General features: G+C 42.8%; 5 protein-coding genes and 2 long non-coding RNA genes across 12 annotated transcripts; 4 read left to right on the top strand and 3 right to left on the bottom strand.

The window, feature by feature from the left end:
- Positions 1-17,021: 17,021 nt before the first annotated feature.
- LOC115176204 (uncharacterized) lies at positions 17,022-23,235 on the bottom strand. The gene is made up of 3 exons (XR_003872175.1): positions 23,053-23,235; positions 20,090-20,175; positions 17,022-17,944 (listed from the first exon to the last, which is right to left on the bottom strand). It is a non-coding gene; the product is annotated as an uncharacterized LOC115176204 (long non-coding RNA).
- A 2,822-nt stretch (positions 23,236-26,057) lies between these two features.
- Positions 26,058-61,076, bottom strand: cfap69 (cilia and flagella associated protein 69). 4 transcript variants are annotated; one of them, XM_029734933.1, is made up of 23 exons: positions 33,820-35,943; positions 33,629-33,688; positions 33,437-33,502; positions 32,967-33,076; positions 32,805-32,881; positions 32,544-32,720; positions 32,269-32,421; positions 31,755-31,932; positions 31,466-31,589; positions 31,279-31,327; positions 31,003-31,124; positions 30,605-30,836; positions 30,157-30,321; positions 29,915-30,030; positions 29,356-29,474; positions 29,183-29,264; positions 28,894-29,086; positions 28,549-28,689; positions 27,705-27,781; positions 27,312-27,509; positions 27,027-27,113; positions 26,827-26,931; positions 26,058-26,454 (listed from the first exon to the last, which is right to left on the bottom strand). In XM_029734933.1, the coding sequence occupies exons 1-23, from the start codon at positions 33,955-33,957 to the stop codon at positions 26,281-26,283; spliced, it is 2,943 nt and encodes a 980-aa protein (XP_029590793.1). In that variant the 5' UTR covers positions 33,958-35,943; the 3' UTR covers positions 26,058-26,280. The 4 variants fall into 4 exon arrangements, with proteins under 4 accessions (XP_029590793.1, XP_029590795.1, XP_029590797.1 ...); XM_029734935.1 differs by having other exon boundaries at positions 32,622-32,720; XM_029734937.1 differs by lacking the exons at positions 33,629-33,688; positions 33,820-35,943 and adding an exon at positions 60,208-61,076.
- On the top strand, positions 40,207-41,429 carry LOC115175591 (uncharacterized). Its single transcript, XR_003872063.1, has 2 exons — positions 40,207-40,493; positions 40,761-41,429. It is a non-coding gene; the product is annotated as an uncharacterized LOC115175591 (long non-coding RNA).
- On the top strand, positions 46,660-52,642 carry LOC115175590 (uncharacterized). 3 transcript variants are annotated; one of them, XM_029734939.1, is made up of 9 exons: positions 46,660-46,862; positions 46,947-47,075; positions 47,436-47,588; positions 47,720-47,899; positions 50,803-50,910; positions 51,053-51,202; positions 51,311-51,472; positions 51,596-51,757; positions 51,972-52,642. In XM_029734939.1, the coding sequence occupies exons 1-9, from the start codon at positions 46,844-46,846 to the stop codon at positions 52,052-52,054; spliced, it is 1,146 nt and encodes a 381-aa protein (XP_029590799.1). In that variant the 5' UTR covers positions 46,660-46,843; the 3' UTR covers positions 52,055-52,642. The 3 variants fall into 3 exon arrangements, with proteins under 3 accessions (XP_029590799.1, XP_029590798.1, XP_029590800.1); XM_029734938.1 differs by having other exon boundaries at positions 46,661-46,862; positions 51,969-52,642; XM_029734940.1 differs by having other exon boundaries at positions 46,661-46,862; positions 51,908-52,056.
- A 3,661-nt stretch (positions 61,077-64,737) lies between the features above and the next one.
- On the bottom strand, positions 64,738-66,811 carry ccdc127b (coiled-coil domain containing 127b). The gene is made up of 3 exons (XM_029734932.1): positions 66,605-66,811; positions 66,035-66,169; positions 64,738-65,689 (listed from the first exon to the last, which is right to left on the bottom strand). The coding sequence occupies exons 2-3, from the start codon at positions 66,162-66,164 to the stop codon at positions 64,998-65,000; spliced, it is 822 nt and encodes a 273-aa protein (XP_029590792.1). The 5' UTR covers positions 66,165-66,169; positions 66,605-66,811; the 3' UTR covers positions 64,738-64,997.
- Positions 66,812-66,870: 59 nt separating this feature from the next.
- On the top strand, positions 66,871-79,728 carry LOC115175586 (succinate dehydrogenase [ubiquinone] flavoprotein subunit, mitochondrial). The gene is made up of 15 exons (XM_029734931.1): positions 66,871-66,976; positions 72,213-72,290; positions 72,484-72,645; positions 74,497-74,640; positions 75,240-75,404; positions 75,594-75,742; positions 75,961-76,085; positions 76,468-76,636; positions 77,137-77,332; positions 77,583-77,757; positions 77,908-78,026; positions 78,180-78,291; positions 78,441-78,571; positions 78,862-78,975; positions 79,180-79,728. Exons 1-15 carry the CDS (start codon positions 66,917-66,919, stop codon positions 79,264-79,266), a joined length of 1,986 nt encoding a protein of 661 aa, XP_029590791.1. The 5' UTR covers positions 66,871-66,916; the 3' UTR covers positions 79,267-79,728.
- A 1,026-nt stretch (positions 79,729-80,754) lies between these two features.
- LOC115175585 (proteasome subunit alpha type-2) lies at positions 80,755-88,820 on the top strand. The gene is made up of 9 exons (XM_029734930.1): positions 80,755-80,860; positions 82,358-82,573; positions 83,094-83,170; positions 83,493-83,625; positions 83,887-84,009; positions 87,968-88,049; positions 88,147-88,220; positions 88,340-88,397; positions 88,542-88,820. The coding sequence occupies exons 2-9, from the start codon at positions 82,473-82,475 to the stop codon at positions 88,656-88,658; spliced, it is 765 nt and encodes a 254-aa protein (XP_029590790.1). The 5' UTR covers positions 80,755-80,860; positions 82,358-82,472; the 3' UTR covers positions 88,659-88,820.
- Positions 88,821-112,566: the final 23,746 nt, after the last annotated feature.

The following is a 112,566-nucleotide window of genomic DNA, read 5'->3' as shown; positions in this document are numbered from 1 at the left end:
CCTTCTTTTCCAAGACCTCTTCAATCCGCCCTGGCATGCTGTCAATTAACTTCTGGGCCACATCCTGACTGATGGCAGCCCATTCTTGCATAATCAATGCTTGGAGTTTGTCAGAATTTGTGGGTTTTTGTTTGTCTACCCGCCTCTTGAGGATTGACCACAAGTTCTCAATGGGATTAAGGTCTGGGGAATTTCCTGGCCATGAACCCAAAATATTGATGTTTTGTTCCCCGAGCCACTTAGTTATCACTTTTGCCTTATGGCAATGTGCTCCATCATGCTGGAAAAGGCATTGTTCATCACCAAACTGTTCTTGGATGGTTGGGAGAAGTTGCTCTCGGAGGATGTGTTGGTATCATTCTTTATTCATGGCTGTGTTCTTAGGCAAAATTGTGAGTGAGCCCACTCCCTTGGCTGAGAAGCAAACCCACACATGAATGGTCTCAGGATGCTTTACTGTTGGCATGACACAGGACTGATCGTAGCGCTTCCCTTGTCTTCTCCGGACAAGCTTTTTCCAGATGCCCCAAACAATCGGAAAGGGGATTCATCAGAGAAAATGACTTTACCCCAGTCCTCAGCAGTCCAATCCCTGTACCTTTTGCAGAATATCAGTCGGTCCCTGATGTTTTTCCTTGAGAGAAGTGGCTTCTTTGCTGCCCTTCTTGACACCAGGCCATCCTCCAAAAGTCTTCGCCTCACTGTACGTGCAGATGCACTCACACCTGCCTGCTGCCATTCCTGAGCAAGCTTTGTACTGGTGGTGCACCGATCCCACAGCTGAATCAACTTTAGGAGACGGTCCTGGCGCTTGCTGGACTTTCTTGGGCGCCCTGAAGCCTTCTTCACAACAATTGAACCGCTCTCCTTGAAGTTCTTGATGATCCGATAAATGGTTGATTTAGGTGCAATCTTACTGGCAGCAATATCCTTGCCTGTGAAGCCCTTTTTGTGCAAAGCAATGATGACGGCACGTGTTTCCTTGCAGGTTACCATGGTTGACAGAGGAAGAACAATGATTCCAAGCTCCCAGTCTGTTATTCGAACTCAATCAGCATGACAGAGTGATCTCCAGCCTTGTTCTCGTCAACAGCCACACCTGTGTTAACGAGAGAATCACTGACATGATGTCAGCTGGTCCTTTTGTGGCAGGGCTGAAATGCAGTGGAAATGTTTTTTGGGGATTCAGTACATTTGCATGGCAAAGAGGGACTTTGCAATTAATTGCAATTCATCTGATCACTCTTCATAACATTCTGGAGTATATGCAAATTGCCATTATACAAACTGAGGCAGCAGACTTTGTGAAAATTAATATTTGTGTCATTCTCAAAACCTTTGGCCACTACTGTACATTTAAAACCAAATACTTCTAGACTTTTACTCAAGTAGTATTTTACTGGGTGACTTTTACTTGAGTCATTTTCTATTAAGGTATCTTTACTTTTGATCAAGTATGACAATTGAGTACTTTTTCCACCACTGAAGGTTGCCAACGAACAATGCATTCAAAGTAGCATGATCAATTCACCTAGCTAACTAGCTGCCGAATAGGCATCAACTCAACACAGCTTATTCTTAATGTTTGTCCATAGGCTACCAGAGTGAGGGCAGACATTTTTCAGAATAAACGTGGTGAGTGAAAAACGTAATTAAATAGCCCACTCCCTATCTTATTCTGCCGCTATACAACTTTGTATGTGTTGTTTGTTGGCAACCTTGTTATTTACAACGTTTTTGGAACAGATTCCTGTTGGAACGTTCCACAAATTATACCCACCCTGCCATAGTAAAGATGTCGCCCTTTTCTGACAAGTCATTTGTAATTTCATGCAAACTGTCAGCCCAGCAACTTGTGATAGAAATGCATGGCATCATCGTTACTGAAACTCACTTTGCTATCTTGTTCATGCCAGCTACAATGTTAGCTAATTAGTGTGCTAACCCAGCTAGCTATTTATTGTTCAATGGCAGGAATGAGACACTGGATGTATGTCAGAGACACATACAGTAGTAACCCGCTGTAGCATCCCTGTATGCTTGCTTGACATCTACCAAGAGGTCTGGACCTTTATGGCACAGAAATAATAGGATAGGTCTACACAAAGATACTGGTGATATAGCTATTGGCAAGTGTGCTTAAACTAAACTGTTCCAGGGCAAGTAGCCCTGGTCCCACTCTTCTCCCTCAATCACTACAGTAGCATTACACTACAGTACCATTACTTGAATTTCTATCGCTGCATAATGGCTCTGGTATACTGTAAATATCATCCGCCTCTACCACCAGCAGGTTCGAGCAGTGGTCACCACCATTCCCAGTACATAACACTTTTGTTTTTAATTTCAAATCAAATCAAGTGTTATTTGTCACATGCGCCGAATACAACAGTGAAATGCTTACTTTCAAGCTCTTAACCAACAATGCTGTTTTAAGAAAATACAAAAAGTAAGAGAATAATGAATAGTTAAAGAGCAGCTGTAAATAACAATAGCGGGGCTATATACAGGGGGTACCGGTACAGAGTCAATGTGCAGGGGCACCGGTGTCGAGGTAATTGAGGTAATTATGTACATGTAGGTAGAGTTATTTAAGTGGCTATGCATAGATAATAACAGAGAATAGAAGCAGTGTAGGGGTGGGGGGCAATGCAAATAGTCTGGATAGCCATTTGATTAGCTGTTCAGGAGTCTTATGGCTTGGGGGTAGAAGCTGTTTAGAAGCCTCTTGGACCTAGACTTGGCGCTCCGGTACCGCTTGCCGTGCGGTAACAGAGAGAATAGTCTATGACTAGGGTGGCTGGAGTCGTTGACAATTTTTAGGGCCTTCCTCTGACACCGCCTGGTATAGAGGTCAGGAAGCTTGGCCCCGGTGATGTACTGGGCCGCACCCACTACCCTCTGTAGTGCCTTGCGGTTGGAGGCCGAGCAGTTGCCATACCAGGCACTGATGCAACCCGTCAGGATGCTCTCAATGGTGCAGCTGTAAAACCTTTTGAGGATCTGAGGACCCATGCCAAATCTTTTCAGTCTCCTGAGGGGAATAGGTTTTGTCGTGCCCTCTTCACAACTTGTGCTTGGACCATGTTAGTTTGTTGGTGATGTGGACGCCACGGAATCAGTTATGTTACCAGCAAAAATATTGTAATCAGATTACAGATACTTTTGAAAAACTTGATGATTACTTCTTGGATTACTTTTAAATTCAGAAAGGATGTTTGCAGAAAATAATACATATTTTCTCAATGACATTCAATTCAGCATTGGAAGAAAGGCGCAAGTTTAAGTTTGTTCCACCTGAGCGAGTCCAACCACAAGTCAGAGACGTCTAAGATGACAAACCAAATGCGTTTTATGGATCCGTTTTGTCTTCTTCTAATGCCTCTTAACAGGAAAGCAATCCAAAAGTAAATGAAAGTAATCAGGTTATGATACTGAGTTTGGGTAATCCAAAAGTTATGTTACTGATAACATTTTTGGACAGGCAACTAGGAACTGTAACAGATTACATATAGAAAGCAACCTACCCAACCCTGATAACAACTGTTCGGCCACGGCCATACCAAACAGACAGACTACTATACCAACCACATTGAAGGCTGGATGAACCCAATGAAAGGCAAAGAGGAAGACACCAGGAAACAGAGGCTCTGTGTTGGAGATCCCATCAGCTGCAGCGGGCACCCAGTGTGAGCTGCGTAGGAAAGCTTTGGCCTTCCACCCCCCCCCCCCCACCCCCCCCACATACACACACACACACACACACACACACACACTGTCTCTATCTATTTTATTCATGTTCGTATTTGTGATTTTTCATTTAGGTATCTTTCACCTCTTTCCCAAGTAGGAGAAGGCAGTGTGAAGCCTAAAGGAATGAAAAAGCATAACACTTTATATGATTCTGCCAAACCAACTGCAACTCCCTTGTCTACCACTGCAGTCTCTGCACTGTTGAGTTTCTCAGAGGAATGTTAAGTAGCAGTTAGTCCAGTGATGCATAATGAGGACAGTGCATGAAGGTGTAGTGTTGTGTCCCCCAATGCAGTCCTGGCTCCTGTCTCTTTATCCCGGTCACCCCACGTCATCCTTATCTGTTATCTGTCTGCCCTGCCCCAACCCAACGACAGTAAAGACAACAGTTCATACCATTAGGATTACTGTTTAACTAAGCACAGTATTCTTCCTGCGTATTCCTCCAAAGCTCCATTGTCCTGAGTCTGCACAACTCTGCCAGGACCTAGGATCAAGGGAGACACTAAAGTGTTTTAGTACTATATCTCTTGACACAATGATGAAAATAATCATGGCCTCTAAACCTTCAAGCTGCATACTGGACCCTATTCCAACTAAACTACTGAAAGAGCTGCTTCCTGTGCTTGGCCCTCCTATGTTGAACATAATAAACGGCTCTCTATCCACCGGATGTGTACCAAACTCACTAAAAGTGGCACTAATAAAGCCTCTCTTGAAAAAGCCAAATCTTGACCCAGAAAATATAAAAAACTATCGGCCTATATCGAATCTTCCATTCCTCTCAAAAAAAATTGAAAAAGCTGTTGCGCAGCAACTCACTGCCTTCCTAAAGACAAACAATGTATACGAAACGCTTCAGTCTGGTTTTAGACCCCATCATAGCACTGAGACTGCACTTGTGAAGGTGGTAAATTACCTTTTAATGGCATCAGACCGAGGCTCTGCATCTGTCCTCGTGCTCCTAGATCTTAGTGCTGCTTTTGATACCATCGATCACCACATTCTTTTGGAGAGATTGGAAACCCAAATTGGTCTACACGGACAAGTTCTGGCCTGGTTTAGATCTTATCTGTCGGAAAGATATCAGTTTGTCTCTGTGAATGGTTTGTCCTCTGACAAATCAACTGTAAATTTCGGTGTTCCTCAAGGTTCCGTTTTAGGACCACTATTGTTTTCACTATATATTTTACCTCTTGGGGATGTCATTCGAAAATATAATGTTAAATTTCACTGCTGTGCGGATGACACACAGCTGTACATTTCAATGAAACATGGTGAAGCCCCAAAATTGCCCTCGCTAGAAGCCTGTGTTTCAGACATAAGGAAGTGGATGGCTGCAAACTTTCTACTTTTAAACTCGGACAAAACAGAGATGCTTGTTCTAGGTCCCAAGAAACAAAGAGATCTTCTGTTGAATCTGACAATTAATCTTGATGGTTGTACAGTCGTCTCAAATAAAACTGTGAAGGACCTCGGTGTTACTCTGGACCCTGATCTCTCTTTTGAAGAACATATCAAGACTGTTTCAAGGACAGCTTTTTTCCATCTACATAACATTGCAAAAATCAGAAACTTTCTGTCCAAAAATTATGCAGAAAAATGAATCCATGCTTTTGTTACTTCTAGGTTGGACTACTGCAATGCTCTACCTTCCGGCTACCCGGATAAAGCACTAAATAAACTTCAGTTAGTGCTAAATACGGCTGCTAGAATCCTGACTAGAACTAAAAAATGTGATCATATTACTCCAGTGCTAGCCTCCCTACACTGGCTTCCTGTTAAGGCAAAGGCTGATTTCAAGGTTTTACTGCTAACCTACAAAGCATTACATGGGCTTGCCCCTACCTATCTTTCCGATTTGGTCCTGCCGTACATACCTACACGTACGCTACGGTCACAAGACGCAGGCCTCCTAATTGTCCCTAGAATTTCTAAGCAAACAGCTGGAGGCAGGGCTTTCTCCTATAGAGCTCCATATTTATGGAATGGTCTGCCTACCCATGTGAGAGACGCAGACTCGGTCTCAACCTTTAAGTCTTTACTGAAGACTCATCTCTTCAGTAGGTCCTATGATTGAGTGTAGTCTGGCCCAGGAGTGTGAAGGTGAACGGAAAGGCTCTGGAGCAACGAACCGCCCTTGCTGTCTCTGCCTGGCCGGTTCCCCTCTTTCCACTGGGATTCTCTGCCTCTAACCCTATTACAGGGGCTGAGTCACTGGCTTACTTGGTGTTCTTCCATGCCGTCCCTAGGAGGGGTGCGTCACTTGAGTGGGTTGAGTCACTGACGTGGTCTTCCTGTGTGGGTTGGCGCCCCCCTTGGGTTGTGCCGTGGCGGAGATCTTTGTGGGCTATACTCGGCCTTGTCTCAGGATGGTAAGTTGGTGGTTGAAGATATCCCTCTAGTGGTGTGGGGGCTGTGCTTTGGCAAAGTGGGTTAGGTTATATCCTGCCTGTTTGGCCCTGTCCGGGGGTATCATCGGATGGGGCCACAGTGTCTCCTGACCCCTCCTGTCTCAGCCTCCAGTATTTATGCTGCAGTAGTTTATGTGTCGGGGGCTAGGGTCAGTCTGTTATATCTGGAGTATTTCTCCTGTCTTATCCGGTGTCCTGTGTGAATTTAAGTATGCTCTCTCTAATTCTCTCTCTCTTTCTTTCTTTCTCTCTTTCTTTCTTTCTCTCTCTCGGAGGACCTGAGCCCTAGGACCATGCCTCAGGACTACCTGGCATGATGACTCCTTGCTGTCCCCAGTCCACCTGGCCGTGCTGCTGCTCCAGTTTCAACTGTTCGGCCTGTGGCTATGGAACCCTGACCTGTTCACCGGATGTGCTACCTGTCCCAGACCTGCTGTTTTCAACTCTCTAGATAGAGACAGCAGGAGCGGTAGAGATACTCTCAATGATCGGCTATGAAAAGCCAACTGACATTTACTCTTGAGGTGCTGACTTGTTGCACCCTCGACAACTACTGTGATTGTTATTATTTGACCATGCTGGTCATTTATGAACATTTGAACATCTTGGCCATGTTCCGTTATAATCTCCACCCGGCACAGCCAGAAGAGGACTGGCCACCCCTCATAGCCTGGTTCCTCTCTAGGTTTCTTCCTAGGTTTTGGCCTTTCTAGGGAGTTTTTCCTAGCCACCGTGCTTCTTCACCTGCATTACTTGCTGTTTGGGGTTTTAGGCTGGGTTTCTGTACAGCACTTTGAGATATCAGCTGATGTAAGAAGGGCTATATAAATACATTTGATTTGATTTGATTTGATTCCTCAAACATGGTCGGTTCCCACAGAATCACATTGCTATTCCTAGTATGTGTTCTCACAGTAGACTCTGGCTCATTGACTGACTAACTGACTGAGCTTCAGGCAGATGCTAAGCTTCTAAGCAAGCTCCAGATGCTTCTAGCTCCTAAGCAACTTTGAATGATTTCGTTTTTGTTGTGTTATTTCTTACATTATTAGCCCAGAACGTTTTTTTTCTGTTATTACATACAGCCGGAAATAACTTTTGGATATCAGAGCGGCGGTAACTCACCAGCATTAGAACCAGAAATACCGAATTGGATCCTTTGTTCGCACCCCCAAGAGCAGTTGAACTCATTCCAGAGGCTGCTCCAAGATGCCGCCGGTGGAGAAGAGGTATTCGGAGTGGACTTCTAGTCCGACTCAGGAGGCAGGCACACCATCCTCCACTTCTGAGTATATTATTCGCTAATGTTCAGTCTCTGGACAACTTTCTCCTTCCAGAAAGACATCAGGGACTGTAACATACTCTGTTTCACGGAATCATGGCTCTCTCTGTATATACTGTCTACGTCCATACAGCCAGTTGAGTTCTCAGTACGTCCCGCAGACAGGAATAAAGAACTCTCCGGGAAGAAGAGGTGGTGTATGTTTCAGGACTAACCACTCATGGTGTGATTGTGATAATGTGCAGAAACTCAAGTCCTTTTGTTCAACCGACCTAGAATACCTCACAATCAAATGCTGACCGTATTATCTCCCAAGAGAATTCTCTTTTTTAGACGACACAACCATAGTAGGCCTGATTATCAACAATGATGAGACAGCTTACAGGCAGGAGGTGAGGGTCCTGGCGGAGTGGTGCCAGGAAAATAACCTCTCCCTCAACGTCAACAAAAACGAAGGAGCTGATCGTGGACTTCAGGAAAAAGCAGAGGGAGCACGCCCCTATCCACATTGACGGGACCGCAGTGGAGAAGGTGGAAAGCTTCAAGTTCCTCAGCATACACATCACTGATGATCTGAAATGTTCCACCCACACAGCCAGTGTGGTGAAAGCGCAATAGCACCTCTTCAACCTTTAGGAGGCTGATGAAATTTGGCTTGGCCCCTTAGACCCTCAGAAACTTTTACAGATGCACAATTGAGAGCGTCCTGTCGGGCTGTATCACCGCCTGGTACGGCAACTGCACCACCTGCAACCACTGGGCTCTCCAGAGGGTGGTGTGGTCTGCCCAACGCATCACCAGGGGCACGCTGCCTGCTCTCCAGGACACCTACAGCACCCGATGGCACAGAAAGGCCAAGAATATCATCAAGGACATCAACCACTCAAGCCACGGCCTGTTCACCCCGCTATCATCCAGAAGGCGAGGTCAGTACAGGTGCATCAAAGCTGGGACCGAGAGACTGAAAAACAGCTTCTACCTCAAGGCCATCAGACTGTTAAATAGCCATTACTAGCACACGGTTACTCAATCCTGTACCTTATAGGCTGCTGCCCTACATACTGTGCATAGATATGGAATCACTGCTCACTTTAATAATGGATCACTAGTCACTTTTGTATTTGTATTTGTATTTATTAGGGATCCCCATTAGCTGCTACCAAGGCAGCAACTACTCTTCCTAGGGTTCAAACATATTAAAGCACTTACAATACATATAAAACAAAAGATATAACAATATCACAGTGTATGCGTATGTGTGTGTCTGTGCCTTTGCGTGTGTCTCTTCACAGTCCCCATCTGATTCTACTGCTTGCATATGTTACTTGATGTGGAATAGAGTTCCATGTGGTCATGGCTCTATGTAGATCTGTGCGCCTCCTGTAGTCTGTTCTGGACTTGGGGACTGTGAATAGACCTCTGGTGGCATGTGTTGTGGGGTGTACATGGGTGTCCGAGCTGTGTGCAAGTATTTTAAACAGACAGCTTGGTACATTCAGCTTGTCAACAACTCTTACAAAAACAAGTAGTGATGAAGTCAATCTCTGAGCAATGAGAGATTGACATGCATGTCATTAATGTTAGCTCTCTGTGTACCTTTAAGGGCCAGCTGTGCTGCCCTGTTCTGAGCCAATTGCAATTTTCCTAGTCCCTCTTTGTGGCATCTGACCACACTACTGAACAGTAGTCTAGGTGCGACAAAACTAGGGCCTGTAGGACTTGCTTTTTTGACAGTGTTGTTAAGAAGGCAGAGTAGCGCTCTATTATGGATGAACTTCTCCCCATTTAGCTACTGTTGTATCAATATGTTTTGACCTCAACTTGCTCAATTTCCACATTATTCATTACGAGATGTAGTTGAGGTTTAGGGTTTAGTGAATGATTTGTCCCAAATACAATGCTTTAAGTTTTGGAAATATTTAGGACTAACTTATTCCTTAGTACCCATTCTGAAACTAACTGCAGCTCTTAAGTGTTGCAGTCATTTCAGTTGCTGTAGTAGCTGACATGTATAATCTTGAGTCATCTGCATACAGGGTTGGGGAGTAACGGATTACATGTAATACGTTACATGTAAGGGATTACAAAAAACTGTAATTCGTTACGTTACCAGCAAAAATATTGTAATCAGATTACAGATACTTTTGAAAAACTAGATGATTACTTTGAGGATTAATTTTAAATATAGAAATGATGTTGGCCAAAAATAACTTTGAGTGTGACCACAAGACAGACCACTATGATGACACAACAAATGTGTTTGATGGATTACGGGAAAAGAGCAGGAATAGGCTTTTGTAGGCTAGAGTCCAAGCTATGTCTTCCAATGGTGTGACTGCTGTCGGCATCCAAAGATGATCCAACTTGAATAAATGCTTGAATAAATGGAGGTAACAGCAAATCAAATTACATTTTCTTTGTCAAATGCGCCGAATACAACAGGTGTAGACTTTACAGTGAAATGCTTAATTACAAGCCCTTAACCAACAATGCAGTTTTAAGAAAATACAAAAACAAAAGTAATAGTCTGGGTAGCCATTTGATTAGCTGTTCAGGAGTCTTATGGCTTGGGGTAGAAGCTATTTAGGAGCCTCTTGGACCTAGACTTGGCGCTCCGGTATCGCTTTCCGTGCGGTAGCAGAGAGAACAATCTATTACTAGGGTGGCTGGAGTCTTTGACAATTTTAGGGCCTTCCTCTGACACCGCCTGGTATAGAGGTCCTGGATGAGGCTGAGCAGTTGCCATAACAGGCAACCCGTCAGGATGCTCTCGATGGTGCAGCGTTAAAATCTTTTGAGGATCTGAGGACACATGCCAAATCTTTTTAGTCTCCTGAAGGGGAATAGGTTTTGTCGTGCCCTCTTCACAACTGTCTCATTGTGCTTGGACCATGTTAGTTTGTTGGGGATGTGGACGCCAAGGAACTTAAAGCTCTCAACCTGCTCCACTACAGCCCTGTCGATGAGAATGGGGGCATGCTCGGTCCTTTTTTTCCTGTAGTCCACAATCATCACCTTTGTCTTGATCATGTTGAGGGAAAGGTTGTCCTTGCACCACACGGTCAGATCTCTGACCTCCTTCCTATAGGCTGTCTCATCGTTGTTGGTGATCAGGCCTACCACTGCTGTGTCATCAGCAAACTTAATGATGCTGTTGGAGTCGTGCCTGGCCGTGCAGTCATGAGTGAACAGGAAGTACAGGAGGGGACTGAGCATGCACCCCTGAGGAGCCCCCGTGTTGAGGATCAGCATGGCGGATGTGTTGTTACCTACCCTTACCACCTGGGGGCGGCCCGTCAGGAAGTCCAGACTCCGACAGGGAGAGGTTGAAAATATCAGTGAAGACACTTGCCAGTTGGTCAGTGCATGCTCGGAGTACACGTCCTGGTAATCCGTCTGGTCCTGCGGCCATGTGAATGTTGCCCTGTTTAACCTCACTAGGGTAGGGGGCAGCATTCGGAATTTTGGATGAAAAGCGTGCCCAAAGTAAACTGCCTGCTACTCAGGTCCAGAAGCTAGGATATGCATATAATTGGTCGATTTGGATAGAAAACACTCTAAAGTTTCCAAAACTGTTAAAAATAATGTCTGTGATTTTCCTCAGGCGAAAACCTGAGGAAAATCCATCCAGGGAGTGCTATTATTTTGAAATGCCTGTTTTTCCATTGAAAGCCTATCCACCATACAAAGACTTATGACGCAGTTCACGATCCCTATGGCTTCCACTACATGTGGCCAGTCTTTAGGCATTGTTTCAGGCGTTTACTCTGAAAAATGAGGGAGAAACACCACTTTCAATGAGAGGACAGTGGAAATTTCCAGACATGAGTCCAGCGCGTTACCGGGAGCCCGCTTTTCTTGTTTCTCCTTTTCTATTGACGAAGCTATTGTCCGGTTGAAATATGATCGATTATTTATGACAAAAACAACCTGAGGATTGATTATAAACATCGTTTGACATGTTTCTACGAACTTTTATGGTACTTTTTATTTTTTGTCTGTCTGTTGTGATTGCGCTTTGTTCCAATGGATTACTGAACAAAACGCACCAACAAAACGGAGGTTTTTGAATATAAAGAGGGACATTATCGAACAAAACAAACATTTATTGTGTAACATGGAGTCTTGGGAGTGCTATCATTTGAAGACCATCAAAGGTAAGTGATACATTTTATCGCTATTTCTGACTTTTGTTACTCCTCTTCTTGGCTGCTAACTGTTTGTAATGATTTGTCTGTTGGGCGCTGTTCTCAGATAATCGTATGGTTTGCTTTCGCCGTAAAGCCTTTTTGAAATCTGACACAGCGGTTGGATTAACAAGAAGTTTATCTTTAAGCTGGTGTATAACATTTGTATCTTTTATGTATGTTTATTATGAGAATTTCTGTTTTGTTGAATTTCACGCTTTGCAATTTCACCGGATGTTGTTTGAGACAGTGGATTACTGAACAAAACGCGCTAACAAAACTGAGGTTTTTGGATATAAAGAGGGACTTGATCGAACAAAACAAACATTTATTGGGTAACTGGGAGTTTTGTGAGTGTAACCATATGAAGATCATCAAAGGTAAGTGATTAATTTTATCGCTATTTCTGACTTTTGTTACTCGTCTACTTGGCTGGTTACTGTTTGTAATGATTTGTCTGCTGGGCGCTGTTCTCAGATAATCATGTGGTGTACTCCTCAATGCCATTGGAAGAATCCCGGAACATATTCCAGTCTGTGCTAGCCAAACAGTCCTGTAGTTTAGCATCTGCTTCGTCTGATCACGTTTTTATAGAACGAGTCACTGGAGCTTCCTGCTTTCATTTTCGCTTGTAAGCAGGAATCAGGAGGATAGAATTATGGTCAGATTTGCCAAATGGAGGGCAAGGGAGAGCTTTGCACGTGTCTCTGTGTGTGGAGTAAAGGTGGTCTAGAATTCTTTTCCCTCTGGTTGCACATTTAACATGTTGTCATGACGTGGCCCTCTTTCGGTATAGCGACTGCCTTCCCCCTCTCTCTCCCTCTTACACCCAGGCTCTGTTATCTCAGGTCATAAATTCCATGAGGAGACTATCTTCCCCCCCAGCCATGCGGTATAGAGAGAGAGGCTTCACAGTAGAACAAAGGAACTTCTTCTACCTCACAGAACTTGAGAACTGAACAATATCCATGTTTTGGAGAATGTGTAAACAGTCAGTGGAGAATCCAGCTGCGACCGGTCCATTTTGTTTAATGTTTGTGACCTCATGAGAGACAATACAGCCACATTACCATAACTCTGACTATACAAGAGTCTCCGTTAGGAGATTTGCATCTAATTATTGTATACAATGAATGAGTAAAGATGAAACTATTTGTGAAATTATGTAATGTGTTTTTAAACTATTTAATGAAAGAGTATCCAATTCCCTTTAAAGTTTAACTAAGCCCTTGGCCTGCCCCATGAGCACAGACATTGATCTGGCATCATGGGACAGCCTTTTCTGCTGTTCCAAATATAACCCCCACCTGGAGAAGCCCACTTCAGACCATGTGTACCTCAATTACCGAGAGGGCTAAGGTTTGAGTAGAGACCACACATTCCTCGGTCATCTGAGGGAGCTAAGGTTGTAACGTTTGTTGAATTCCTAACCAAACCAGGTGGAGCACTGGCTACACTGATGGAAATGGTTAAACTCTGAGACTATCGATACCGACAGAATAAGAGCAAATCTTCGAGACTAATTACTAGTCTGCAGCTAGAATTTATGTCGACCTGGAATGCGAAGACTGACAACCGCCGAAACATCTATTCTACAAGAACATTTCTGAATGGGACTCTGAAGTATCCATTCTAACCACAAAAGACTCCAGGGATGCAAAGAGAAGTTCAGAGGAACTTTTCAACAGAAAGACTGACGATTCCAACAGAGATCATGACGACACACTGAGCAGAAATATATATTTTGATTGCAATTATTGAGTGAGCGTTCATGTGCAAAGGATTAGTATTTCTATCAATATAATAATCAACTGTGTAGTCTTTTGTCTTTCGCGCCCTTCTCAGTCCCTTTGTCTACCAATACACCATATCGGTTTAGCCCACTAGGGCACATCCCCTATCATTTCCTTGTAACCCTATCTGCTGTTTGTTTGTTATGCATTTCTGTGATTATTTAGTTAGTTAGTAAAGAAATGATTAAGACAATTGATGTATGGATGATTCATAGTGAAGGCTGGGTTGGTGCAGATAACCAATAATTTACGACGTTTGGAATGAGACTAACGTGAGGTAAAGAATAATTAATTAATTAGAAGACTAATTGATCAGATATTAAAATATCTGAAGAGTTATATTAGGAAAATTATAACTTTGTAATCTGAAGATTTTCCTTGGTGCCCCGACTTCCTAGTTAATTACATTTACATGATTAGTTTAATCACGTAATAATAATTACAGAGAATTGATTTGATAAAATAACAGTCTTTAATGATGCCAGAGACACGACAATGTTGATACAAATTAGGTAAAGCTGATTTAAGTTTCCCTGCATTAAAGTCCCCGGCCACTAGGAGCGCCGCCTCTGGATGAGCATTTTGCTGTTTTCTTATGGCGGTATACAGCTCATTGAGTGCGGTTTTAGTGCCAGCATTGGTCTGTGGTGGTATGTAGACAGCTACGAAAAATTCTGATGAAAACTCTCTAGGTAGATATTGTGGTCTACAGCTTATCATGAGATACTCTACCTCAGGCGAGCAAAACCTTGAGACTTCCTTAGATATCGTGCACCAGCTGTTGTTTACATAAATACATAGGCCCTCGCCCCGTGTCTTACCAGAGGCTGCTGTTCTGTCCTGCCGATAGAGTGTATAACCCTCCAGCTTTATGTTCTTAATGTCGTCGTTCAACCACGACTCGGTGAAACATAAGATATTACAGTTTTTAATGTCCCATTTTTTAGTTAGTCCCATTTATTTTCCAGCGATTGAACGTTAGCTAGCAGGACAGAAGGCATGGGCAGATTAGCCACTCGTCGCCTGATCCTCACAAGGCACCCTGATCTCTTTCCACGAAATCTACGTTTCCTTTTCCAGCAAATAACGGGGATCTGGGCCTGTTCGGGAGTCTGTATTATATCCCTCCTGTCTGACTCATTGAAGAAGAGTAGGCTAGAGTCTGTAAACAAACTCTTCGTCCAGTTTGAGGTGAGCAATCGCAGTTCTGATGTCCAGAAGCTCTTTTCGGTCATAAGAGATGGTAGCAGCAACATTATGTACAAAACAAGTTATGAACAATGAGAAAAAAACATCAAAATAGCATGGTTGGTAAAGAGCAATGGTGTAGTCTACGGCTATATTTTTATTTATTTTAAATGGAACCAGGCAAGTCAATTAAGAACAAATTGTTATTTACAATGACTTCCTACCAGGGAACAGTGGGTTAACTGCCTTGTTCAAGGGTAGAATGACAGATTTTTACCTTGTTCATTTGGGGATTCAATCCAGCAACCTTTCGGTGACTGGCCAAACGCTCTAACCACTAGGCTACCTGCTGCCTCGATAGGGATACCACTTATTATTTGTACCTACATGGCGCCTTGGTGTGACACTGCTGCTCTCTCATTTAGCTATTTGCGCCTTACTGAATGTGGTTGTTGTGGATGGCTGTTCAGAAATCTAAATGTGTATTTGAACCCAATAATGGTTGAATTCAAGAAGTTAAAGCTGCTTATCAATCATTGCTTTTGAAATCAGTGGACAGCCAGTGAAAAATGTGCTCTTGCAACAGCTACATAGTGCGGATCCAAGTCTATGGAATAAAAGTTACATTTTTATTGCTCAATCTAATTCATGCTGATAAAAAAAAATCGATACGCCTAATGGACACATGCTCAAACTTGCATACGTTTGATAGACTTAAAGGGGAAATCTGTAGTTGCTACATCCATTTTTGGACTTATAAATAATTTATATATATATATATATAAGTCCTATTCTTGAAGATCCAAGTCCTATTCTTGAAGATCAAGGGGTAGAACATTTATTGGAATGACTGGAATTCTGATAGACTTTGGTTTTAATGTAAAGATATGTTTTAATCGTATTATTATATGTAGTAGGGATGGGTTAGATTAGAAGAAGCCTACATAACCAAGGCATGAAGTACAATTTTACATCCATATGGCCAGCTATGTAAACTTTAACGTTGATTTATCATGCAATAGATGTTGTTCAATTGGTAACATACATTTTTGTCTTCTTCTGATGCCTCTTCAGGGGAAAGTAATCTAAATGTAGCGGAATGTAATCAGATTACATTACTGAGTTTGGGTAATCCAAAAATGATGTTGCCGATTAACATTTTTGACAAGTAACTAGTAACTGTAACGGATTACATTAATAAGAAAGTAACCTACCCAACCCTGTCTGCATTCAAAGACACACTTTACTCAAAGCCAGTGGCATGTCGTTAGTAAAGATAGAAAAAATTAAGGGGCCTAAACAGCTACCCTGGGGAATTCCTGATTCTACCTAGATTATGTTTGAGAGGCTTCCATTAAGAACACCCTTTGTGTTCTGTTGGACAAGTAACTCTTTATCCACATTATAGCAGAGGGTGTAAAGCCATAACACATACGTTTTTCCAGCAGCAGACTATGATCGATAATAACTTTAATAATGTTCACATACTGCTTTACTCATTTCATATGTATTTACTGTATTCTAATCAACTGTATTTTAGTCAATGCCACTGTGACATTGCTCATCCTAATATTTATATATTTAATTCCATTATTTTATTTTTAGATTTGTGTGTATTATTGGGAATTTTTTGATATTACTACACTGTTGGAGTTAGGAACACAAGCATTTCGCTACACCCGCAATAACATATGCTAAATATGTGTATGTGACCAATAACATTGGATTTGATTTGATGCCAGAGAATCACGGGACAATAGACACAGATTTACACAGATTTTTTGCAATAAAGATCATGAGGAACCTGTAACCTTGTATTGGGGCACATTGTAGGATGTGCAGCAAACCCCATCACTGTAATGGGATTAGGGTTGCAAAATTCCGGGAACGTTCAATAAATTCCCTTATTTTCCTGAAATCGCGGTTGGAGGGCTATAAAATCAGAAGGGAATAAGCAGGAAATCCCGAAACCTCCTAACCAGGATTTTGGGAAAACCAGGAAATGTATTGAATGTTTCTGGAATTTCCCAACCCTGAATGGGATATCTCATTCATGTAGTGTCATAACCACATTTCCTCCTTTATCTTATTTTCACATGAATCACCCAATACAGTCAGTGCAGCTGTGTGACCATATCACTCCCTAACCTAATGTACTGTACCTTCCACATGGATAACCCCATAGAATTGGAAAGATTTTCACAACAACACTTTGGCGTTGCATAACTGTTTCAAAGAGTTGAATGACAAATACTCAAGTCTTGATAGGTCACATACCACTGACATATACACACATTTATCAACAGAAAAAACTCCAGAAAGAAATCAGTGACTATGATGATTATATTACATGAAATATTTTTTTGTATATGTACTTTACAGCCAAATAAATCATTGAACCTTCTTTGAGTTAATAGTGAGTTTTATTAGGTATTTAAAAATGTAAACCATTAAAAATACTTGTTAATAAAATATACATATAAATGTCATGAAGAGTCAGTTTGGAAGTGGCATACATTGAGGCGACCACCGATTCTGTCAGAACCACAGAGCTACAGTATTATCATGGCATCCATGTTCAACTGATAAAGCGCTGAAGCAAATACCAAACGCTTACTGGGGTCCCACATTTGTGATGTGCATTCATGCTATGTTCAAAAGACATTCTAGTATGGAGCCTAAGTAAGTATGCTAGGCCTACATGGTGAAATCTTTCAAATAAAGCAGATATGTGTAGATCGCCTCATATCATCCAAAAATGTCTTTAGGTAAAAATGTTGTTAGGTCATTTTAATCTATTGGGCATTAGTACTGGTAATTCACATTTCCATTTCCCCACAGTGCACTTACATTTTCCCGTCATCACAATACAAAGATAAACGTATTTCAAACCCAGCAGTTGTTTATTAAAGACTGCATGGTCTCACTCTCAAGACAAAATGCTCCTGATACCCATCCTCTTCCATCAAACACAGACATTCTCTCGAACAACAACAACAAACACTCAGCCCACAGAACCATCTTGGCATTGCAGCTTTGAGTGGGCCTGAATTCTAGTGAAGGTGCCAACCGCTGCAATGCAAGGTGATGGAGTGCAGCACTGCAGCCTACTCTGGTTCTCTTCATCTCTCTCCCCCATCTCTCTGGTCCAGTTGAGGGGCCACACTGTCCAACTGTTCAGTGAGCATTCTCTTTTAGATGGACCTTCTCCGCCATCCGCCGGGCGCTGTAGAAGGACACACTGATGCCCACCATGGCCATCGTCATGGCGATCTGGTTGATGAATCCTTTCTGCGGCTGTATCTGGACTTCACCTGAGACCTGTCTCTGCCAGGGGGAAGAAACGAGCGCACACATACACACACACACAAGGTTTGGTCAATTTATATTGGCATCAGTTCACACAGCCCCCACTGTTTTCGAACTGTGAAACAATCCTGTTCTATTATTGCCTACTTTCTCACTATGAATATTTGAACAAGGAAATTAGGGATTTGAGTTAACCTGTTGTGGATAGGGGGCAGTATTTTCACGGCCGGGTGAAAAAAACGTACCCGATTTAATCTGGTTACTACTCTTGCCCAGAAACTAGAATATGCATATAGTAGTAGATTTGGATGGGAAACACTCTAAAGTTTCTAAAACTGTTTGAATGGTGTCTGTGAGTATAACAGAACTCATATGGCAGGCAAAAACCTGAGAAGATTCCAAGCAGGAAGTGGCCTGTCTGACAATTTGTAGTCCTTCTGTTGCATCTCTATCGAAATTACAGTATCTGAGCTGTTACGTGACACTTTCTAAGGCTTCCATTGGCTCTCTAAAGCCTTCAGAAACCGGATTGAGGCGTCTCCTGTCTCTGGGCAGATAACAGCAGCACAGTTTGTCAGTGGACTGCCTGGTGACAGAGAGACTGGAGATGCGTATTCACGAGACCTCGCCATTTTTTATTTTCCTCTTTGAATGAATACAACATTGTCCGGTTGGAATATTATCGCTATTTTACGAGAAAAATTGCATAAAAATGTATTTTAAACAGCGTTTGACATGCTTCTAAGTACGGTAATGGAACATTTTGAATTTTTTTGTCACGAAATGCGCTCGCGCGTTACCCTTTGGATAGTGACCTGAACGCACGAACAAAACTGAGGTATTTGGATATAACTATGGATTATTTGGAACAAAAACAACATTTGTTGTTGAAGTAGAAGTCCTGGGAGTACATTCTGACGAAGAACAGCAAAGGTAATACCATTTTTCTAATAGTAATTCTGAGTTTAGTGAGCCCCGAAGTTGGCGGGTGTCTGAATAGCTAGCCTGTGATGGCTGAGCTGTGTACTCAGAATATTGCAAAATGTGCTTTCGCCGAAAAGCTATTTTAAAATCTGACATAGCGATTGCATAAAGGAGTTCTGTATCTATAATTCTTAAAATAATTGTTATGTATTTTGTCAACGTTTATGATGAGTAATTTAGTAAATTCACCGGAAGTTTTGGGTGGGAATGCTAGTTCTGAACATCACATGCTAATGTAAAAAGATGTTTTTGATATAAATATGAACTTGATTGAACAAAACATGCATGTATTGTATAACAATGTCCTAGGAGTGTCATCTGGTGAAGATCATTAAAGGTTAGTGCTGCATTTAGCTGTGGTTTGGGTTTTTGTGACATATATGCTTGCTTTGAAAATGGCTGTGTGATTATTTTTGGCTGGGTACTCTCCTAACATAATCTAATGTTTTGCTTTCGCTGTAAAGCCTTTTTGAAATTGGACAATGTGGTTGGATTAACGAGAGTCTTATCTTTCAAATGGTGTAAAATAGTCATATGTTTGAGAAATTGAAGTTATAGCATTTTTAAGGTTTCTGTATTTCGCGCCACGCTCTACCATTGGATATTTGGCGAGGCGTTCCGCTAGCGGAACGTCTGTCCTCGGGCACACAGTGCTCTTTCCACACACAGCAATGGCACTGATAATAAAGCCAGTAGGCAGAAAACAGTGTCCCATAGTTTGCACATCTCTAATATTTACAGCTCTCGTAGGACAGGTCCACACCAGGCTAACAGAATTCTGTTTCCTGATAGGAATAAGTCTTTGGTGTTCTTTTATTGACATCCGTGAGGCAGGCATGCAAGATAATATGCTAACTTCAAAATGATCCTTTATTTAAGAAAGTACAAATCAGCAAAAGATTCAAACAATATGAGCTGGTTCTTTCAGTGAGAAAAGCAGTCATAAGGGTTGTATTATATAATCACTTAAGGTCTGCATCTGTAGTTCACTATGAAATGTTAATGCCCACTTTTCACTGTGTTGTTATCCATCACAACTAGCCTATAGTACAATGGATCCCTATGCTAATATATCAACTCATCAACTTTCCAAATCAACTCTAAAAACAAACAGTGTGTGCAGGAAATAAACTACAAACCAAGGTTTAAAATCATCCCTAGATAGACAAGGACACACACCTGGAGGAGACGGAAGTATCCAGGGGTCAGGCGTCCCAGTCTAATGAACATGTCTTCAACTGTGAGTTCTCAGACTAGTCCAGCATCTGCCAGCAGAGAAAACATAAAATATAAATATAATCACCAGAGTCCTCAATAGATACTGAGGCAAAAACATAGACAACACAATGAAAAATGTAGTTTTAAATACAAGACTCAATAAGCAAGCCCTCTTCCCAAAAGCACAAACACAAAGTCACCTGACTCAGCCTTGGAGGTATACAAGCTATTCAAAAATATGTTCCACTGTTAACATACAGACGAATAAGGACCAGAATGATATTCTGAGACATTTATCAAAGGACAGTACATTCATACCTACACTGAACAAAAATATAAATGTATTTCACATGACTGGGCAGCAGCGCCAGCCATGGGTGGGCCTGGAAGGGTATAGGCCCATCCACTTGGGAGCCAGGCCCAGCCAGTCAGACTGAGTTTTTCCCCAGAAAAGAGCTTCATCAGCCGTTCGGATGGCAGGTATCAGACGATCTTGCAGGTGAAGAAGCCAGATGTGGAGGCCCTGGGCTGACGTGGCTACACGTGGTCTGATGGTACGTCCAACCGGCCTCACAACATCAAATTCTCTAAAACGACTTTAGAGGCGGCTTATGGTAGAGAAATTAACATTAAATTCTTTGGCAACAGTTCTGGTGGACATCCCTGCATGTCAGCATGCCAATTGCATGCTCCTTCAAAACTTGAGACATCTGTGGCATTGTGTTGTGTGACAAAACTGCACATTTTAGAGTGACCTTTTATTGTCCCCAGCACAAGGTGCAACGGTGTAATGATCATGCTGTTTAATCAGCTTCTTGATATGCCCGTCAGGTGGATGGATTATTTTGCCAAAGGAGAAACGCTCACTAACAGGGATGTAAACAAATTTGTGCACAACATTTGAGAGAAATAAGCTTTTTGTATGTATGGAACATTTCTAGGATCTTTTATTTCAGCTCATGAAACACGGGACCAACACTTTACATGTTGTGTAAAACTTTTTGTTTAGTATACTTGCATGGCAGGAGAAACAAAGAAAACCCTAATTGGGGGCTATTTGTTGTGGATTCTGTGGGGTAAGTTGCTCCCATACAATGTTAAAGGTCCAATGCAAGTCTGGTTCATCCCTGGGAGCAATTTCCAAATGCCTGAAGGTACCACGTTCATCTGTACAAACAATAGTACGCAAGTATAAACACCATGGGACAACGCAGCCATCATACCGCTCAGGAAGAAGACGCATTCTGTCTCCTAGAGATGAACGTACTTCGGTGCGAAAAGTGCAAATCAATCCCAGAACAACAGCAAAGGACCTTTTGAAGATGCTGGAGGAAACAGGTACAAAAGTATCTATATCCACAGTACAACAAGTCCTATATCGACATAACCTGAAAGGCCGCTCAGCAAGGAAGAAGCCACTGCTCCAAAACCACCATAAAAAAGCCAGACTACGGTTTGCAACTGCACATGGGGACAAAGAACGTACATTTTGGAGAAATGTCCTCTGGTCTGATGAAACAATAATAGAACTGTTTGGCCATAATGACCATTGCTATGTTTGGAGGAAAAAGGGGGAGGCTTGTAAGCCGAAGGACACCATCCCAACCGTGAAGCACGGGGGTGGCATCATCATTTTGTGGGGGTGCTTTGCTGCAGGAGGGACTGGTGCACTTCACAAAATTGATGGCATCATGAGGCAGGAAATGATGTGGATATATTGAAGCAACATCTCAAGAAATCAGTCAGGAAGTTAAAGCTTGGTCGCAAATGGGTCTTCCAAATGGACAATGACCCCAAGCATACTTCCAAAGTTGTGGCAAAATGGCTTAAGGACAACAAAGTCAAGGTATTGGAGTGGCCATCACAAAGCCCTGACCTCAATCCTATAGAACATTTGTGGGCAGAACTGAAAAGGCGTGTGCGAGCAAGGAGGCCTACATACCTGACTCAATTACACCAGCTCTGTCAAGAGGAATGGGCCAAAATTCACCCAACTTATTGTGGGAAGCTTGTGGAAGGCTACCCGAAACATTTGACCCAAGTTAAACAATTTAAAGGCAATGCTACCAAATACTAATTGAGTGTATGTAAACTTCTGACCCACTGGGAATGGGATGAAAGCTGAAAGCTGAAAGAAATCATTCTCTCTACTATTATTCTGACATTTCACATTCTTAAAATAAAGTGGTGATCCTAACTGACCTAAGACAGGGAATCTTTACTAGGATTTAATGTCAGGAATTGTGAAACATTGAGTTTAAATGTACTTGGCTAAGGTGTATGTAAACTTCTGATTTCAACTGTAGAGTGTGCGACTCTCTTTATTTCTATAGACATGGGATCTTACTACCACATTATGCTAAAAGGGAACTAAACTCCTTGGCAACAATACCCAGCATTCACTTCTGTAGAATCCACTTTTAGAATATCATGTCCATGCAATTTGTTCTGCAACAAGGACTGCATGTTGACAATTAATACAGGAGTTAACCAGCAGATCACAAAAAAATGCAGCCCAAAGTACACAATAGCTGCCAACATAGCTTCTTTTATCTAATTTTCCACTGAATGGTGCCCTCATTCTTACATCACAGAGAAACCAATGAGTCCTACATTTCAAACTCAAATTCAACATTTGAGAAAGACATGGTCCATTGGAGCTTTTACAGGCCTAGAGTCAAGCAAACTTCAAGTCATGATGACAGCAAAATAACAAAACCAATGATAACCATGACATGAGACCAATACCACAATTGAGAAATAACTTCAGAAATTCCTTGAATTTTAGGAGAAATGTAAAATATAATCTCACAGGATGGAGTTGGAGAGCCTTGGGCAGAGAGAGAGTGAGAGCAAGAGAGAGAGAGAGGGAGAGAGAGAAATGATCCAGGACAGGATCCAAAGGAATCCCGGTGAATCCTCACCTTCACCAAGCCCTGCAGCAGCATCAGAATGCCCAGACACCATCCGAAACACTAGAAGAAAGTGAAAGCCTGTGATACTGAGGAAGCTCCTATGTGCCCATGGTCTTTGTCAACCCCAGTCCCATCCAATGGGCTCAATAGACTCAAGCTTAACACACAGACACAGTCTCGCAGACAGACAGACACACACACACACACACACACACGCATAGGCACACTCTCTCGCCCTACTGCATAAAAGCCTCAGCCTGTCAGATATGGTTTTGTCATCCAGTCCAAAAATGGGAGGGAGAGGAGAGGGGAGTGTGCTTCTGTGCAGCATGGTCCACGCTTGAATAAACATGTGTGTTAACACGCTGCAGTGGTGTTATGTAACACTTCGGACTCCTCACCAAAACAGGACCCTATCCAAAAGCATCCACTGCAAGAAGCATTCAATGATCCCAGCAGGAAGTCATTATAATGACTTCTAATTATGAGAACATATGACATTTCTGGAAGACTTCTTGCATTGTATATGTTCAAATGATTGTCTGAAGGCTTGGTTCTGATGTTACATACTGACCACACCACTCCGTCGCGTGTGAGAGCGTTGCAAAATAAATGTACACATACATGTTCATTCGATCATTGCACCCACACTGCTTGCGAGCGTCAACGAGCATGCGTAGCCAGGCGCTAAAATAGAACTTTGTCATATTTGTGATGCTCAATGCGTTGCAAGTCCTGCCTTTCCTATCTCCTCATTGGTTTTTAGGAGCATATACCCATGTGGCATCTCATCATTGGTTTTTAGGAGCATATGCCCACGTGAGTGATTGAAAGATGAACTGAGGTCCACACTCCAGTCCAGTTGGTTGTGGTAATGCACCTTAAAGTTGGTTGCCAACCGCCATATAAAGTCCGAAGAAGAAGCCTGAAGGAGGAGAGATTAGAAATGAACTCGGTTTACCTGTGGATTAATTTTCAGAGTAGAGGACCTTGTGCATTTCAGGTAAAATAACAACCCAATGTTTATATCCCAGGACAAATTAGCTAGCAACAGCAAGCTAGCTAGCTAAATTGCCATAAATGTTTAATGCTTTTCGACCTGTCTCCAAATTAATATAATTGGTTCAGAGTTTGTTTTGATATTTCAACCTGCTGTCCTGATTGTGTCTGGTGTGGGTGGACAAAATCAACTTGTGCGATGGCACACGCGGTTTGATCAGCATGTAAGACTTTCCGTTTTTATGATGTCACTATAACATTTTAAATAGGCTTTCTCTTTTATAGCATGACCATTCCCATCGGTACAGACGTCAGTTTAGCTTTGATTTACATTTGGTTGAGTTGTCAACTAACGTGAATTCAATGTGAAATCAACAAAACATTTTACCATGTCATTGGATTTAGGTAAAATATTGGGTGAAAAAAAGACGAAATTCCCTTATGTTGATGACTTTTTGCAAATCCAATCAGTTTTCCAAATTGATTCAACATCATCACATAGATTTTTTTGGGGGGGGGGGATTAAATTATATGGAAACAACATTGATTCAACAATTTTTGTCTCAGTGGGTTGTAATCGTCAGTTACAACCAATGATGTATATAAACCTTGGATCGCTGATGCTATTTAATTGCCATTGAGAGGCTTTGAAGTCACCGGTCGGGGCACACTGGCACTCCCCAGTAGTAGCAGTCCTCCATAGGAATGAATGAAATTCGATAGTATTTAAATTAAATGTTTCAAGGACAAAATTACATGTATTTAAGTATTAATAAATGCATTTATATAGCTTCCAAAATATAGTTTTACCAGGGTGGGGGAGTGCGATGGCTTCAATACAGCGCCCCGTTTGACCTCTTTCTGTGTTTGCAAACATTGCTGCAAGTTGGTGGCAGAACAAGGGGAGTTCTTATAGAACTCCAGCAAAAAAAGGCTCTATTTACATGTTGCTTATGAGTGCATTTCCCAATACTTTTGAATTATAATTGGATTTTAAGGCTTGTATAAATGTCATGCTTAATATAACGTTTGTGTCATCATCGCAAATCAACTGCATTATATTAAAAAAACACTTCAACCAGTAAAATGGCTCTTTGGCTTTTGCTACAGCCTATATCAATGAGCGTTAGCATTCTAGCTAACAACTCCTACATCCAAAATAGTTATTTTGCAAAGATCACATCCAAATATAATCCTTGAGACTGTTCAAGCAAGAATCAAAACATTATTGTAAGCGTTTGACAATCCAAAAAAGTAATTTTGTTCAGAAGTAATAAAAACATAAATCTAGGCTTTGTTGAATGGGAGTATGACGGCGAAGGCTTTCTCACTGCCGCCAAAAGTCACGCGCATCTGTGCATGACGTCAGTGTGTCGTGTACTGGAAAGGGGTATTATAACCTTTCATTATGTGATTTTTATTTTATTTATCTTCATCCAACACATCCAGAACTAGTGGCCTGACCACAGCACAACCAAAGACATTTCCTTTATGGAAACAATATTTTCAAACCAAAGGAAAGCAGGAAAGCGCCATCTTCCCCATCTTGACACACTAGTTGCCTTGTTTAGTATGGGTCTTTGTCTATAGTCTGCAGAATACAAACATGTGTAGTCATGTTCAGTTTGGCCACAAAAGGCAGTCAATTCGGAGGGGGAGGGGAAGGTAGACTACAGGATGCTGATTGTGGCCTCCTAAATGACTTCATCCGTCAGTCTGCAAACTCAGTAAATTGAAACATTATTGCCAAAAGCAGATGCTAGTAACATACTGGTCTCGATGTAAACTGCTAATCGCATCACAAAATAGTTTAGACCATCACGAAACATGTGAGCACCAAGTAGAATCTTCATCATAAAATGTATCTCTGACATCACAAATGAAACACCTTGTGCACTGAAGGTCAAAATGAGGCAATGTCCTCACAAATGATTGTGAATTCTGTAGATTGCTACATCAATATTTAAATATTGATACATTCCACACAAAAAAATAAATCAGTCCTAGGCACAATGTCAAAATTCAGTTACAGCACAATTTTAATCATTTCAAATCTGTTTAATCCATCCATTAATATCTGTTCCTAGTAGATACTAGTAGTCTAATTTTGATTGTTCATGCTGGATTGATGAATTCCTGTCTGTATGTTCACTCTCAAGCTAACATACCAAATTGTACATGGAGACCTGTAGTAAATAGTGAACAAACACTGAGCAAAGCTATAAGGAGGTGGGGTATTTATTTGACTGAAACTGTGTTGAAATACTCTGGGTCCTCAGTGGCAGTGGGGAGTTTCCTCAGGGCTCCACCCTGGATGGGCACCCTCTCCAGGGCCAGCTCTGTATTGGCCAGGGGCCCTCCTGTCAGGTTGGCTGGAGTGCTCTCTACAGTCATCACCCGCCCACAGAATTTCTGAAACACAGACACACACACACACCACACACACACACACACACACTTTAAGGCAGTGGGGAAATCAGAGCAACAAAACAAGCATGGAAACAGGGGGGCATGGTATATGGCCAATATAGCACGGCTAAGGACTGTTCTTAAGGCAAGATGCAATGCGGAGTGTCATTAGCCGTGGTATATTGGCAATATACCACAACCCCCCGAGGTGCCTTATTGCTATTATAAACCAATGTAATCGGAGCAGTAAAAATAAACGTTTTGTCATACCAGTGGCATACCCTTGATATACCATGGCTTTTAGCCAATCAGCATTCAGGGCTTGAAGCACCCAGTTTATAATTACAGTACAATATCTGCATCACAATGACTTACTGTAATTTGTAAGCCTTGAATCTGTGTAGGATGGAATATAGCTTCCTTGTGCTTTGGTTTAGGTCTGGATGAGTCAATAGATCTCTCCTGATGCTCTTTAGTCTCCTGAAATAAAAATTGATAAAGTAATCAATCAAAGTCTTCTCTACAAATAGCACTTTCAAAGAAAGATTAATCGCTAGAGGCAGATATAGGATAACCTTTAAAATCTTGTAGTTTGATGTCTTTGCCACAAAATGCTCCCAAGACTGGGCTGTAAGCTCCTGCTGTTTCCAGTTTGAACTTATCTGTGAAATTAAGAAACAAACAGAATAACTTAGTCAGACCTTAATTATTTTAGAGCCCTTACACACATTGGGGCCATTTGACCCCAGCTGTTATAATGTCATGGGCACACACACACACACACACACACACACACACACACACACACACACACACACACACACACACACACACACACACACACACACACACACACACACCTCTGTATACATGCGTTTCTCCTCACTGACGTCCTCCTTGTCCCGTTGCTCCAGCATGCTGCTCTGCTGTGTGGTGACTCTCCTGGCTGTGTCCTCTGTCATCTTAGCAATGGTATCCAGGGCCTCTTCGTCAGGGGTGACTGGTCTCACTCCCTCCAGGCTCAACTCTTTGGAGATCTCATCCCACACCTCGCCAACCTATTGAGATAGCTTACCGTTAAAAAAAACTGTTTTTCTTCATGATTTGACATGGGTTTTTTTTTCTTCTTCTTGTCTTTGTCAGTTTGACACTGTTCTGACTGATACGGATATCATGTCAAGCGTATTTGTGTGTGACTGACCTGTTATAAATGTACATTCTAGGATAGGCTAAGAGAGGACACAAATGTTCACCTTAAAGTCCAGATATCTGGTGACAATGCTTAGGGTGATATAATCTTCAGTTGACAATCCAGGCAGGGCTTCAAAACCTGGAATCAGAAGCATTATTTTACCCAAGGAAACAACTCAAACACACATCACTGTAAAGCATACATTTGTGATAATTTCGACATTTCAGGGTGTTGGTATGGCAACTGCTCGGCATCGGACCGTAAGGTGCTACAGAGGGTAGTGCGTACGGACCAGTACATCACTGGTGCCAAGCTTCCTGCCATCCAGGACCTATATACTAGGCGGTGTCAGAGGAAAGCCCAAAACATTGTCAGAGACTCTAGTCACCCAAGTCATAGACTGTTTTCTCTGCTACCGCAGGGCAAGTGGTACCGGAGTGCCAAGTCTAAGACCAAAAGGGTCCTTAACAGCTTCTACCCCCAAGCCATAAGACTGCTGAACAATTAATCAAATGGCCACCGGACTATTTACATGGACACCCCCCTTCTCCATTTGTTTTGTACACTGCTGCTACTCACTGTTTATTATCTATGCACAGTTACTTCACCCCTACCTACATGTACAAATTACCTCGACTAACCTGTACCCCCGCATACTGACTCGGTACCCCCTGTATACAGCCTCATTATTGTTATTTTATTGTGTTACTTTCTATTATTTTTTACTTTAGTTTATTTGGTAAATATTTTCTTAACTCTTCTTGAACTGCACTGTTGGTTAAGGGATTTTAAGTAAGCATTTCACAGTAAGGTCTACTACACATGTTGTATTTGGCAACCTGTGACAAATAAAGTTTGATTTGATTTAATCCGTCCCTTGAAAATAGTAGTCAATTGTCCTTTACCAAGTTTACAGAAGACAGAGTAGATCTTGGAGCGAAGGTTCTCAGACACATCCATCACTGCAGCACTAGGCCTGTTAGCAGGCGGTGATACCTGGGAATCCTTCTCCTCTTGGTAATAACACAGAATAGGCTTCTTGGGATCTAGCCATAAAATAGAAAAGAAAAACCATTTCTAGCTTTAGTAGTAGGATGTTACTGTAACTCCATTATGAAACAGACAGAAACAGAGGCAACATTTACTGTACTCGTCAAAGAGTATTGACCTCACTGCATAGCATTTCACTGTCATCGTGTGATTGTTAACAGCAGTAATCCCACTTAATTTGAGTGATACCATGGACCCACCTGAGATCCTTCCATAGAGGTCTCTGCTCACCCCCAGCTCTGCCTCTTCCTGCCTCCAGAGCTGTAAGAGTAGCCCCGGGGTAGTCAGGCTCTTCTGCCCTCGCCAGGCCAGGATGTGAGACATCGTCTTGGGGTTATCACACAGCTCCAGCAGGGTTCCAAGGACCACGTTCTGCATGTTCCTAGGGCTCGACTGCAGGTAAGATGGGTTCAGAAATTCAACATGGTACAGCAGAAAAAGTACTGCTTGAGCTACACCTAAGGATGCCACACCAAATAGTGTACTTACATGAAGCAAGTCAAGCAGAAGGAAAATGCCTTCTTTTTCCAAAAATACATCTTCTGTGGTGTAGCATCCAACGATACAGGACCTGCAGTAAAACAATAGCCCACAAATGAGAACATACAGTACAAGAGTCGCAGATGGAAGAAGTAAACCGATGTATTGGTAAGTGAACTGACCAGACACAATCCACGGTGGAGAGGATGAGTTTGTTGTGTCCCAGCCCACTGTAGAACTTCTCCGTGCTCATCTTGAGGAAATGCACCGTCATCTCAACTCCCTCCGATCCAAACAATTCCTGAGGCATATAATAGCGTGGAGTTATATCCATGTTAGTCTCCATTTAATTTCAATGAAAGCGAAAACATCATAGCGCATTGAGGCTTTTTAACTGCTGTTATGAGGGTGAGTAACACATCATTCTCCAATATCCTCTTTGAAGATGTTGTATTTGTATATATTAGGGATACCCATTACCTGCTGCCAAGGCAGCAGCTATTCTTCCTGGGGTCCAAACACACTAAGGCACTTACATTACATTTAAACAAAAGATAAAACAGTATATCATATAACATTATTACACCACTACAGATCTATAATACCACCATACAACAATATTAAAATGTATGTGTGTGTAGAGTGCGTGTGCTAGCGCTTGTGCATGTATGCGTGTGTCTGTACCTTTTTGTGTCTCTTCACAGACCCCGCTGTAATCAAGGTTCTTGATCTTAGTTTTACCTTTCTGTGTGGATTGTTCTCGCAGAGTGCTGACAGAATCAGCTGAATGTCAGCCTTGATCTCCAAGGTAATAACATCCTCCTCCTCAGGACTCTCCTCCATCTGCATAATGATCACTGGGAAAGTTGTGCTCAATATTATGGAAAAACACTGATCCTTTGTGAGGCTTGCATTTGAAATCAAAATCTAAATATCCATAATAGCTGTAATATTCCAAAAGGGGAGGTTCCGCCTGTCATTACCAAGCAGCTGGCTGATGGCTCCTTGATCAAAGAGGTCCTGGTTGATTGCTTCGTTGCCTAGGGACGCCATGGATCTCAGCAGCCTCACACAGTAACGCATCTGAGCCTTCTTACTGCCCCTCCCTCCAGTGCCATGGAAACTATGGCCCTGTCCAAAGTAGGCATCTGTTGGGCATAAACAATGATGTGATACAAACAATAGTTGCAGATCAAACCAAGTGACCAATTTCAAGTTCCATTAAATTCATCGCTAAGTCATCATAAGTGGCCAAACAAATGTGTGAGGTACCAGTCTCTGAATTACTCCCACCATACAAGCCAAATATATGAAATTAAGAACATTGCTTTGGAGAAGTCCATCTGCAACTAACATTGTCTACACACCACTACTTCTGTTCAACTCCTGTCCAAGTTCGTGGTAAGTTCCCAGTGTGTCCCCTCTCCTCACCTCGCTCAGTGCACCACTCCAGCAGCAGCAGAAGGCAGGTGTTTCCCTGGCAGGTCATGTAGTCATCCAGCATCAGTGGAGCCACGGTGGCCAGAGTGGCCAGAGCCTGCAGCTGCAGCTCCTCCTGCTGGACAGTGTTCCAGTTGCGTGGCCCTGACTGGCCTTCTGGAGGAGCAGCAGTGGGCTTCACTAGGTGGAGCAGGGCCAGGACAACATGGCCCTCTTTGAACAGCTGGTAGACACAAACACCATGTATGAAGTTACAGTTTATAACGCGTCAGAAAGTATTAATAAATTGTATGTACTCTGGAATGTTTTTCAGACTATCAATGGCACACTAACGTTAAATAATGCAGCTAATCGATCGTTCACAATACGGAAGTAAAATACTAATTCACCTGCAGAGCAGATAAGTCTTTTGACATGACAACAACCAGATTTAGTAGCAACCTTTTCATCTCAAAATCTTCATTGTTATAGGATAGCTTGAGGTTGCGGACCAACGGGTTGTGACTCTTGACTTGGATACAAAGAAAAATAATATCAAAATAGTTCATGACCATTCAACTTCATTTGGAAGATAACATGTAACAGATTTACTTTATAATGCATAAATTATCACTACTTACAAACACATCATAATTTATATATATATGAGGCAAAAAGAGGCTTACGTTCTGGAAATGTAACAAAAAGAACGAGCTGCTTGGCAAATAAACTCTCCTGTAAATGAGGACAACCACTGATGAGACAAACAAATATCAATAACATGTGATGCTTGAAGTGTGGTATGATTATTGACAATTGATGACATTCCTGTGATTTACTTCCTGCTTTGATTTAGTAATACAATTTGCTTACAATGAGTGGAGATTTGGGGTTTTCAGCTATGAGAGTTGTGATCACCAGTAGATCATTCCTGAGTTGGAGGTCATAATGTCGAAAGCCATTCAGCAGCTGGTGCAAAAATGCCTCTTTCAGAGCCCTATGTTTGAGACAATAATAATCATTAGTACTTCATTTCCCTTCACATATTACACAGTTAATTTGTAATGGTTGTAAACACTTCTTCAATGTGAGAACTGTTTATTGCACTCACTCATGCAGAATGTGAATGAGCTCTTAAAAAATGTAGGTAAAAGTCACATACATAATACAGTCCATGTTGCTGAGTTGAGCTGTAACCTCTTCTTTGCAACCTCTCTCCAGCAAGTTCCATAGGATCTCCGAGGAGCGGAACAGGACTTGCCCTGATGGGTCTGGCTCATTCATATGGAAACAGATCTGCTGTGCCCCCTGTGCCTTTAATATTAGGCTACAGTTCACATCTGTGTACAAAACATACATGTGACTGTAGGAGGTGGAATAAATAGAGAATGACTCCTTGACATTGACAGAGGTAAACTGTAAGTTACTGCTATGATTGGTCCTTCTTTAAAGAGCTACATTATCTCAAGAGCTACTTTCTCTGATGAAGGATAAAGGGCTCTGATCCAAAGTAGTGCACTATAAAGGGAATTAGGGTCCCACACTACCAATGTTCTGACTTTCCCTAGGTCTGGGATTTCTGAGACTATGCCATTTGGGAAACATACAGAAACTAATTCATACAGAAACGAATTCACCAGTCCTTTATAGCAATTCATGTTTGAATTGTTATTTACCAGAGGAGCTGGAGAGCATCTGAAGAGTCTGTAGGACATGGAGCTTGACTGCAGGCTGGTTCTCCAGGAGGGCCATGGACAGGACCAGCGTCTCAGCCAGCCCACTCTTCTCCAACAGCTGCACCCTATAACCTAGGCTTGTAGGGTGGAGTCCTACAGAAAATAGGATATTACAACAGAAGATAATAAGCATATTTCTGTGAAGTGGTACAGCATTTCAGACAGGTGAATGTCTTACAACGAACACAACCTCAATATCATTTAAAATAGCTCACTCATTGAATGTTTAGAGAATCTGTGAGAGGGAACAGCTGGCTTTGAGACAGCTGCAGGCTTTGAAAGACTGTCCATACCATCCACACTGTGTTTTGATGTCACAGAGCTGTACACGGATATAATAGAGTGGCAGATTTGGTTCCTCACATCAGCGTTTGGCACCCTCATCAGGAACCCTGCAAACATAAAATAAATTGTTATCACATTTGGATGACCATAGATGCTTGTATGACCACAGCAGTACTGCATGCGTTACGTACCCATCTGAGAGAGTGATTCTTTGACAGTCTGTGCGTAGGTCACTTCATCAGAGGTCTTTTCCTTTAGAAAAGGAAGCCTAAGTAATACAAGTTACAGTCTGTAAGCTTGTATTTGGTTTGAATAAGCAAGAACAACCGATTGAACAAGCAACAACAACTTACCTACAAATCTTCAGTAAGTCACATAGCACTGAAGTATATTCAGGGTGATCTTTGGACTTCTCAGCACAGATATATAAAATCTTAAAAACATCAGCCAGCTCTTTCAAAAGCTTGAAAAATGTATTTTAAGGACTAATAAGCATGTGAAGAAGTAGCTTAACTATGGAAATAATGGTCTCTAAAAATACCCCATGGAGAGATGCAATATCTCATAACTATAATTATTTCTGGGCAATAAAAACGCTGAACCCCAAAATAATTAGCTGGTAATTGGGATCGAGGGAATTCAATGTGTCTACATTTGGTCCTCGGAGGACATGACACTGCCTAACAACATAGGCTTATCTATTTCCAAAACATCATTAGGGGATATGAGTTAGAAGAGTTTACACCTTGGCACAATTAGTTCTGAACAAGAAAATAATCAATCAACCCACTGAAGTCAAGAAAAAGTCAGGTAAGAAGGATACAAAGCCTTTTTGACGTCTCTTCACTACTTTCTTCAAAGCAAAAATCTGTCTCTCTTTCAAAGTAGCCTGAAGCAGAGATAGAAATGTTTGATTAGCATTTGGCATTTCCATTGAATGAATAACGTAGTTTATGATTTTGTTACTAACCTAGTAATAGTTTAATGATTTTGTTGACAAATATTTATCACATACTGCTAAAGGATCCTCAAGAAAATGTATCACACGACTGAGTTCAATAGGTTTAGTGAGAATCTGAAAAAACACATGAATGCATTTGATAAATTCACATGAATCCAAATTCATAAGACAAAGTTAACCTTTATTTGAAATGTATGACAAAGTAGTTTAAAACTAGTCAAAGTAGAAAAATATAAATAACTTACCTCCTGTTTCTCTTGATCATTGTCTTTTGCTATATGTTTGATAACTGGGATCGCAGGTTTTCTTCGATGCACTTTGGCTTTCGATCCAGTTGAAGTTGTTAAATAACTTTTAGTCATTTCAGCCTCCGATGCAAGCATTGCAAACGCGTTTGTGCAAAAAAAGAGTTCCGCATGTACAACTGAAGGTTTTCAGTTAGTTAACATAACAAACATTACAAATACATGGAAGAAAATAACTATAGTCGATGCCTCTCACAAAAACACCTACTTCTGTGTTGGCCTCAGACCTACCTATGTGCGCCTGTATGCGTTACTATGGTTATCTCCCTACTACCACAAACAGAAAATACCACATCTCGAAACGCCTACTTTTCCCATTCTGACACACCGGAAGTGGGTTTTTGGTGACAGCATTCGGCATTATTTCCTTGACAGAATAACGACAACAAAGGCAGATTGATAACAATTAATTCTTACAATCGTCTCAAACAAATTAATAAACCCTGAATCGGAAAGAGAGCACAGTCAGCAATGATGACAGATGCAGGTTAGTGAGTATATATCCAAATTGCACGCATATCTTAGTTGTGGACAGCTGATTAATGATCAATTGGGCAGCAGGTTAGCTTCATGTTGGCAATCTCTATTACTATAATCAAATATGTTTTATAACTAAACCTCATTGTTCTATCTGTGCTATAATGTCCCTGTGTTTTCATATTAAAGCCGATAGTAGCCGCTAGATCTGCACTATCATCTAGGATTGATGTGCCCAGCCGGTAATACCAAAGATTTGTATAACTAAACCAAGATAGACCATAGCCTGTCGTTTCCAATGGGAACAAACTAGTTATAATGGGTAGAGCTAAGCACGAGCTAGCGAGATCCTATTGGCGCGTTTTGGCATCATCTGCATATTGCCATTAGGGAACGCCTCCTTTGTGAAGTGCGCTTGTGCAATAACTATTCGCCTTTGCACTCGTTCTAAACAACGCGGTTTTTTTATTTTGAAAAGGGTAAAGTCTACAAAACATAGTCCACTCTGTCCATAACAGATTATATTGAGATCAAATGTTTAATCGATGAGAAAATGTGCAGAATGTCGGCTAAAACCCATCTCGTTCCATTTTCTTCCACTGCCAGCCAGTGAGCAGCTTCTTGTTCTTCTTCTATGGTATAATGGCGTAACAATCAAATGTGCAGTCTGCCACCAACTGTGCGGGTGGGTAATAAGGATCCGTCCGCAAAAATAAAACATTTGGGTAAAAATAAAAGCTCATACTAACTACCAAAAAAAGTATAAATAATAACAAAAACAAAATGAACCTGCTTTTCTGTAAAACATTTTTTTTGAATCAGGTCCCAACACAGGTTCAGAAGCCTCCTGTGAGGGCGGGACATTTCCTAGCTAAAAAAGTCCTTGTAGTGTTTCTGCCTTGAAGTCTTGGAGCACCAAAAACGTCTCAGTTGCAGATATAATGATATCCAGCTTATTTGACTTCTTAGACACTTGTGCTGTAGAATTAATCACCGTGGCTATAAATGCCACAAAAATCCACCTTCTTCACAATGAGTGTATCCAGATAACGTGATTGACTTAAAACACTAGCAACTGATTGCAATGCGTCCACCGCCATATCTTCAACACTGTTGCCTCTTTCCCCTTTGACTCTCTTCACCTCCTCCATATAGGAGATCCTCTGCGCAGCACTGATATTTGAAACCTGAACCTCCTTCACCCTAACAGGGCACTCAAGGAAGTCTGGAGTATGATCCCTACCACAGTTGCAACATTTTCCATTCACAGATTCTTCAATATTATACTTCTCTCGTCTGCAAACATTTGATACGTGACCGTATCCTTTACAATTTCCACACTGTCATGGTTTGGACACACATTCTCTCACCGCATACCTCACATATCCAAGTTTTATATATTCAGGTAGAGTCTTCTCAAACAACAATAACATCGACAGGCTTTTCTCCTTCCTTCTATTTACCATACGGATCAGGCGATGTGCACTGACCACTGCTGGGATTTTCTGACTAAGATACTCATCATCTACGGTACCAGTCAAAAGTTTGAACACACCTACTCATTCAAGGGGTTTTATTTATTTTTCCCATTTTCTACATTGTAGAATAATAATGAAGACATCAAAACTATGAAATAACACATATGGAATCATGTAGTAACCAAAAAAGTTTCAAAGTAGCCACCCTTTGCCTTGATGACAGCTTTGCACACTCTTGGCATTCTCGCAACCAGCTTCATGAGGTAGTCGCCTGGAATGCATTTCAATTAACAGGTGTGCCTTGTTCAAAGTGAATTTGTGGAATTTTTTTCCTTCTTAATGCGTTTGAGCTGATCAGTTGTGTTGTGACAAGGTAGGGGTGGTATACAGAAGATAGCCCTATTTGGTAAAAGGCTGAGTCCAATAATGGCAAGAACAGCTCAAATAAGCAAAGCTTAACGACAGTCCATCATTACTTTAAGACATGAAGGTCAGTCAATGCGGAACATTTTAAGAACTTTGAAAGTTTCTTCATGTGCAGTCACAAAAACCACCAAGCACTATAATGAAACTGGCTCTCATGAGGACCGCCACAGGAAAGAAAGACCCAGAGTTACCTCTGTTGCAGAGGATAAGTTCATTAGAGGTACCAGCCTCTGAAATTGCAGCCCAAAATGTTTTTCACAGAGTTCATGTAACAGACACATCTCAACATAAACTGTTCAGAAGAGACTGCATGAATCAGGCCTTCGTGGTGAAATTGCTACTAAAGGACGCCAATAAGAAGAGACTTGCTTGGGCCAAGAAACACGACAAATGGACATTAGACCGGTGGAAATCTGTCCTTTGGTCTGATGAGTCCAAATGTGAGATCTTTGGTTCCAACTGCCGTGTCTTTGTGAGACGGAGAGTAGGTGAACGGATGATCTCTGCATGTGTAGTTACCACCGTGAAGCATGGAGGAGGAGGTGTGATGGTGTGGGGGTGCTTTGCTGGTGACACTGTCCGTGATTTATTTAGAATTTAAGGTACACTAAAGGTAAACGCTTCTTCCGTTCTTCATCAACACAATTAACCAAAACAAGGCCGCTTCTAGTCACCTTGATTGAAACCACCTTTCCGATTGCTTTCTTCACAGTCCTCGATATTACAAATGGATTTCCCATATTAATCTCCTTGTCCAAAAAACACAGCCCAATAAGAAATGCATTATTGGACCGGTCCTCATCTTCTACTACAAATTATTTTCCATTAATTATCACACACTTCACTTGCCGCACTTTCAGATTCAAGCAGAGTCGCCATTTTCCCCACAGGCCACTCCACTCTGGCTTCCCACTCCGCGTTGTGCATCTTGCTTATCGGTCTGGCACCAGAGCCAGTGGGTTTCCTCTCACTACCATATTTGGTAGTGAGTGGAGATGCCAAGCAGATGCTTCACATTTATACATCTGGTGAAATATCTTCTCATCGTTCTATCTGTGGGAATACACTCGTGTCCGCCGTGGACCGGTCTTGTGCATAAAGCATCCTCAATTCAGGTTGCAAGGGCATCATTTACCTCCTTAACTAGCTTTAATGGTGGCCGTCAGAAAAAAACTGGAAAAATATGTGTACTGTCCATAGATTGTATATGTTAAAGTACTGTTTCTTAATAAAACACAATTTTCCACCACCATGTTTGGATTTGTAGACAAGGCAGAGCCCCACCTGTTTTGCAAAATAAAAAGTTGCTTGTTATTATGGCGTTAATACGTGTCACATATCAGTTTGCAAACAATGTAAAAAAAACATGGTCTCTTTTTTGCTTTTTTGAGTAAGGCAGCTCCAAAATGCCGGTGTTTCATCCTAGATGAGTGGTGGTGGGGCAGCCAGCGGAAATAGAGGTTGGTAATGTTCTCTAGTTGCGCTGTGATTGGCTCAGTGTTCTGTCACTCATGGGGACACAAAATCGCCGCAAAATCTACAGGGAGAGCTCGAAAACTCCAGCCCCTTCGGTCCTGCCATAGAGTTACATTAGAAGTGCCCATCCAAGAAGGCTCAAGGTCATTGGCCACAGATAAAATTACATCATTTTAAATCTACAGTAGCTTTGATTGGACTGATCATGTCAACATCATACTTTCATAATCTTAGCTAGCAAGCTAGCAGTCATCATCATGAATCAAGTCGACAAACTACTGGCAAATCCTTTTCAATCCTTGTCATATGAAGATAAATTATAGATAAAATGTCTCGGTGCTCATTTGCCATAAACATTACACAACAAGTAAGAAATTGCAAATACAACAATGAGTGGTTTGGAAGGTGGCTAACTGCAAGCATCTCAGAGCAATCACTATTTTGCATCCCCTTCCTGCTATTCAGTGGATACCTAGTCAGTTGTACAACTGAATGCCTTCAGCTGAAATGTGTCTTCTGAATCAGAGAGGTGCAGGGGGCTGTCTTAAATCCACATCCACAGCCCCTAGTGAACAGTGGGTTAACTGCTTTGCTCAAGGGCAGAACGGCAGATTTTTACCTCGTCAGCTCGGAGATTCAATCTAACAACCTTTCAGTTACTGGCCCAACGCTCTAACCACTAGGCTACCTGTGTGTTGTCTAAGTCTGGGTTTAAGGATTTAATACGTGTTTGAAAGGGTATCAAAACATGAGAATTGTGCATCACATATACACAATGCTGTTAAACTGGGATTACTGGGGAAATCAAACGTTGTGGCTCAGCTAAAAATATAGATGAGCCATCGACCTTCACAACCAACAAATGGAGGAGAATAGGTACGTGCTTGCCAGAATTATAGCATGCATTAAATTGTGTGGCAATTGTGAGACAGCACTGTGGGGCCATGACGAGTCGGCCGACTCCTTGAACCCAGGCGTTTTCAGGTGTATTTTTGAGACCATGCGTGAAGGAGATTACAGGCTACAAAGGCATTATGACAACCAACCCATTTTTAAGGGTACATCAAGCACGATCCAAAATTAACTTTTGGATTGTATGTTTGAAGTGTATATAGAAGCTATAGCTGAGGTGTCTGAGACTCCTTTTGCATCTGTACAGGCAGACGAGACCACTGATGTCTCCTGTAAATCATAGATGGTAATAGTGCTGCGCTACATGTTACCAGACAACAGTGTGTGAGAGGTTTTTGTAGAGGTGAAACACAAAACTGGTGTTGGCCTCTCCAGCACGATCAAACAAGTCCTAGCGCCACTGAATGTCAAGGAGAAGCTGACTGCACAAACCTACGACAGGGCAGTGGTGATGAGTGGTAATGTACGTGGTGTCCAAACGCTACTAAAGGATTCCTTTCCGACCGCAGATCTCCAGTGTGCTACTGTACCAAGCTATGGCCTGTGAGCAACCAGGAGAAGTTGAAAAGGGAGCTGTTCACTGTCTACCAGCATCCTGAGCTGTACACTGGAAAGACAGCACTTTCTTTAATTGAAATCACTCTACGAGAACAACCTGCAGGAGGCCTTGTCTAAGACGGTGTCTCTTCTCAAAATCATCATCACCACTCCGATGACAACCGCCAAGTCAGAGAGAAACTTTTCCACCCTTAAAAGGATAAAAACCTTCATACGCAACTCCATGGGCCAGAAAAGGTTAAATGCATTGGCCATGCTGCCAATCCAGCATGACTTCATCCAGAGAATGCCAGACTTTTATGACAAAGTAATTGAGAAGTTTGCCCAGAAGAAAGACTGCCATGCCAACTTCCTGTTCAAGTGAGCACAGAACAACAATGGTGAGACCATAAATATGTCTAGTATGCTGCTGCAAAAGTGATGTAATATGTCAGGGAGATATGTACACTACCGTTCAAAAGTTTGGGGTCACTTAGAAATGTCCTTGTTTTTGAAAGAAAAGCACATTTTCTGTGCATTAAAATAATATCAAATTGATCAGAAATACAGTGTAGACATTGGTTAATGTTGTAAATGACTATTGTAGCTGGAAACGCCTGATTTTTTTATGGAATATCTACATAGGCGTACAGAGGCCCATTATCAGCAACCATCACTCCTGTGTTCCAATGGCATGTTGTGTTAGCCTTTTAAAATGGTAAACTTGGATTAGCTAATTGATCATTAGAAAACCCTTTTGCAATTATGTTAGCACAGCTGAAAACTGTTGTTCTGATTAAAGAAGCAATACAACTGGCCTTCTTTAGACTAGTTGAGTATCAGGAGCATCAGCATTTGTGGGTTCGATTACAGGGTCAAAATGGCCAGAAACAAAGCACTTTCTTCTGAAACTCGTCATGACAGCCTTGAGTTGGGGAGGAGTGAGCACTTTGGGGTAGAGGTCAGGTTAGATGAAGTGAGGAAGAACAGATATAACTGAGGTTCTGTCTAGCAACAGAGATGCATTGGCTGTTCCGTTGTGGAGGAGGAGACTCAGCCTAGGAGAAAGGGTTAAATATCAGTGCTTGTGTGAAATGTTGTTTGTCTGAATCCAGCTTTATTGACCCTTTGGGAAGAATTAAACTTGGTTAAGCTTTCCTGGTGTCCGTGGAGTCATTCACTCTATAATTAGAACCTAACAGACCACAATGAGTTCTTTGCCCAGTTCTCAGGACCACACACTGATGGCAGAGGGCTACTCCTCTGTGCTTAACAAACTTGCAGAGGACCTTGACATCCGCAGGGGGGGTAAGATTCATTTTATCATTCTACCCCAATGTATCACACTACAGGGCCCATATTCATAAAGTGTCAGCATCTAGGATCAGGTTCCACCAGTCCATGTAATCGTATTCAGTCTATGTAATCTTATTCTAAAAGGCACAACCCATCCTGGATCAGTACTCCTACTCTTGAGACACTTTATGAATATAGGCCCAGGTCTTCACAGCAAAGATAATATCCGTGAGAGTAGATTTTCAATGCATTTCGTTCTTTGTGTCTTTCTCTCTCCAGGAAACCAACAGAAACGTTCCTATTTGAGTGGCGTCCGTGAAGCAAGTAAAATTGCCTTACCTGTGAGCAGTCAGTCACACAATACCAGCATGACTACATCTCAGTCGTATAGAGCAACGCTTCAGTTCCTCACTCAACTGAGTCACTACTCTTTTAAGTGGTGTTTTCAACCAGTGTGTACTGTACCTCGTGTGTGAGCAGAGATGACCAATGCTGTTTGTAATGCGGCAATGTTATGGACATTGACTCTGTGGAAAACTGATTGGATTTGCACAAAATAACATAAGGGAATTTCATAATTTTCTTACCCAGCTTTTAACCTAAATGTAATGACATTACGAAATGTTTTGTTGATTTCACGTTAGTTGACAACTAGACATGGAACTGACATCTGTGCCCAGTGGGACACCTCGTGTTGGTTTAGTTGGAGATCACTGTAATAAGAAATTAAAAGATTGGCAGCGCAAGTATGCTTCTAAACAATGAATTTTGATGTACAAATGGACATACCATATTTCTATTATATATGGATTGTTTGTCAATAACTATTTAGTGAGGTGCATGCCAATGTTGTGCACACATCATCAATGGCTTTCAAAGTTCCAATGTGTTGCTACAATGAGCGCTTAACTGTTGAAGTAATAAAAGTTGAAAACTTAAATGGATAAATTAGTACTTTTTGCAGTAGCACTTTTGTGTTTTATAATGATGAATTAATTAATTATAATTTCTGTTTTAAGAACAAAACTGGGCCTGAATATACTTTAAATTACCAAGATAGAACTGCCAAAGGGGGATGAGTTGCAATCTACTGCAGAGATAGCCTGCAAAGTTCTGTCATACTTTCCAGGTCTATGCCCAAACAGTTCGAGCTTCTAATTTAAAAAATGAATCTCTCCAGAAATAAGTCTCTCATTGTTGCCGCCTGTTATAGACCCCCCTCAGCTCCCAGCTGTGCCCTGGACACCATATGTGAATTGATTGCCCCCCATCTTTCTTCAGAGTTCGTTCTGTTGGGTGACCTAAACTGGGATATGCTTAACACCCCGGCCGTCCTACAATCTAAGCTAGATGCCCTCAATCTCAAACAAATTATCAAGGAACCCACCAGGTACAACCCTAAATCCGTAAACATGGGCACCCTCATAGATATCATCCTGACTTGCCCTCCAAATACACCTCTGCTGTTTTCAATCAGGATCACTGCCTCATTGCATGCATCCGTTATGGTTCCGCGGTCAAACGACCACCCCTCATCACTGTCAAACACTCCCTAAAACACTTCTGCGAGCAAGCCTTTCTAATCGACCTGGCCCGGGTATCCTGGAAGGATATTGACCTCATCCCGTCAGTCGAGGATTCCTAGTTGTTCTTTAAAAGTAATTTCCTCACCATCTTAAATAAGCATGCCCCATTCAAAAAAATTCGAACGAAGAACAGATATAGCACTTGGTTCACTCCAGACCTGACTGCCCTTGACCAGCACAAAAACAACCTGTGCCGTACTGCACTAGCATCGAATAGTCCCCGCGATATGCAACTTTTCAGGGAAGTCAGGAACCAATACACACATTCAGTTAGGAAAGCAAAGGCTAGCTTTTTCAAACAGAAATTTGCATCCTGTAGCTCTAACTCCAAAAAGTTTGGGACACTGTAAAGTCCATGGAGAATAAGAGCACCTCCTCCCAGCTGCCCACTGCTCTGAGGCTAGGAAACACTGTCACCACCGATAAATCCACGATAATCGAGAATCTCAATAAGCATTTCTCTACGGCTGGCCATGCTTTCCTCCTGGCTACCCCAACCCAGGCCAACAGCTCCGCACCCCCCGCAGCTACTTGCCCAAGCCTCCCCTGCTTCTCCTTCACCCAAATCCAGATAGCAGATATTCTGAAAGAGCTGCAAAACCTAGACCCGTACAAGTCAGCTGGGCTAGACAATCTGGACCCTCTCTTTCTAAAATTATCCGCCGCCATTGTCGCAACACCTATTACTAGTCTGTTCAACCTCTATTTCGTATTGTCCGAGATCCCCAAAGATTGGAAAGCTGCCGCGGTCATCCCCCTCTTCAAAGGGGGTGACACTCTAGACCCAAATATCTATATCCATCCTGCCCTGCCTTTCTAAAGCCTTCGATAGCCAAGTTAACAAAACAGATCACTGACCATTTCGAATCCCACCGTACCTTTTCCGCTGTGCACTCCGGTATCCGAGCTGGTCATGGGTGCACCTCAGTCACACTCAAGGTACTAAACGATATCATAACCGCCATCAATAAAAGACAGTACTGTGGTACTGTGCAGCCATCTTCATCAACCTGGCTAAGGCTTTCGACTCTGCCAATCACCGTATTTCTTATTTGCAGACTCAACAGCCTTGGTTTCTCTAATGACTGTCTTGCCTAGTTCTCCAACTACTTCTCAGATAGAGTTAAGTGTGTCAAATCGGAGGGCCTGTTGTCCGGACCTCTGGCAGTCTCTATGGGGGTACCACAGGGTTCAATTCTCGGGCCGACTCTTTTCTCTGTATATATCAATGATGTCGCTCTTGCTGCGGGTGATTCCTTGATCCACCTCGACGCAGACAACACCATTCTGCATACATCTGGCCCTTCTTTGGACACTGTTAACAAGCCTCCAGACGAGCTTCAATGCCATACAACACTCCTTCAGTGGCCTCCAACTGCTTTTAAATGCTGGTAAAACTAAGTGCATGCTCTTCAACCAATTGCTGCCCGCACCCTCCCTCCTGACTAGCATCACTACTCTGGACGGTTCTGACTTAGAATATGTGGACAACTACAAATACCTAGGTCTCTGGTTAGACTGTAAACTCTCCTTCCAGACTCATATTAAGCATCTCCAATACAAAATTAAATCTAGAATCGGCTTCCTACTTCGCAACAAAGCCTTCTTCACTAATGCTGCCAAACATACCTTCGTAAAACTGACTATTCTACCGATCCTCGACTTCGGCGATGTCATTTACAAAATAGCCTCCAACACTCTACTCAGCAAACTGGATGCAGTCTATCACAGTGCCATCTGTTTTGTCACCAAACCCCATATACCACCCACCACTGGGACCTGTATGCTCTCGTCGGCTGGCACTCGCTACATATTTGTCGCCAGACCCACTGGCTCCAGGTCATCTATAAGTCTTTGCTAGGTAAAGCTCCACCTTATCTCAGCTCACTGGTCACCATAACAACACCCACCCGTAGCACGTGCTCCAGCAGGTATATCTCACTGGTCATCCCCAAAGCCAACACCTTCTTTGGCCATCTTTCCTTCCAGTTCTCTGCTGCCAATGACTGGAACAAATTGCAATTAAAAAAAACTTTAAGCATCAGCTATCTGAGCAGCTTACTGATCACTGCAGCTGAACACAGCCCATCTGTAAATAGCCCATCAAACTACCTACCTCATCCCCATATTGTTTTTATTTACTTTTTGTTGCTCTTTTGCACACCAGTATTTCTACTTGCACATCATCATCTGCACATTTATCACTCCAGTGGTAATTTGCTAAATTGTAATTACTTCGCTACTATGGCCTATTTATTGCCTTACTCCTTACTCCATTCGCAAACATTGTATATAGATTTTTCTATTGTGTTATTGACTGTACTTTTGTTTATGTGTAACTCTGTGCTGTTGTTTATTGTTGCACTGCTTTGCTTTATCTTGGTCAGGTCGCAGTTGTAAATGAGAACTTGTTCTCAACTAGCCTACCTTGTTAAATAAAGGTGAAATAAAAAATAAATTAAAAAAATGTAAAAAATAAGGATGGTCCATTTGGCTTTAATCAGTGACTGGTTCGTGTAAAGACAGTTGTGTATTGGTTGTACTTGCATTGTTTTAGCAAGTAACTTGGACCTCTGTATGAAAGGGATATAATATCCTTTTGATACACAGACCAGATTCCCACAAATTTACCATGGCTGCTTTTTTATGTCTGTTTTTTCGTATATCTGATACCAGTACCCATTTCAGACAGAATACGTGGTATATTACCTTTCAAAAATACAAGGCAATGTATATATGACCCCCTTTCAAACAGACCCTTATTTACCACTTTCTTACAGGTATATCCCTTTTATGGTTGTTAAACCATTGGGCTGTTTACATTTCAAATTAGGGAGATGTTTTTTTTAGCAACAAAACCGACAAAGTTCTCTCAGATTGTTGACAACATATAAAGTATATTTTGTATCCAATGTTTATTGAAAAAATTCCTACATTTGCACAAATACATCGTTACAGTTGTTGGTTTGCTAGCTAGAGAATTTTTGCCATATTAGCATAGACGTCAAAACAAGACATGGTATCAAGAACAAGATAAAACTAGCTGAAACTAGCCACCTACGATTCCCCACGTTGCAGCTCCTTGTCACTAGGTGGGTAGCCTAGTGGATAGAGAGTTGGAACAAATCTCCGAGTTGACTAGGTAAAATCTGTCGTTCTGCCCCTGAACAACGCAGTTCCCCAGTAGGCCGTCATTGTAAATTAGAATTTGTTCATAACTGACTTGCCTAGTAAAATAAAAAAATGTGAGAATGTTTACCTGCACTTTAATAATTCGATATTAAACTGATTACGTAAGTAGGGAGATTATGCAATAGTCGTAAACACCTTACTCTGCTGATCTTAATCGAACTAAACATACACTTAATAAAACACCTGGTTTTCTGAGCAATCTTTGAAATTATTAGAACATGTAAACTGCTTAATCGGCGTTCCAGCAGTGTATTTGATCTTTGCGAGTGAAGTGATTTCGGAACAACTGAATGTATGCGTTCTGGTAGTTTTATATGTCCAAACTCGGAATCAAATATGCTTCCCAAAAATAACATGCTTGCTGTGGTATAACGTTTATTTTGATTGTCGATTGTCTGCATTTATTAGAGTAGACAGATTTCAGATGTGTCCATGTAAACAGAATTATTAGCGACATCGTTTTTCCTAAACGTAAGCGTTTAATTCTAACTACCCACAATAATCGCATTATTGTGTGCATGTGCAAGTATTACTTCCGTCCCTCTCCTCACCCCTGCCTGGGCTCGAACCAGGGACCCTCTGCACACATCGCCACCCACGAAGCATCGGTACCATCGCTCCACAAAAGCCACAGCCCTTGCAGAGTAAGGGGAACAACTACTTTAAGGTCTCAGAGCGAGTGACGTCACCGATTGAAACGTTATTAGCGCGCACCCCACTAACTAGCTAGCCATTTCACATCAGTTACACATGTAACCATACTCATTGTTGCTGGCTGTCTGGCCATCCAGAATCACAACAACACACATACATTGAAGTGTGTGCATTGTTTTCATGATATTGTCAGCTAACCCTTCTAATGGAAGTATTAATGAATTTACCTGCAAAAAAGCAGAGAACCATTCACACAGACCCGATACCTGTATTTTGGTTACATGGTCCGTGAAAATGAAGCACTCATGACTGTATTTTAATTGCCAATGTTTTTTTTTTTTGTTTTTTTTACCTCCTACTCTTACTCTCTCCAAGTTATTGAGGCTTTTTTGGTAGGCTACCACACTTTGTTTGTAACACAACATGGGTTTGTTGTTTTGTTTTCTATCATGTTCCTCCATATTCTGTCAGATGTTACCACGTTTGAACATGTCATTCATGAAATGTGTAGCTTAATAAATGAGCCAAACTGCCCTAAATTAAGACGGCCTCACTTAATTGAGACTTAAGGTCGACTGCAATGATTTCTCACTATCTGCACAGTGCACACTACAGGGGTGTAATCATTAGTCGAAAGAGTTTCTATTGTACAATGATAGTTTTTATTGGACAAATTCAGGTAGGTCCCTCCCCGTTTCGTTCTGTTTGCTCCCGTTTAAGAAACGTTTTTGCAACAAAATCGGCGAAATGAATACGTTCCACCAAACGCTGGACCATGACGTCATCAAAAAAGGACAGCGGGCAATCTCACAAGCGTAAACAAAAGGAAATTTTAATCTTGCAGTTTTTCTACTCGTGGAAAAGTCTCTCCGCACATAGACCTTTGCGTAAACAGCTAGCGACATTGTCATAATATTACAAGGCGAAAACATGGTGGATATACGCACAGGTGAATATGCCTCTTGAATCTATACAATGACCGATATTGGTTTTATTCTTTGTGTTCACATCTAACATGTTTTTTTTTTTTTTGCTGTACCGTCAGAGTCCTTAAATAAAAGCTCCTCCGATGATGAACCCTTGCTTACATTAATAAACAAGAAGCACCAGCCCAATGAGACCCAGGGTAAAAAAAGCCTGAATATCACTAGACAAGATTCAGGTGAGAAAACATGTGAAATGAAAACCTTTATAAACACCTATTAAATAAAGTAACCCTTACAAAAAAAGTTTGCAGTTTTCAAACTGCAGTAAAAGTGCATTAATTGCAGTTAACTGGTATTTTGGACGCAATACTTGTAGAATATACTGCAGTTATGCTGCATAATTACTGCAGTAAAAAAAATTACAAGTAAAATAAAGTGTGTATATATATATATATATATATATATATATATATATATATTGGATGCAGTATTTGCAGCATACTGCAGTTATACTGCATTCTAACTGCAATCTTTTTTCGTAAGGGAATTTACCTTATTTCGAGTAATATGTTGATATTTGCTGCTTGTGTGATTAGGGTTAGATGACACTTCAGATGATGAACCCTTGAGAAAGTTGGAGAGACTTCCCAAACCTAAAAAAACCACTGTACAAGCAAAGGGGCAAGGGACTACTTATATCAAAAGAGGAACAGGTAATGGCATCCAGAAGACAAACAACAAGATCGCAGGTGAGAACCTCTCTCAAGCTCCTCTAAATGTATGTCCTGAATACTGTAAAATATATACACACACACACACACACACAACTACTATTCTGAATGGATGAATGGAAGGAGGCATCAATTTGTTGTAATTATAGGTTCAACCCAGGATGAGGACTCCTATGACAGCTCAGACGATGAACCCTTGATAAAGATGGTTAAAAAGCTCCCTAAACAGACATCGTTGCCATTCAAAAAGAGACCCTTCAACACAGCCAGAGAGGTGAACGATGTGAAGGGCAGGAATACCGTCCAGAACACTCATAACATATGCACAGGTGAGACTAGTTCCTCAATTATTGTATCAAGGCTATATTTCTAAGCTACAGGGCAGTTTCGCTAGCACAGACTGGAATATGTTCTGGGATTCATCCGATGGTATTGAGGTATTGGTATTGTTTACCACATCAGTCACCGGCTTCATTAATAAGTGCATCGATGACGTTGTCGCCACAGTGACCTTACGTACATATCCCAACCACAAGCCATGGATTACAGGCAACTTCTGTACTGAGCTAAAGGCTAGAGCTGCCGCTTTCAAGGAGCAGGACACTAATCCGGACACTTATAAGAAATCCCGCTACGCCCTCCGACGAACAATCAAACAGACAAAGCGTCAATACAGGACTAAGCTTGAATCCTACTGCACTGGCTCTGATGCTTGTCGGATGTGGTAGGGCTTGCAAACTGTCATGAATTACAAAAGGCCAAGACCTGCCCAGTGACACAATCCTACCAGACGAGCTGCTGAGGAAGGACGGCTCATACTAATGGCCGGAACGGAGCAAATGGAATGGCATCAAACACATGTTTGATGTACCGTGCCTCTGGAAAGTATTCAGACCCTTTGACTTTTTCCACATTTTGTTACGTTACAGCCTTATTCTACAATTTAATAAATCGTTTTGTCATCAATCTACACACAATTCCCCATAATGACAAATAAAAAACGGAAATATTACATTTACATAAGTATTCAGACCCTTTACTCAGTACTTTGTTGAAGCACCTTTGGCAGCGATTATGGTCCCGTGTGGCTCAGTTGGTAGAGCATGGTGTTTGCAACGCCAGGGTTGTGGGTTCGATTCCCACGGGGGACCAGTACGGAGAAAGAAATGTATGCATTCACTACTGTAAGTCGCTCTGGATAAGAGCATCTGCTAAATGACTAAAATGTAAATGTAAAAAATGATTACAGCATGGAGTCTTCGTGGGTATGACGCTACAAGCTTGGCACACCTGCATTTGGGAAGTTTCTCCATTCTCTGCAGATCCTCTCAAGCTCTGTCAGGTTGGATTGGGAGGGTCGCGACACAGCTATTTTCAAGTCCGGGCACTGGCTGGGCCACTCAAGGACATTCAGCGCCTTGTCCCAAAGCCACTCCAGCATTGTCTTGGCTGTGTGCTTCGAGTCGTTGTCCTGTTAGGTGAACTTTCGCCCCAGTCTGAGGTCCTGAGCACTCTGGAGCAGGTTTTTATCAAGAATCTCTCTGTACTTTGCTCCGTTCATCTTTGCCTTGATCCTGACTAGTCTCCCTGTCCCTGCCACTGAAAAACAGCCCCACAACATGATGCTGCCACCAGCATGCTTCACTGTAGGGATGGTGCCAGGTTTCCTCCAGATGTGACACTTGGCATTCAGGCCAAATAGTTAAATCTTGGTTTCATCAGACCAGAGAATCTTGTTTCTCATGGTCTGAGAATCTTTAGATGCCTTTTAGCAAACTCCAAGCGGGCTGCCATGTGTGTTTTACTGAGGAGTGGCTTCCATCTGGCCACTCTCAACCATAAAAGCATGCTTGGGGAAGTGAGGCAGAGATGGTTGTCCTTCTGGAAGGTTCTCCCATCTCCACAGAGGAACTCTGGAGCTCTGTCAGAGTGACCATTGGGTTCTTGGTCACCTCCTTGACCAAAGCCCTTCTCCCCCGATTGCTGTTTGGCCGGGCAGGCCAGCTCTAGGAAGAGTCTTGGTGGTTCCATACTTCTTCCATTTAAGAATGATGGAGGCCACTGTGTTCTTGGACCTTCAATGCTGTAGACGGTTTTTGGTACCCTTCCCCAGATCTGTGCCTCGACACAGTCCTGTCTCTGAGCTCTACGGACAATTCCTTCGACCTCATGGCTTGGTTTTTGATCAGACATGCAGTCAACTGTGGGACCTTATATAGACAGGTGTGGGCCTTTCCAAATCATGTCCAATCAAGTTGCAAAAACATCTCAAGGATGATCAATGGAAACAGGATGCACCTGCGCTCAATGTCGAGTCTCATAGCAAAGGGTCTGAATAATAAATGGAAATAAGGTATGTATGTATGTATGTATGTATGTATGTATGTATGTCTATTTTAATACAATTGTAAACATTCTAAAAACCTGTTTTCGCTTGGTATTGTGTGTAGATTGTTGAGGATTTTTTATTTAATCCATAACAAAATGTGGAAAAAGTCAATGGGTCTGAATACTTTCCAAAGGCATGTATTTGATACCATTCCACTCATTCTGCTCCCTTGGTGTCCCTATCACTAAGAACCATGGACAATGCCTCTTCCCCCTGGCTGATCTTAAAAGATTTGTCATGGGCCCTCAAATCCTCAAAACGTTTTACAGCTGCACCATTGAGAGCATTTTGACTGGCCGCATCACCGCTTGGTGTGGCAACTGCTTGGCATCCGACCGCAAGGCGCTACAGATGGTTGTGGGTATGACCCAGTACATCACTGGGACCGAACTCCCTGCCTTCCAGGACTTCTATACCAGGGGGAGTCAGAGGAAGGCTCTAAAAATTGTCAGACTCCAGCCATCCAAGTCATAGACTGTTCTCTCTGCTACCGCACGGAAATGAGTATTGGAGTGCCAAGTCTTGGACCAACGGGCACCTGAACAGCTTCTACCCCATTACATAAGACTGTTAAAAGGTTAATCAAAATGGCCAACCGGAGTATTTACATTGACACCCTTTATTTATTTATATTTTATTTAGCAAATAATTGTCTTACTTTTTTAAGTCTGCATTGTTGGGAATGGGCTCATAAGTAAGCATTTCACTGTGAAGTCTACACCTGTTGTATGCAACGCATTATACCAATAAAAATGGATTTGATTCATATACAGAAATGTACAAAATGGATTTAGCGGGGAATAAACTTGCTTTTCCTGTTCATCTTATTGTCTATTTAACCAGACTCATCAGGTGACAGCTCCGATAATGTGCCACTGATCAAGATGGTAGACAAGCTGAAGACACAAACCCGAACAAAGACACTCCCTACAACAGCCAGAAAAACACCCAGTAAAGTTCTTAAAAAACACAACAGGAGTATAGATGAGAACACACAGCATCTCTTGTCTCTATACTTTCACTATGGCATAATATGTCTGACAGTTGTATCATTGATTCTAATCCAAGTCTTGTTTTCTGATTACATGGTCAGAATCCTCCGATGACAGCTCAGATGATGAACCATTGATTCATCTAACCAGGTCTCCATCTAAAGACACTGTGAGGACAATACTGAAGAGCTGTGTCGCTAAAGAATCCAACGGCAACAACTGTAGTCAAAGAAAAGGCAAAACCAGCAGAGGTAATTTATCCTACAGAGCACATTTTTACAAATATTGCTGAGTATGCTGACAGATCATTTTTTTGATGGGTCTGTAATGTTTTTCCTTTATCCTGTTTGAATTGTCAGAGGAAGAGGTGAATTCTGATGACGAGCCCTTAATAAGCCTAGTTAAAAAGCCTCTTAAAGCTGTAAAGAAGACCACGACACCAGCGAAGAAGAGTGTGCCAGGAAAGACAAACAAAGCAGTCAACAGACGGAGCACCAGCATTGTTCAAAGCACGAGTGAAGGTGAGAATACTTTTTCAGCACTTGTCGAAGCATGGATTTCAAAACAATCCCTAATACACCCTAGAATACATTAGGTTAGGTTGAGTCTTGTTATGCAACGGTTGATTTGTATTGCTTTATCAGGGTCTTTGGATGATCGATTAGATGATGAGCTGTTGATTAAGAAGATGGTGAGGAATCCATCAATAAAGACCCTGATGGTTATTCTGGAGAGGTGTGAAACTAAAGAAGCCTTGGAAGATTACTATAGAGCCAACGTGGGAAACGCTGGCGAAAGAAGTGCAGGTAAGAATTCCACTTATTGTATATTTCCCTTCCCATTTGGAATATCTTTGACATAGTCGAGAGCTGCACTGTTTGATTAATCACAGTGAAATCTGTCAGTGTCTACCTATTATGCAGTACTCATAGGTTGTTTGTGTATTTATTTGGAAGAGGAGAACTCTGATGATTAACTCGTTAAAGTTGGTCACGAATCCCCCTCATTCTTCACCAGAAGCTATGGCAGAGAAGAGAAATCGGTCACAAGACTGCTCTGACGATGAACCTTTGATAAAGATGGTTGCAAACCCAGAGTCATGATTATGGACTAGTATAGATACCGGAATAGTACTTCATTTTAGGATGACGGCATTCAGTAACAAACTTGTCGAAGATGGCACAATAGTTGCTGACACAACCACTTTTTTCTTGCTTGAGGTTACTGTGTTATGGTGAAAAGAAATGTGTGTTGTCTAACTATTAGGTGATTTGGGATAACTATTTTCATGTTTTAATTTGTGTTTTTATAACTTATTTATTTTTGTATCATGTTTACCACATGGATGCTCGTGGTAGCATGTTTTGTAGTATATTTATGTCCATGCAAAAGTTGACTCATTCAACAATGGGCCTGATTTATTTTTAATTGTTGCCAATTATGGGTCTCCAGCTTAATGAATTAGAGTACATTTTTGTGATTAATAGGGAGGAGTCATGTACTCCATTTCTTTTGACTGGAATGTACCATCAAATAGGGAGCAGTACTATTCATTTTCAAACACAAACTGTAGATGTGCTTGTTACAGTCCACGCATGTAATGGCTTACCATTCAATTGTGTGAGATTACCTTATAAAAAATTATTCATTAATTGTTTTCACAATTTTAATTAAAGAATAGAAGTTTCCCATTTGTCTTAGTCATTAACAAAAAACACACCTTCACTTCTATGGGAGATATTAAATCGGCAAAGGATTCCAGCTTCTAAACTGAGATATCTGTAAAATTAGAGTTTTTTTTTGCAACTCTGCCTAGAAGGCCAGCATTCCGGGGGTCACCTCTTCACTGTTGATGTTGAGACTGGTGTTTTGCAGGTACTATTTAATGAAGCTGCCAGTTGAGGACTTGTGAGGCGTCTGTTTCTCAAACTAGACAGTCTAATGTACTTGTCCTCTTGCTCAGTTGTGCACCGGGGCCTCCCACTCCTCTTTCTATTCTAGTTAGAGACAGTTTGTGCTGTTCTGTGACGGGAGTAGTACACAGTGTTGAACGAGATCTTCAGTTTCTTGGCAATTTCTCGCATGGAATAGCCGTCATTTCTCAGAACAAGACTAGACTGACGAGTTTCAAAAGAAAATGCTTTGTTTCTGGCCATTATGAGCTTGTAATCGAACCCACAAATGCTTATGCTACAGATACTTAACTTGTCTAAAGAATGTCAGTTTTATTCTTCTTTAATCAGAACAACAGTTTTCAGCTGTGCTAACATAATTGCAAAAGGGTTTTCTAACATTAACTCCTGAACAGCTAATCAAATGGCTACCCAGACTATTTGCATTGCCCCCTTCCACGCTGCTTCTACTCTGTTATTATCTATGCATAGTCACTTTAATAACCCTACCGGCATGTACATAATTACCTCAACACCAGTGCCCACGCACATTGACACATTGATTCTGTACCGGTACCCCCTGTTTATATTCACCGCTATTGTTATTTACTGCTGCTCTTTAATTATTTGTTATTCTTATCTCTTACTTTTTTTGGGGGGGGGGGGGGGAGTGGTATTTTCTTAACTGCATTGTTGGTTAAGGGCTTGTAAGTAAGCATTTCACTGTAAGGTCTACACCTGTTGTATTCGGCGCATGTGACAAATACATTTGATTTGATTTAATGCCATAATATACAGTGCATTCGGAAGTATTCAGACCCCTTGACCTTTTCCACATTTTGTTATCCTTATTCTAATAAATTTTTTTTTAAGTCCCTCAATCTACTCAGAATACCCCAAAATGCAAAGCGAAAAGTATTTTTTTTACAATTTTTGCAAAATTATAAAAAAGCAAAAACGGAAATGACCTATATACATACAGTTGAAGTCAGAAGTTTACATCCACTTAGGTTGGTGTCATTAAAACTCATTTTTCAACCACTCCACAAATTTCTTGTTAACTATAGTTTTGGCAAGTCGGTTAGGACATCTACTTTGTGCATGACACAAGTAATTTTTCCATCAATTGTTTACGGACAGATTCATTCACTGTATCACAAATCCAGTGGGTCAGAAGTTTACATACACTAAGTTGACTGTGCCTTTAAACAGCTTGGCAAAATCCATAAAATTATGTCATGGCTTTTAGAAGCTTCTGATAGGCTAATTTACATAATTTGAGTCAATTGGAGGTGTACCTGTGGATTTATTTCAAGGCCTACCTTCAAACTCAGTGCCTCTTTGCTTGACATCATGGGGAAATCAAAAGAAATCAGCCAAGACCTCAGAAAAAAATTGTAGCCCTCCACAAGTCTGGTTCATCCTTGGGAGCAATTTCCAAATGCCTGAAGGTACCATGTTCATCTCTACAAACAATAGTACGCAAGTATAAACACCATACCGCTCAGGAAGGAAACGCGTTCTGTCTCCTTGAGATGAACGTACTTTGGTGCGAAAAGTGCAAATCAATCCCAGAACAGCAAAGGACCTTGTGAAGATACTGGAGGAAACAGGTACAAAAGTATCTATATGCACAGTAAAACGAGTCCTATATCGACATAACCTGAAAGGCCGTTCAGCAAGGAAGAAGCCACTGCTCCAAAAACACCGTAAAAAAGCCAGACTATGTTTTGCAACTGCACATGGGGACAAAGATCGTACGTTTTGGAGAAATGTCCTCTGGTCTGATGAAACAAAAAAATAGAACTGTTTGGCCATAATAACCATCGTTATGTTTGGAGGAAAGAGGGGGAGGCTTGCAAGCCGAAGAACACCATCCCAATCGTGAAGTACGGGGGTGGCAGCATCATGTTGTGGGGGTACTTTGCTGCAGGAGGGACTGGTGCACTTCACAAAATAGATGGCATCATGAGGATGGAAAATGATGTGGATATATTGAAGCAACATCTCAAGACATCAGTCAGGAAGTTAAAGCTTGGTCGCAAATGGGTCTTCCAAATGGACAATGACCCCAAGCATACTTCCAAAATTGTGGTAAAATGGCTTAAGGACAACAAAGTCAAGGTATTGGAGTGGCAATCACAAAGCCCTGACCTCAATCCTATAGAAAATTGTGGGCAGAACTGAAAAAGCGTGTGCGAGCAAGGAGGAGGCCTACAAACCTGACTGAGTTACACCAGCTCTGTCAGGAGGAATGGGCTAAAATTCACCCAACTGCTTGTGGAAGGCTACCAGTAATGTTTGACCCAAGTTAAACAATTTAAAGGCAATGCTACCAAATACATTGAGTGTATGTAAACTTCTGACCCACTGGGAATGTGATGAAAGAAATAAAAGCTGAAATAAATCATTCTCTCTACTATTATTCTAACATTTCACATTCTTTAAATAAAGTGGTGATCTTAAATGACCTAAGACTTTTTACCAGGATTAAATGTCAAGAATTGTGAAAAACTGAGTTTAAATGTATTTGGCTAAGGTGTTTGGAAACTTCCGACTTCAACTAAGTATTCAGATCCATTGCTATGAGACTCGACATTGAGCTCAGGTGCATCCTGTTTCCATTGATCATCCTTGATGTTTCTACAGCTTGGAGTCCACCTGTGGAATATTCAATTGATTAGGCATGATTTGGAAAGGCACACACCTGTGTATATAAAGTCCCACAGTTGACAGTACATGTCAAAGCAAAAACCAAGCCATGAGGTCAAAGGAATTGTTCGTAGAGCTCAGAGACAGGATTGTGTTTTTGGACACAATCCTCAGAGACCGGATTGTGTCCCCAAGAACACAGTGGCCTCCATCATTCTTAAATGGAAGAAGTTTGGAACCACCAAGACCCTTCCTAGAGCTTGCCTGCCCGACCAAACTGAGCACTCGGGGGAGAAGGGCCTTGGTCAAGGAGGTGACCAAGACCCTGATGGTCACTCTGACAGAGCTCCAGCTCCTCTGTGGCGATGGGAGAACCTTCCAGAAGGACAACCATCTCTGCAGCACTCCACCAACCAGGCCTTTATGTTAGTGGCCAGACAGAAGCCACTCCTCAGTAAAAGGCACATGACAGCCCACTTGGAGTTTGCCAAAAGGCTCCTAAAGGATTGGCAGACCATGAGAAACAAGATTTTGTTTTGGTTTACATTTTTTTGCTGAATTTTGTTTAAATATTTTTAGGGGATACTTTTTCCTCCTTTTCCTCCACAATTTCGTGATATTCAATTGGTAGTTACAGTCTTGTCCCATCGCTGCAACTCCCGTACGGGAGAGGCGAAGGTTGAGAGCCATGCGTCCTCCGAAACATGACTTGTCCCGAAGCTACTCCTGCGTTATCTTGGCTGTGTGCTGTTTTTGCTTTGTCATTATGGGGTACTGTGTGTAGACTGATGAGGGGGAAAAAAACGATTTGAATCTATTTTAGAATAGGGCTGTAACATAAAAAAAAAAGTCAAGGGGTCTGAATACTTTCTGAATGCACTGTATGCCACTTACGTAGCAGACACTTACGTAGCAACAGTCCACACATTTTGGTATGTGACCCCAGTGGGAATTGAACTCACAACTCTGGTGTTGCTATTGCCATGCTCTTTATGAACTGAGCCACGTACTGGACCAATACAATCAATAAGTACAATACTGTAAAATACAATACACGATTATGATACAGGTGGAAGATGTATGATTGCCATCCCCATGAGCGTACCACCCTCATTCAGGCCATGGAAGACACATGCAATGATTTCAATCCAGACCTAGTGTGTACAAAACATTAGGAACACCTTCCTAATATTGAGTTGCACACCCTTTTTCCCTCAGAACAGCCTTCATTCGTCGGGGAATGGACTCTACAAGGTGTCAAGTGTTCCACAGGGATTCTGGCCTATGTTGACTCCAATGCTTCCCACAGTTTTGTAAAGTTGGCTGGATGTCCTTTGGGTGGTGGACCATTCTTGATACACACGGGAAACTGTTGAGTGTGAAAAACCCAGCAACATTGCAGTTATTGACACAAACTGGTGTGCCTGGCTGGCACCTACTACCATACCCCGTTCAAAGGCACTTAAATATTTTGTCTTGCCCATTCATTTGTGTATGTGAATGGCACACGTACACAATCCATTCAAACAGGCAAAGAGTAAATACAGGACTAAGATTGAATCCTACTACACCGGCTCTGACGCTTGTCGGATGTGGCAGGACTTGCAAACTATTACGGACTACAAAGGGAAGCCCAGCCGCTAGCTGCCCAGTGACACAAGCCTACCAGCTCAATAACCTCTGTTGCTTGCCTCGAAGCGTGCATACTGAAGCCTGTATGAAAGCACCAGCTGTTCTGGATGACTGTGATCACGCTCGCCATAGCCAATGTGAGAAAGACCTTTTAAACAGGTCAACATTCACAAGGCCAGACGGATTACCAGGACGTGTACTCCAAGCATGCGCTGACCAACTGGCAAGTGTCTTCACTGACATTTTCAACCTGTCCCAAGCGAAGTCTGTAATACTAACATGTTTCAAGCAGACCACCATAGTCCCTGTGGCCAAGAACACTAAGGTAACCTGCCTAAATGACTACCGACCCTTAGCACTCACGTCTGTAGCCATGAAGTACTTTAAAAGGCTGGTCATGGCTCACATCAACACCATCATCCCAGAAACCCTAGACCCAGTCCAATTTGCATAACGCCCCAACAGATCCACAGATGATGCAATCTCTATTGCACTCAACACTGCCCTTTCCCACCTAGACAAAAGGAACACCTACATGAGAATGCTGTTCATTGACTACAGCTCAGTGTTCAACACCATAGTGCCCTCAAAGCTCATCACTAAGGTAAGGATCCTGGGTCTAAACACCTCCCTCTGCAACTGGATCCTGGACTTCCTGACGGGCCGCTCCCCCAGGTGGTAAGGGTAGGCAACAACACATCTGCCACGCTGATCCTCAACACGGGGGCCCCTCAGGGGTAAGTGCTTAGTCCCCTCCTGTACTCCCTGTTTACCCATGACTGCGCGGCCAGGCACGACTCCAACACCATCATTAAGTTTGCCGAAGACACAACGGTGGTAGGCCTGATCACCGACAACGATGAGACAGCCAATAGGGAGGAGGTCAGAGACCTGGAAGTGTGGTGCCAGGACAACCTCTCCCTCAATGTGATCAAGACAAAGGAGATGATCGTGGACTACAGCAAAAGGAGGGCCGAGCCCCCCCCCCCATTCTCATCGACAGGGCTATACCAAGTTCCTTGGTGTCCACATCAATAAACTATTATGGTCCAAACACACCAAGACAGTCGTGAAAAGAGCATGACAACACCTTTAACCCCTCAGGAGATTTGGCATGGGTCCTCAGATCCTTAAAGTTAATTGAGAGCATCCTGACTGGTTGCATCACCGCCTGGTATGGCAACTGCTCAGCCTCCGACCGCAAAGCGCAACAGAGGGTAGTGCGTACGGCCCAGTACATCCCTGGGGCCAAGCTTCTTTGCCATTCAGCACCTCTATACCAGGTGGTGTCAGAGGAAGGCCCTAAATATTGCCAAAGACTCCAGCCACCCTAGTCATAGATTGTTCTCTCTGCTACCACAGGGCAAGCGGTACCGGAGCGCCAAGTCTAGATCCAAAAGGCTTTTTAATAGCTTCTACCCCCAAGCCATAAGACTGCTGAACAGCTAATCAAATGGCTACCCGGACTATTTGCATTGACCCCCCCCACCACTTTGTTTTTCACGCTGCTGCTACTTGCTGTTTATGATCTATTATCCATGCATAATTACTTTACCCCTACCTACATGTACATATTACCTGGGTTACCTCGACTAACCTGTACCCCCGCACATCGACTCGGTATCGGTACCCCTATATATATATATATATATAACCTCGTTATTGTATTGTTGCTCATATTTTTTTACTTTAGTCTATTTAGTAAATATTTTTCTTAACTGCATTGTTGATTAAAGGGCTTGTAAGTAAGCATTTCACGCTAAGGTCTACCTGTTGTATTCTGCACATGGCAAATAAAATTTGATTTGATGTCAAGGCTTAAAAATCCTTGTGACATCAATAAGGGATCTTAGCTTTCATCTGGATTCACCTAATTGGTGGAATGGTATCAAATACAGCAAACACATGACATTCCATCACTTCGTTCCATCCATTATTATGAGCCGTCCTCCCCTCAGCAGCCTCCACTGACCCTCATTGTATGTCAGGTGTGGATTCGCCATGCCAGAAGGGTTTTCCCCAGGTGAATGAACAATGAGGATATTTACTGCAATTTTTTGTGAGAACCCATGTCCAAATGCTCCAGACAGGCTTGATGCAAACTAGTGCCTGCTAAACATGGTTTCTTTCATTTATTTTCATTTGATTATTTACAGTACTGTAGCATACTATATTCAAAGGCAATTTTGAAACATGTATCTTACATTTTTGTTGCTATTGGAGTAACTGGTTGTTAAAATAACTAAATTGAGAATATCATTATTTTGTGTTTGTGATTAAACTCATTTGTTCTGTGGTGAAAGATGTCTTACAAACAAAATTAATGCTCAATGAAAGCTTTTGAATGTAAGACTGGCTGTGTTATAAGTGTTACCAGTTTGGAGTTTTGTACTAAGAGTTTTGAAAATTCATCACAAACGTGTGAAAATAGGATCAAAGCGATATAAAAACCTGTAATGAAACATGTTCAAACAGTTTGTATGCTCCTCAACGTCGCTCCCCAGCAACTGTTCAATCCATACACTGTCGTGTCTCTGACTTATTTGATGATGAGCTATTTTGTTTGATTGATTACGTGATTGATTTAAACCATGCAACATTTAACTCGTTAATAATCTGGAGCACCTCGGAAGAGTTAGTTTAGAAGAGTAGTATATAGATCGGCTATCTCCCGAATCCACTCTTAAAGATCCCTAGATCTTTTATATCAATAGCAGTCAATAAGTCATTAATTATTCTTTACCTAATATCAGTCTCATCTGAACGTCGTAAAATTCTTGGTTATCTGCACGAACCCAGCCTTTTCTATGAATCATCCATACACAAATTGGCTCAATTATTTGACTAACTAATTAAACAATTACAGAATATACAATACATTATACAGTAAATACCATCCAATGGACTAAACAAAAACCGTTTGGTTATAACACGATAGATTCAGAGTGGAGGGGAGGGGGAGGGGGGTTGGAAAGAAGACAAAGGAATGGGTCTCTATCAGACATGGGAAGCTATTCTCGCATAAATACATATGCCACTAATGATCGCTCGTTCGGAGAAAGGTAATGCATTGTATTTACGTGAAGCTGGCTTCGATAGTTGAGCTGGTGGTGTGAGGCTCTGGTTTGCCCAGTCGAGGTCGCCATTGTCCTTTGTAGATTCTTCCGGATTGTTTTAAGAGTGAGATGTGATTTTCTGCTTAGGTCAATGTTCTTACTAGATTTGCTACCTTTCCAGCTGCAGTCTGTTAGGCTGTAATCTTGGACTCACTTCTTCTTGAGTGATCAATAGTTCACACCATTTCACGTGTGGCACAAGCTCTCATGTTTTCTGGCCTGTAGAGTTGAAATTAGAATGAACCTTTTTAAAACAAGTGACTTTTCGTCACCGGGGCTTTTATTCAAGAGTGGAAAAGGGGTTGGTTCATTATTTCCAACCAATTTCTATTTACTTGGGCGGGGCCACTAACTGGGCACACGTTACCATAAAACAAACACTTTTCATTTCAGAAGACTAAATCACATTGTTATCTTTTCAAAAGTATTTGTATACTTTGTCAAACATTTTATCCAACATTCAGATGCAAGCCTCATAACTGAGGAACCTGTATAAACAGAGTTAGGGTAACGTGCCTGTATTGTCTTTCATGAGGTCACAAACATGAAACAAAACGGACCGGGTCGTAGTTGGCTTCTCCACCAACTGTTTCCACTTTCTCTAAATTAGGAACAATGTTTAATTAGGAGTATTTGGCGGGAGAGTTCCTTTGTTCTAATGTGACCCTCACAGTAGGGGGTTGTTCACATCTCTGCTAGACCATTCATTGAAAGGGCTAGCGTCATGACAACTGATATACACAGTGCCAGTGTGGTACTTTATTTGCATACCTCACAAACACAGGTTTGAGATGAGATGTACTGTATGATACAGTAATGTCAATATGCCTTGTCCATTGCTGTTCTGGTTAGTGTTTATTGGCTTATTTCACTGTAGAGCCTCTAGCCCTGCTCATTATACCTTATCCAACCTCTCAGTTCCTCCACCCACACATGCTATGACATCTTCTGGTTTCAATGATATTTCTAGAGACAATATCTCTCTCATAATCACTAAATGCCTAGGTTTACCTCCTCTGTACTCACATCCCACCATACCTTTGTCTGTACATTATACCTTGAAGCTATTTTATCGCCCCCAGATACCTGCTCCTTTTTCTCTCTATTCTGGACGTCACAGACGACCAATTCTTATAGCTTTTAGCCGTACCCTCATACTTATCCTTCTCTGCTCCGCTGGGGATGTAGAGGTGAATCCAGGCCCTTCAGTGCCTGGCTCCACACCTACTCCCCAGGCGCTCTCTTTTGATGACTTCTGTAACCGTAATAGCCTTGGTTTCATGCATGTTAACATTAGAAGCCTCCTCCCTAAGTTTGTTTTATTCACTGCTTTAGCACACTCTGCCAACCCGGATGTCCTAGCTGTGTCTGAATCTTGGCTTAGGAAGTCCACCAAAAACTCTGAAATCTTCATCCCTAACTACAACGTTTTCAGACAAGATAGAACGACCAAAGGGGGCGGTGTTGCAATCTACTGCAGAGATAGCTTGCAGAGTTCTGTCCTGCTATCCAGGTCTGTACCCAAACAATTTGAACTTCTACTTTTAAAAATCCACCTCTCCAAAAACAAGTCTCTCACCGTTGCCGCCTGCTATAGACCCCCCTCGGCCCCTAGCTGTGCTCTGGACACCATATGTGAATTGATTGCCCCCCATCTATCTTCAGAGCTCGTGCTACTAGGCGACCTAAACTGGGACATGCTTAACACCCCAGCCATTCTACAATCCAAGCTTGATGCCCTCAATCTCACACAAATTATTAATGAACCCACCAGGTACAACCCCAAAGCCGCAAACACTGGCACCCTCATAGATATCATCCTAACCAATGTGCCCTCTAATTACACCTCTGCTGTTTTCAACCAAGATCTCAGCGATCACTGCCTCATTGCCTGCACCCGTAATGGGTCAGCGGTCAAACGACCTCCACTCATCACTGTCAAACGCTCCCTGAAACATTTCAACGAGCAAGCCTTTCTAATCGACCTGGCCCTGGTATCCTGGAAGGATATTGACCTCATCCCGTCAGTAGAGGATGCCTGGTTATTTTTTTAAAATGCCTTCCTCTCCATCTTAAATAAGCATGCCCCTTTCAAGAAATTTAGAACCAGGAACAGATATAGCCCTTGGTTCTCCCCAGACCTGACTGCCCTTAACCAACACAAAAATATCCTGTGGCGTTCTGCATTAGCATCGAACTGCCCCCGCGATATGCAACTTTTTAGGGAAGTTAGAAACCAATACACACAGGCAGTTAGAAACGCCAAGGCTAGCTTTTTCAAACAGAAATTTGCTTCGTGCAACTCCAACTCTAAAAAGTTCTGGGACATTGTAAAGTCCATGGAGAATAAGAACACCTCCTCCCAACTGCCCACTGCACTGAGGATAGGAAACTCTGTCACCACCGATAAGCCCACTATAATTGAGAATTTCAATAAGCATTTTTCTACGGCTGGCCATGCTTTCCACCTAACTACCCCTACTGCATTCAACAGCACTGCACCCCCCACAGCTACTCGCCCAAGCCTCCCCCATTTCTCCTTCTCCCAAATCCATTCAGCTGATGTTCTGAAAGAGCTGCAAAATCTGGACCCCTACAAATCAGCTGGGCTTGACAATCTGGACCCTTTCTTTCTAAAATTATCTGCCGAAATTATTGCAACCCCTATTACTAGCCTGTTCAACCTCTCTTTCGTGTCGTCTGAGATTCCCATAGATTGGAAAGCAGCTGCTGTCATCCCCCTCTTCAAAGGAGGTGACACTCTTGACCCAAGTTGCTACAGACCTATATCCATCCTACCCTGCCTTTCTAAGGTCTTCGAAAGCCAAGTCAACAAACAGATTACCGACTATTTTGAATCCCACCGCACCCTCTCCGCTATGCAATCTGGTTTCAGAGCTGGTCATGGGTGCACCTCAGCCACGCTCAAGGTCCTAAACGACATCGTAACCGCCATCGATAAGAAACATTACTGTGCTGCCGTATTCATTGACCTGGCCAAAGCTTTTGACTCTGTTAATCACCACATCCTCATCGGCAGACTTAGTAGCCTTGGTTTCTCAAACGATTGCGTCGCCTGGTTCACCAACTACTTCTCTGACAGAGTTCAGTGTGTCAAATCGGAGGGCCTACTGTCTGGACCTCTGGCAGTCTCTATGGGGGTACCACAGGGTTCAATTCTTGGGCCAACTCTTTTCTCTGTATACATAAATGATGTCGCTCTTGCTGCTGGTGAATCTCTGATCCACCTCTACGCAGACGACACCATTCTGTATACTTCTGGCCCTTCTTTGGACACTGTGTTAACAACCCTCCAGACGAGCTTCAATGCCATTCAACTCTCCTTCCGTGGTCTCCAACTGCTCCTAAACACAAGTAAAACTAAATGCATGCTCTTCAACCGATCGCTGCCTGCACCTGCCCGCCCATCCAGCATAACTTCTCTGGACGGTTCTAACTTAATTTGTGGACAACTACAAATACCTAGGTGTCTGGTTAGACTGTAAACTCTCCTTCCAGACTCACATCAATCATCTCCAATCCAAAGTGAAATCTAGAATTGGCTTCCTATTTCGCAAACAAAGCATCCTTCACTCATGCTGCCAAACATACCCTCGTAAAACTGACCATCCTACCAATCCTCGACTTCGGCGATGTCATTTACAAAATAGCCTCCAATACCCTACTCAACAAGCTGGATGCAGTCTATCACAGTGCCATCCGTTTTGTCACCAAAGCCCCATATACAACCCACCACTGCGACCTGTATGCTCTTGTTGGCTGGCCTTCACTTCATCATCGTCGCCAAACACATTGGCTCCAGGTCATCTACAAGACCCTGCTAGGTAAAGTCCCCCCTTATCTCCGCTCACTGGTCACCATAGCAGCACCCACCTGTAGCACGCGCTCCAGCAGGTATATCTCTCTGGTCACCCCTAAAGCCAACTCCTCCTTTGGTCGTCTCTCCTTCCAGTTCTCAGCTGCCAATGATTGGAACGAACTACAAAAATCTCTAAAACTGGAAACACTTATCTCCCTCACTAGCTTTAAGCACCAGCTGTCAGAGCAGCTCACAGATCTCTGCACCTGTACATAGCCCATCTTTAATTGAGCCCAAACTACTACCTTTTCCCCTACTGTATTTATTTATTTTATTTATTTTGCTCCTTTGCACCATATTATTTATATTTTAACTTTTAACTTTCTTCAAACTACAAATCTACCATTCCAGTGTTTTTTCTTGCCATACTTTATTTACTTTGCCACCATGGCATTTTTTTGCCTTTACCTCCATTATCTCACATCATTTGCTCACATTGTAAATAGTCTTATTTTTTTCTACTGCATCATTGATTGTATGTTGTTTTACTCCATGTGTAACTCTGTGTTTTTGTATGTTGTCGAACTGCTTTGCTTTATCTTGGCCAGGTCGCAATTGTAAATGAGAACTTGTTCTCAACTTGCCTACCTGGTTAAATAAAGGTGAAATAAAAATGATGGAAACATTTAGTTTAATAAAAAATAAAACACTATAGGATTCTATGAATAGGATATTGGTCATGCAAATAACATTTTAGGCTCAATAAGTGCTTTACAGGGTTAACCATATTGTTTACAGTTTTTACTTTGTCTTTCAGATACACATTTTTAGATTATCAACAATAATTTTCTGTACTCATTTCAAATGCTTGTCCTTCCTCATAGGACATATTACACATGAATAAATATCACTTTGGGTCATAATCCCAGTGACATCATAGATTGCTAGACTGTGTTCCCAACAATGTGGCCTCTGCTCTCCTGTGTTTCTGTAGTGTGACCTGCAGCTGCCAGTATCTGAGGTAGATCCACATCAGACTACCGTTCTTGCGCTTGTCTGTGTTCAGGTACTGTGCACAGTGGCGGTCATTTTTAAAGATGTCCTTGAGGCCGGCTTCCATATCCAGCTGGGCGAGAGCCCGTTCTCTGCCAGCTCTGACCAGCAAGTCCTTCTCCATTTCCAGCCTCTTCTCCCGGGGCACCAGGATGCTGCAGAAAGCCCCCTGCCTCTCCACCAGACCCTCCTCCACCTCCCTCAGAGCGGCTATGGCTCCCCGGTGCCACTCACTCTCACTCTCCCTCTCCAGAGCCGTGTGGAGGAGGGCCCCAGCTCCGCCAGCCTGCAGCAGCCGGCTCTTCTCCCTAGTCAGGGCCTCCCGCTCCTGGCTAAGCCTCCTGCGTTCCTCCATCAGCTGCTGGCTCTGGGAGGCTATGGCCTGGCGGTAGCCCTGCACGCGGTTCTTCTCCTTCTCCAGTTCCAGCTCCAGGTGGACAGTCTCCCGTCGGTTCTCTCTCAGCGTGTCCTTGTACTTCAGCTCCATGTTATCGCGGATGACCTGCATGCTCTTGTCATACTTTTCTTTCACCTCCAACACTTCCCTCTGTGACTCTCTGGACCATATCCACCCTGAAAGATGTTTGCATTTAGCTTGCTATCTACCTGTGCCTTACAAGTTGTGGATGCACAATGTTGCCACTTACTTAGACCTTATCTTACCAAATGAAAGTTTGTCATCAGACATGCCAATCTTGGATTTCAGGATGTGCATTGAGAGTTAATGCATATGGTAAGACATCAACAGTACAGTACATTTTCATTGGCCTAAAATTGATGTATGTAAACTGAGCACAGTGGCCCTCTGATTGCCCAGTAATGCAGTCAGTAACATTGTTATTATGTCTAGTCATAACAGGCAACCTGCTCTGTGCTTCTGAAGTCTTGAGGAGGCAACTTCTGTAATGCAGTACTTACGGAAGGCAGCGAGGCCGATCATGGGCACCAGTAGGGCATAGTTCCACTTGTTCCCATCGCTGCCACCACCACCACCCCCTCTCTGCTCTGGCCTGATGTTCCATTCCTGGGGGTCATTCAGGTTGTTCATCTGGCCTGCAGAGGTAGCATAAATTGAATGAGTGACATCATCTCTGCATATTAATAATGTGCATGAACTGCTCACAATCTGGGGTAAACTGCACTGGTGAAAATAAAAATTATTGACGCAAAGGCATTTAAATTTGGGGTATTACAAATGACCATATTCGTCATGATTCTGACGGGTGCGTTTCTACTGTTCCTACTTACTATCTACATGAACTACAAGTTGACAGAAATGGCTCGATGGTTGACTGTCAAACTGGAGTTTTTTATAAGCTTGAATCAGAGCTAGTTCGTTAGCTAACTAGCTTTATTTACTGATCTTGGATCGATGCATTCTGAATTCAGTTCCGTTCAAACGAACTTAGTTAATAGGACCTGATACATAACCTGCAGAAAGTGTTAGCTACCAAAAGGAAAGCATGGCTTAAGTAATATTGCAGATACCTTCTGTTCAAGAATTATAAAGTCTCTTCAATCGAACTGCATTCGTCTCTCTTCCGGGTTAAACATAGCGCAATTTCCCAACTAGACTTTGCAGAGGGGAGTTACATTTTAGTTAATTTAGATATTGTCAATATAATGATGTAAACCGAATTATGAGTTGTGAAATATCAAAACAGTAATATAGGAAGTTACTTGATGATTTAATAAATATATAAATGAGGACTATTTATTTTCATTTTGAGATGGTATGCTCCGGCACGTGTCAGAGCAGTTTGGTGACGTAGATTTCCCCAGACGAAGCGAGCACCCATCATGGCCTTGGTGTGTACTGCCTCCCGTGTTCTCACCAAAAACATCCTGTCAGCTAAGGCGGTAAGTATTTGGAGATAAACTGTTGCTATAGAATATCACTATGAACTACCTTATCTTTTGGACTCATGAATGTGTTCGTATTCGCGGAGAATTTAACTTTAACCCACCTTGTTTTGTAACATCAGCTGGTCAATGATGTCTCACCATTGACGGAGTTTCGTAGCTAGTTTCCTAAGTATAATTTGCTATGCAATTCTGGGAGCTAGTTTAATTTGTCACAGCTTCAATAGTTTTCATAAATATCCATGGCGATTCTGACGAATAGCTTAATAAATATAATTTGTATTGCTCGTGTATGGCTACCTTGCAGTAGCCATTAACATCAGTGCGTTGAAGGTCAATCAAAACAAGTTAGCTAAGAAGCTGTTAACGATGTGGCTGACCAAGCAGTAGGCTAATTCCCAGTGGTGGCTGAATCTGTGATGATTTTGTTTGTGTTGTCTATCAGTCATTGATTTATGTTTGATGACTAATGTCTATCGGCTACCTTTCTTTTGAATGCGTGCTGTGTTTCAAGAGGGGATGTTGAAACTATGGCAAATTGGTAACTTTGCTAGCTAATTTTAGCTAGCTAGAGTTGGCCAGCTCTTAATTGTAATAGTGTGAAACTGCAGCCCGGAATTTGGGGCGTTCCCCCCGAGCACCCCATTGGTTCCTGCATGAACGCCTTGGTTTCATGCATGTTAACATTAGAAGCCTACTCACTAAGTTTGTTTTACTCACTGCTTTAGCACACTTTGCCAACCCGGATGTCTAAGCCGTGTCTGAATCCTGGCTTAGGAAAACCACCAAAAACCCTGAAATCTCCATCGCTAACTATAACATTTTCCGCCAAGATAGAACTGCCAAAGGGGGCGGTGGTGCAATCTACTGCAAAGATAGCCTGCAGAGTTCTGTATTACTATCCAAGTCTGTAGCCAAACAATTAAAGCTTCTACTTCTAAAAATTCACCTTTCCAGAAACAAGTCTCTCACTGTTGCCGCTTGCTATAGACCCCCCTCTGCCCCCAGCTGTGCCCTGGATACCATATGTGAATTGATTGCCCCCCTTCTTCTGAGCTCGTGCTACTAGGTGACCTAAACTGGGACATGCTTAACACCCCGGCCATCCTACAATCTAATCTTAATGCCCTCAATCTCACACAAATTATCAATGACCCTACCAGGTACAACCCCAAATCCGTAAACATGGGCACCCTCATAGATGTCATCCTAACGAACTCGCCCTCCAAATACACCTCTGCTGTTTTCAATCAAGATCTCAGCGATCATTGCCTGTATCTGTAATGGGTCTGCGACCAAACGACCACCCCTCATCACTGTCAAACGCTCCCTAAAACACTTCTGCGAGCAGGCCTTTCTAATCGACCTGGCCGGGGTATCCTGGAAGGATATTGACCTCATCCCGTCAGTAGATGATGCCTGGCTATTCTTTAAAAGTGCCTTCCTCACCCTCTTAAATAAGCATGCCCCACTCCAAAAAAATTCAGAACTAGGAATAGATATAGTCCTTGTTTCACTCCAGACCTGTCTGCCTTTGACCAGCACAAAAACATCCTGTGGCGTTCTGCATTAGCATCGACTAGCCCCCGTGATATGCAACTTTTCAGGGAAGTTAGGAACAAATGTACACAGGCAGTTAGAAAAGCTAAGGCTAGCTTTTTCAAACAGAAATGTGCATCCTGTAGTACTAACTCAAAAAGGTTGTGGGACACTAAAGTCCATGGAGAATAAGAGCACCTCCTCCCAGCTGCCCACTGCTCTGAGGCTAGGAAACACTGTTACCATCGATAAATCCACTATAATTGAGAATTTCAATAAGTATTTCTCTACGGCTGGCCATGCTTTCCACCTGGCTACCCCTAACCCGGTCAACTGCCCGGCACCCTCCACAGCAACCCGCCAATGCCCCCACCATTTGTCCTTCACCCAAATCCCGATTATCTGATGTTCTGAAAGAGCTGCAAAATCTGGACCCATACAAATCAGCCGGGCTAGACAATCTGGACCCTCTCTAAAATTATCTGCCGAAATTGTTGCAACCCCTATTACTAGCCTGTTCAACCTCTTTCGTATCGTCTGAGATTCCCAAAGATTGGAAAGCTGCCGTGACCCAAACTGCTACAGAAAGACAGGGTAGGATAGATATAGGTCTAAGGTCTTCGAAAGCCAAGTTAACAGATTACCGACCATTTCGAATCCCACCGTACCTTCTCCGCTATGCAATCTGGTTTCAGAGCTGGTCATGGGTGCACCTCAGCCCCGCTCAAGGTCCTAAACGACATCATAACCGCCATCGATAAGAGACATTACTGTGCAGCCGTATTTATTGACCTGGCCAAGGCGTTCGACTCTGTCAATCACCACATTCATATTGGCAGACTCAACAGCCTTGGTTTCTCAAATGATTGCCTCGCCTGGTTCACCAACTACTTCTCTGATAGAGTTCAGTGTGTCAAATCGGAGGGCCTGTTGTCCGGACCTCTGGCAGTCTCTATGGGTGTACCACAGGGTTCAATTCTCGGGCCCACTCTCTTCTCTGTATACATCAATGATGTCGCTCTTGCTGCTGGTGATTCTCTGATCCACCTCTACGCAGACGACACCATTCTGTATACTTCTGGCCCCTCTTTGGACACTGTGTTAACTAACCTCCAGACGAGCTTCAATGCCATACAACTCTCCTTCCGTGGCCTCCAACTGCTCTTAAACGCAAGTAAAACTTAATGCATACTATTCAATCGATCACTGCTCGCCCGTCCAGCATCACTACTCTGGACGGCGCTGACTTAGAATACGTGGACAACTACAAATACCTGGGTGTCTGGTTAGACTGTAAACTCTCCTTCCAGACTCGCATTAAGCATCTCCAATCCAAAATTAAATCTAGAATCGGCTTCCTATATCGCAACAAAGCCTCCTTCACTCATGCTGCCAAACGTACCATCGTAAAACTGATCATCCTACAGATCCTCGACTTCAGTGATGTCATCTATAAAATAGCCTCCGACACTCTACTCAACAAACTGGATGCAGTCTGTCACAGTGCCATCTGTTTTGTCACCAAAGCCCCATACACTACCCACCATTGCGACATGTACGCTCTCGTTGGTTGGCCCTCGCTTCATACTTGTCGCCAAACCCACTGGCTACAGGTTATCTACAAGTCTCTGCTTGGTAAAGCCCCACCTTATCTCAGCTCACTGGTCACCATAGCAGCACCCACTCGTAGCACGCGCTCCAGCAGGTATATCTCACTGGTCACCCCCAAAGCCAATTCCTCCTTTGGTCGCCTTTCCTTCCAAAAAAAATACAAAAATAAAAAATAAACATTGTCATGCTTGTGTGACGCCTTTGGATGTGGGTCAAAAAGGAAATAATACTTATCTGAGGTTTTTCGCCCCCGCCAGGTGTGTACCGGAGTCCTCTTTGCTGGCTAACTAGGTCCCGCCTGCCCTCTCCATCGTTAACAGAACTGTGGGAAAACAGTTCCTGAAAGGCAGGGGCAAGGGACACTGTCTACCGGTTGCCCCCGCCTCCTTGTAGTACGGCGGTATGCTGGAGTGACACTGTGTGCTAGCTTGCTAGTTAGCTAGCGCACGGTGTCGCTCCCACCTGCTGTGTACCGTAGAAAATTGTACCGTCAGGCGGGGGCTACCGCTAGCTAATCCGGTACACGGGAGGCGGGGGCGACACTGTGCTAGCTAGCCGACTGCTGTGTACCGGAGTCCTCCTTATGACTTGCTACATAAGCTAGCACACAGTGTCTTTCGCTCCCGCCTGCCAAACACCTTCCCTCGCCATCGTTAACAGAACTGCGGGATAACAGTACTCGACAGGCAGGGGCGAAAGACACTACCGGTAGCTGTAGCTAGCTTCCGTTTTCGTCCTGCCTTCTGTGGGGTTTATTGGCGGTTGGCATCCAACGTTATGGTGCATTACCGCCATCGACTGTACTGGAGCGCCCCTGCTTCCCGCCTATGGACCGGAGTCGTAGCTTAAAAATGTACCAATAAAAGTATAAAGATGGGTTCCTGCAGATGCTGAAATGCCCACATGCAGGAACGCCCTGAAATGCGGGCTGCTGTTTGTGTGTTTTGAGGATGTTTGCTGAAGTAATAAGCAGGGAAGTTATTTGTTTAGATTGGAGGACGGGAGAGAATATGTTCCTAGAGAGCATTTACCTAGTAATGATTTTAAATCAATCTTTGTCACAAAATATGTAAATAAGTCTAACACTTTATACACCCACACATGTATCTCTCGTATCAGAAATATTGTTTGGGATGCTGCTAAGCACTTATGCATGTTGTGATTTATTTTTTTATTTTTTTCCACAGTTACATGGAACTCAAACCGGCTGTGCGCGTGCGCCATTGTACGTATATTTATTTTGTCCCCCCACACCAAACGCGATCACGACACGCAGGTTAAAATATCAAAGCAAACTCTGAACCAATTACATTAATTTGGGGACAGGTTGAAAAGCATTAAACATGTATGGCAATTTAGCTAGCTAGCTTGCACTTGCTAGCAAATTTGTCCTATTTAGCTAGCTTGCTGTTGCTAGCCAGTTTGTCCTGGAATATAAACATTGAATTGTTATTTTACCTGAAATGCACAAGGTCCTCTACTCTGACAATTAATCCAAACATAAACCGAATCGTTTCAAGTCATCTCTCCTCCTTCTAGGCTTTTTCATCTTTTAACTTATATGGTGATTGGCATTTAAAATTACAACCTAATGTTTATATCCCAGGACAAATTAGCTAGCAACAGCAAGCTAGCTAAATAGACAAACTAGCTAGCAAGTGCAAGCTAGCTGGCTAAATTGCCATAAATGTTTAATGCTTTTCGACCTGTCCCCAAATTAATGTAATTGGTTCAGAGTTTGTTTTGATATTTTAACCTGCGTGTCGTGATCGCGTTTGGTGTCGGAGGATAAAATAAATGTATGCACGATGGCGCACGCGCGCAGCCGGTTTGGGTTCCATGTTAGGCTACATGTTGCTGCAGCAGTCTCACCTTAATTAATTATGTAACCATCAGCTGGCTGTGTTGTCACTGCATTTTAAAAACATTGAGCAAACTACACTAACGTTAGAGGCCCAAAGACAAGGCATAAATTGACTTGACATTTTGTGGATAAGTCTCATTCTTGCAATTGAGTACTTTAATCAATAGCCAAGCATAGGCTTTTATCATAGGCTATGTTCTATATTCTTTCTCCATTTAGCTTCTGGCAGTATCCCAGAGCTCCAGGAAGCTCCACTTCTCCATCTACGGGAAGAACAAGGCTAAAGTGTCAGATGGCGTAAGTCTGCATACTCCATGTTCATCTTTGACATGACTGTATGAATGGATTCAATATGTTTGCACAAAATATATTGTCTTTTAGATTTAATTTGTCTCGGTGCTTGTAGAAACAATTTGTATTATACAACTCTAGCTAGAGAAAATACTGAAATGTTAATGTTTTGTGCTTGTGTTTTTGCTGGTCCCTGCAGATCTCCACACAGTACCCCGTGGTAGACCATGAGTTTGATGCCGTGGTTGTGGGTGCCGGTGGGGCAGGACTACGTGCTGCTTTTGGCCTTTCTGAGGCTGGCTTCAACACAGCTTGTGTCACAAAGCTGTTCCCCACCAGGTCGCACACGGTGGCTGCACAGGTATATCAAGTTATATGTTCTACATGATTCAATGGGAAATGACCATGTAACAGCAGGAAATATCACACATTGTCCCCTTAAAACTTCTTAGGGATAGCCCCCTTTTTTTTAAATGTTTGCCTAAAATGACATATCCAAAACTAACTGCCTGTAGCTCAGGCCCTGAAACAAGGATATGCATATTCTTGTTACCATTTGAAAGGAAATACTTTGAAGTTTGTGAATGTAGGAGAATATAACACAATAGATCTGGTAGAAGAAAATACAAAGAAAACCACTTATTTTTTCCTACCACCATCTTTGAAATGCAACAGAAAGGTCCCACATCTAGCCATCACTCTGTAATTCTGTAATTCCGATGGTGTCCACAAGATGGCAGCAGTGTACAGTGAGGGAAAAAAGTATTTGATACCCTGCTGATTCTGTACGTTTGCCCACTGACAAAGAAATGATCAGTCTATAATTTTAATGGTAGGTCTATTTGAACAGTGAGAGACAGAATAACAACAAAAAAATCCAGAAAAACGCATGTGAAAAATGTTATAAAAGGATTTGCATTTTAATGAGGGAAATAAGTATTTGACCCCTCTGCAAAACATGACTTAGTACTTGGTGGCAAAACCCTTGTGTTGGCAATCAGAGGTCAGACGTTTCTTGTAGTTGGCCACCAGGTTTGCACACATCACAGGAGGAATTTTGTCACACTCCTCTTTGCAGATCTTCTCAAAGTCATTAAGGTTTCGAGGCTGATGTTTGGCAACTCGAACCTTCAGCTCCCTCCACAGATTTTCTATGGGATTAAGGTCTGGAGACTGGCTAGGCCACTCCAGGACCTGAATGTGCTTCTTCTTGAGCCAATACTTTGTTGCCTTGGCTGTGTGTTTTGGGTCGTTGTCATGCTGGAATACCCATCCACGACCCATTTTCAATGTCCTGGCTGAGGGAAGGAGGGTCTTACCCATGATTTGACGGTACATGGCCCCGTCCATCGTCCCTTTGATGCGGGGAAGTTGTCCTGTCCCCTTAGCAGAAAATCACCCCCAAAGCATAATGTTTCCACCTCCATGTTTGACGGTGGGGATGGTGTTCTTGGGGTCATAGGCAGCATTCCTTCTCCTCCAAACACGGCGAGTTGAGTTGATGCCAAAGAGCTCCATTTTGTTCTCATCTGACCACAACACTTTCACCAGTTGTCCTCTGAGTCATTCAGATGTTCATTGGCAAACTTCAGACAGGCATGTATATGTGCTTTCTTGAGCAGGGGGACCTTGCGGGTGCTGCAGGAAACGACACTTCATGTTATCTCTGAGACCCTTTGGATGATAAATCAGAGCAAGATTTCAGAATGTAATAACACATTTCACCTTCAGAGGTGAATTTATAAAACCTATCGCGGTGAGAAAAAAAATAGTTGTTAGGAGCTTTCCTCAAACAATGGTATGGCATTTTTTCCGCAGTAATAGCTACTGTAAATTGGACAGTACAGTTATATTAACAAGAATTTAAGCTTTCAGCCGATATAAGGCACTTATATGTACCGGCATTTGTTGTTTCTCTAAAATGTGCGATCGAGACAAGGCACTGCATGATTTACAACTGTCCCGTTGGCAGGACGCCTATCCCTAAGACGTTTTTAAAGTCATGTGTTGCATAATAAGTCTCATCAACTCTGTTTGCATTATACACAGAAGGCAGCAATGCCATTTTAAATTCACAGTGAATTAACCATATCCCACTGCAGTGGCTTTATTAGCCAACATAATGTTTTACACTTGTATTAGGCCTACCTCCGTGCAATATCTACAAAAAAAGGCCATAGTTCAAGTCCTGAACAGTTGTTTTTGGATTTAGGGTGGGATCAACGCAGCCCTTGGAAACATGGAGGGAGATGATTGGAGGTGGCATTTCTACGACACAGTGAAGGGATCTGATTGGCTGGGAGACCAGGATGCCATCCACTACATGACAGAGCAGGCCCCACATGCCGTTGTGGAGGTGAAACACACACACAGCTTTTTAGATATGTCAAAGAAAACAAAATGGTAAAGCAGGATATTCACTCACTTAAATGAAACCATGCCTTTGATGGTTCTTTATGAAAAACGAATGTTTGGAAAGGTAACCAGCCTCTCCAAACATTCGTTTGGGGAGTTGGTAGAAGGGGCCAGTAAGGGAATGTGGCAAGCGTGGGGTAGCAGGTAGACTAGTGGTTAAGAGCGTTGGGCCAGTAACCAAAAGTTAGGTGGAAAATGTGTATGTGTCCTTGAGTAAGGTACTTTACCCTAATTGCTCCTTTAAGTCGCTCTGGACAAGACCGTCTGCTAAATGACGCAAATGTAATGTAAAAATACATGCTAGTGGTGGTGTAAGCAAAAGTCTCATGCTTAAAGGTGCAATATGCAGAAATTGCTCTGCTGTTTCCTGGTTGCAAACCCCCCCCAATCAGAAAGGATTGGCACAAGGTCAAAACAAGCGCTGATAAAATGAAAACAATGTATTATTTATTGGCTAACTTACTATTTCTAGCTTCCTGTTGTGAAAATAACTGAAAGCTGGCGTGCCAGTGATTTAACAGGTCTTCTTTATGTACCCAGCTAGAGAACTTTGGCATGCCCTTCAGCCGTACCGAGGATGGCAAGATCTACCAGAGGGCTTTTGGTGGCCAGAGTCTGAAGTTTGGCAAGGGAGGCCAGGCCCACCGGTGCTGCTGCGTAGCTGACAGAACCGGCCACTCCCTTCTGCACACACTCTATGGACGGGTATGTCACAATGTCTTGACTCAAAATTCCATAATCCACCACTTGCAGTTGTGCTAAATTTCCATACCCTTTCTCTGCTGTTCCTCTGAATCCTATTTTACTGACAAACTCTGCTTTTAGAATCTCATTCAGTCCTGTTTTTGCTGGATTCACTCATCTATCACTCTTCTATGCTTCTCACCTATTTAGTCTCTGAGGTATGACACCAGCTACTTTGTGGAGTACTTTGCCCTGGATCTGCTGATGGAGGAAGGAGAGTGTAAAGGAGTGATTGCTCTGTGTATGGAGGACGGATCCATCCACCGCTTCAGGTCCAAGAACACAGTCATCGCCACCGGGTATGTATCTGGCTCTGTAGTAGATGTTTCTGTAGTGAATAAGTTTAGTTAGAAGGCTTGTTCCAAGTAATCTGGGAGCTTTGTTTTACCAGTTATACCAGTTGTAATGTTAACTTTTTAACATCCTCACCCTGAGCAGAAGGTGCCTCCTTGATGACGATGTAAAGTTCTCATATTTTGCCCTGAGTCTTACTCCTGCCACTCTGCTCAATCTGCAGTGGTTACGGCCGTACCTACTTCAGCTGCACGTCAGCCCACACCAGCACAGGAGACGGTAATGCCATGGTGACCCGTGCAGGCCTGCCCTGCCAAGACCTGGAATTTGTCCAGTTCCACCCCACAGGTCAGTGTCAGATTGGCAATAGAGGCCTGTCTGCTAGGGAGTGAACTTAAGAACATGAAATCAACATTTATTTGAGAAGAGTTGATAAACATTCAGAATAGGCCTATCCATTAGAAGTGTAATCTTGAAAGTGTTTCTGTCCTTAGTCTGAAGGTAACTGCGAATTATCATGTGTGTTTCATGACATCGTTGGTGACAATGGCTAGTATCGTTGGTGACAATTAAATCACATGGTCATAGAAGTCAGAGGGCTGGCAAACATGTCTGTTTACATACTGTGGATACATAATCATACTATAAATATCATTGGGAGTTAAGTGAAGTCCATCGGTGCCCTCGGTGCTGGTTTCATATAACATATGACGTAATGTAATCCCTCTAGGTATCTATGGAGCCGGCTGTCTGATCACAGAGGGGTGCCGTGGTGAGGGAGGAATCCTCATCAACAGTGAGGGCGAGCGCTTCATGGAACGATACGCCCCCAACGCCAAGGACCTGGCCTCCAGAGACGTCGTGTCCCGTTCCATTACCATCGAGATCCGAGAGGGCAGGTAAGATCACCACCAATGCTCTGCCTTCCCTGAGCACCTGTAGAAGTATTGTGCTGATGCTGGATAACTGATGTGTGACTGCATGCTCTATCGATGTCAGATCATTGATTTTTTTTTTTAAACATTTTTAGTCATTTAGCAGACGCTCTTATCCAGAGCGACTTACAGTAGTGAATGCATACATTCCATACATTTCATTTCATGCATATTTTTTTATTGTATTTAAAAAAAAAAAAAATGTTGGTACTAATATTTAATATTGGCATGCAAATTTTTAAAACAATGTGTCAAATAGCTAGTCAATCCAGAATCCATCTATTCATGCTTTGGTAAACTAAAATCGACCTCAGCAGGTAGCTAGGCTACCTGCTGAATGACAGGAAATGGAATTCACATGGAATCTACCCACAAATTCCAATTGAGATGTTTCCACCTTGCTATGAGTTTCAGGTGTGAAAGACAACTGTCATGCTAACAGACTTTTATCTGTGTGTTCCTAGGGGATGTGGCCCAGAGAAGGACCATGCGTACCTGCAGCTGCACCATCTCCCTCCACAGCAGCTGGCCACCCGCCTGCCAGGCATCTCTGAGACCGCCATGATCTTCGCCGGCGTGGATGTCACCAAAGAGCCCATCCCCGTCCTGCCCACCGTCCACTATAACATGGGAGGAATCCCCACCAACTACAAGGGACAGGTAACTAGCAGCATCCATTGAAAAGAAATGTAATACATTTGCGTATCTTCTTATTAAAAGTCCTATGAAATAACCCTAATATAGGTAAGCAAATCTAATGAGACAGATGTAGTGAGTCTTTAAACTGGACCTCTCTTAGGTTTAATGTAATCAAACGATCTTATCATATAATTTATGCATTGTCAGCTGTGATGTAATATGTCTGCTGTACCGCAGATCATTTTATGATTTACTGTCGTGTTCTCCACAGGTCATCACCTACACGCCCGAGGAGGGTGACAAGGTGGTGCCAGGGCTGTTTGCCTGTGGTGAGGCTGCCTGTGCCAGTGTCCATGGTGCCAACCGGCTGGGAGCCAACTCCCTGCTGGATCTGGTGGTGTTTGGACGTGCCTGCGCCCACACAATCGCTGACATCTGCAATCCAGGTACCAATTCTCTTCTTTAACCCTTACCTGTATGTCAAGACAAAAGCACATGCATTAATGCATTGTCCCAGAACTTCTTAATGTAATGGCCAGGCCAAGGCTCCCTTGGAAAAATAGTTAGACAATCCTGGCAATGTGGTGTTTCTGCAGGAGAGAAGCTCTCCCCCCTGAAGCCCAACGCAGGAGAGGAGTCTGTGGCCAACCTGGACAAGTTGAGGTTTGCTAACGGCAGCATGAGGACCTCCGAGATCAGACTGAACATGCAGAAGGTATGGATTAAAAACAATTTTGAGGGGGGAATGGAACTGATATGCAGCACATCCATATTAGGAATTTACTTTGGATGGTCATCAAATCTACTGGTAATGAGCGTTAAATACATCACTTCTTTGCTTAACCTTTGTTCCTCTCTCTGTCGTCAGACCATGCAGAACCACGCCGCTGTGTTCCGTACCGGCAAGGTCCTGAAGGAGGGATGTGACAAGATGGATGCCGTCTACCAGACCCTGGACGACATCAAGACCTTCGACAGAGGTCAGCATCTCATTCCCTATGATATGAATTGTCTTTCAATTGCCCCATCTCGCAAGGGCAGAAGGTCTTTTTTCCCATTGTTGGGCTTGATTGCAGCAGTGATTATGTTCTGAAGCAGTGTTAAAGTTCCCTCTTTCTCCTCCCCTTAGGTATTGTGTGGAACACTGACCTGGTGGAGACCCTGGAGCTGCAGAACCTCATGCTGAACGCTGTGCAGACCATCAACTCTGCCGAGCAGCGCCAGGAGAGCAGGGGAGCCCACTCCAGAGAGGACTTCAAGGTAAGAACTGAAGAGACACAAACCACTCCTATACTAGCCTGGCCTGCAATGACAATTTGTTGTCTGGCAAAGCGATATTGCTCGTATGCATACGGTTCCATTTTGCTTCATGGTAGGGGCCTCGATGTGGACATGTTTGTTTTTGGAGCTGAAAGTAATGCATATGAACAGACACTGCTTTTGTCATCACACAAACATCCACCATAAACTATAGGAGCTCTCTCCAGTAGTAGTTGGACCAGTCTGTAGACTGATGTTTCATTCTGAAAGATTCCTATGTACCATTGCAGGACCGTATGGATGAGCTTGACTATGCCAAGCCTCTGGCGGGACAGGTGAGGAAGCCCATTGAAGAGCACTGGAGGAAACATACCATGTCCACTGTGGATCCTAAGACGGGAAAGGTAAGTACGCTCACAAAATCAAGTCCAATGCCTAATGATTGTGTTTAACTACAGATTTTCCTAATTTTATTTTTCTAAATATAAATGACAGGATTAATTGTAACATTCTTTAATTCTTAACAACACAATAGTAGCAGAGTCTGTGCTTGCCAATGTTAATTTGCTATCACTAACCCATCTCTCCTTTTTGTGCTTCTGTTAAAGGTAACTCTGAAATACAGACCGGTTATTGATAACTCGCTCGATGCAGAGGACTGTGCTGCTATCCCTCCCGCCATCCGTTCCTACTAAGCTCATAACTATCCAATGCTGCTCAACTCTTTTATTTATGATCAGAACTTATGCTTTTGCAGTTATCCTTTATGAAGTTTCAACAGGAGTGTCATATTGCTGCTAATAAATACTATAAGTGGAATATTTGATATTTTTGATAATAAACCTTACTGTAAATTGTGCAAAGTTGAGTGTTTTGTGTGTATTTTAAACTTCTACCACATTTGCTATAGTTATTTTTGGCAAATACATACATATTTCAGATTTAAATATTGAATGATTGTAGAAATCTGTCAAAAAAAAGTCAGTTTGAAGAAAAAAAATGACCCCAATTTTTAAGATATCTACACAATGCCAATACAATACAATTTCTTCACTCAGTGGCTATCCTATTTCTAATCTGTATGTCAAGTTCTGTTTATCTTGCGTGCTTCCTGTTTTGTAGGATTTATCTTGAATAAAGATGCTCAAATAACTCAATCCCTCCCGTCTGTAGTGTGTCAGATCTTCCAAATACCATGTCAATGTTCTATCTGAAATACAATAATCAAAGTCGCTGGAGGAAGCACCAGCGCCCTGGAATTAGATGTTTTTGATTACAGAAAAAACAATGGTTGAGAAACTCTTGACTGTTGTGTATTTGAAAATGAAGGCGTTGAGATTAACTTTTTTTTGGAGGGGGGTATGGTGTGGACCGGTTCATAAAATATTCTCCAAGGTGTCGATTTCCCCAACACAATCTAATGGCGAGAAGGTGGGAAATAACAGATAATATGCGTACTTTCTTTATGAAATACTATTTTCCACCACCATGCTACAGTGGCTACTGCTAGTCCTGGTCCACATTAGTGTTTTAAAACAACATGACCAGTGGTGAAAAAACTGACTGCTGCAACATACAGGGTCCTTGCTCTCTGGGTTCCTTGGGACATTACAACCCTGACATTACCCCCATTGAAGTTGAAATTTAAAAGGTTTAGGGTAGAAAGCTATAGGCAACATCCGGGACTAGCATTAGCCACTGTAGCACAGATGGCTGTACAAATCTTTGACTGTAGCATGTTGGTGGATAATAGTGTTTCATAAAGAAAGTAGCTATGTATTTTTCCAGTTTCCCCCCCATTCGCTTTTGACGGTAAGATTAAACTCTATATCGCCATCTGCAGGCCTTTGGGCTTCGTTGGAAACATCCACAGACAGACAAAAACCCCGGTACCACAAGAACAAAACAACGCAATATAAAATACCAATCAAATGTATTAATACTTGTAAACAAAAATAAAGTATATTTATTAATTCAGGGGATCATCTGAAAGTTATGTGCATGTTTCGTAGAGAAATGAGTAGGTTGATAAAATGGTGTCTCTGGAGAGTGCAAGAACAATATGTATGTCAGAATAAGTGCAGTATTATCATAAGGAGACGTATACTTGGAAAACGGAGGAGGAATGTAGAGATAAAGAGAAGCAGAGGAAGTTCGACATAAGGAGGAAGAGGGTGAGCTTGAACCGGTTACAAATGGCGGGGAAAAGGGAGATTGTTTGTTAAAGAAGAGTGGTAGAAAGTGTAAGCAGGGTGAGCTGTACACCGGATCGAAGACAGGAGGAGAAATGTGAGTGAGGGCGAAGTATCGGAGGGGCTAGGTGTGGTGAAGTTCTCGGGAGCCCGAGGCTTGCACCGATGGTCAGGATAAAGATGAGTCTGACGTTGGGAGTGACATGTTTGGAAAAAGTGGATCCTTGCCTTTTGGCTGATCCAGTTGTGGTTTCAGGGTGGGTGAAAAGAAAGTTGGGTACTGTGGAATCGGTGAAGGTAACCAGAAGTGGTCTTCTGATAATTGTTTGTGTTTCCGCGTTAAATGAATGGGGACAATAGGTGTGAATTGTTTTGCTCTCAATAAAAGGGCGCCATTGAAAGGAGTGATTACTGGGGTAGTGGTAAATGTGAAAGTTGACTAACTGAAGGGAATGATTCCCGGTGTTTGGGATGCTAGTCATTTGGTGCGACGCAGACAGTGGCGTGAGTGGTCAAACAGAAGAGTCGTCTGTTCTTTTGAGTTTTGATGTTGAGTCTTGTTGAGAAGTGGTGTTAGGATATATAGAGCATGAGTCAAATGAATGTGTAGCGTTGGGGAAAGCAGTGGTATGTGTTAATTGTAGGGGTAGCCATGGGGCTGAGGATCAGAAATCTCCGGTACGAGAGAGGCAGGTTGAGGTTTCCAGGGTTAGAGTAGTGCAGAAGTTGTCGTATGCTGAGGCAGTGAAGAAAGTAGAGGAAGATGGGTCAAGGGCGAGGGATCCTGAGAGCAGTAGTAGATCTGTACCAGTACAGAGGGATAGACCAACAAGTGATATATGCTTCAGTAAGATTGAATTTGTAGCGTTTATTGCAGTGGTTATCAACGTAAGTCGCAGAAAATTGGAGTTGTGGTGGCAGCTGCAGAGAGGTATTTGGGTGTACGAGACTTGACGTCAGAAGAGTGTCCAGTCCTTTCAGGCTGTTGGCTTGAGGGAGGACTAGATAAATTTAAATAGTGGAGTAGGGTGGTGAGTGTAGGGTTAGATAGTAGGGTATTTGCAGTGGTGGAAAAAGTACCCAATTGTCATACTTGAGTAAAAGTAAAGATACCTTAATAGAAAATTACCCCAATAAAAGTGAAAGTCACCCAGTAAAATACTACTTGAGTAAAAGTCTAAAGGTATTTGGTTTAAAATATACTTAAGTATCAAAAGTAAATGGAATTGATCAAATGTACACTCCAACACGCAGACATCATTTACAAACGAAGCATTTGTGTAGGCATTAGGGATGACCATGGATGTTCTCTTGATAAGTGAATTAGACCAGTTTGAACTGGACCATTTTGGGCCATTTTCCATTCAAAATGTAACGAGTACTTTTGGGTGTATTTTCAGGGAAAATGTATGGAGTAAAAAGTACATTTATTTTCTTTAGGAATATAGGGAAGTAAAAGTTGTCAAAAATATAAATAGTAAAGTACAGATACCACAGAAAACGACATAAGTAGTACTTTAAAGTTTTTTTTTTTTTTTTACCTTACACCACTGGTATTTGTTTAAATTGTTTATTTAATTTTTTTATTTTCAAGGAAAGTTTAAGGGAGTTATACTTCAATCTAGTAGGTGGCGGTAATGCATTATTTATTGGATGCCAACCGCGGTTAAACCTCATCGAAGAACAAACAGAGCAATGAGCGGAACTTCATGAAGCTCATTTCCGCCATCTGGTCCGTCCAGCAAAGCTTTCCCCAAGACAGATCAACAATGGCTGAACGAGGATACAGCTTCTCCCTCACTACTTTCAGGTAACTTAAAATAACAATATATTTCTGCGTAGCAACACAAGTTGTACTCAATTAACACCTTACCATGAAGCCATTTTCTACAATAGTTGTGATATTGCTCTTACTATATGGCCATTAAATGCACTTGAGGCAACACTACAAGAGATGCAGTGTCACGCCGATGTTGCTAATGCTCAGCTAACGTAAGCTAGTTAACTAGCTTCCTACCGCTAACTGTTGAGTTGAAGCCACTGATGTATAGCTTGAAGCGGGTTAGATAGCGTAAACTAATTAATCTCTAAGATAACATGTCTAATGTAGGCTAACTAATGTCAGAATATGTGTACTGCAGTTGCTAACTATTTTTGGTGTTAGCAAGTTAGATACAATCCCCATAGCTACTGTGTAACGTTAACTGGCTAACGTTAGCTTGCTACATAGACACAACTATTCGGGTTTTGGCTACACAGCGAACTAGCTAGTGAGATAGCTAAATGGTTGTAACTAAGATTGAATTACATATATTCCCTTTTTCCAACAGCCCCTCTGGGAAACTGGTCCAAATTGAATATGCCCTGGCAGCTGTGGCCGCAGGTGCTCCCGCTGTGGGAATCAAAGGTAAGTACCTAGCTAGTAAAAACAGCAGTTTGATGCCGGTTGTTTACATCCACTCTGTCTATTTATTCGTGTAACACTTTTAAAGCCAGTTTGATACCAAGCGACTTTTTCGTAGCATGTTAGTGAAAATGCTCTCCGAACCAGCTACGGAAAAATATAAAACGTGTCCCGTTTATTCAGTGTTTCATTCATCAGTACCCGCCCAATTAAACACATCAGGGTTGTACAAGTCACTACTCAACTTTCAATATCACCTTCTCAAGTAGCCTAAAGAGAGCTGATTCCAAGCATTTGAATTTATGTATTTTTGTTCCCCTTCCAGCCTCAAATGGAGTTGTCTTGGCAACAGAAAAGAAACAGAAGTCCATCCTCTATGACGAGACCAGTGTTCACAAAGTGGAGCCCATAACCAAACACATTGGCATGGTGTACAGTGGCATGGGACCTGACTACAGGTAATGAGACCTCCTGCTTAATGGAATTTAACTTAAACACATAGCATGTACTATTCGTATGACACTCCCTAGGCACTCTAGTATACTGGCCACTTCATAGGCACATTGTTGTTTTTCAAAGAATAGGCCTATTTAAGAGATCATACATCTTACAGTGTACATGATCAAATAAGGTAAATAAACAAAGTGAACTAAAGCTACAGTCCTTGACTGTAATGAGTACATGTGCAGCTAGAGAGATTATTTTTGTTGTGTTGGCAGGGTGCTGCTCCGAAGAGCCAGGAAGTTGGCCCAGCAGTACTTCCTGGTGTACCAGGAGCCCATCCCCACAGCTCAGCTTGTTCAGAGGGTGGCCTCTGTCATGCAGGAATACACACAATCAGGGTATGGAGTAGGCTAAAAGTCAACTGTTGTTTATTCAATGTTTGTTTTCAGACTGTTAAGTAAGAATTCTAGAAAAACTCTATTAAAACCCAATTATGATAACTGTACCGTATTAGATCGTTAAAATACAAAAATGTTACATTACCTTGTAGTTTACCAATAAAATGGGCTGGTGGTGACGTAGACATACTTGGTGTTCATATTCCTAACGATATAAATGAACTGACCACAACCAATTTCAATAGAAAGTTAGCAAAAATAGACAAGATTCTATAACCATTTATGAAAAAATCACATTGATAGGACTAAAGAGTTAATCAGTTTACTTGTTTTTTAATTCATATGAGCAAATAATATTTATATTAATATACTTTATTTGGCGCTCTAAGCCAGAAAATGTAAACGTACCTATTTATATAATGAATATGAGTTTGGGGGGCTGAAATAATTAAATTCTAAAGCATTATACCTCTAACTAAAAGCTTCACTGATACACTTAAACCCAAACTGGTTCTCCAGTAGATTACTTAGAAAGGCTCATCCTATGTTCAATTTTATTTTTTTGCCTTTATATAGATAACTTATCATTTTTGATTATTTGAAAATGAAACTTTGTTCAAGGCGCTGTTTTTAAACAAGCCATACAAAGGTAATTTCAATTTTATTCTCCAGAAAAGACAGAACAAATATTATTGTTAAACTGAAATATACTGAAAAGCTTCTTTATGGAATACATTTTATTTTTTATTATGAATAGGAATGGTGGAGTTATGTCATGTGCAGCAATGGAAAATATATGGGAATGTTTGCTCAATCCAAAGTTACAACCAACTGATTGAAGCATTACTGTGAAAATGGAGGAGGAAAGTAGAAGAGGGAGAAGGTAGGGAATTTGTTGATCTGCCATATATCAAAGACAGAAATTGGCTGAAAAAGATAGTCATACAGTGGCTTGTGAAAGTATTCACCCCCTTGGCATTTTTACTATTTTGTTGCCTTACAACCTGGATTTTTGGGAGGTTTGTATCATTTGATTTACAGAACATGCCTACCACTTTGAAGATATTTTTGATTGTGAAACAAACAAGAAATAAGACAAACAGAACTTGAGTGTGCATAACTATTCGTCCCCGCCAAAGTCAATACTTTGTAGAGCCAACTTTTGCAGCAATTACAGCTGCAAGTCTCTTTGGGTATGTCTCTAAGCTTGGCACATCTAGCCACTGGGATTTTTGCCCATTCTTCAAGTCAAAACTGCCCCAGCTCCTTCAAGTTGGATGGGTTCTGCTGGTGTACAGCCATCTTTAAGTCATACCACAGATAATCAATTGGATTGAGGTCTGGGCAATTCCAAGACATTTAAATGTTTTCCCTTAAACCACTCGAGTGTTGCTTTAGCAGTATGCTTAGGATCATTGTCCTGCTGGAAGGTGAACCTCTGTCCCAGTCTGAAATCTCTGGAAGACTGAAACAGGTTTCCCTCAAGAATTTCCCAGTATTTAGTACCATCCATCATTCCTTCAATTCTGACCAGTTTCCCAGTCCCTGCCGATGGGGAAAAACATCCCCACAGCATGAGGATGCTGCCACCACCATGGTTCACTGTGGGGATGGTGTTTTCAAGGTGATGAGAGGTGTTGGGTTTGCGCCAGACATAGCGTTTTCCTTGATGGCCAAAAAGCTACATTTTAGTCTCATCTGACCAGAGTACCTTCTTCCATATGTTTGGGGAGTCTCGCACATGCCTTTTGGCAAACACCAAACATGTTTGCTTATTATTTTATTTAAGCAATGGCTTTTTTCTGGCCGCTCTTCCGTAAAGCCCAGCTCTGTGGAGTGTACGGCTTAAAGTGGTCCTATGGACAGATACTCCGATCTCTGCTGTGGAGCTTTGCAGCTCCTTCAGGGTTATCTTTGGTCTCTTTGTTGCCTCTCTCATTAATGCCCTCCTTGCCTGGTCTGTGAGTTTTGGTGGGCGGCCCTCTCTTGGCAGGTTTGTGGTGCCATATTATTTCATTTTTTAATAATGGATTTAATGGTGCTCTGTACGATGTTCAAAGTTTTTAATATTTTTTTTTATAACCCAACCCTGATCTGTACTTCTCCACAACTTTGTCCCTGACCTGTTTGGAGAGCTCCTTGGTCTTCATGGTACCCCTTACTTAGTGGTGTTGCAGACTCTGGGGCCTTTCAGAACAGGTGTGTGTGTGTACAGTTAGTCGGAAGTTTACATACACTTAGGTTGGAGTCACTAAAAGTCGTTTTTCAACCACTCCACAAATTTCTTAAACTATAATTTTGGCAAGTCGGTTAGGACATCTACTTTGTGTATGAAAGTAATTGTTCCAATAATTGTTTACAGACAGATTATTTCACTTATAATTCACTATCACAATTCCAGTGGGTCAGAAGTTTACATACTCAGTTGACTGTGCCTTTAAACAGCTTGGAAAATTCCAGAAAATGATGTCATGGCTTCAGAAGCATCTGATAGGCTAATTGACATCATTTGAGTCAATTGGAGGTGTACCTGTGGATGTATTTCAAGGCCCACCTTCAAACTCAGTGCCTCTATGCTTGACATCATGGGAAAATCAAAAGAAATCAGCCAAGACCTCATACATTTTTTTTGTAGACCTCCACAATTCTGGTTCATCCTTGGGAGCAATTTCCAAATGCTTAAAGGTACCACGTTCATCTGTACAAACAATAGTACGCAAGTATAAACACTGTGGGACCATTGCTCCCAAAATACCATTTAAAAAAAAAAGCCAGACTACGTTTTGCAACTGTACATGGGGACAAACATCGTACTTTTTGGAGAAATGTTCTCTGGTCTGATGAAACATAAATAGAACTGTTTGGTCATAATGACCATTGTTATGTTTGGAGGAAAGAGGGGGATGCTTGCAAGCCGAAGAACACCATCCCAACCGTGAAGCACATTGTGGGGGTGCTTTGCTGCAGGAGGGACTTGTGCACTTCACAAAATAGATGGCATCATGAGGATGGAAAATGATGTGGATATATTGAAGCAACATCTCAAGACATCAGTCAGGAAGTTAAAGCTTGTTCGCAAATGGGTCTTCCAAATGGACAATGACCCCAAGCATACTTCCAAAGTTGAGGCAAAATGGCTTAAGGACAACAAAGTCAAGGTGTTGGAGTGACCATCACAAAGCCCTGACCTCAATCCTATAGAAAATTTGTGGGCAGAACTGAAAAAGCGTGTGTGAGCAAGGAGGCCTACAAACCTGACTCAGTTACACCAGCTCTGTCAGGAGGAATGGGCAAAAATTCACCCAACTTATTGTGTGAAGCTTGTGAAACATTTGACCCAAGTTAAACAATTTAAAGGCCATGCTACCAAATACTGAGTGTATGTAAACTTATGACCCACTGGGAATGTGATGAAAGAAATAATTCTCTCTACTATTATTCTGACATTTCACGTTCTTCAAATAAAGTGGTGATCCTAACTGACCTAAAGACAGGGAATTTTTACTCGGATTAAATGTCAGGAATTGTGAAACTGAGTTTAAATGTATTTGGCTGTTTGTAAACTTCTGACTTCAACTGTATGTCTGTATACAGTACAGTACCATTCAAAAGTTTGGACACACCTACTCATTCCAGGGTTTTTCTTAATTTTGTACTCTTTTCTACATTGTAGAATAATAGTGAAGACATCAACTATGAAATAACACGTATGAATTCATGTAGTAACCAAAAGTGTCAAATACACTTTAGATTTTTCAAAGTAACCACCCTTTGCTTTGACAGCTTTGCACACACTTGGAATTCTCTCAACCAGTTTAATGAGGAATGCTTTTCCAACAGCTATTCTAATCTGATATCATTCAATGAATGTTAAAAAAAAAAATTGAAAAAAATGAAGGCATTCACGAGGGAGTCAATTTGTTTCATGTAGGCTTAAATGTTTTGTCTATTGCTGCAGGGGTGTCCGTCCTTTCGGAGTATCCTTGCTGATCGCTGGTTGGGATGAGGACAGACCATACCTTTTCCAGTCTGATCCATCTGTAAGGGCTCGTTATCACATTTTGCTATCTGAACATGTTTGCCTTCAGTATTTCTTGTGAGATTATGATGACATCATGGTTTGATTTCTCTACTCAGGGAGCATATTTCGCATGGAAAGCAACCGCTATGGGGAAGAACTACGTCAATGGTAAAACATTCCTTGAGAAAAGGTATTTCAATCTATTTCTCCCCCAGTCCAATTGGCACCATATTCACAACAGTTGAGGTTAAACTGCAGCTGTTTGTAACCCTTTATATACATTTGAGGTAAATTGAATGTCTTGCTCAGATACAATGAGGACCTGGAACTGGAGGATGCCATTCACACAGCTATCTTGACTTTGAAGGTGAGTTACTCTCTTGAAAGCCTCTCCTGCTGGGCTTCTATGTGTTCCTGATGTCAGACACATGTTTATTAAGAGACCAGCCTCTTGTGGTGATCTTGCATTTCGGTCATGAGCAGAATCCTGAATGCTATATTTTATTCACAGGAAAGCTTTGAGGGTCAGATGACCGAAGACAATATTGAAGTGGGGATCTGCAATGAAGCCGGCTTCAGGCGACTGTCACCCGCAGAAGTGAAAGACTACTTGGCGGCCATCGCTTAAAACAAATGTGACTCGTGTTAGTGTGATTTGATTGTTTATCTTTGGTTATTGCAAAAATAAATTGACTCTACTGTATTTTCAGCATAACAGCATTTGTTTGTATTCCAGTCCCTCCCTTCTGACAAGTTCAGTAACTTTCAATAAATTCCAGGAAGTAAAGAAGCTATCATGTCTTTTATTCTACATCTATAACTTGAGCTTCTCACAAAATTAAACATTTCACACTAGACAAAATACACTACATGGCCTTGTCAAATCTCATTATATGGGCATTAACATTTTTGGTATTTTATTAGGATCCCCATTAGCGGTTGCAAAAGCTCTTCCTGGGGTCCACATAAAACAACATCATAACATCATTAGACAAGGACAGAACTTAACTCGGCAAAAAAAAAGAAATGTCCTCTCGCTGTCAACTGTTTTTTTTTCTTCAGCAAACTTAACATGTATAGATATTTGTATGAACATAAGATTCAACAACTGAGACACAAACTAAACCATTTCCACAGACATGTGACTAACAGAAATGGAATAATGTGTCCCTGAACAAAGGGGGGGTCAAAATCAAAAGTAACAGTATCTGGTGTGGCCACCAGCTGCATTAAGTACTGCAGTGCATCTCCTCATGGACTGCACCAGATTTGCCAGTTCTTGCTGTGAGATGTTACCCCACTCTTACACCAAAGCACCTGCAAGTTCCCGGACATTTCTGGGGGTAATGGCCCTAGCCCTCACCCTCCGATCCAGCAGGTCTTAGACGTGTTCAATTGGATTGAGATCCGGGCTCTTCGCTGGCCATAGCAGAACACTGACATTCCTGTCTTGCAGGAAATCACTCACAGAATGAGTCATGTCAGGATGAGCCTGCAGGAAGGGTACCACATGAGGGAGGAGGATGTCTTCCCTCTAATGCACAGCGTTGAGATTGCCTGCAATGACAAGCTCAGTCCAATGATGCTGTGACACACCGCCCCAGACCATGACGGACCCTCCACCTCCAAATCGATCCCGCTCCAGAGTACAGGCCTCGGTGTAACGCTCATTCCTTCGACGATAAACGCGAATCCGACCATCACCCCTGGTAAAAAGTGCTCTTCACTGAAGATTCGCGGACAAAACCGCGAATCTTCAGTGAAGAGCACTTTTTGCCAGTCGTGTCTGGTTCAGCGACGGTAGGTTTGTGCCCATAGGTGACGTTGTTGCCGGTGTTGTTGCCGGTGTTGTCTGGTGAGAACCTGCCTTACAACAGACCTACAAGCCCTCAGTCCAGCCCCTCTCAGCCTATTGCGGACAGTCTGAGCACTGACGGAGGGATTGTGCGTTCCTGGTGTAACTCGAGCAGTTGTTGCCATCTTGTACCTGTCCTACAGGTGTGATGTTCAGATGTACCGATCCTGTACAGGTGTTGTTACATGTCTGCCACTGCGAGGAGGATCAGCTGTCCGTCCTGTCTCCATGTAGCGCTGTCTTAGGTGTCTCACAGTACAGACATTGCAATTTATTGCCCTGGCCACAACTGCAGTCCTCATGCCTCCTTGCAGCATGCCTAACACAGAACCCAAACCGGCTGCGCGCGTGCGCCATCGTGCATACATTTATTTTATCCTCCGACACCAAACGCGATCACGACACGCAGGTTAAAATATCAAAACAAACTCTGAACCAATTACATTAATTTGGGGACAGGTCGAAAAGCATAAAACATTTATGGCTATTTAGCTTGCACTTACTGGCTAATTTGTCCTATTGAGCTAGCTTGCTGTTGCTAGTTAATTTGTCCTGGGATATAAACATTTCATTGTTATTTTACCTGAAATGCAAAAGGTCCTCTACTCTGACAATTAATCCACACATAAAACGGTCAACCGAATTGTTTCTAGTCATCTCTCCTCCTTCCAGGCTTTTTCATCTTTTAACTTATATGGTGATTGTCATCTAAACTTTCATAGTATTACCACGACGACCGGCAACACAGTTCGTCTTTCAATCACCCACATGGGTATAACCAATTAGGAGATGGAACGTGGGTACCTGCTTCTATAAACCAATGAGGAGATGGGAGAGGCAGGACTTGCAGCGCGATCTGCGTCAGGAATAGAACTGATTTCTATTTTAGCCCTTGGCAACGCAGACGCTGGTTGGCGCGCACGAGCAGTGTGGGTGCAATAATTGAATAACATAGATATGTACATTTATTTTGCAACGCTCACGCACGCAACACGAGCGGTGTAGTCAGCCTGTAAGGCACGTTCACGCAGATGATCAGGGACCCTGGGCATCTTTCTTTTGGTGTTTTTCAGAATCAGTAGAAAGGCCTCTTTAGTGTCCTATGTTTTCAGAACTGTGACCTTAATTGCCTACCGTCTGTCAGCTGTTAGTGTCTTAACGACCGTTCCACAGGCGCATGTTCATTAATTGTTTATGGTTCATTGAACAAGCATGGGAAACAGTGTTTAAACCCTTTACAATGAAGATCTGTGAAGTTATTTGGATTTTTACGAATTATCTTTGAAAGACAGGGTCCTGAAAAAGGGACATTTCTTTTTTTGCTGAGTTTACATACATTATGGAATTGGTCACCCCTTTGCTGCTATAACATCCACTCTCTGGGATTGCTTTCCACTAGATGTTGGAACATTGCTGCGGGGTCTTGCTTCCATTAGTGAGGTTGGGCACTCATGTTGGGCGATTAGGCCTAGCTCGCAGCCTGCGTTCCAATTCATCCCGACGACATCCCCCCCGGCCAACTCTGCTGCCTTTAGATGCATTTCCTCTCTCTCTGTATCTGTCTCTGTCTCTCGTGCCTTTCTTTTTTCTAGTGTGACTTTCTGTCCCTGGACATTAGGTTGGACAATGTTTTCATACGACCTCAATATTCTAAAAGTGTTACTGAGTTAGGTCAGGGCTCTGCAGGCCAGTCAAGTTCTTCCACACCAATCTCGACAAACCATTTCTGTATGGACCTCACTTTGCACCCTAAACTGTTGCCACAAAGTTGGAAGCACAGAATCGTCATCACTCCAGAAAACACATTTGCAGAGTGGTGTCGAGCTTTACACCACTCCAGCCGACACTTGGCATTGTGCATGGTGATCTTTGGCTTGTGTGGGGCTGCTGGCCATGGAAAACAATTTTGTGAAGGTCATGACGAACAGTTATTGTGCTGACGTTGCTTCCAGAGGCAGTTTGGAACTCGGTAGTGAGTGTTACAATCGAGGACAGACAATTTTTATGCCTTTTCGGCTCTCGGTGGTCCCGTTCCGTGAGCTTGTGTGGCCTACCACTTCACGGCTGAGCTGTTGTTGCTCCTAAACGTTTCCACTTCACAATAACAGCACGTAGTTGACCAGAGCAGAAATTTGACCAACTGACTTGTTGGAAAGGTGGCATCCTAAGATGGTGCCACGTTGAAAGTCACTGAGCTCTTCAGAACAGGCCATTCTACTGCCAAGGTTTGTCTGTTGATTGCATGGCTGTGAGCTAAATTTTATACACCTGTAAGCAACTAAATGGCTGAATCCACTAATTTGAAGGGGTGTCCACATACTTTTGACCATGTAGTGCATATTAATTGCTTGAAATTACATTAGGATACATTGTAAAACTGTCCTCTCCGAACACAGTTTTTGTTGCTTCATTAAAGTGGATTGTTTAAGACCCTGATCAGTCTGGAAGGCTTCTTTAGTGTAAACATGAAAATAACAGGAGAAAGGTAGGACAGTATCCAGGTCATAAATAAAGCTTTGTTCCTGCTGATTCTGATGTAGTAGAATAACGTGATAATCCTACAGAGAATGATGAATCTTATATAGCGACCACAGTTTACGCACATTGCCATTTGGCCTTTTGATCAATCTAAAATGTCTATTTCACAATGCTAAAGGCAAAGGTGGCTTCATCTGGTTTTCTAATTCTGGATTTCTATATCTGTGTGATAATGAAAGCCAAGGGACTTGATGACAGTGCCTACCCAAACAACAGGTTCATCTCCATGACTGGACTTCTGTTTCCACATAGGGTTCTGAGAGGAATGGAAATTCATAAGAGTGAAGGGTTGCAGATTCACATTTCACAATCACTAGGCAATTTGATGACCTAGCAACAACTCACCATTCTTTCATTTGATGTTAAGACCTTATACACATCGTCCAAAGGTTTTTTTGAGTCTTGATGTGTTCACATAGTTTCCAAACATTTTCCTAACTGAAAAAGCAACATTTTTAAATGTAATTCATGCACCCATTGTGTGTATTTTGATTAATTTTGATCATGCATGCATTGCTGACATTTATTAGTAGCAGCTTGTGTAAACGCATTCATCCCCGGATGGAGTTATGCTGACATACTTTGATGAAACGTGTTCTGTATGCATATCTTCCCCGCAATTATAACAGACTGATGCTACAAAACAATTGTATTTAAAAACCTCAGACAACGAGCAGTCGATTTTGCGTCAGTCTAAATATTTTGTTGTTACATTAAGTGTCCGGCAGAGGACGAGAGTCATCTGTAAATTTCGCCCGACTTTGACGTCGTCACATCGTTCATGCTACACATGTTTTTGTCGGTAGGGGGGGACATCACATTGCAAAATGTGAACTTGTCCCTTCTCCATTTCCAGAATTTGTTTAAATTGGCTTCTTGGCGTTCATAGCCATGGTTATCAACCGTACCGCGGAAGTGGAACGTAAAATCACAGAAAAAACATGTTATTGTGGCAGCTGCAGTGAAGCACTTGGGTGTACGAGATTTTACTGCAAGAAGTAGATGTTTTGAACAATAGTGTCTTAGCCCCATCTTGCCCGGCAGCCTGGGAGGACGAGTGGTGGTGATAAATATTTTTTTAGAAATTAATGTCATTTGTATGGTAAAAATGAATAACCGTTTATTGTGACGTGTAGCAATATTGATGTTACTCATATTGATATTACACAGGAAACGGAAACCAATTGTTACTTACAGTCTTCATGTACTTGATGTGCTGGTTAACAACATGCATAGCAAAGTTTACTTAAATATATATCTTTCTGTCATGACTACAACACAAAGCATATTAAAACATGGTGGCAGCGGCACTCAAAACGAACCTGGATCTCATTTATGTAAAGGAAGAATACATTCCAGGCAGCAGTTTGGAAAAGTGCCACGTTTACAAGCTAGTTATCTTGCCGAACATCAACGCTAGCTGGCTATCATGAGTGACTGCTTAAAGCTAACTGGCTATTGGACACAAGCAGATTTGTGAGTAGCTAACATTCCATTTTACAACTAAATCTCCATGGAAATGCACTGAAATCTCTGGGAAAAATAGACTTTGATGATTGGAATTTAGCACTTACCTGGAAAAGATGGAAAGAGCAATTCAATTTGTACACGGCTCTTACAATGGGAGAAAAACCTGATGCCTACAAAGTGAAGCTAGTGTATTATCTCATTGGAGAAAAAGGCAGCGATGTGTGAGACACTGTGGGCTGTACAAAAGACAATCTCTTTGTTGAGGAAGTAATTGCAGCAATGGATGCATTTTGTGATCCCAAGAAAAATGTAACAATTGAGAGATTTTTTTTTTAATGCCCAGTCAGGGCCAAGATGAACGTAGTGGCCACCTGCAACTTTGGAGTAATCGCAGACTCTTATTAGGGACAGGATTGTGTCACACTTAAGAGAGAGCTTACTCAGAGAAATTTGGAGAAATGCATACAGATTGGAAGAGCTGCAGAACTGTCCAGACAGAGAGCTAAAGTCATAAATGTGCAGGGCCCTGTAGCATTGCATGCAGTAACACAGACAGAGGGAGACGAGACCCAGAGGGACAGAGCATTATACCATGCAGATACTGTGGACAGACACATGAGAGAAAAAATAAAACATGCCTTGCATATGGACAAAAATGTAAATCCTGTGGAAAAAAACAATCACTGCTCGACAGTTTGTAAAAGTGCAGGGACCAGCAATGGAAAATGTGTCAGCTTACTCAGAGCGGTGAGGATGATCTCTGCATCACACTAGGGCCAAAGTCAGAGAGCATCAAAATAATAAAGGAGAAAACTACAGACCCCAATGCAGCTCTCTTTGCAACCATGCTGGTCAACAAAACGTCAGTCACATTTCAGCTAAATTGTGGTGCTAGTTGTAATGTTATCCCTGCAAACCTCCCAAAAGACAGCCACCTAGAGCCCTGCAGTCAGGTATTGGTGATGTATAACATGAGTACTCTGACGCCACTGGGGAAGTGCACACTTAAAGTGATCAATCCACGCAATAAGAACCTACAGAGTTGAGTTCATCGTTGTCAACAACAAAGTGCACAGGCCCATTCTAGGCAGTAAGGCCATCCAGGCAATGAAGTTGATTACTGTGCAGCATCACAATATCCTGGCCATCGAGAAAACAACAGGATCCTGGACTAAAGAGTAAATAAAGTACGCTGATGTATTCCAGGGAGACTGATGCTTACCCGGCAAACTAAAGCTGGAAGTGGATGAGCAAGTGGAGCCTGTCCAGCTGCCAAAGAGAAGAGTGCCAGTAGCACTATATAAACCACTCAAAGAGGAGCTTGTGGAGAAAAGAAGGATGATAAAAGCAGTTGAAAAAAGCACAGATTGGATTAGCAGCCTGATCGTAGTGCAGAAACCATCTGGAAAACTAAGAGTGTGTATTGATCCAAAACCTCTCAAGGCGCTCAAGAGGAGCCATTACCCACTTCCCACTATTGAGGACGTGCTGCCAGACCTGAACAGAGCACGTGTGTTCTCTGTTTGTGATGTAAAAATGGATTTTAGCATGTGGAACTGGACGAATTATCGAGCCACGTTCTCTGCTCCGATGGGATGCTAAAGGTGGCTGCACATACCGATGGGAATCAGTCAAACCCAGAGATCTTTCAGAGGAAGTTGAAGCAGGCAATGGAAGGTCTTCCAGGAGTCAAAATCATTGCATATGGCATCCTGATAGTGGGAAAAGGAGACAACAATGAAGCGGGAACTCTGGACCATGACAAGAACCTTAATGCTCCTGGACAGATGAAGGAAGCTCTATATCAAGCTGAACCCGGAGAAGCTGCAGCTCAGGCTGAAGGAAGTGCCCTACATTGGCCACCTGCTAACATCAGAGGGGTTGAAAGTGGACCCAGGAAAAGTGACAGCCATCAGACAGATGCATAGGCCTACAGATGTGCAGGGGGTGCAGCGCTTCCTGGGCATGGTAAACTACCTAGCCAAGTTCTGCAGCCTACGCCACGGAGCTCTGCGAGCCACTACGACAGCTAACACAAAAGGACTCACTATGGAAGTGGTCAGAGAGACATAATCTGGCTTTCAAGAAAATCAGGCATACTATTACACAGACCCCTGTCAAAATGTGGGTTAGGAGCAGCCTTGATGCAGGGTGACAAATTTTCACAGTTTCAGTATTATCGCGGTATTGTTAAAATGTGCTGGACATGTTCAAAAAGTACTGATAAACACACTGAAATCATTTCACCAAGTTTTATATTGAAAAACAACAAATAAAATTAGCAGCACTCTGCACTTTTTGTGTGCATAAACATTAAAATAATAACATTAACATTAAAGATGGCACCATGTGGCCATGAGAGGTAAAGGTTTCCCTAGTGCAGGTTTAAATGAACACAACCTCAAGTAAGCAAATCAAATGTGCATATAAAAGCAACACAAGTAAAGCAATATGCAATTAAGAACAATACAACCATATGTAAACAAATCCAATGTGCAGGTGTTGACATTAAAATAACAACACAAAATAGGTAAACAAATCAAATGAACAGCACTGATTGTATGTCCGTTCTCTCCTTCATAAAGAAATAAGGTGCTGCAGGCCTAACATCCTGTATGTATGCATCTTTGTTGACTTGAGATTGAAATGTGAAAATGTCAGCATATTTACTTACTTTGTCCGGTTTAAGTAGTGATCTGCGAGGGGCCCCTCCACCACACCAGTGGATCCTGTTCTGCTGGAATGGGTGGGGCCCCTCCACCACACCAGTGGATCCTCTTCTGCTGGAATGGGTGGGGCCCCTTCACCACACCAGTGGATCTTCTTCTGCTGGAATGGGTGGGGCCCCTCCACCACACCAGTGGATCCTCTTCTGCTGTAATGGGTGGCAGAGACAGGTAGACCTTGATCTCTTCTTTCACTCTGTGTTCTGGGGTGGTCGGAATCTGACCCTCTTCACCTCTCTGCTGCCTTGTTGAGGTAATCTTTCTCAGCAACCCAGCCAGGCCTTTCCCCTCCGATGCCGCTGTGGGGGTGGTGGAGGTGCTGCTGGTGCTTTGTGGTTCATCCCTGACTTGTGCAGCTGCCAGCTTCAAGGCTTCCTGGACACAGCTGTCAGTGTCAACTTTTGCAGCCTCAAGCTCATCTAAAAAGCTCCTTTTGAAGCGGGGGTCAATGAAACAAGCCATGTGCATGACTCTCTTTGCCTTCTCTGTGTATCTGTTGTTTACGTCTTCTCTCATTACCCTTTTATCTCCTTGGTCAGGGATGGCACCGTATTCTTTTCCACCAGGACAGGCTTGATGTCTGTCCTCGTGTCTCTGAGGCAAGTGCATCTGTAAACTTGCTCAGAGGTTCAAGGAGCTGGCACAGTTGCTCCATGACACTTATGTCGGCACCCTTGGGCATCAGATGCCATGTTCCTCTTTCTCCAGCCAGTGTCGCACAGACTTGCTGCTGTTGGCTGAGGATACGCTCAAGCATCTTGTGTGAAGATCCCCATCGGGTCACCACATCATGGATCAGAGCCTTCTATGGCATGTTGAGGGCAGCTTTCTTTTCTCTCAGTGCTCTCTTTCTCTTCCAGCTCCGTGAGAAGCCTTGGACCAGATGACAGCAGGCCTTGACTGCTGTGTCAACTCTGAATTTTCAGAGCCTTTGAGATGGCCAAGTTCAAATTATGGCCAAAGCACCCAAGCCACAGATCTGGGAACTCTTCAAAAGCCTTGATCATGTTTGTTGCGTTGTCTGTGGTTATGCAGACCAGGTCTTTCTTGTTGATCCCCCACTCTTCCAGCATATTCTCAAAAAACTCTGATGTTGTGCGCCGAGTGATCTTCTGGGAAGAACTGTTTCCAGGCAGTTTGATTCCAGTTGCCAGTCTGGGGTGAGGTAATGGATAGTGAAGCTGATGTAGGGTTGACCACCCCCGCTTTTACTGGTCCAGAAGTCAGTAGTTGCAGCAAACCATGTGCCTTGAGCCAAACTTTTTCCTACATCAGCTTTAACCTGCTTGTACAGGTTTGGGATTTCAGTCTTGTAAAATAATGTTGGTGATGGCACTTTGTAGTGAGGCACGGCAACTTTCATCAGCCTCAGAAAGTCTGGCCTCTCAACAATTTGAAATGGCATCATGTCCTTTGCAATGTATTATGAAAGGCCTGCAGTGAGGTCTTGAGCATTTTTTGATGTGGGTGCATAAGCAGCCTGCCTTTTAAATGCTTGCTCGAGTGTCTGTGTCACAACTGTAGATGAGGGACCAGTAGCATCACTGGGTTTGCCTGCTGCACGCCCACTCTGTAAACAAGGGAACAGCAAATGTATTATTATTATTGGTGTTACATTATAATTATTATTATTCACACACACACACACACACACACACACACACACACGGTATATCTTCTGTGTTGCATTTGAGTATATGCAATGACCCCATGCACAATTTACATAAATACAAATTAGTCTTAAGAACACTGATAGTAATTGCAATGAGCCCAACAATGTATATAAATACAGGAGTCTTGTATAGGACTCTATAGTGTTTCTCCTGTTGGAACACTTTTACAACCAAGTCGACGACTGCTGGATTTTAAATGAACAAAATATGTTGGTTGGGTGACTAAACTAGATAGCGTGTTATCGTGTGCAATGGGCGAATAGAGTCTGCAGACACAATGCATACAGCAGCAGGACAACGTGTAGTCCTACAAGAGAAAGTAACACTGAAAGCTTCAGTTTACATTATTGACAAGCTTTTAGCAAGTGAGACAGACAAACCATGCCATTTTCCCCATTCCGAAGTCCCCACATCATGCATTGAGCTAAAAGTTAACTTACCTTGCATTTGCTATAAAGTTGTGGGTGGTGGTCACGAAGATGACTCAAGAGATTTGAAGTGTTGCCCCCTTTGGTCCTCTTAGAAGGCTAAAAAATCGCCCGAGCGCTGTCGCTGCCTTCCCCCATGTTTTCACACAAAACAAAACCCACATTGCATGCTGCGCCTGCGCTAGACTGTTGCTAACTTTGGTTGATGCTGGACAGTATTTACCGTGAGTTTTTCAATCCGTGGTAATCAAACACGGTTTTAATGATAATAAACATTTGAAACGGTAATACTAACTGTCGGGAATTTTACCGCGGTTTATCGTGAAACCGGTAACCGTTTCATCCCTACTCCAAAACTACGAGGTCAGTCTCCGACACGTTCCTGGAAAACGTGTGATGCTGGCCGACACCCTGAGCAGGGTGTACCTCACAGAACAAGAAAACAGAGGCCCTATGGAGGTCCAAGTGGAATGATACATGATACACTACCCGCCTGTGTCAAGCGAGAGACTAAAGGCCATCCAGAGAGCCACTGAGATAGCCCGGGAGCTCCAGACACTGAAAAATGTGATCCTGCAGTGGTGGCCTGAAGTGAAAGAACATGTACCCTTGGAAGTAGCCATGTATTTTCACAATAGAGATGAGCTGAGTGTGCAAAATGGAGTTATCTTCAGAGGTGAGCGAATCATTGTGCCTGCTGTCCTCGGGTCAGAGATAATGCAAAGAATCCATTCCTCACACATAGGAATCGACAGATGTCTGAGAAGAGTTTGCGAGTGTGTCTACTGGCCAGGCATGAATGCACAGCTGAGAACATACATGGAACAATGTAGCACCTGCACTGCATGTGGTGTGAATACAGCAGATTGAGACGCTGAGGCCACACGAAGCACCAAAGCGTCTCAGGGAAAAAAATAGGGATTGACCTGTTTCAGTTCAACGACAGAGACTACATAGTCACAGTTGATTACATTTCAAACTTCTGGGAAGTGGAGAACACACCATTTGGAGAACACACAGTCGAAAACATTCATTCGAAAACTGAAGACACACTTTGCACGCTATGGGATACCTGACATCCTGTACTCAGACAATGGTCCCCAGTACTCTTCAGACGAGTTCCGAAGTTTCAGCAAGGCTTTAAACGCAAAACATTGTCTCCAGGATACCCGCAAAGTAATGGGAAAGTAGAATCGGCAGTGAAAACAGCCAAAAGACTAATGGCAAAAGCAGAGAGCAGGTCCTGACCCATACCTGGCCATGCTGGATTACAGAAATACCCTTCACAAGGAACATACAGCAGCACTGCGATGGTGCTCATGGGAAGATGTACAAAGACACTACTGCTAATGAGTGAAAATCTGCTGAGACCGGTGATGACAAACTGTCAGCAGGAGAAGTTCAACGAAAGACAGTAGAGACAGGCAAAGTACTATGATACCTCCGATAAGGATCTCACAGAGCTGCAACGAGGTCGATGAATACAGCTGCACAGTATTGCCTTTTATCAGGGCATTATGTTTTAGTATCATAGTCTATTAATTATAGACCTATAGTTTATTATGTGTAGGTCTATGAGAGTCGCATGTTGAATGCAAGAGTCATGGATTTACGTAGGCCTACAAGACTATTTGGTCTGTAATGCGAAATCACATGTTAGATGGTTTGTTGTGTGTGTGATTGATTACAGTAGGGTATAGGGTAGGCTATGATAATTGAATAATGATTTGAGTGCACATTTTGTCCCACCTTCATTTTTGCTGGCCCTGTCATCAACGGATGTCTGCCTACACCACTGACACATTCAGACACAAGTAAGTCAGCCTGTCTGTCAGTCCATTGTAGCTTAAACAATGTTGAAACCGCAAAAATACTCTTAAAGGCCATGTTGTAATCCTTCATGTTCTAATGTAGCCTATAGGTTGCCCCAGGGGTCATATTCCCCTTTAATCAAATCATTATGATGCAAAACCAGGATGTCCTGGGAAATGGAGGTTGAGTAAATAATGCAATATGTTAATGATGATTGTCAATGTAGGTCTGCATGTTCACCCCATACAGAGATCTTTAATCACAGTACAGATAATGAAATGCAGACTGAGTGAGAGAGAGAGAGACAATAGAGAAAGCCCTTTGAAATGAAATTGAATTGAATTGAGAGCGAGAGAGGGGGGAGGTTGAGAAAGGGAGATCAAAAAAGCAAGACGGAGTGAAGGAGAGAGAAAGAGAGAGAGACCTCTGCATTATTTCGTTGTTGGGGGTCTGGAGGGGAGTGGAGAAAACAGCTGCAGGCAAAAGGAGCCCCACATGACTGTGATGAGCATGGTACCAAGTCCGAAGCCTGCCAGAGTCTTACAGGAAAATTGTATTCATCCCAGGCTTATAGTTGGAGCTATAAGCACTATTGATTTCTAACCCAGAAAAGTGTTCATTTCATAAACAATAACTAAGACGAAAAATATAAAAAATCTATTTTTCCAGACCAAAACAAATGATGATAATGAGACGCCATGAAAAAAACAATTACTGTAACAAATTAGTTTTAATTTTAGTTGAAGAAAATGTGACGAGACGAGAATTCCAAGTGAGACTAATGGACATTTAATTTGACACGAAGCTCCTTTTAATCTGTTTTGTCCAATCATAAGCAAGCATGCTTTGCAGAATATGTAATACTATCCTCTAATTGGAAGAATTAATGTCTTTCAGTTGTGCAGTCTGATTGAGCTGATCTGCCTGGCTCTCCCACACACCTCCTGGGCAGTCACTCTTCAGTCACTCTTCAGTCTTTTAAACGGATGCGCAGCCAGCAAGACATTTAAATTATAACTAACCTCACCTTGAAACAATAATGTTTACTCTCTCTAACTTCATGTAGGCTATTTTTGCTTTGATCAAATGCGAGTCCAGTAGTTTTTTCTGATTGGAAATATTAATGCTATTTCCTAAATATTAGGAATACAGTATTAATTCTGGAATCGTTGCAAAGCTCAGATTGTCCCCTTTTCAAGGGAAGCCCTGTCATAGGCGCAGGAAGTATGGGTGCTGAGGGTGCTGCAGCACCCACTGAAAAATATTTGTAAAAATTCTCTCACCAACGTAGGGCGCTGGGCCTTTACTAATCCTGTATTAGCGGAACTATATAGCCGTCTGTAGCGTGGGCATTAGTATGACAAATTTTCACCCCTTTTACATTTTTCTTCCATTTTCACCTTCTTTTTCCGCCCCCCTGTTTGAATAGTAGCCTCACACTCCAGTATTGTAGATGGCGGTCTATGCACCTCTTAGTTGGATGCGATCCGCTAAAAGAATTTAAAGAAGTACAGGGGCAAAATTAGGTGTTTTAGGGTAGTGGAACGGTCACAAGAATTGGTTGCATTTCCATGGCAATATTTAACAACTTCCCACTGAAGCCACGGAAATAAGATTCATCCAAAAAACAATAACACATGGCTCTAGAGGTAGCCTTCTCTGAGCTCTGTTACAAGTCTGTGGATGTCATCATTCCAATATATGTGAGAGAGAGACAATTTTTACTTTGCAGCTTGGCGATACAGTGTGAACTCACTACCATGTAGGCCTACATTCTCAGGGTCTCCCCGAGCATCAGATAATTCTCTCTCTCTCTCTCTCTCATACATAGACATTTTACATTTTAGTCAATTAGCAGATGCTCTTATCCAGAGCAACTTACAGTAGTGAATGCATACATTTCATTTCATGCATTTTTTTTGTACTGGCCCCCCATGGGAATTGAACCCACAACCCTTGCGTTGCACACACCATGCTGGCGTTGCAAACACCATGCTCTACCAACTGAGCCACAGGGAAGACATCATTATCTCCCTCCTGTTCCCAGAGAGTACCCTATAAACTAAATCCCTCCTTATTTGCAGAATAAGCATCTCTGCCCTGCTATCATAAACTGAGTATGACTCAACAGCATCCATTCTTCAGATGCTTCCTTCTTCTGCTGCCCTGGGTGTAAAGTATGCCGAGCTCGTTGTTAGGGCCGACATAGACTTGTTTTGTTTTGTTCTCAGCTCACTCAAAAAGCCGGTAGGTACTTTGCTCAGTAAGCATTAAAAAGTGGCCTCCTCACTCTTCCTGCTCCAAGCAAAAGCTGCTATTGTTAGTCTCATAGATTTTTCTTTTGGCTCTCACTGCTTGCAGCGTACCGTGTTTTCACTCTTATATAAGGATTTTTATTTGTGTTTGCCTTTATCATTGTGGGTTAAGATTGTATTTCCCATAGTTTTATCAAATTTTTCCCACCTCAAGTTTGACATACTGTAGGTGTTTGTTTATCACAGTTTGTAAGCCTTGTAGAATCAGCTCTTTCCATCAGGGGTGGTTAAAACAACATACCCAGGTGGGGTCCTTGCTCTGTAGAATACGTATCAGCCTAGATTCAGAATTCCTGTGGGTTCTTAACCAAAGACAACCTCCTCAAGGGTAATAAATACCATTGTTTCACCTGAATGATTTACTTTGTCTTTTTTGTGGGGTGTGAAGGAGGTGACTGGAGAGGACAGGAGAGCAGGGAGACAGTTTCTACCTTTTTCATCCCCCTCCTCCTGACTGTCTTTTTCTCCTCCTCTCGAATAGCTGCAGATCGTTAATCAATAATTTTACTCCAGATGCCACAGACAGAATAATAACAGGCTGTTCAGAGAACCACGGACAGAATAAGAACATGCTGTTCAGAGAACCACAGACAGAATAAGAACAGGCTGTTCAGAGAACCACGGACAGAATAAGAACATGCTGTTCAGAGAACCACAGACAGAATAAGAACATGCTGTTCAGAGAACCACGGACAGAATAAGAACATGCTGTTCAGAGAACCACAGACAGAATAATAACAGGCTGTTCAGAGAACCACAGACAGAATAAGAACAGGCTGTTCAGAGAACCACGGACAGAATAATAACATGCTGTTCAGAGAACCACAGACAGAATAAGAACAGGCTGTTCAGAGAACCACAGACAGAATAAGAACAGGCTGTTCAGAGAACCACGGACAGAATAAAAACAGGCTGTTCAGAGAACCACGGACAGAATAAGAACATGCTGTTCAGAGAACCACAGACAGAATAAGAACAGGCTGTTCAGAGAACTACAGACAGAATAAGAACAGGCTGTTCAGAGAACCACAGACAGAATAAGAACAGGCTGTTCAGAGAACCACGGACAGAATAAGAACAGGCTGTTCAGAGAACCACGGACAGAATAAGAACAGGCTGTTCAGAGAACCACAGACAGAATAATAACATGCTGTTCAGAGAACCACAGACAGAATAAAAACATGCTGTTCAGAGAACCACGGACAGAATAAGATCATGCTGTTCAGAGAACCACAGACAGAATAAGAACATGCTGTTCAGAGAACCACGGACAGAATAAGAACAGGCTGTTCTGAGAACCACAGACAGAATAAGAACATGCTGTTCAGAGAACCACAGACAGAATAATAACAGGCTGTTCAGAAAACCACGGACAGAATAAGAACAGGCTGTTCAGAGAACCACGGACAGAATAAGAACATGCTGTTCAGAGAACCACGGACAGAATAAGAACATGCTGTTCAGAGAACCACAGACAGAATAAGAACAGGCTGTTCAGAGAACCACAGACAAAATAAGAACAGGCTGTTCAGAGAACCACGGACAGAATAAGAACAGGCTGTTCAGAGAACCACGGACAGAATAAGAACATGCTGTTCAGAGAACCACAGACAGAATAAGAACAGGCTGTTCAGAGAACCACAGACAGAATAAGAACAGGCTGTTCAGAGAACCACGGACAGAATAAGAACAGGCTGTTCAGAGAACCACAGACAGAATAAGAACATGCTGTTCAGAGAACCACAGACAGAATAAGAACAGGCTGTTCAGAGAACCACAGACAGAATAAGAATAGGCTGTTCAGAGAACCACGGACAGAATAAGAACAGGCTGTTCAGAGAACCACGGACAGAATAAGAACATGCTGTTCAGAGAACCACAGACAGAATAAGAACAGGCTGTTCAGAGAACCACAGACAGAATAACAACAGGCTGTTCAGAGAACCACGGACAGAATAAGAATAGGCTGTTCAGAGAACCACAGACAGAATAAGAACATGCTGTTCAGAGAACCACGGACAGAATAAGAACATGCTGTTCAGAGAACCACAGACAGAATAAGAACAGGCTGTTCAGAGAACCACGGACAGAATAATAACAGGCTGTTCACAGAACCACGGACAAAATAAGAACAGGCTGTTCAGAGAACCACGGACAGAATAATATCAGGCTGTTCAGAGAACCACAGACAGAATAAGAACATGCTGTTCAGAGAACCACGGACAGAATAAGAACATGCTGTTCAGAGAACCACGGACAGAATAAGAACATGCTGTTCAGAGAACCACGGACAGAATAAGAACATGCTGTTCAGAGAACCACGGACAGAATAAGAACATGCTGTTCAGAGAACCACGGACAGAATAAGAACATGGTGTTCAGAGAACCACGTACAGAATAATAACAGGCTGTTCAGAGAACCACAGACAGAATATGAACAGGCTGTTCAGAGAACCACGGACAGAATAAGAACAGGCTGTTCAGAGAACCACAGACAGAATAAGAACAGGCTGTTCAGAGAACCACAGACAGAATAATAACAGGCTGTTCAGAGAACCACGGACAGAGTCAGAACATGCTGTTCAGAGAACCACGGACAGAATAAGAACATGCTGTTCAGAGAAGCACGGACAGAATAAGAACAGGCTGTTAAGAGAACCACGGACAGAATAATATCAGGCTGTTCAGAGAACCACAGACAGAATAAGAACATGCTGTTCAGAGAACCACTGACAGAATAAGAACATGCTGTTCAGAGAACATTTACATTACATTTACATTTAAGTCATTTAGCAGACGCTCTTATCCAGAGCGACTTACAAATTGGTGCATTCACCTATAATATCCAGTTGAACAAACACTTTACAATAGTGCATCTAAATCCTTTAAAGGGGGGGGTTAGAAGGATTACTTTATCCTATCCCAGGTATTCCTTAAAGAGGTGGGGTTTCAGGTGTCTCCGGAAGGTGGTGATTGACTCCGCTGTCCTGGCATCGTGAGGGAGATTGTTCCACCATTGGGGTGCCAGAGCGGCGAACAGTTTTGACTGGGCTGAGCGGGAACTGTGCTTCCTCAGAGGTAGGGAGGCGAGCAGGCCAGAGGTGGATGAACGCAGTGCCCTTGTTTGGGTGTAGGGCCTGATCAGAGCCTGAAGGTACGGAGGTGCCGTTCCCCTCACAGCTCCGTAGGCAAGCACCATGGTCTTGTAGCGGATGCGAGCTTCAACTGGAAGCCAGTGGAGAGAGCGGAGGAGCGGGGTGACGTGAGAGAACTTGGGAAGGTTGAACACCAGACGGGCTGCGGCGTTCTGGATGAGTTGTAGGGGTTTGATGGCACAGGCAGGGAGCCCAGCCAACAGCGAGTTGCAGTAATCCAGACGGGAGATGACAAGTGCCTGGATTAGGACCTGCGCCGCTTCCTGTGTGAGGCAGGGTCGTACTCTGCGAATGTTGTAGAGCATGAACCTACAGGATCGGGTCACCGCCTTGATGTTAGTGGAGAACGACAGGGTGTTGTCCAGGATCACGCCAAGGTTCTTAGCACTCTGGGAGGAGGACACAAGGGAGTTGTCAACCGTGATGGCGAGATCATGGAACGGGCAGTCCTTCCCCGGGAGGAAGAGCAGCTCCGTCTTGCCGAGGTTCAGCTTGAGGTGGTGATCCGTCATCCACACTGATATGTCTGCCAGACATGCAGAGATGCGATTCGCCACCTGGTTGTCAGAAGGGGGAAAGGAGAAGATTAATTGTGTGTCGTCTGCATAGCAATGATAGGAGAGACCGTGTGAGGATATGACAGAGCCAAGTGACTTGGTGTATAGCGAGAATAGGAGAGGGCCTAGAACAGAGCCCTGGGGGACACCAGTGGTGAGAGCACGTGGTGCGGAGACAGCTTCTCGCCACGCCACCTGGTAGGAGCGACCTGTCAGGTAGGACGCAATCCAAGCGTGGGCCGCGCCGGAGATGCCCAGCTCGGAGAGGGTGGAGAGGAGGATCTGATGGTTCACAGTATCAAAGGCAGCAGATAGGTCTAGAAGGATGAGAGCAGAGGAGAGAGAGTTAGCTTTAGCAGTGCGGAGAGCCTCCGTGACACAGAGAAGAGCAGTCTCAGTTGAATGCCCAGTCTTGAAACCTGACTGATTAGGATCAAGAAGGTCGTTCTGAGAGAGATAGCAGGAGAGCTGGCCAAGGACGGCACGTTCAAGAGTTTTGGAGAGAAAAGAAAGAAGGGATACTGGTCTGTAGTTGTTGACATCGGAGGGATCGAGTGTAGGTTTTTTCAGAAGGGGTGCAACTCTCGCTCTCTTGAAGACGGAAGGGACGTAGCCAGCGGTCAAGGATGAGTTGATGAGCGAGGTGAGGTAGGGGAGAAGGTCTCCGGAAATGGTCTGGAGAAGAGAGGAGGGGATAGGGTCAAGTGGGCAGGTTGTTGGGCGGCCGGCCGTCACAAGACGCGAGATTTCATCTGGAGAGAGAGGGGAGAAAGAGGTCAAAGCACAGGGTAGGGCAGTGTGAGCAGGACCAGCGGTGTCGCTTGACTTAGCAAACGAGGATCGGATGTCGTCAACCTTCTTTTCAAAATGGTTGACGAAGTCATCCGCAGTGAGGGAGGAGGGGGGGGGGGGGAGGGGGAGGAGGATTCAGGAGGGAGGAGAAGGTAGCAAAGAGCTTCCTAGGGTTAGAGGCAGATGCTTGGAATTTAGAGTGGTAGAAAGTGGCTTTAGCAGCAGAGACAGAAGAGGAAAATGTAGAGAGGAGGGAGTGAAAGGATGCGAGGTCCGCAGGGAGGCGAGTTTTCCTCCATTTCCGTTCGGCTGCCCGGAGCCCTGTTCTGTGAGCTCGCAGTGAGTCGTCGAGCCACGGAGCAGGAGGGGAGGACCGAGCCGGCCTGGAGGATAGGGGACAGAGAAAATCAAAGGATGCAGAGAGGGAGGAGAGGAGGGTTGAGGAGGCAAAATCAGGAGATAGGTTGGAGAAGGTTTGAGCAGAGGGAAGAGATGATAGGATGGAAGAGGAGAGAGTAGCAGGAGAGAGAGAGCGAAGGTTGGGACGGCGCAATACCATCCGAGTAGGGGCAGAGTGAGAAGTTTTTGATGAGAGCGAGAGGGAAAAGGATACAAGGTAGTGGTCGGAGACTTGGAGAGGAGTTGCAATGAGATTAGTGGAAGAACAGCATCTAGTGAAGATGAGGTCAAGCGTATTGCCTGCCTTGTGAGTAGGGGGGGAAGGTGAGAGGGTGAGGTCAAAAGAGGAGAGGAGTGGAAAGAAGGAGGCAGAGAGGAATGAGTCGAAGGTAGACGTGGGGAGGTTAAAGTCACCCAGAACTGTGAGAGGTGAGCCATCCTCAGGGAAGGAACTTATCAAGGCGTCAAGCTCATTGATGAACTCTCCAAGGGAACCTGGAGGGCGATAAATGATGAGGATGTTAAGCTTGAAAGGGCTGGTAACTGTGACAGCATGGAATTCAAATGAGGAGATAGACAGATGGGTCAGGGGAGAAAGAGAGAATGTCCACTTGGGAGAGATGAGGATTCCAGTGCCACCACCCCGCTGGCTCGATGCTCTAGGGGTATGCGAGAACACGTGGCCAGACGAGGAGAGAGCAGTAGGAGTAGCAGTGTTATCTGTGGTGATCCATGTTTCCGTCAGCGCCAGGAAGTCTAGGGACTGGAGGGTAGCATAGGCTGAGATGAACTCAGCCTTGTTGGCCGCAGACCGGCAGTTCCAGAGGCTGCCGGAGACCTGGAACTCCACGTGGGTCGTGCGCGCTGGGACCACCAGGTTAGAGTGGCAGCGGCCACGCGGTGTGAAGCGTTTGTATGGCCTGTGCAGAGTGGAGAGAACCGGGATCGACAGACACATAGTTGACAAGCTACAGAAGAGGCTACGCTAATGCAAAGGAGATTGGAATGACAAGTGGACTACACGTCTCGAATGTTCAGAAAGTTAAGCTTACGTTGCAGAAAATCTATTGACTAAAATGACGAAAATGATACAGTACTGCTGGCTGGTGGAGTAGGCTAGCTAGCAGTGGCTGCGTTGTTGACTTTGTTTGACCGTGTAGCTGGCTAGGTGTAGCTGGCTAGGTGACCTCGATAGTTTCAGTACTACACCTTGTCATGATACAAAAGCAACTTTGTAGCTAGCTAACATAACACTAATCAAGACGTTCCTTTGTAATGTATTTTAGTTTCTACAGTGTTACTAGTTGGCTGGGTTAGGAAAAATGGCGTCGCGGGGGACGGCAATAGCTGGCTAGCTAACCTCGGTAATTACTAAACTACACAATTATCAGGCTATGACAAAGACAACTATGTAGCTAGCTAGCCAACACTGCACTAGTCAAATCGTTCCGTTGTAAAGTATTGGTATCTACAGCGCTGCTAGTCGGTAACGGTTGGCTAGCTGTTGGCTAGCTAGCTAGCAGTGGATTAGTGATGACTAGGTGTGTTGACTACGTCTGGCGTCGCGGCTGGCTACTTACTAATAATTACTCTAAACTACACAATTATCTTAGACGCAAAGACAACTAAGTAGCTGGCTCACTAACACTACTAACACTACACTAGTCAAGTCGTTCCGTTGTAATGTAATAGATAGTGCAGCTAGTCGGTGGAAGTTGGCTGGTTGGCTAGCTAGCAGTGTTGACTAGCTAGCTAGCTAGCAGTGATGACTACGTTAGGAGGACGAAGATAGCTAACTTCGATAATTACTCTAAGCTACACGATTATCTTTGATACAAAGACGGCTATGTAGCTAGCTAAGAAAAGAAAAGAATTGCTCGGATCAAACAAATCAAACCGTTGTAATGTAGTGAAGTGTAATATTACCTGTGGAGTGAAGCGTAGTGCGACTGCTCGCTCCAAACCGGAAGTAGCACTGTGGAAGAATAAGAACATGCTGTTCAGAGAACCACGGACAGAATAAGAACATGCTGTTCAGAGAACCACGGACAGAATAAGAACATGCTGTTCAGAGAACCACGGACAGAATAAGAACATGCTGTTCAGAGAACCACGGACAGAATAAGAACATGGTGTTCAGAGAACCACGTACAGAATAATAACATGGTGTTCAGAGAACCACGGACAGAATAATAACAGGCTGTTCAGAGAACCACGGACAGAATAAGAACATGCTGTTCAGAGAACCACGGACAGAATAATAACAGGCTGTTCAGAGAACCACGGACAGAACAGGCTGTTCAGAGAACCACAGACAGAATAAGAACATGCTGTTCAGAGAACCACAGACAGAATAAGAACATGCTGTTCAGAGAACCACGGACAGAATAAGAACAGGCTGTTCAGAGAACCACGGACAGAATAATAACAGGCTGTTCAGAGAACCACGGACAGAATAAGAACAGGCTGTTCAGAGAACCACGGACAGAATAATATCAGGCTGTTCAGAGAACCACAGACAGAATAAGAACATGCTGTTCAGAGAACCACGGACAGAATAAGAACATGCTGTTCAGAGAACCACGGACAGAATAAGAACATGCTGTTCAGAGAACCACGGACAGAATAAGAACATGCTGTTCAGAGAACCACGGACAGAATAAGAACATGCTGTTCAGAGAACCACGGACAGAATAAGAACATGCTGTTCAGAGAACCACGGACAGAATAAGAACATGGTGTTCAGAGAACCACGGACAGAATAATAACAGGCTGTTCAGAGAACCACGGACAGAATAAGAACATGCTGTTCAGAGAACCACGGACAGAATAATAACAGGCTGTTCAGAGAACCACGGACAGAATAATAACAGGCTGTTCAGAGAACCACGGACAGAATAAGAACAGGCTGTTCAGAGAACCACGGACAGAATAAGAACATGGTGTTCAGAGAACCACGGACAGAATAATAACAGGCTGTTCAGAGAACCACGGACAGAATAAGAACAGGCTGTTCAGAGAACCACAGACAGAATAAGAACATGCTGTTCAGAGAACCACAGACAGAATAAGAACAGGCTGTTCAGAGAACCACAGACAGAATAAGAACAGGCTGTTCAGAGATCCACGGACAGAATAAGAACAGGCTGTTCAGAGAACCACAGACAGAATAAGAACAGGCTGTTCAGAGAACCACGGACAGAATAAGAACATGCTTTTCAGAGAACCACGGACAGAATAATAACATGCTGTTCAGAGAACCACGGACAGAATAAGAACATGCTGTTCAGAGAACCACGGACAGAATAATAACAGGCTGTTCAGAGAACCACGGACAGAATAAGAACAGGCTGTTCAGAGAACCACGGACAGAATAAGAACATGCTGTTCAGAGAAGCACAGACAGAATAAGAACAGGCTGTTCAGAGAACCACGGACAGAATAAGAACAGGCTGTTCAGAGAACCACGGACAGAATAAGAACATGCTGTTCAGAGAACCACGGACAGAATAATAACAGGCTGTTCAGAGAACCACGGACAGAATAAGAACAAGCTGTTCAGAGAACCACAGACAGAATAAGAACAGGCTGTTCAGAGAACCACAGACAGAATAATAACAGGCTGTTCAGAGAACCACAGACAGAATAATAACAGGCTGTTCAGAGAACCACAGACAGAATAAGAACATGCTGTTCAGAGAACCACAGACAGAATAAGAACATGCTGTTCAGAGAACCACGGACAGAATAAGAACATGCTGTTCAGAGAACCACGGACAGAATAAGAAAAGGCTGTTCAGAGAACCACGGACAGAATAAGAACAGGCTGTTCAGAGAACCACAGACAGAATAAGAACAGGCTGTTCAGAGAACCACGGACAGAATAAGAACAGGCTGTTCAGAGAACCACAGACAGAATAAGAACAGGCTGTTCAGAGAACCACGGACAGAATATGAACAGGCTGTTCAGAGAACCACGGACAGAATAAGAACAGGCTGTTCAGAGAACCACAGACAGAATAATAACAGGCTGTTCAGAGAACCACGGACAGAATAAGAACAGGCTGTTCAGAGAACCACAGACAGAATAAGAACATGCTGTTCAGAGAACCACGGACAGAATAATAACAGGCTGTTCAGAGAACCACGGACAGAATAATAACAGGCTGTTCAGAGAACCACAGACAGAATAAGAACAGGCTGTTCAGAGAACCACAGACAGAATAATAACAGGCTGTTCAGAGAACCACGGACAGAGTCAGAACATGCTGTTCAGAGAACCACGGACAGAATAAGAACATGCTGTTCAGAGAACCACGGACAGAATAAGAACAGGCTGTTCAGAGAACCACAGACAGAATAATAACAGGCTGTTCAGAGAACCACAGACAGAATAAGAACAGGCTGTTCAGAGAACCACGGACAGAATAAGAACAGGCTGTTCAGAGAACCACGGACAGAATAATAACAGGCTGTTCAGAGAACTACGGACAGAATAATAACAGGCTGTTCAGAGACCCACAGACAGAATAAGAACATGCTGTTCAGAGAACCACGGACAGAATAATAACAGGCTGTTCAGAGACCCACAGACAGAATAAGAACAGGCTGTTCAGAGAACCACGGACAGAATAATAACATGCTGTTCAGAGAACCACAGACAGAATAAGAACAGGCTGTTCAGAGAACCACGGACAGAATAAGAACAGGCTGTTCAGAGAACCACAGATAGGCACTGGATAACAATGGAGCTTCCACTCAGTGTAAATGATCTTGCTCTCTCTCCTCTCTCTCTCTCTCTCTCTCTCTCTCTCTC

The sequence above is a fragment of the Salmo trutta genome, chromosome 36 (assembly GCF_901001165.1).
Source record: "Salmo trutta chromosome 36, fSalTru1.1, whole genome shotgun sequence".
In the NCBI taxonomy this organism is placed as follows: domain Eukaryota; kingdom Metazoa; phylum Chordata; class Actinopteri; order Salmoniformes; family Salmonidae; genus Salmo; species Salmo trutta.
The sequence above is the reverse complement of the archived record's forward strand: the minus strand, read 5'-3'. Positions and strand labels throughout refer to the sequence as shown.

Bases quoted from the DNA above. Each gene is read 5' to 3' on its own strand.
- LOC115175590 (XM_029734938.1), top strand. The intron at 47,076-47,435 runs GTGAGAAAACAT...TTGTGTGATTAG, and splicing joins TATCACTAGACAAGATTCAG to GGTTAGATGACACTTCAGAT. The intron at 47,900-50,802 runs GTGAGACTAGTT...CTATTTAACCAG, and splicing joins CACTCATAACATATGCACAG to ACTCATCAGGTGACAGCTCC.
- ccdc127b (XM_029734932.1), bottom strand. From the start codon at position 66,164: ATGAACAACCTGAATGACCCCCAGGAATGGAACATCAGGCCAGAGCAG. The intron at 65,690-66,034 runs GTAAGTACTGCA...AACATCTTTCAG, and splicing joins GATCGGCCTCGCTGCCTTCC to GGTGGATATGGTCCAGAGAG.
- LOC115175586 (XM_029734931.1), top strand. From the start codon at position 66,917: ATGGCCTTGGTGTGTACTGCCTCCCGTGTTCTCACCAAAAACATCCTG. The intron at 74,641-75,239 runs GTGAAACACACA...TTATGTACCCAG, and splicing joins CCCCACATGCCGTTGTGGAG to CTAGAGAACTTTGGCATGCC. The intron at 76,086-76,467 runs GTCAGTGTCAGA...TAATCCCTCTAG, and splicing joins TGTCCAGTTCCACCCCACAG to GTATCTATGGAGCCGGCTGT.
- LOC115175585 (XM_029734930.1), top strand. From the start codon at position 82,473: ATGAAGCTCATTTCCGCCATCTGGTCCGTCCAGCAAAGCTTTCCCCAA. The intron at 84,010-87,967 runs GTATGGAGTAGG...CTATTGCTGCAG, and splicing joins CAGGAATACACACAATCAGG to GGGTGTCCGTCCTTTCGGAG. The intron at 88,221-88,339 runs GTATTTCAATCT...TGTCTTGCTCAG, and splicing joins AAAACATTCCTTGAGAAAAG to ATACAATGAGGACCTGGAAC.
- cfap69 (XM_029734933.1), bottom strand. From the start codon at position 33,957: ATGCTTGCATCGGAGGCTGAAATGACTAAAAGTTATTTAACAACTTCA. The intron at 33,503-33,628 runs GTATGTGATAAA...TCTCTGCTTCAG, and splicing joins TTCTTGAGGATCCTTTAGCA to GCTACTTTGAAAGAGAGACA. The intron at 32,422-32,543 runs GTGAGCTATTTT...TATTTTCTGTAG, and splicing joins ATTCTCTAAACATTCAATGA to GACTCCACCCTACAAGCCTA.